The following is a 144,179-nucleotide window of genomic DNA, read 5'->3' on the forward strand; positions in this document are numbered from 1 at the left end:
TATGCAAAGTGTCATCTCTGACCATAATGGATTGAAGCTAGCAATCAATAACAGACAGAGAACTGGAAAATCCACAAATATATAGAAGTTGAATAACACACTCTTAAAAAATCAGTAGTCAAAGAAGAAATTACAAGGGAAATCAATAAATATATTTGAATGAAAATTAGAAAACAATATATCAAAATTTATGGGATGCTGATAAGGCAATGCCCTAAATATATACATTAAAAAAGAAGAAAGAGCTAAAATCAAAGACTAAACTGCACATCTGGAAGAACTGGAAAAAGGAGGGCAACATAATCCCAAAGCAAGCAGATGGAAAGAATTAACACAGATTAGAGCAAAAATAAATGAAATTGAGAATAAAAAAATGATAGGGTGCATTGACAAAACCAGAAGTTGGTTCTTTACAAAGATTGATAAAATTAACAAACCCATATAGCTAGATGGACAAAGAAAAAAAGAACTAAGATGCAAATAAATAAAATCAGAAATGAGAGTGGGGACTTTATTACTGACTGCACAGAAATAAAAAAGATAATAAGAGGATACTATGATCAACTGTATGCCAACAAATTAGAAAACATAGATGAAATGGATAAGTTCCTAAAAACACATGAAATAGAAGATCTCAACAGACCAGTTATAAGTAAAGAGATTGAAACAGTCATCCAAAACCTCCCAACAAAGAAAAGCCCAGGACCAGATGGCTTCACAGGTGAATTCTAGCAATCATTCCAAGAAGAATAAATATGCATCCTGCTCACACTCTTCCTAAAAAAGAAGGGAACACTACCCAACTCATGGTATGAGGCCATCACCCTAAAACCAAAGCCATATAGAGATACTGTAAGAAAAGAAATTTACAAACCAATTTCTCTAATGAATACAGATACAAAAACCCTCAACAAAATATTTTTGCAAATTGAATCCAACAGCATATTAAAAGAATTATATACCATGATTAAGGGGATTTTATCCCAAGTATGCAAGGGTTGTTCAACATAGGAATAACCTTCCAGCACCTGGATTTCAAACTTCTGGCTTCCAGAAATGTGTGACAATAAATGCATGTTGTTTTAAGCCACCAACTTTATGCTGAATTGTTACAGCAATCCTAGGAGACTAAGATAATCAATAGTATATTTGAGGATTACATTTCCTATCTGGCAATTTTGGTATGTGAAAAAACTATTGCGTTAATATACAGGGTCAAATTTTATTGATCAACTCTAATAGTTCTAACATAATTCTTTTAAACTAGCTGGGACAATAATGATCATCTGTAGATCATAACTGTGCCTCAGTTCTTATGGATATACCTTTTATATCTATTTCACATTCTATTGCATTGTTCTAAATCCTAGGCTGGTAATAAATAATAATTTTGAAACAACATATGTTTATTCCTGGTAATTAATAGAATGTCTCCATTATTTCAGTTAGTTTTTTAAAATATCAGGTTAACAAAGTATCATTTTATTCTTAACAGCAATGAAGTTTTTCATCAATATGTTTCAAACTTCATTAAATTCTGTTGGCAGCTATTGAGATATCTGTGGGGTTTTATCCTTTGATTTATTGATGTCATACCAAATTTTCTTCCTTCTTGAGAAAAGTTTAGTTTTATAAATGAAACTTTATTTTTTCTTTTTTAAATTTGGTTTGTTAGTGGGGAAGTTTAGGTAATCAAGGTTTTTAAAAATTCAAGGGCACATAAGGTTTATACAATTTTGTCCTATGTTTTCTTGATAGTTTCTCATCAGTACTGCTATTGCCTCTTCAGAGTAGTTTTTATTGATTTCTTCTAACCTCTGATTGTTTTATGAATTAAATACAGCTTATAATTCTAAATTTGATTTTTATTTCATTTATATGTATGTGTGTACATATACAAATGATTATTAAACTATAAACCAAAAAAATGGCCTAATGGCTTCTGTTCTGTTACACAACAAATCATTTAGGTCTTTCCTCTCTCAATTCCCCAAATTCCCTAAATTTAATATTTTATTAACAAAGATTTTAGATCTCTCTCTCTCTCTCTTTCATTCTTTTTTCTATCTCTCATTCTAAAGATGCCCTTTACAGGCTTCATTTTCACTTTAGCATAAAATTGTTTCTGCACAGTTAAAATTGTATACTAATATCTCTTCCAAGTATTTTCAAAGAATCATTTTTTAAAAAAAAATCCCTGTAATTTCCAGAATAGAAGATAAATCAAAAATAAATGTCTCAAATCCAATTTAGCAAAACTACTTACACAATACATGAGTCATTACCGTGGTGAGATGGGCTCCTGCCGCGCTCACCACTAGGGGGCAGCATTATAGCACAATTTTGGGGGGAAATGCTGTTTAAAAGCTGGGGACTAAAGTTAGAGACGTGAAAACCAATAAGGGGTTCTTTGGTCAAATCATCTGGAACAGCTAATGCAGCAGCAAAGTTAAACAGGATGCATTATTCCAGAACTGCTTAAATCCTTTGTATAATAAGGTGACTCTCCAAGAGGGAACGAGATAAGTAGTACTTCCTAAATCTATTTAGAGACGCTCTTTCTTCCCAGAGTACCTCTTAGGACTGATGTTCTGTAGAATACATTTAAAGCAACAGCAAATAACATAGATAATATTTATTGATGTTTTTAGCTATTTTCCTTATTGACTATTAGTAGGTTTAACAAGCATTTCCTTTTTATTTTTATTTTCATTTTTTTGCTTTTTAATTGGAATTGTTTTCAATTTTTTGAAAGATTTTAAATTTTTACATAGTTACATTTGTAAATGATGTTTATCAGGTCTGCATCTATGATAATGCCTTTTTATTATGACCATCCTGACACTAAGTCTGGAAGTAATTCACTTTTCCTCTCTAATATCCCACCCCCTCATAGCCTCCATGTTCTGGTTATTTGATGATTTATTTCTTCCTGTTAGTCATGTTCACAATCACCAATAAATACATAAAATGTAAACATTCCACAGTAAGAACCAATACAGAACTAATTGCTTAACTGCTTAACTAAACATTTGACTTTGGTAAAATTGTCCCCTCAGATTGATTTTTCTGGTGGATATTTGATGCCCATGCACAGAAGGCATTTGCTGTAGCTCATTACTGACAGGTGTCCTGCACACTGCCAGGTTCTTTGACATGAAGAAGTTGGTTTGTGTCCTGGAAAATCTGTGCAGTTGGTTGCTGCCACCTCCCCACCTCTCACCCCCCAAGTTATGGTGCTTGAACATTTCTGCCTTGGTATGTCCCAATCTCAAAGGTGCAGAGTTCCTAATTCTTCCATCCCTGCTAGGTAGGCAGAATTCTAAGATTCCCCCATGATACCTGCTGCCTGATGTCAACACCCTGCTAATTTACTCCTCTTGAGTTTAAGTGGGGCTTGGGAATATTATGGGGTATCCATCCCATGGCTAGGTTACATTATTTAGCAGAAGCAATTTGTAGGTATAATTAAGTCCCCTTATTAGTTGAATTTGAGTGACTCTACCTGAATATTATCCTGGGTGGGCATGGCCTGATCAGGTGATTCTCCAAAGAGGCTGGAGTGATTCCAAGTGACAGAGATCCTCCTGCTTGCCTACAGGAAGCACATTGCCATGTTGAGAGGAGAGGCTCACGTGCCAACCACCTTCAGGCTGGCCTCTAGGAGCCCAGCCAAGTCTTTGTACAGCACTGGCATGAAAATGAGGGTCTCACGGAGATGGTGGCTGGAAAATGAATTCTATCCGTGACCAGTGAGCTTGCAAGAAGACTCAAGACGCAAATGAGACTGAAGCCCCAGGAAACAACTCAGGGCCTCAGCCATGAGTCCCTGATAGCTGCCCAGCTAATCAGTGTCAGGACCTCTAGCCACGTAAACACTGACATGGTGCCTTTGTGTTGTTTTAAGCCACTAGGATTGTTACATAGCAAGAGAAAAATCAGTACAGTTTGCCTCTAACATTTTAGCTTGGTCCCTCACTATGGTCTTCTATACTGAACCCTGGAATCTGTGCTGTTAGAATGGAACGAGAATAAAGGGGATGACGGGAAGTAGAGTGCCTCACAGATAATCACCATGCTAGCTGCCAAAGTTTGGGTTGTTAAAGATTTTGAGTCCCTAACTAGTGACACTGATGAGTCCAGGCCTTGTCTTTTCCAGTTGTATTTCACAACACTTTCTTTATCCTTAAGATGGTGGTCATCTCATTAATTGCTACCAATTCTTTTCCTTTACGTGTGTCCCTCAGGCAATAAAGTTAGTAAAAATCTCCCAGTATTGTGATAGACACTCAACCTGTGTTCCTGTTCTCAACACTGGTACATGTGTGTGCACATGTGTGTAATTTAGCCATGTGTGCATTTTAAACATATTTTATGGACTGTCTAATGTAAAATGTGTTTTCTTATTTTTGTCTTTTGATTTTTTTTCTTTGAAGTAAATACAGAGGTATAAACATCCAGGAGAAATGTCTGCATTCCAAATTGAAAGGAAAGAGCCTGCATAATCCTAGATCTGAAGTATAATAATTACAAGAGATGTAAGTCTGTGTTGCATTGGTTATCTAGGTTGCACCCAGTTTTTCCAACAGCAATGATTTGTACAGACTTCAATAGCTTCTTTTCATCCTAATATCATCCCCCACCTTTATCGATTTAGTTTCTACTGACAGAACCAGCTTCTCCCCGGGAATTTGGACTCAACATCAGCATTACCTTTATCAGAGTTTCCACTTTGCAGCGTGCTCTGCCGAGCTCAAATTTTCTACTCTCCGTAGTTACATGAGTCATAATAAATCTCTCTCTCTCTCTCTCTCTCTCTATATATATATATATATATATGTAACTTTCTGTTCCATTCCATTTTGTTCTGTTATATATAATAGGTTTTGTTTCTTTGTAGAATCCTGACTAATGGCGATCTTACAAGATACCCACAAATATGCTGTATTTTCCTACTTTTTACAAACTACCACCACACCCAACCCTGTCTTGTTTTATTTGTGCCTATTATTGACTATAAGATACCCTCAGTACTAGTGATAGAGAGTAATTAAGGAAGGGGGAACAATAATCCAATAAGAACAGATAAGCTATCGTGGGTAAATTTAATGTTCTGGGAATGCCCAGGAATGACTATGGTCTGTTAATTTCTGAATGGTATAATAGGAACAAGTTCACAGAAATGTTGCTATATTACGTTACTTTCTTGGGGTAGAGTAGGAATATGTTGAAAGTAAAGTAGTTAGCTTAGGTTAGTTGTCTTTTTCTTACTCCCTTGTTATGGTCTCTTTGAAATGTCCTTTTATTGTATGTTTTTTTAATTTTTTTAAATTTTTTTCATTTTTCATACAGTTGATTAAAAATAAATACATACACACAGAGTAAAAAAAAAGATACCCTCAGTGATACAATCTGCAATTGGCAGTGACATCATCTTTCAAAAGTACAGGTGATCACTAAAGTGCAACATATAAGTCACAGCTTTGTTCATGTTTGTGTTTATATCTTAAGAAACTTATTTTTTAGGTGGAAGAATATTACTGAAATGTGATATTTATTACATTATGAGTGAAAGTTAGAAAAGATTAAAATGCCCCATTCTTTATTATGTCATGGAATTTTCTGTACAGTGTATATAATATGTATAGATAAATACATGCATATAAATACAAAAATATCTTTTGCAGATGCATATGCAAATAGGCAATGGATACTCCATTTGAAGTTTATGTTCTTTGATTTTTGTCTGATATCATTTGGTCATTCAAAAGGTACCATTTCAAAAAATCAGGGGGAAACTATTTAACCAATTTTTATAAAGAATAGTGGAAGCATGTAGATGCAAACAAGCATGCATAGGAAAGAGAATCACAGATGGCTTTGATGCTTAAGTACAGGAAACAGGGCTGTTTAAATTATGCACCAAGAAAACAGAACAAGAAGACATAGGCTTACTGACTGAGAAGGTTGGGTTACTCTTTTTTATTGTTTTGTAGCCTCACTCTTACAATAAGAAAATAACTGGAGTAACTGCAAATGTAAGGCCTACTGGAAGTCTGAGGTCGCAGGGCAAATAAACAACCTATAATCTGGATATTTGGTGGCAACGCTACTGAAGGCCAAAAAGCTGTAAAAAGATTGGGCTAGATTTTTTAAAATAAATTGCTAAAGTCTGAGTACAGGCTAAAGTAAGAGTATTAAACCCCCAGGGTCTGCACACATTCATGGATTGCACCTTCTTGCAGGCTTCTTCTCCAAGAACCCCGGGAGATTCTCCCTGGGAAATCAGGCAGAATCCTGAGAAGCCTTCATCCATGGTGCTGGTTGGGAAGGGAAAAAGCAGGTACTGCTAAGACTCCACCAGATGCAACTCACCATTCCTCAAAACAGCTGAATCTGCAGAGGTGCAGACAACAAACTCTGCAGCCTGAAGAGCCCTGGTGAAAACCTACTGCTACCGAGGAAGGGGGGCAGATCAGGGACAGCTGCTGGGTGCAGCATTACGTCTGGAGGCAGGGATATCTCTGAGGGCCATAACCCCCAAACCCAGATTCACAGTGTCTGCTGCAACAGAGGCTGAATCAGAATATCAGAAAACACTCATTCTCCACTTCCCATCCCTATAGTAAGAAGCATCATGTGTGCCAGTAGAATGCAGCTGAGAGAGCTGCAGACAGATTCTTTCTGGGAGGAGTACAGTAGGAAGGCCCAAGTCCAAGCAGAGAAGCTGGAAACAGACACTTTAGTAAAATGCTCCAGCAAATTAGCCCAGCCAGTAAACCTAAGACATCAATAGAGCCATTTGAAGGTTCTGGTGTAGTGAGGGAAATCATAGCAATAAAGCACTCAAACTCCAGTCATCTACTGGCTAGATTATCACAAACCTCCCCACTAAAGTCCTAGCAGAAGGTAAGGTATGCTTATCTTCAAGCATGAAGAAAACATACATGACAGTAGCTACCATCCTATATCTCACATCTGGCTTTCAACAAAAAATTATGAGGCAAACCAAAGAGCAAGAAAAAATACACTCTGCAGTGACAGCATCTTTAGGAGTCACAATCAGATAACACACAGATTAAATATCAGAAAAGGAATTTAAAATAACTATGATTACTATGTCAAGTCTCTGATGGAAAAAAGTACACAGCATGCAAGATCAAATAGGTAATTTCAACAGAGAGATAGAAATTATAAGAATGATTCAAATGGAAATGGTAGAAATGAAAAGCACAGAAACAAAACTTAAAAATGTCTTGTTAAGCTTAGCAGTAGATTCTACACAGTTGAGGAAATAATCAGTGAACGTGAAGACATGACAATAGAAATACAAACAAAGATGCAAAGAGAAAATAGAATGGGGGAAAAAAAAGAGAATCCAAAAGCTGTGGGACAATACCAGGAATTTAACAAATGCCTAACTGGAATCCCAGCTGGAGAAGAGGAGGAGACCTGAGAATAAGAAATAGTTGAAGAAAACAATGGCTGAGAATTTTGCACAATAAGGGGAAGAAACCAAACCACAGAGGCCAGGAAACACTAAGCAGGTTAAATGCAAAACAAAGAAACAAATAACCTTCACCAGGTACATTGTTTTCAAATGTTGCAAATCAAAGTCCAGGAGAAGATCTTGAATGGGGTGGGGAGTAGGTACAACCTCTGTACTCAGCACCCACAGAGGAAGAAAGAAAAGAATGACTGGAGTCATCTCCAGAAAACCAGGTGAGGGAGAAGTACAGCAGTAACTTCTGACAGACAAACTCTTCAAAAATAGCTAAATCAAGTTCTTTGTGCAGAAGAATTATGTTAGAGAGATAGAAACAGAGAAGTGGTTGCCAGGAAAGGAAGGAGAGAGTGTGAGAGTGCTTGTCAACAAAGGGAACCACTGGGGACTTTTTGGGTGATGGAATTGGAGAGTACCAAGGTGGATAGATTGATCTTAATTTGGCAACACATGCAAATATACATCAAAGAGAATGTTACTGTATGCAAAGTTTTAAAAGATCAACCAGAATGTTGAAGGATGCTAGGATGGAATGCAGATTGTGACAAGTGATTCCAATCCTATTATAAATATGTGACATAACCTCACCAAAAGAGATGTGAAAAGAAAAGAACCAACTTAAAGGATCTCGAATAAACAATACTTTAACTCTGTATGTAAGATGACAAACAAAAAAGAATAACTACATAAATACTGCATTGTACGTGATATATTCTGACACTGTTTCACATATGTATTAGTGTTTAATAAATAAGTAAATAAATTATAGAGACTGGGACCCCAGTTTCTCACTGGGAAAGAAAGAAATTCCAAATAAGCAACATAGAGGGGAGATGATAATGAGCTCAGCAGAAGTGGATTGGAGTCTGATATATCACTATGAGGTCACATTTGTCTTTTAATATTTAAAAAGACAGAAACATACAGAAATACTATAAACATGTAGGTCAGGATAAGTGCCTATATTTCCTGCTTCAACACTGACAGGACTTTGTAGCAGTGACACCCCATGAGAACACCCAACACCCAGATCTTGATTTCTAACACCATTCTCCAGTGAAAGATCATTGGAGAAATGACTGATTTAAAGCTGGGGTGGGGAAAATGCACGAGGTCCCTGGAGCGTCGTGTAGTGTAAGAAAATAAGGACGTGCTAAATAATAATAATGATGATGATGATGATGGCAGGTGATGGACCCATATCAGAATGACACAGGAGCCAGCCTGAAAGACTCCTCAATGACCAAAGCTGGTAGAATTTGAGCAACATGCTAAATAATAGAGTTAGATTATAGCCCAAGGAATAAAATAAATGTCGAGTCCATTCTGAAATAAATAATTGAATAAACAAATGGGGAAAAGGGACAAATTACCCCACAGAAGAATTTCAAATAATAAATTTACAAGGAATGAGAGAAATAAAAAGCACTATTAGAACACCAGAGTAGCAACACCTGCAGGTAAGATCCACTGATGTTAAAATTAGTGAGAAAAACTTTAGGGGTAAATAAGATAGTTGCTTAGCCTCAAAGTCACTCCCTGAAAATAAGTATTGCAGACTATAGTGGTTTTTTTTTCTTCTTTTTTTTTTTTTTTTTTTAATTCAGTTTTATTGAAATATATTCACAAACCATACAGTCATCCATGGTATACAATCAACTGTTCACAGTATGATCATATAGTTATGCGTTCATCACCACAATCTATTTCTGAACATTTTCCTTACATCAGAAAGAATCAGAATAAGAATAAAAAATAAAAGTGAAAAGAGAATACCCAAACCATCCCCCATCCCACCCTATTTGTCATTTAGTTTTTACTCCCATTTTTCTACTGATTTTTTTTCAATTTTTTAACTTTGTTTATCAAAAAATTAAAAACAAACAGGCAAACAACAACCAAAAAAACCCCCACAACATTTCAAACAAAGCAATGGATTAAGGAAAACAAATAACCTAAAATAACTACTTTGCTTCCAATATGTTCCTACCATACCCAAAGAAAATTAATAAACCATGTCCAAACAGAGGAGTAAGAAAAACAAATAATCTAAAATAACTACATTGCTTCCAACATGTTCCTACCATACCCCAAGAAAATTAACAACCCCTAAGAAAACAAAGGAATAAGAGAAAAAAAAACCTAAAATAACTCTATTGCTTCCAACATGATCTTACTATATCCAAGAAAGTTTACAAACCATAATCATTCCTGAGCATTCCCATAACATTGAGATTACCTTCCATAGTTTATCTGTTCTTATTAGATTATCATTCCCCCTCCACTAATTGGTATCTCTAGGTCCCCTACATTCTACAGTATAAAACACTGTACATTTTTCACAGAATTCACATTAGTGGTAACATACAATATCTCTCTTTTTGTGCCTGGCTTATTTTGCTCAGCATTATGTCTTTTTTTTTTTTTTTTAATCTTCATTTTATTGAGATATATTCATATACCACGCAGTCATACAAAACAAATCGTACTTTCGATCAGTACCATTACATAGTTGTACATTCATCACCCAAATCAATCCCTGACACCTTCATTAGCACACACACAAGAATAACAAGAATAATAATTAGAGTGAAAAAGAGCAATTGAAGTAAAAAAGAACACTGGGTACCTTTGTCTGTTTGTTTCCTTCCCCTATTTTTCCACTCATCCATCCATAAACTAGACAAAGTGGAGTATGGTCCTTATGGCTTTCCCAATCTCCTTGTCACCCCTCATAAGCTACATTTTTATACAACTGTCTTCGAGATTCATGGGTTCTGGGTTGTAGTTTGATAGTTTCAGGTATCCACCACCAGCTACCCCAATTCTTTAGAACCTAAAAAGGGTTGTCTAAAGTGTGCATAAGAGTGCCCACCAGAGTGACCTCTCGGCTCCTTTTGGATTCTCTCTGCCACTGAAGCTTATTTCATTTCCTTTCACATCCCCCTTTTGGTCAAGAAGATGTTCTCCGTCCCATGTTGCCAGGTCTACATTCCTCCCCGGGAGTCATATTCTACGTTGCCAGGGAGATTCACTCCCCTGGGTGTCTGATCCCACGTAGTGGGGAGGGCGGTGATTTCACCTTTCAAGTTGGCTTAGCTAGAGAGACAGGGCCACATCTGAGCAACAAAGAGGCATTCGGGAGGAGGCTCTTAGGCACAACCATAGGGAGGCCTAGCCTCTCCTTTGCAGCAACCGTCTTCCCAAGGGTAAAACCTGTGGTAGAGGGCTCAACTCATCAAACCAACTATGGTGGTTTTAAATAGGGCCTCACAGTCTTTTAGACTCCTTTCTCTGGAGTCTTAATTCACCGGCCTTGAGTGGAGACTAGACTTAGTACCTCACTTCTAAGACATAGTGTCTGCAAAGAGAGAAAACAGTAACTTTACCATGAAGAAACCTGGAACACACCACATTAACCAAGGGATAAAGTTTAACATCACTAATAATATCATGCTAATATCATGTACTCCAAAAAGGATATGATAAGGCACTTATCCTTTCTGGTATTCTTCCCCCAAAACTCATAACTCTGTCAGACAACCCCCAATTGAGGGTGTTCTGCATATCACTAGACAAATACTCTTCAAAAGTATCTTTATGTGAAACATAAAATATTTTTAAAAGAAACAGTGCAATGCAGATGGATGAAAAATCACTTTTACATTCACTTAAGCAACCACTCAATCAATTTTACAAATATTCATTGAGCAACCAGCACAGTCAGGCACCCTGCTAAACAATTAGTAAAAGAATTAGATTAAAACTTCTGCCAATGGGGAGCTTAAACTGTAGAGAAGGAGAGAGGCAATAAACCACACATATTATAAGTAAAGTATTTAATATGTTAGTAGTGAAGTGTGGTTAACCGAGGCTACAAAAACATCATTACATACTGCCAACAGGCAGGACGATCAGATAAAAAGTTCCACATTATTGTTCTCTTGAGAGAAAGAGGCGAGGATCCACCCAGCTGAAACAGACCACAGGGAGCACAATACAAGTTGAACACTGCTTGGATTATCAAAGTCTGAGTGTGTGAAAATAGGGGTAGGGAGTGAAACACTTTTTTAAAATAAAAAATTAAAGTATAAGAATAAACTTTCCATTCAGCCCCTACATATTTAATTTATAATTTTAGTTAATAGGATAGAAAAGACTTAGTATTAATTTTCTTTAGATCATAGCATCATTCTCTATATTCAGATTAATGCTATGGGGATTGATACATAAGTAATAAAATTGAACTTGAGGGAGTAATTTCAAACTGCAAGTTTGAAATGAGTTTAAGAAATTACTCCTATAGTTATGAAACTTCCAAAAAATGGAATAAAATCATTAATGCATGAACCAGTAATTCTCGTTACAATATATTCCTATAATATTAAGTCTGCTATTGCTGTGTCTATAAGAATTTTTTGGGTGCCTAAAGACATTTTTATGAAATAAATATTGTACAGAATCATGGTATTTGTAAGAGTAATTTTACAACCCAATTGAAATACTTGTATGAGCAATCATCATCAAAAATTAAAATTAGTAGAACACATTAGAAAAATTAATCAGTTTTAAAATAATAGTGCTAATGAAAACATTCAAATTAACAACTAATTAAATACATTGCTTCTCAATACTAATCAAGAAATTATCTTTCTGTAAAGATAGAGTATAAATATTTTCTCTATTTCTCCTACTAAGTACATTAAACCCTGGGTATTATATATAGGATATAGTAAGACTCTTACAGTCAGAGAAAATAAGAGACTTGAGCAATGACATGGCTGTATGTTCCTTGGGTTTTGGGTGTGACTTTTTTTGCCTCATATTTCCCAGATTGGGTACAGGAGAAGCCAGCAACATGGAAACACCCTGGACACAAAAAGGCTCAAGGAAATTCTGCCACCCCTGGCCAAAGGACCAAGGAAGTGGCAATCTAGCAAGACAGGAAAATTTAGATAATGCCTGATCCACTCTAATCAAATATCACAGAAAATACAGGCAACTCACCTCACCCCACACCAGCCAAAGCTGAGTGGAGAGCCTAGATTCCCACTCTTGTCCAGAGGTATTAGTGTGTCCCAAATCCCTGCTGGAGTGATGTCACAGAAGGCTATGTGAGGAGCAGGGACTTGCATCCCTGCCAAGTGGGAACAAAGCCCCCCCCACCCACAGTGTCAGTGGAAATCATTGGGGGTACCTGTACTTCCTCACTGACCCATTGATTGTTAAGGAGGCACTTCTCCATCTTTTTGCTGAGGTGGTGTCAGAAAACCTAATGGGAACCTGAATCACCAAATCTACCTTGCAGAAAGATTTCCTTACTCCCTACCTCCAACCCAGGTATCAACAAAGGTCTGGACTTCCACATGCACCTAGAAGTAAAGAAGTGGCACTCCCACCCTTATCTTCTGGAGTCATGTCAGAGAAAGCTTGTCAAAACAAAGATTTAAGAAATATTCAGCATCTTGTGACATTATACACAAAATACTCGTGTCAACTTAAATCATATTAAAGCTCTAAAATAAATCATATTTAAACTATCAAAAATTGAGGAAAAAATCAACAGATGCCAACACCAACATGATAAGAATATTAGCACTATCTAACAAGGATTTTAAGGCAGCTGTGCCAGTTTGAATACATTATGTCCCCCAAATTGCCATTATTTTTCATGTAATCTTGTGTGGGCAAATGTATCAGTGTTGATTAGATTGTAATTCTTTGAGTGTTTCCATGGAGATGTGCCCCAGCCAACTATGGGTGATGACACTGATTGGATAGTTTCTGTGGATTAGTCTACTAGAGCACTATATAAGCTGAGATAGAAGGAGTGAGCTTGCTACAGCCAAAAGGGACACCCTGAAGAACGCACAGGAGCTGAGAGAGGAGCTGCAGATGAGAAACAGTTTGAAGACGGCTGTTGAAAGCAGACTCTTGCTCTGGAGCAGCTAAAAGAGGACAAACATCCCAAGAGCAACTAAGAGTGGCATTTTTGAGGAACTGCAGCCTAGAAGGGAATGTCCTGGGAGAAAGCCATTTCGAAACCAGAACTTTGGAGCAGATGCCAGCCATGTGCCTTCCCAGCTAACAGAGGTTTTCTCAACACTATTGGCCATCCTCCAGTGAAGGTACCTGATTGTTGATGACTTACCTTGGACACTTTACGGCCTTAAGACTGTAATGGTGTAACCAAATAAATCCCCTTTTGTAAAAGCCAAGCCATTTCTGGTATTTTGCATTCTGGCAGCATTAGCAAACTGGAACAGCAGCCATCATAAAACTGTTTCAACAAGAAATTACAAACATGCTTGAAACAAAAGAAAAACTAGATGATCTCAGCAAAGAACTAGAAATTCTTACCCAAGAAACAGAAGATATAAAAATAAACCAAAGGGAAATTATAGACCAAAATATCATACAACAGGAATAAAAAAAATATAAAAATGGATGGGCTCAACAATAGAATGAAGAGGACAGAGAACAGAATCAGTGAACCTGAAAATTCAACAATATTAACAGAATATAGACCAAAAAAAAAAAAAAAAAAAAAAAGAACAGAGCCTAAGAGAACTGTTGGGCTAAAACAAAGCAAAAGACAGAATATTTGTGTCATCAAAATCCCAGAAGGATAAGAGAAAGAGCATAGGGCTGAAAAAATATTTGAAGAAAAATAAATGACTGAAAATTTTCCATATTTAGCATAAAGCATGAATCTACATGTCCAAGAAGCTTATAAAACAGGATGAACCCCTCAAAATTCATGACAAGATTCACCAAACTTCTGAAAACTAAATACAAAGAAAAAAATCAAGTATGCAACCAGAGAAAAATGACACTTTACCTAAATATGGAAAAGAACAATGGTTATCTCATCTGAAATGATGAAGGCCAGAAGAAAATGATATCAATGTTTTCAACAGGTGAAAGAAAAGGACTGCAAAACCAGAATTCCTAAATAAATGAAGGGGAAGACAAGACAGTCTCAGATAAAGGTAAACAAGAATATTTGTCACCAAAAGAGCTACCTTAAAAAATACAGCTTAAGTTTAGGAAAATGCAAATCAAAACCATAAAGAGATGCCATTTCACAAACATCAGAATTGTTACTATTTTTAAAATGGAAAATAGAAAATTGGGAAAAGGTTAAGTAGATAGTAACATTGTTGGTGGGAGTATAAAATTGTGCAGATGCTGTGGAAGACAGTGGTGAATGCTCAGAAATTTAAGTATAGAATTACTATGTAACCCTGCAATCCCAATTCTAGGTATATACCCAAAAGAATTGGAAACCAGGGACTCAAACAGATAATTGCACTCCAGTGTTCCCAGTGGAACATTCACAATTGCTGAAAGATGGAAGAAATCCAAGTGTCCATCGACAGAAGAAGATGGTATGTACAAAAAATGACATATTATAGAGCCATAAAAGGAAATGAAGTCTGACACATGTGACAACATTGGAAGTTCTGATACATGTGACAACATTGAAGACACCATGTTGAGCAAAATAAGCCAGACATACAGTGAAATGTTGTATGAGCTCACCAATGCAAAATAATTAGAATAAGAAAATTTATAGCATTAGAAACAAGAATATTGGATATTAGGGGATTGTGTGGGAAAAGGGATTAAAGAATTAATGCTTAACTGGTATAGAATTATTATGAGGGATGATGGAAAAGTTTTGGTAATGGATGGTAGTGATGGTAGCACAACATGGTGAATGCAATTAAAACCACCAAATTGTATATTTGAATGCAGTTAAAAGGGGGAAATTTAGGTTGTATAATTGTTATACTAGAATAAAAATTAAAAAGAAAACCATATGACTGTACAACATAATGAACCCTAATATAAACAATGAACTATACTTAATAGAACAGTTATAATAATATTCTTTCATCAGTTGTAACAAAAATACTGCACTAATGTAAAGTGTTAACAAGGACTGTGTGTTGGAGGAGGGGTATATGGGAATTCTGTATTTACTGCATGATTTTGCAATAAGACCAGAAGTTGATTTTTTGGAAAGACCATTAAAAATAACAAACCTTTAGCTAAACTGACAAAGAAAAAAATGAAAGAAAATACAATAATGAAGATAAGAAATGAAAAGGGAGAGATTACTGTGGACCCCACTGAAATATAAAATACTATAAGAGAATACTATTAACAACTGCATGACAATAAATTAGATAACCTAGATGAAATAGACAAATTCTTAGAAACAGAAAAACTGTGTATAGTGATGCAAGAAATAGAAGATCTCAAGAAACAAATTACTAGTAAAGAGATTGAATCAGTAAACAAAACCCTCCCAACAAAGCCCAGTACCAGATGGCATAATGGGGGAGGAATTCTACCAAATATTACAAGAAGGTTTAACATCAATTCTGCTCAAACACTTCCAAAAAACTGAACAGGAGGGAACATTCCCTAATTCATTTTGAGGACAACATCACCATCAAACCAAAGTCAGATAAAGATACCACAAAAAAAGAAAACCACGGCCCAATATATCTTATGAACACAGATGAAAAAATCTGCAACAAAATACTAGCAAAACAAATCCAACAGGACATTAGAAGAATTATACATTGCAATTAAGTTGGATTTATCCCTGATGTTCAAAGGTGATTCAGCATAAGGAAATCAATTAATGTAATACACAACATTAACAAAATGAAGGAAATAAAACACATGATCATATCAACTGATGCAGAAAAAGCATTTGACAAAATCCATCATTCCTTCTTGGTAAAAATACTTAGAACATGAGGAATAAAAAGAAAGTTCCTCAACATGATAAAGAACATAAATGAAAAGCCCACAGCTAACATTCTACATTCTACTTAGTGGTAAAAGACTGAAAGCTTTCACTCTAAGATCAGGAAAAAGGCAAGGATGTCCACTGTCACCACTGTAAGTCAGCATTGTACTGGAAGTTCTTGACAGAGCAATTAGGTTAAAAAAAAAATCCAAATTGGAAAGAAAGAAGTTAAATATTCCAATTTCCATATTTGCAGATGACATAATTCTCTATACAGAAAACCCTGAAAGATGCACAAGAAAGCTCCTAGAGTTAATAAATGAATTCAACAAAGTAGTGGGGTACAAAATCAATGCATAAAAAAAATTATCAGTGTTTTTTCCCATAAGCAATGAACAATTGGAAGTGAAACTTGCACAAATAGTGCCATCTTAAAAATTGTACTGCCTACCTAGGAAAAGAACCAGATGATGAAGAGCTGAAAAAGATCAGATCAGTTAAACACAGGCAATTCTAAAAGTCTAGAGTAAGTTGAACCAAGTGTCAAGTGTCAGAGAGAAATTTTAAGATGAAAGACAATCAACAATAAAACCCTAATTCAAGAGAGAGAAGTTGACCTTCAGAGTAAATCCATCAAGAAAATCAGATGCCTAGAAATCAGCCAAAAATTTACAAAAATTTAGAACAACTAATCAAAGATGTTCAGACAAATCTCCTAAATCAATTCAAGGAGATGACAAAAAATATGGCTAAAGAGGTAAAGGATATCAAGAAGACACTGGGGAGCATAAAGAATTATTTGGAAGTATGGAAAAAACATAATAGAACTTAAGGGAATGAAAGGCACAATAAAAGAGATTAAAAATGCAATAGTGCATACAACAGCATATTTGAACAAGCGGAAGAATCAGTGAACTAGAAGACATGACCATAGAAATCTCACATTCTGAAGAACACAGAGAATAGAATGGAAAAAAAAATTGGGGAGGGTCTCAGGGAATTGAATGAAAGCATGAAGAATACAAGCATTCATATCATGGGTGTCTTAGAAAGAGAATAGACAGGAGAAGGTGCAGAAAGAATATTTGAGGAAATACTGACTGAAAACTTCCCAACTCAATGAAAGACAACTATAAAAGTCCAAGAAGCACACTGACCCCAAACAGAATAAATCCTAATAGACTTACTCCAAGACACATACTGATCAGAATGTCAAATGCCAAAAATAAAGAGAGAATCCTGAAAGCAGCAAGAGAAAAGCAATTTGCTACATACAAGGGAACTGCAATAAGATTAATTGCCAATTTCTCATCAGAAAACATGGGAGGTGAAAAGACATTGGAATGACATATTTAAGATAATGATATAGAAAAAATTGAAGCCAATATTCCATTATCTGTAAAAAAATCCCCTTCAAAAATAAAGGGGAGTTTAAAATATACACATATAAACAGAAACTAAGAGAGTTCATCAACAAGAGACCTGCCCTATGAGTAATACTAAAGAAAGTTCTGCAGTCTGAAAGTGGAAACAAAAGTGAGAGACTTGGAGTAAATTCTAGAAATGAAGATTATCAGTAAGGGTAAAAGACAAAAATAAAATATGACTTATAAAAACCATATGGTAAAATGGTTGAAGTATGTATGGCCTTCACAGTAGTAACACTGAATGTAAATTGATTAAATTCCCTGATCAAAAAACACAAATTGGCTGAGTGGATAAAAATATATGGTCCAACTATATGCTGTCTACAAAAGATTCACCTTAGAGCCAAAGACAAAAATAGGTTGAAAATTAAAAGTTGGAGAAAGATACGCCACATAAATAGTAAATAAAAAAGAGCTGAGGTAGCTATACTAATATCGGACAAAATAGACTTTAAATAAAAATGTTATGAGACAAATAAGGACACTATATATTAATAAAAGGGGCAATCCACCAAAAAGATATGACAATCATTAATATGTATGCACCAACTATGGTGCCCTAAAATACATGAGGCATACACTGGCAAAACTGAAAGAGAAAAAGACACCTCTACAATAATACTTGGAGACTTCAATAAAACACTTGCATCCATAGATGGAACATCTAGACAAAGGGCCAAAAAGGAAAAAGGGAACTTGAATAATAGGATAAATGAACTAGACTTAACAGACACATGCAGAATATTGCAACCCAAAACAGCAAGATACACATTCTTCCTAGATACTCATGGATCATTCTCCAGGATAGACCACAGGTTGGGTCACAAAACAAAGTCTCAATACATTTAAAAATATTAAAATTATACAAACACTTTCTCAGACCATAATAGGATGAAGCTGGAAATCAGTAACAGACAGAAAATTGGAAAAAGTAAAGCAACACACAATCAATCAGTGGGTCAAAGAAGTATTTGCAAGATTAATCAGTAAATATCTTGATTCAAATGAAAATGAGAACAAAATATATCAAAATTTATGTAATGTAGAGAAGGCAGTGATGAGAGGAAAATTTATAGCCCTGAATGCCTACATTAAAAAAGAAGAGCTAAAATCAAAGACCTAACTGCACACCAGGAAGAACAAGACAAAGAACAGCAAACTACTACCAGGAAGAAAATAACAAAGATTAGTGTAGAAATAAATGAAATTCAGAATAAAAAATAGAATTTAGAAAAACAAAAGTTGGCTCATCATGAGATCAATAAAATTGACAAACCCTTACCTAGACTGACAGAGAAAAAAGGGAGAATATGCAAAAAAAAAAAAAAAAAAAAAAAAAAAATCAGAAATGAGAGAGGGGACATTACTACTGACCCCACAGCAATAAAAAGGATCATAAAAGTATAGTATGAATGACTGCATGACAACAAATTAGACAAACTAGATGAAAAAGACATAGTCTAGAAACACATGAACAACCTACACTGACTCTAGAAAAATAGATAATATCATCAGACCAATTATATGTAAAGAGATTGAATCAGTCATCAAAAACCAACTAAAAAAGAAAAGCCCAGGACCAGATGGCTTCAAAGGTGAATTCTAACAGTCATTCCTAGAAGAAATAATACCAATTCTGCTCAAAGTCTTCCAAAAAATTAAGGAAGAAGAAACTAATTCTATGAAGCCAACATCACCCTAATAAAGATATTAAAAACCTGATAAAGATATTACAATAAAAGAAAATCACAGACTAATTTCTTTAATGAATACAGATCCAAAATTCCTCAAAAAATACTAGAAATAAAATCCAACAGTGTATTAAAAAATTATATACCATGATCAATTGTGTTTTATCCTAGATATGCAAGGGTAGTTCAACAGAAGAAAATCACTGGAAGAAAATCAATTGATGTAATACATCACATTAACAAATTGAAAGGGGAAAACCTCATGCTCATCCTGATTAACATAGAAAAGTCTTTTGACAAAATTCAGCATCTTTTCTTGATAAAAACACTTCAAAGGAGAGAAATAAAAGGAAACTTCCTCAACATAATAAATGGCATATATGAAAAATTCTCAGCTAATATCATTCTCAAAGATGAAACACTGAAAGCTTTCCCTCTAGTATCTGGAACAAGAGAAGAATGTCCATTAACATCACTGATAGTCAACATTGGGCTAGAATTTCCAGCTAGGGCAATTAGGCAAAAAAAAAAAAAAAAAAAAAAAAAAAAAAGAAATAAAATACATCCAAATTAGAGAGGAAGAAGTAAAACTTTCCCTATTTGCAGATGATATAATCCTATATATATAGAAAGCCCTGACAGACCTACCACAAAACTACTAGAGATAATATATGTGTTCAGCAAAGTGACAGGATACAAGATCAACATGCAAAAGTCAGCAGTGTTTCTGTAAAGCCATAAGGACCAATCTGAGAAGGAAATAAAGAAAAAGAAATCTATTTATAATAGCAACTAAAAAAGTCAAATATCTAGGAAAAAATTTAACCTAGGATGAAAAGGACTTGTACACAAAAAACTAAAAAAAAATTTGCTAAAAGAAATCAAAGAAGACCTAAATAAATGGAAGGACATTCTATGTTCATTGTTTGGAAGGCTAAATATATTTAAGTTGTCAATTCTACCCAAATTGGTTTACAGATTCATGCAACCCCAATCCAAATTCCAACAGTTTACTTTGCAGAAATGGGAAAGCCAATTATCAAATATTTATTTGGAAGGGTATGGATTGCCAATAGACAAAAACATCTTGAAAAAGAAGAACAGAATTGGAGGACTCACATTTTGTGATTTTCACGCATATTACAAAACTACAGTGGTCAAAACAGCTTGTTATTGGCTTAAAGAGAGACACATCAATCAATGGAATCAAACTGAGAGCTTAGAAACAGAGCCACACATCTATGGCCAATTGATAGCTGACAAGACTTCCAAGTCCACTTAATTGGGAAAGAATAGTCTCTTCAACAAACGGTTCTTGGAGAACTGGGTATCCATATGCAAATGAAAGATACAGGACCCCTATCTCACACCTTTACAAAAATTAATTCAAAATAGATCAAAGACCTAAAAATAAGCATAAGGATAATAAAACTCCTAGGAGAAAATATATGGAAGCATTTTCAATATCTTGTGTTAGGTAATGGTTTCTTAGACTATACACCCAAAGGACAAGCAATGTAATAAAAATAGATAAATGGAACCTCCTTAAAATTAAAAACTCAGGAGCTTCACAGGACTTTGTCAAGAAAGTGAAAAGGCAACCTACTCAATGGGAGAAAATATTTGGAAACCACATAACTAATAAGGATTTAATATCCAGCATACCTAAAGAAATACTACAACTCAACAATAAATATCTTTCCAAATAGGAAGTACAAATGGCCAGAAAGCAGATGATAAGATAATCACTAGTTATTAGGGAAATATGAATCAAAACCACAAGATATCATTTTGCAAATACTAGAATGACCACTATAAAAACAAAACCAAACCAAAACAAACAAACAAACAAAAAAAAACAAAAAAAAAAAACAAAGAAACAAGCAAACAAAAACCAAAAAAAACCCAAAAAACTACAGTTGTTGGAGAGGATGTGGTACTATAGGAACACCCATGCATTGCTGGTGGGAATGTAAAACAGTGCAGCCGCCATGGGAGACAGTTCCTCTGGAAGGTAAGTATACAATTGTCATATGATCTGACAATCCAACTACTAGGAATATACCCAGACGATGTGAAAGCAAGAACATGAACAGACATTTGAACACCAATTAGTAGCGGCATTATTCACAATTTCCAAAAGATGGAAGCAACCTAAGTGTCCCTCAGCCAATGAATGGATGAATAAAATACAGTATATACATATGATTGACTATTATTCAGCTGTAAGAAGGAAGCCCAGACGCATGCAACTACACAGATGAATCCTGAGGACATTATGTTGAGTGAAATAAGCCAAATACAAAAGGACAAACATTGTATGATCTCACTGTTATGAACCAATTATAATAAGCATCTCAAAGAATGAAAATCTGGAATATGAGTTACCAGGACATAGACTGGTGTTAGGAATGGGGCATTGATGCTGCCTAACTTATACAGAATTTCTATTTAGACTGATGGTAAAAGTTTGGAAATGGATAGTGGTTGTGGTAGCACATATGCTGAGTGTAATCAACAGCACTGAACTATATAGGTGAATACACTGAAAGAGGAAACATAGGATGTATATATTACCAGAATAAAAATTAATAGATAAAACTATAGGACTGTACAGCACAGTGAACTCGATTGTAGATGATGGACTATAGATCACAACAAGAATAAGAAAGTTCTTTCATGGGTTATAACAAATGTATAGTATTAATACAAGGTGGTAATAGAGTCATATATGGAAATATACACCTAATGTAAACAATGGATGATGGAACTATTTTAATGATCTTTCATCAATCGTATAAAAGGTAACTACTGTTAAAAAAAAGTACAATTGTTTAAAAAGGATTCTCATTAGTAGTAACAAATGCTCCACATCAATGCAAGTTGTTGGGATTGTATATGAGAATCAAGTGTTTTATGCATTATTGTTTTGTAAACTCACAACTTCTATAACAAAAACAACAAAAAATAGTATGTCTTTGATAAAATCCATGTCTATATTAATTATGGCTCCTTTATTGTAATGAACTGAGAACCTGAATAAATTATCTTTGATTTAAAAAATAATAATCAGGAGTGGCTGTAAAATTACATGATAAAGTGGGCTTCAGAGCAAAGAGGAATATTCTATGATGATAAGACGATAATCTACAAGGATAACATAACGATCCTAATAATTTATGCCCCAAACAATAGTCTCAGAATTCATGAAGCAAAAACTAACAGTTTAAAGGAACAAATCTGACTTTCAAAACCCAGCAGATGAAGCCACAGTTAGAATTGGAGACTGCTACACCTATTACTTAATAATTGATAGAAAAACTGGGAATAAAATTAGCAAGGATATAGATTTGTTTAATAGCACTATGAATCAATAGGATCTAATTGACATTTATAGAACATTCTAAGAATAGCAAAATACATATGCTTTTAAAATACCCACATAAAAATAATCAAGATAAACCATATCCACAAATATAAAAGAATTGACATCATAGAGTACACAATGTGTTCTCCACCTTAATATAATCAACGTAGAAATCAACAATAGATGATAAATGTAAAATGTACAAACATTTGGAGACTAATGTCCTATAACTCTTAAAATGATGGAATTTGTGATTTTCTTTTGAAAAAGAGATCCTTAGGCCAAGATAGTTTCATTGGAGATATGTAACAAACATTTAAAGAAGAATTAATACTAATTCTTCACAACCATAAAGTATAGAAGCAGAAGGAACCCTCGCCCAATTCAATTTTTGAAGCCAGTATTACCTTGTTACCAAAACCAAAGACTACAAAAACAAACAAATCTACAGACCAAAGTTCCTCCGGAATATATTTGCAAAAATTCTTGACAAAATATTAACAACTGGTGTTCAGCAATATGTAAAAATAATTACACATCATAATTAAGTTGGATTTATTTCAATCATGCAAGGATGATTCATTATTCAAAAATAAATCAATGTAATTCATCATATTAAAAGGCTAAAGGAGAAAAATCACGTGATCATATCAACTGATGTATTTGTCAAAAACTGACACCCATTCATGATAAAAACTCTCAGGAACTAGGAATGAAAAGGAATTTCCTCGACTTGATAAAGAAGAGCTATAAGAAAAAAAAAAAAAAAGAAAAAAAAAAAACAACAAAAAAAATCCCTACAGCTAAGATTATACTTACAGCCAACATCAAACTTAATGGTGAAAGACTGAATGTTTCCTCCTAAGATGGAGAACAAGCAAGGATGTCTGCTCTTACCTCTGGCATGTAGAACAGCACTAGATGTTCTAAACAGTGCAATAAAGAAAAAAATCTGTCCATATTTGCAGATGAAATGACTGCCTCTATAAAATATCCCAAAGAATCTACAGGAAGAATCAGGAACTACTAAGTGAATTCAGTGTGTTCACAGGAGACAAGGTTGACAGAAAAAAAAAATCAAGAATAGATCTATATTCTATCAATGAACATGAGAGAACTGACAATAAAAATGCAATATCATTTACAATTAAAAAAACAAAATTCTTACATGTAAATGTAATGAAACATGCACAGAATTTGTGTGCTTATAACTACAAAATGCTGATGAAAGTACTCAGAATAAGATCTACATGAATGGAGACACATACCCTGTTAATGGATTGGGATGATCAACCTAGTAAAGACATCAATTACTTCCAAACTGATGTACAGATTAAAGGTAATTCCTATCAAAACACATGAAAACATTGTTTATTCATGGATAAGAGTATTCTAAAATTTATATGCAAAGGAAAGGAGCTGGAATAGCTAAAACAAAAAAGAAGAAGATGGGAGGAATCAATCTACCCCAATTCAAGATTTATTATATAGCTACTGTAATAACATTTGTGTTGTATTGGTGGAGGGGCACACACATCAATCAACAATAAAGCAATGGAACAGAGTAAAGAGTCCAGAAACATCCCCATACAAGTACAGTAAAAATTTTTTTTAAGATGAAAAGCAATTCAAATGGAGGAAAGATAATTTTCTCAACAATGATACTGGAACAATTGGATATCTATAGGAAAAAAAAAAAAAAAAAACCTTGACTGAACCTCACATCTTACAGTACAAAAAAATTAAGTCAACATATATTACAGATTTATGTGTATAATGTACCCAAAACAACATAGGAGCACATCTGTGTGCTTGGTGAAAGACCTTAGACATGACAACAAAACATGATAAATTAAAGAAAAAACTGATAAATTGGAATTGACCAAAATTTAAAACTTTTAATCTTTGTAATACCCTATTAAAAGCATGAAAAAAGACTGGGAGAAAATATTTTCAAATCGCACATATGACAAAGGACTAGTAATTAGATTATATATATATATATATATATATATATATATAATTAACTCCCAGACTTAATAATAAACAAAAGAGAAGAAAAAGAATCCAATTTGAAAATGGACAAAAGACATAGTCATTTTATCAAAGAGAATGGCAAATAAGTACATGAAAATATGGTCAAATCATTAGCCATTAAGAAAATGCAAATTAAGGCCATGATGAACTATCACTTTGTGACTGTTGGAATAGCTGAAATAAATAAAAAAAAAAAAAAGTAATATCAATGCCAGCATCAAAGAATGTGGAGAAACTGGGTCTCGCATACATTGCTGCTGGGAATGTAACATGGTACGGCCACCCTAGCAAATGGTTTGGGTTTTCTCAAAAAACTAAACATCCACTTACCATACGACCCAGCAATTGTACTCCAGGTCATTCGTGTCCACACAAAGACAAGTACGTGATTGCTATTAGTATCTTTATCAGAGATAGCTAAAGTATTATTCTCAAAATGGCAAAGGTTTAGAGATTGAAAACTGGTGGGGGAGAAAGGGGAACTCTGACTATAAAGGGAGCACCAGGGACATTTTTGAGATGCTAGAATATCTCCGAGCCTTGAATGCCCAAATCTACATGTGTTAAAACTACACAGAAATAAATACACATTGTATGAAGGTCAATTCCCTTTTTGATATGATACTATAACTGTGTTAAGAGACAGCCATTGGGAAAAGATGTGTGAGGGGTAAACAGAACCTCTCTGTATGTCTTTGCAATTTCCTGTGAATCTGTAATTATTTCAAAACAAAATGTTAAAAAAATAAGCTAATCCACAAGTTGCAAAACTTTTTAATCACAGATGATAACTTTTGCATACCTTATATAGAAAATTTAAAGCATTTTATCATCTTCTGGTATCTCTATACGGTTGTTATCTATAATCATATTTCTTCTCCATTTTAATTCTTTCATTCCACAAATAAATGAAATGTTCAAAGCCTAACATCTGAAATGGTCATGGGTTAAATATATTGAAATACTAAAAACCCTGTCAAGTAATTATTTAGAGCAATACCAATCAACAGATAAGTAATATACACCACAAATGAGAACTACATGTGCAATTTTGGTTTCCTAGGAATGATATTTTTAAGTAAAAAATTAACTTTAGAGTATATTTTATTCACTGCATTGTATAAAAAATATTTCCACTTCAACATGTTGTCAATATAAAACTTTTGAGATTTTTTTCTTTTTTTTTAACATTCCAAGTCTTTGACCTTCCATATATATCTTACCCTTGCAGCACACTGCAGAAAAGATTGATCACATTTCAAATGTTCTGTAGGGGTAGCTTAGTAGCTACCCCACCGGACAGTGCAGATTTAGATACCCTTGAATTGGGTCAATATCCCTTGGCAAACATTTCAAATATAATTAAAAAGAGCTATATTTCTTCAGGAAGAGTGATCTGTACTTAGTTTCTATAACACATCCGTTAGCCCCAGGCCAGCACTAATAACTCCCAGCCCTCTGTTGCCGTGCCAAGATGTGATCTTAGACTTTTCTCCTGATTGCTCCCAGCGACCACCTACCACCACTCGGCACCATTATACAGAGGAGTCATTGCTGGGCAGCTAACGAGGAGGAAGCTGCAGAGCCTCTCTCTTGCACGGCCCCTTCCAAGACCCTACGAGAGTCCTTGCAGTATGGCACACAACCACACCTTTTAACATTTTGGAGAAGTAAGATATTTTAACCGCGATTGTCTCTGATGACTATCTGTTTCCATTCTCTTTTCTCCTCTCACACGCCCTTTGATGTGTGTTGTGATGTTGAGGAAGTCATAGTTCTTTTGGGAATCTGGGGAAGTAGAATTGGGTTGAATGGGATGTATTTTGTGATTCATAGTCACTTCTGTTTAAACCCAAGTATTGTCAGCTTTAGAAGAGAAACAGCCTACAGAGGACTCCACAAATGCATATGGAGCGTGTGAAGATCCATGCTTTGTGCACCATGACTACAAAGAATAAAAAAAGAAATTGCAACCTACCAAACTGGAGGAAAACTTAGTTATCTCCCTATTCTCTCTCTCTATATATATAAAATGATATTGCAAAGTCATTGCCATATGAAAACATTGAAAGTGAGTGCAGCCAAAATTGTACGAAGTTATGTGGTAGATATACCAGGCTGTTAATGAAATAAGTGTGGTCTTTCTCCAGACTTTGTGAAGTTCATATTTGCTGGCTTTTTCAGTTGTATTTTTTTATGGTTTCTTTTTTCATCCTAAGTAAAAATTCATTTTTGAACTTAGTTTTGTAATCATACTTTTATTTTCCTTTTCTTAGAGAAGTTCCTCCAAATTACACAACCTTGAGGTGCCACAAAACCTAGATCTTTCCCACTGGGCAAACAATGGATTCATTTTGCAAATTCTGTTATATTATGTATTTGTCCAAAACTTCAGTATGGAAAAAAACATAATACGAAGGAAATCTTGCTGTTACAATCTAATTGCAATTTGGTCCCATTTCTTCCTCATTAAAATTGTCTTCACAGCAAATAGCAAATGTTCAATAATAATTAAAGAAGAAACAAAATAAAAGCTACTGCTGCATATAACTCTATTTTATTGTAATCATTTGAATGACTTATCAATGTATGTTGCGGCAACTGAATAATTCAGATAGTGGAGAGCGTGTCTCCAATTAAAAAGCCTTGATGTGTAATATTTGCAGATTTCCATTGTAAAAATACTCCCACTATGACTCATGTCAAGTTGCCAAATATTTAATAATCAGCTTACAAAATTCCAGAATATTTAACAGTGGGCTCTTTGGAACCTGCACAGCAATGCATTCGGGCATATTGAATGAGACTTCAGTGAAACTGTTATTTTTTGTTGAAGAAGGCAACTGAATGATTAAACTCACCAATGGCTTTGCCCCTATAATGGTACATACTTTTGTGAGGCCCACTCAGCTTTCTGACTCGATTTATGTCTGTATTGTTTGCAAAACTTAGAAAGCTCACAAATACTAAATTACTTTTACCAGTTGAATTGGAAAAAGAGTCCAAAGTCCTTTTTAAACTTGGAATATCCACATTACAGCACACATAATTACAAGTGGGCATTACATGAAGGTAAGAGGCCCCTGACTCAAGAGTACAGTATCAAGATAAGGCACCACTTTCAACGCCTTTAGAGCTGAAGCCACCCTAGTCAAGACTGCTGTAATTTTCAGGGGACCAAAAATTCAATTAAATTTTTGAACAGAATACAGAAGTCAATGATTCTGAATAATGCCACTCTTTAAATAAACTTGACACCAGAGTTGGTTCATATTTAAGTAGATAATTGTAACCATCAAGGTCACCTACAAGGATTGTTTATATTTTGCATGGTTCATTTTATGATCAACAGAAATAGTTCCTTCTCTCCACCTCTCCCTCACCACCCTACAGTTTGGTATATCACAAAAAACATCATGAAATTAGCCTCTCACTCCTGCTTACTTCACCTTCCACACCTCCACAGAAGGGAGGTAAGAAAATTTAAGTCATCACCTCACCTAAAATTCTTAAGGATTTTATTGCCTACAATGTAAAGACCATACAATGTACTATTGCAGAAAAGGTCTTAACAAACTGGCTGTAAATTTCCTTTTCAGTTTTCATATGTGCTCTCAACCATACAGCTCTAGGCATACAGAATTTCCACTCACTTTTCTGAAAAAATCTGTCACTGATGTCAAAGTGCTTTTATCTGAAGTACCTGTATTCCCCTTAACCGTACCAGTCTTGTAAAATTCTTGTTCTTCTCTGCACAAGCATCATTCTTAGCACAGCTTATCTGGGAGAAAGTGGTTAAAATTCTTCGTTAAGTTTACACTGGAGTAAAGAGGCAGCTCCTCCTGTGTGCTTCTCAATCCTTTACAGTAAACATGGAGAAGCATTTATTCTTAGTATAGTGAGAATTAGAAAATCGCTAGCTAAACAGCCTTAAAGGTTAGCCGTGGCCATTTAGTTTTCATTCCCATCACCCAGATACACTGTTGAATACACATTCACTAAATGAGTGAAGGAATGTTGTGTATGCCTAGCTATTGATATGACAAAAATTTTGCTCTAAAACATTTTGCGCTAAGATTTATGTCTTTGCTTCTTTTTATCTTGCAATTCATTTATGGATTATATGATCTGTAATTCTTGTTAGTTCTCTAAGTTCTCTAAGTTTCATATAATTTATGAGATCATGGTCCCCAATATTAAATATTTTTTATATTATTCCTAATGGAACCAGCATTTAAACTGCCTCTTAACAGCACTTAACTTTGAAAGGGAACATATATCCTGTGTTATTAGAAGAACATTATTAGAAATATAGTAGCTATAATCAGTCTCAGATCTTATATGAATAAAAATCAATCCCTTCCCACAAAATTCTTATGATCTAACCATTGTTTAACTTTGAAATTTTAAACCTGATGAGTAAAACACAAAAATATTTTGTATAATGCTAACTTAGGTTCACTTCTTGTACTTACTTAAAAATAGTTATATTATGTCAAAACATAGATTGTATTTTGTCTCCAGGGTAACTGTGATTATAATTCTTCCATTTTAAGAGCAGAAAGAAGTTTTGGGATGGATAGCTAGTGTTGGTATCTGATTATCAAGGAATGAGAGCTGTACAGTGGGGTCAGAGTTGAGGAGAGAAAGTCCAGTGTTACTCAGAGATTTCAGGAATAAGTACTGAAACCTAAAATTACAAGATTGCAGAGAGTTAAGGTGACAGAATAAAGTACATTAGTTGAAGATACAAATCTGCAAAATAATTCAGTGGATATCAGGTGCTTCAAGAGAAATCACAATGTGAGAAGAAGGCCTTTTTGTGAAGGAGTTGTTATTATTTTCCTAGATTGCTTTATTTGCTATGAGATGTGCTTCAAGAGGTCATTTAGAATATATTAATGGTTTCTGACAAATATTTTAGAGGCATGCTCTGCTTCAAATGGACTTAAGTGGTCACAGTGAGGTCGCTTTTTACCATCTCACTGGTATGACTTCCTGTCCTTCATTGAAAGTCTCTTGCACTCTTCGGTTTGGGATGCATTGCTTTCTCTGTGCCAGGCAGGGTGCTGCTCCATGGTTTCCACTTCCCAACGGTCTGTTCATGTCTCTTTTACAGCACTTACCACATTTTAGGGCAATTCATCTGTTTATATTTCCCTCCTCACTACCATAATATGATCTCTTCAAGTGTAGGGCTTGAATTTCAATCTAAAAATAACAAATAAATAAATAAGCCCAAATCTGAGCACCGAATTTGATATATTGCTGGTACTTGGCAATCAGTAACTATGTGATAAATGAATCATTTATGAAACACTTTGTATCTCTTATTTGGAGCAAAGATCTGACTGCAACACCGCAAAGCCCATGGTTTTAACAAACTCTCAGCTTCCTATTGGAAGTGAAGGTGGCAATAATTAGCAATGAGAAAGTTCATGAATATAAAGTTCCAGACACAAGGTGGATATTAGGTCCATGTTTATACCCAAGTGGCCAAGGTCTCCTTCTTCTAGTTTATGTTATGCTGCATGGGGCAGAAAAGCATGGAGCTGGAAATGGTCCAAATACTGGAAAACCTGCTAGAGAAATAAATGATTATGATGAAAGATCAGCAAAATAGGTTCCCTTGGCATTATTGCAAGGAGGGAACATAAAAAAGCTGAATGACTAACAAATTGCTTCTAAGACCTAAATTGTCAGTGCTTGAGCTTGATAGCTCTGCACATATCTGACAGTTTCTTGATTTAAGAAAAGTTTTAAATAAATAGTCCCTGCTTTGTTCTTTAAAATGGAAATTAATAACTTTGAAATTAAATATAAGAACATACTGGCTGAAACATAGCTGTATTTTTTGGAGAACTTTATCAATGTATTGTAAAATGATATTATTAGAAATATGAGACTAAGGTAACAAAATTCAAAAGAATACAAAAATTCAAAGAGATGTTTAAGAGTACTATGCAGACATTTCAAGGTAGCTGGGCAGGAAGTACCATTCCAAGCACTCTAAACCCCAAAATGAAAATATAAAAAGGTAGAGAGTAAAAGTTGCTAGCCACTGCATGTGTGCCCCTGTAGCTTGGGGATACAGTGGGTAATGTCTGAACTGCATGAAAAATCACAAATCTAAGATGATGATTTTCTCTAACATCAGAAAGTGAGAGAGATGTGGTTTAACTAGTGTCTTCTTGCATCCCAAAGTCCATGGTTAAGCCCTTCTGGAACATGTGTGGTATGTATGACAGAGCTTATTGGCAACCGTTTTAAATTTGGTACAATCCACAAAACATATATGTTAGAAATAAGAAGCAATTTCCTGCAAGTTTGTGGTATACAAGGTCATTATATAACAATTAATCATATTTCCATATGAATGATCCAAAAATGAATTTTTAAAACATACATCCAAAATAACATCAAAAACAATAAAATACTTAGGAATATTTTACAGGAAATATGACATTTGTTCACTGAAAATTACAAAACATTGTGGAAAAATAAAGAAGAGAAATAACTGGAAAGTCTGTTTCATGTTCATGGGTTGGAGGAAATAGCATTGTTAAGATTGCAACACTCCCCAAAGTGGTCTAAGAATTCAACACCATCTCTATCAAAATCCCAGCTGCCTTTACTTGCAGAAATTAACCATTTGATCTTAAATCTCATAAAGAAATGTAAGAGACCCAGAATGGACACACGAATCTTGAAAAAAAGGAACAAAGTTGGAGTACACACAATTCCTGATATCAAAACTTACTAAAAAGCTACAGGAATCCAACAGTGTGGTGCTGGCAAAACAAAATACATATAGATCTGTGGAATCGAATTGAGATCACAGAAATAAGCCATTATTCTTCTGCCATTTGGTTTTCAAGAAGGGGGTCAAGATAATTTCATCAGGAAAGAATAGTCTTGTCAACATATGATACTGAGATAAATGGATATCCTCATTCATAAAAGTGAAGGTGAATCTCTACCACCCACACATACAAAACTTAACCCAAAATGGATCAAAGACCATAATATAAGAACTAAAGCTATAAAACAATAATAATGACATTTGATTAGGTAATGTTTTCTTAGCTAGGACTCCAAAAGCACAAGCAACAACAGAAAAAGTAGACAAATTGGACTTAATCAAAATTAAAAACTCTTATGCTTTAAAGGATACAATCAAATAGGTGAAAAGAAAGCTCATAGAATGGAAAACAATATTTTCAAATCACATATATGAAAAGAACTCTCACAACTCAACAATGTAAAGATAAATAGCCTAATGGAAAAATGGACAAAGGATTTGACTGTACATTCCTCTAAAAAGGATAAAAAATGCCAATAATCTTGTGAAAACATGCTCATCATTATCCACTAAGAAAATGCAAATCAAACCAGAATGAAATATCAGTTTACATGCTTTAGGATGACTATGATCAAAAATTCAACAACAAATGTTGGTGAGATGTGGAGAAATTGGAACCTTCATACATTGTGGTGGGAATGAAAAATGATGCAGTCAATTGGAAAAACAGTTTTGCAACTTCTCCAAAAGTTAAACATAGAAGTACAATGTGACCCCGAAATTCCACTACTAACTACACACCCAAGAGTAATGAAAACAGGTCCATGAAAAGACAGGTACGGAAATGTTCATAGCACCACCATTACTCACAATAGCCAAAAGTTGGAAAATTCCAAATGTCCTTCAACTGATTAATAGGTAAACAAAATGTTGTATGTACACACACTGGGATATTATTCAACCATAAAGAGGAATGAAGTTCTGATACATGTGACAACATGAATGAATTTGAAAACACCATGCTAACTGAAAGAGGTAGTTACAAATGACCAAATTTTTTATTCCATTTTAGGAAATATCCATAATAAGCAAATCTATAGACCCAGAAAGTAGATTAATGAGGGGGTAGGAGAGGAAAGACAGTGACTGCTAACGGGCCTGGGGCTTCTTTAAGGGATAACGTGAATGTTCTGGAATTTGATAGTGATGATAGTCATGGTCACAGAACTTTGTGAATATGCTAAAAACCATTGAAATTTACACATTTAAAGGATTAATTTTATGGCATTGGAATTATATCTCAATTTAAAAAAACAAATGCACAATATAGAGGATTTAGAAGAGCAAAATTTGATTCTTTAAAATAAGTAATTTGTAGGTAGCCCTCTATGAAGGCAGCACAAAAAATGAGAGATGGCATGGGAGGTCAAAATTGAACCTAGGATTTATCCTTCCTCAAGCATCATTTAATTTTAAGGACTTTTTAGCCACTGGGGAAATCAGAGAATGGAAAAGTTTGTTTGTTTGTTTCCCCAACCAAGTAACGTCTGTCGTCTCTAAATCAGTGTGCAAATTGGCCAGCTATTCCTTCCCCTCATCTATCTTTCAATATATTAGTACACACAACCAGAGACCACTAGTTGACATGTCATTAATCTAACAAGAAATAATATTGCTAGAATCTAAATGGCCATTATATGCATTTTCAATCCACCAAGTTGATGCCTAAAAACATTTGGATTTTCAGTGAACAACTGAATAATTTGTTACTACATAATTTTCCTGTGCTTCACTTGAGACAAACTTATACTAAAAAATTATTTGTTGTTTATCTGAAATTTAACTAGGTGTCCTTTATTTTATCTGACAAGTCCCAGCATACCTCATATTTCCGATTTGTTACATCACAAGTTATCTTTGCCACAATAACTCTGCAAAATAAAACACTGCAAAACCCTAAAGCATACATAAACATTTATTGTGCTCTTGAATGAAACGGGTTGACTGGGAGCCTTCGAATCAGGCCAAGCTCAGCGGACGTCGTCTGGGCTCAGTCGTGCATCTGAGGTCAGCCTGCATGTAGGCGATGTGGTGACTGGTCTCAGGACTCCTGCGTTCAAAGGATTTGGCTCTGGTCTAGGGGACTTTCCTCCTCCAGTAAGACATCTTGGCAATGACATAGGCTCAAAAGGGAGAGAACAACCAATAAAAGCCCCTTGAGGCCTCCTCTTAGAATGGGAAATCTAACTGTCACCATTTTCCATCAGAAAAACACAAGAAGCAGCGGCAACCCAGATAGGAAGGGTGGAAAGTAGACTTCACTCCTTGATGGTAAGAACAGCAATCACATGACAAAGGATGTGGAGACGGAATCTTGTGGACTGAAGCCTTTTTTCAAATAATTTCCTTTTAAAAATGTAAAATTTCTAAACAAATATTAGAAAAACAGATGCATCTGTATACTAAAAATAAAGGTAATGCATCAAGACCATGCTTTGTTTATCCTAGGGATGAAAGTTTGTTTTTCTATTAGGAAGTACATAAATAGAATAAATGACAGTAAGTGTTTAGAGGAGAAAAACACTGTGATCATCTTGATAAATGCAAAAAAAAAAAAGATTTGATAAAATTAAACACCAATTTATTATAATTTTCTTGTCCTATTAGTGAACAATCTTATTTTGGTAATGATATTGATTCTTTCCATATCTTTGTACCAATTAAGTGAAAGGCTTATTATATAACGAATATAATGGATATGTGGAAAAACTGATATGAGGAGGTTTGGTTAAAGACAGAGATTTAGATCACTAATAATAAACAGCAACTGACTTTTCATTGGAGAAATCACTTTATACAATTTCTAGACATGCTGTAGTTTTAAGCTACAGTATTTAAAACTGTAGTTCTGGTGATGGGATAGACACATATGGATAGAACAAAATGAAAACACAGAAATAGCCTGCAAAGATACAGCCAAATTATTTTTGACAAAGGTGCCTTACCTATTCAATGGAAGGAGGAGAGTTATTTCAATAGATGGTGCTGGAGTATTGGATAACCATCAGCAACAAAATTAACCTCAAATGAAACCACATATTTCATACAAAAATTAACTCAAAATAGATAATAGCTTCAAATCTATAATGTCAAATCATAAACTTTCAGAACAAAACAGCGTAGAAAAATATTGGGGACCTAGGACTTTGTGAAGTTTGTAAAAAGAAATTTAAAAATTCAATAAATTGGACTTCCTCAAAATTAAGAACTTTTGGCTGTGAAAGACCCTGCTAAGAAAATGAAAAGACAAGATACAAACTGGAAGAAAGTATTTGAAAACCACATCTCTGACAAAGGACTTGTATCTAGTATATATAAAGAACTCTTAACAGTCAACATTTTAAAAATCAAGCAAATAATCCAACAAGAAAATGGACAAATGACATGAACAGACATCTTAACAAAGAGGTTATATTGGTGACAAATAATCACTGGAAAAATGGTCAATATTATTAACCATTATGGAAATGTAAATTAAGATCATGTAGAGGTATCGCTATACACCTATTACAAAAACTAAAATAAAAGGAAAAATCATTGATGACAATATCAAATGCTGCATGGTTTTAGAGAAACTGGAACTCTCAAACATGGCTGGGTGGGAATGTAAAGAGTGCACTCACTTTAGAAAATAACTTAGAAGTTTTTTTCTAAAAATTAAATACACACTTCACATTTGACCCAGCAATTATATTCCTGGGCCTTTATCCCAAGAACCTAAAGATTTGTGCCCACATGAATACCTTTAGATTACTGTTTATGATAGCTTTATTTTTAGCAGCCCCGAACCCAAATAAGCCTAAATTTTCCTCAGTACATGGATGTTAAATAAACTGTGTCATATCCATGCCATGGAATACTACTCATCAACAAAAAGGGGCAAACTATGAATACCTGCAACAACTGGGGTGAATCTCAAAGGCATTAGGTTGTGTGAAACATGTAATCTTAAAATATAACATACGTAATGATTCCATTCTTATGATCACATTCTTGAAATGACAAACTTTTAGAGATGGAAATTAGATAAGGGGTTTCCAGAGTTAGAAGGGATGGGTGTAGGGAGTGATTGTAAAGTTGGGTGTGACTTTAAAGGTGATAGTTCTGTACCTTGCTTGTAGTGATGGTTAAACAAATCCACCCATGTGACAAAATGACTGAACTATACACAGATGTACCAATGTCAATTTCCTGGTTTTGATATTTTACTATAATTATATAGTAGGCAACCACTTGGGGAAACTGGGTGAAAGGTCCCACTAATCTCTCTATACTATCTTTGTAACTTGCTGTGAGTCATTAATTTTTTCAAAATAAATTTAAAAAGTAAAAAATTAACTTTTCAATAAATGTCTCTGGAAAAATTAGTTATACATAAATTCAAATAAAGGGACATTGGATCCCTCATACACATGCTATGCAAAAATCTGTGTCATGTGGATGAAAATACTGAAAATGAAAGGCACAATTATAAGGATTTATGATGAAATTTAGTGTGTTCATGGTAGGATAGAAATTTCCAATTGTCCAAGAAATTTATTTAATGAACATGAAAAATTTCCCAATATCAATCCTAAGAAGACACACAACCAAAGGGAAAAAATGGTCAAAGAACTTGAACAGGCATCAAAGGAGGAAATCAAATGTGACAATGAACATATAATCAGTAATTTGAAAAATATCATGTACAATCACAAGTTTTGTATGTACAAGAGATTGGTATGATTGGTATGAATTCAGCATTAAAGTTTTCAAGAGTGAAGAATACTGGTGGCAGCATCAATTACAACAACCTTTAGGGAAGTAGATCGGCAGTGCCTATTAAATTTGAATCCTGTGATCCAATAATTGCACTCTTAAGTATGTTGCACATATCAAGTTTGTCCCCAAGAACCCCACACAAGCATAGTCACTGAAATATGCTTTTTAATGGCAGAAAACTCGGTGTGGGGGTGGGAGGGGATTCCATAAATAGTGAGTTGGGTTAATACCTGTGGACTACTCATGCAATGGAATACTGTATATCAGGAAAATGTTATAACTAAGTGCATCAGCACTGATGGATCTTACAAACATAATGTTGAGGAAAAGAACACATCAGAATGGATATGTAGAGTAATATGCTATTTTTATTAAGTATAAAACATGCAAAACCAATTAATACTTTGCATACATATGTATATCAGTAGGGTCATGTCCTGGCCAGGGGAGAGAGTCTTCTATGGGGCTGACACTATTCTATTTCAGCCTGATGGTGGGTTCCTGGGTGCTCATTTCAAAATTCTTCTTTTAACTTTCCTGTGAATATGATATATTTCACAATAAAATGTTAGAGAAAAAATTTTCTGTATACTATGTTGCCAGTAATATATAATGAGTAGCAGCAGCAGGAAATTGGACCCATTATACCTAGACAAAAATTAACGTACAAAAAATCTCATTATCAGAACATTGGAGAACTGTATAAACAATGAGGATGAGATGATCTAAACTTCCATAGTGAAGTACATAGGAAACAAAATCCTTGTAAAGAAAGAGCGCTACATCAAACATGTGGTCAGCGTCACCCTTAAGATAATTGTCATATTGTAAAGTTGTGTCTTATAGAGTTTAAAGTGAATCATAAAATGATTTAGATACTGAGGAGAAAGAACCTTGTCAGACTAATAACCAAAAACTTGGGGCAGTCATTTCTACAGAACAAGAGCAAACTAGAGGTGAACTGAGGCTAGCTAAAGTTTCCACGCATATATGACCCAGGAAATCAGTGTATGATTGGGTAATGATGCTCAGCATCTTTCCTATCTGCCTAACAAAGAATAGGGTGAATTCTGACTGAAAAAAAATTATTATCTTCAGTCTCTACAACCCTTCTGTATACACAAATTTCAGCATACAAACAAAAATTATAAGACATGCAAAGAAGCATGTCTGGAAAAGGGAAAAAAATAACAAGAGAAAGAGATCCACATTTGAATCACATGTTGCAATTAGAGGGTAAGTTCTTGTTTTAAAGAACATACAGAAAATTGTGAGCAAGCAGATAGAAGGAAGGAGAATTGCAACAGAGAGCTGGAATCTATATGAAAATAATTAAAAGCATTCTAGAATTGTGAAGTAAAATATCTGAAATGGCACACTAATGGGATTTTTATCAGCAGATGGGACAGACAGACATAGTATTACCAATTATGAACAACAGCAATAGATATAGAGAAAAAAAATAAATGTTGAAGAACATAATACAGCATAAGAAATATGTCAAATAGAGTAAAATGGTCCAACACTTGGTCCAGGAAATGAGGAAAGAGAATAGGGTCAGAACAATATAGCAAACATTATGGCTAAGAGTTTTCAAAAATTTATGAAAGAAAACAAACTATAGATTCAAAAGACCAACAAATGCAAGCAGAATAAATATAAAGAGAATTGTACTGAAGCACATTATGGTAAAATAGCTGAAAGACCTGTACTACAAAAAATACTAAAGAAAATGTTCCCAGTAAAGAAAAAGGAACATGGATGTAAAAACACAAAAGCAGGAAAAGAAGAAAACAAGAAAGGGTAAATACATGGACAAAAATAAAAGAATATTGATTGTTTAAAGCAATTTCCTTAAAAAGAGATGTGCAAGATTATTCACAACAGCTTTCCATAATAACCCAAACAAAGACACAACCAAAAAGTTCATTAATTTAGAGTAGATTAATACTTATATATTTGTTTTATCAAATATTAAACAACTATGCAAAAGAACATACTACTGGGTACAGGTGACATGGTTTAATCTCACAAATATTATGTGGAACAAAACAAGTTAGGCAGAAAAAATATATACTGTATGATTCCATTCATTAAAAAAGTCAACAATGTGTACAAGTATATGATAGTCATATAATAGTGATTAATTCATGGAGTAGAGACACTCTTTGACCATAAATGAGCATTAGGAAAACTTCTGGGATAATGGAGTATTTTCTATGTGAGAATGCTACATTGTGTAACCTGGTAATTACCCAAGTATATCTCTATATAAAAAACTCCTCAAGAAGTACCCTTAGTGTACTTTAATATATGTTATGATACAGTAAATATTTTTAAAAAACAGTAGAAAGATGATACATGCTTAATTTTCATGTGGAAAAACAATGAACACAGGTTACTTACCTTACGTGATGCATAAAATAAAGTCCCAGTGGATTATATTTTAAAATGTAAAGCTTCTTTATGACCTCAGAGAAAGGAAAAAACTTCTTTAAAATGCACAAAAGCAATACACCATAAAAACAGTAAGAATAAAATTACACTGATATTAAGAATTTCTGTCCAAAAGTCACCACAAAGCAGAGAAAAGATATGCTACAGAAGGGGAGAAGTTTTCTGTACTACACCTCATAATTAATGAATATACCAAATATACAAATGTTCCTAAAAATATAAAAAAAAGAAAAATAATCCCTAGAATAAAAAAGAAGAAAATACTTGAAGCCTGAAGTTTATCAGCTAAGAAACAGTTTTGTCATATAAACATGAAAGCACTGTTCAAATGCAATTGAACTCAGAGAAGTGAAATTATAAACAGAGTGAAATGTCTCATTTTATGTCCAATAGATTAGTAAAAATTAAGAAGATAAAAACATAAAATAATTTAGAAAGCAATTTGGTCCAGTTTTTAAAATTGAATATTAACTCCTTTAAGACCCGGCAACTCAACTCTAATATTTATAGTGAAGCAAAATGCTTGCATTTGTGTATCTGAAAACGTGTATAAGAAGTCCTTAGCAGCACCATTTATAAGTAAAAAATTAGGGAACAACTCCAATGTCTATTACAGCTCAACATGTGTGTGTGTGTGTGTGTGTGTGTGTGTATAACAATATATTTATAAAATGGAGTGGACAGCATTTTAGTTTCCTAGGCTGCTACAGCAAATACCATGAAACCGGTTGGCTTAAACCATGGGAATTTATTTGCTCATGGATTTGAGGCTGGGAAAATGTCCAAATCAAGGCATCATCAAGTGATGCTTTCTTCCTGAAGACCGGCTGCCAGCGATCCTTGTTTCCTCCGCCACATGGCAAGGCACACAGTGGCGTCTCCTGGCCTCTCCCTCGTCTTCTGGGTTCTGTTTCAGCTGCTTGCTTCCTGTGCTTTCTCTCTCTGTCTGAATTTCACTCCGCTTATGAAGGACTCCAGGAATAGGATTTAAGCCCATCCTGATTGGGTTGGGCCACACCTTTAGCAAAGTAACCTCATCAAAAGGTCCTACTTACAATGATTCACACCCATAAGAATGGATGAGAGTTAAGAACGTAGTTTTCTGGGGTACATCCAGCTTCAAATCTCCTTACACAGAGAAGTAAACTTACAGAAAAGTGAAAGTGGAAGAAGTACACTATTTTTATAATGCTCAAACACAGTAAAACAGAATAGGATGTTTAAGAAAACATACATATGTGACTGGAATTTTCTAACAAGGCAAGGGAATAAAAAACACAAAATCAAGACAGAGATACATATGAAGCTGAAGTAGGGAAGGAGCAGGTAGATGATAATGTCCCAGTTCTTAAATTGGTGTTGAGTCAAGACAAGCCCATTTCATGACATATGTGTGTGTGTGTGTGTGTGTGTGTGTGTGTGTTTCATAGATTGAGTTACATCCCCTCAAAGATATGTTAAAGTGCTAAGCCCCAGCCCTCTGGATGTGGCCCCATGCTGAAGGTGTTATCAGTTTGATATGACTAATCTTGTTCAAGGTGTGTCCTAATCCACTGTGAATTCTGCTACATGGAGAGAAAATGTATACCTAGTTGGAAGAGACAGGACAGCCTTGGGACTGAGGCAGACATGGAGCCATGGAGAGCCAGCCCCAGAGCCCCACAGACTGCAGGAGAAAGGAGGCTACAGACATCCTGCCTCACCCTTCTCTCCTCCAAAACTGTTGTTTTAAGCCACCCATTTTGTAGTACACAACACACATGCTCACACGCACATAATACATACTGTGCGTGTCTGTGTGTATTATGAAGGGAAATAACATGTATGAATGAATTTCATTTATCAAGGGTTATATACTAAAATGATTTTACAGCAAAGAATTGTTTTAAGAATCAGATTGCATCTTTTAAGCAAAGAAGAGTGGAGACTCCTGAAGTACTGTAAAAACAGCAGGTAGCTAGAGCATTGAACTAAACCATTACTCCTTTGGGAAAAAGAAGCCTTTTGTTAGGATCGATCAGGTTTATCTTATGTAGTTGGTCTTCATTTCCTTTTCGTTTAAGGTCTGAGAGGAGATATAACCAGAACTTGGCAGTTGTGCAGCCTCCTATGGGTGAGTTTTTCCCATTGTAAGTCCTGCCTGAAGGGGCCCCAGAAGGCAGCATTATTGCAGATGTATGGAAAATGGTTCTTAGTGGGAAAAGGTTTGTGCAGAGATGAAAGCTCCGAGACAGCAACAGTCCCAAACCTTGCAGAAAACAATTGGCTGGTTGCCATCTGTTGTCAGAGTGGTTCCTGCAGCAGATGGTTAAAGAAGAAAGAGCAGGCCAGAGTGTCATGATTCTTGGGGAAGGAGAACATGGTAAAATGTAACCAGGTTGTAACCCTTAATTGGTGTACAGTTTCTGTTTGGGGTGATGGAAAAGTTTTGGTAATGGATGCTGGTAATGGTAGCTCAACATTGTGGATGTGATCAACCTCACCAAATTGTATACTCAAAAGTGGTTAAAATGGAGCCACATGTACACTGCTGGTTTAATTTAAAATGGAATGGATATATTAAATGTGCCAATTTTGATGTCCTTTTATTACTTTGGTTTTCTTCCTCTAAATATTTCCTATAAAATATTTAGAAAAATTTGAATTATATAAATTTGTTATGAAAAAAAAGTCAGACTCTCAAGCTCATTAAAGTTTGACTATATATTCTGCAAGTGGTATAGATTTTCCAATTCACTGGTATTAATGGAATGATTTGTACACTATGCAAAAGAATGTCATTTCCCAGCAGGAATCATAAACTGCATCCTTCTAAATCCTCAGATTCTGAAAGGTAGCCTGAGATGATTATCTTATTTTAAGCACATGTGACCATTCCAGACTTACCACTTTTCACCTCATTTTGATCAACTGCTTTATGAGTCATGGAGTTATTGGAAGGATACTATAGGAGACCAATCTAATGGAAACTTTCCTGAAAAGGTGTCATTTTTCAGTCACTTAAAAGCAGCTTTATGGAAACAACTGTATAATTAATATTAAATACTGTAAATAAGACTCAAATACTCAGCAAGAATTTAGAGACAACTGTAATTTAATCTCTCTTCATTATGGTGTAGTTGCAGTAGAAATGCAGCTGCAGTAAATTAATGGCATACACTTAGTGACACTTTATCTGGTTAAAGAAAAATTCTGTATACTGACAGTGATCTCTTCATGGCTGCATGCTGTGAAACTGGAGGTAGCTAGGAAATCTGACAGCTTATTCTAAGCAGCCAGAACAGAATAGACTAATGTGGCCTTGAAACTGGTAAGAGCACATCTGTGTTATGAAGGAACATTAGTCCATTCATCTTCTGCATGCTATGAGCTGTATATATTTCAATTTTTCAAGTTGTATGCATTTCAAGGTTTTACAATGATCAAATTCAATGGGAAATTGTTGCTGGCAATGATTGTAAACTCTCTTCCCTTGCTAATACTTCATGATTTGTTAGAACCATGTTTAAATGTTTATTTCCAGTATTTCTGAATAGTGAGAATATATGCTGTGCTGGTTTGAATGTATTATGTTCCCCAGAAAAAGCCATATTCTTTGATGCAATCTTGTGGGGCAGATATAATAGTGGGGATTAAGTTGGAACATTTGGATTAGGTTGTTTGCATGGAGATGCGCCCCACCCAGCTGTAGATGATAACTGATGGGATATTTCCATGGAGGCGTGGCCCCACCCATTCAGAGTGGGCCTTGATCAGTGGAGGCATATAAATGAGCTGACTCAAAGAGAAGGAACTCAGTGCAGCTGTGAGTGATGTTTTGAAGAGGAGTAAGCTTGCTAGAGAGGAATGTCCTGGGAAAAAGCCATTTTTGAAACCAAAACTTTGGAGCAGATGCCAGACATGTGTCTTCCCAGCTAACAGAGGTTTTCCAGACGCCATTGGCCATCCTCCAGCGAAGGTACCCGATTACTGATGTGTTACCTTGGACGCTTTATGGCCTTAAGACTGTAACTGTATAGCCAAATAAACCTCCTTTTTATAAAAGCCAATCCATCTCTGGTGTTTTGCATTCTGCAGCATTAGCAAACTGGAACAGATTTTGGTACCAGGAGTGGGGTGCTTTTGCTGCTGAGTCTGCAAATACCAAACATGTTGGAACGGCTTTTCAAATGGATAAGGGGAAGATTCTGGAAGAATTGTGAGGAGCTTGATAGAAAAGGCCAAAACTGCTTTAAAGAGACTGTTTATGGAAATATGGACTCTAAAGATACTTCTGATGTGGACTTGAGCAGAAATGATGAATGTGTTGATGCAAACTGGAAGAAAGACGATCCTTGTTTTAAAGTGGCAGAGAGTTTGGCAAAATTGAGTCCTGGTGTCAGATGGAAGGAAGAATTTGAAAGTGATAACCTGGAATACTTAGCTGAGGAGATCTCCAGACTACATGTGGAGGATGTACCCTGGCTTCTTCTTGCAGCTTATAGTAAAATGCGAGTGGAGAGAGATAAACTTAGAACTGAACTCTTGGGTTCAAAGAAACCAGAAGCTGATGGCTTGGAAAATTACGAGCTTCCAGGGAGTGGAATCCCAGAAGCTACAGCCCAACTTGAGGATGTAACCAAACATGGAACGCAGCTGCCATTTCAGTACAAGCCAAGATTGGAGATGGAATTATCCAGAAAGGATTTGTGGAAAGTTCTACTGTCTGATGGCTTTGACCCCTGTGTGCTTCATGCAAAGCCAACAGAATTTTTGCAAGATCTGTATAGACAGAGCCGCTGCCAGTCTGAACTGGAAGAGACAGACAAGGAACAAATTGCAGAAAAAATTTCTTCAAAGACAGAGCCATGGAGGTTGAGGTCTGGAGTCAAGAGGCCTTGGGCTCGGAGAGTGGATCAGCCCACATGCATGGAAAGGGTGAGTTTGTCCCGGAGGTCGAGGGTGGGCATTCCACCTCGATGCTCTGTAAGAGTTTTGCCACCCGAGATCCCAAAGAGGGTGGAACACATTCCCAGGGAATTGGGGAGAGCCTGGCTGCCACCACACTGTTCTGAAGGGGTTGAGCGTGTGCCTCAGAGATGGAAGGGAATCCGGGAGCTGCCCCGATGTTTGAGGAGGGTGGGGCTGAGAAGGTGGTCTCCCCAATGTGTGGATATGTTGGAGCACTCACCTAAGCGTTTGGAGAGGAAAGGGCTGCCAAAAAGGCCCTTAGGAATGGTTAGGCTCCTGCTCTCTCAAGCCCCAAGGATGCAACGTTGTTCTGTAAACGACTCTCAGACTTTGAAATCTAATGGAATTTGTCCTGTGGGTTTTAGGAACTGTTTTGATCCTGTTAACCCTGTTTTCCTTACTCTTTCTCCTTATAGTAATGGGAATGTTTATCCTATGAATGTCCCTCCTTTGTATATTGGAAGCATATAACTTGTTCTAAGTCCACAGATCCAAAGCTAATGAAAAAGTATGCCTTAGGACTGACCATGCCTATATTTGATTTTGATGGGATCTTGTACTTAACTATTGTTGGTGAAATGATCTAAGTTTCTGTGGTATTGTGAGATGAATGTATTTTGTATTTGGAAAGAATATGTTTTTCTGGGGTCCAGGGGGTGGAATGTGCCAGTTTGAATATATTATGTCCCCCAGGAAAAGCCATATTCTTTGATGCAATTTTGTGGGGCAGACATAATAGTGGGGATTAAGTTGGAACATTTGGATTAGGTTGTTTGCATGGAGATGCACCCCACCCAACTGTAGATGATAACTGATAGGATATTTCCATGGAAGTGTGGCCCCACCCATTCAGGGTGGGCCTTGATCAGTGGAGCCATATAAGTGAGTTGACTCAAAGAGAAGGAACTCAGTGCAGCTGTGAGTGACATTTTGAAGAGAAGCAAGCTTGCTAGAGAGGAATGTCCTGGGAAAAAGCCATTTTTGAAACCAAAACTTTGGAGCAGACACCAGCCACGTGCCTTCCCAGCCAACAGAGGTTTTCCGGACGCCATTGGCCATCCTCCAGTGAAGGTACCCGATTACTGATGTGTTACCTTGGACGCTTTATGGCCTTAAGACTGTAACTGTGTAGCCAAATAAACCCCCTTTTTATAAAAGCCAATCCATCTCTGTTGTTTTCATTCTGCAGCATTAGCAAACTAGAACATATGCTATAAACAATCAGTTAAATTTGGATAAGCCTATAGTGTAACAGTTTTAATGACCCTCTATGTCAGTGAGAGCAAACATTTAATGTGATCGGATCCAGGAGAATTACCATTTGGCAAGTGTGCAGTGGAAATATAGACAAATAACCCAGCCAAGAGAGTAGACAGAATGCACAGTCCTAGCTGTCCTAGCTTACAGAATTCCAGGCAGCTGGTGACTTTGGGTTCTGAAAGATGAATGGCAGAATGGGTCTACAACTAGGAAAACTTCACTCTGCATAGATTTACCAAAACAAAGAGGAGAAAAAGAAAAGAATGATCTATCTCCAATAATGTCCGAAAAATGCTATAGAAAAAGATATGGCATATTAGAAAATCAAGTGACACACTGAAAAACTTCCTAAGTAGTAAGCTATACATGAGTTGAAGAGTAGAGCAAAGCTTTTGAGTGCATAGTTTAGGCCCCAGCTCTTAGGATATAACCCACCAATGCCTTCAGGCCACTTTGAAGGATCTAATCCTCCTTGTCCTCAGCTTGAATTTGCATTAAAATGTCACGTTTTTCATTGATGAATGGTTTCCTTGCGTAAGTTTGGGTCCTCCAAGAAAGAAGGACCAGGAAGAGATTCCATGTGCAAGAAATTTATGGAGAATTCCTGGGTGAGATATTGTGGAAGGGAGAAGGTGTAGGCAGGGGAGGCTTCAGAACATCATGCAGGTCTAACAGCTGCAAAAAGAGAAGGAAGGAAGACTGAGTAGGAAAATTTCTGCTTCAGGGCAGTTCTGAGAAAGTCTCTGCAGGCCAACGGGAATTCCCAAGTAAAGGCGGTCTGTCCTTGCTGGGTGCAATGGACAGTCTCTGCTCTCGTGCTTGCCCAGTGCTAAGCTACTGTCTGGGATGTGTGGGGTCGAGGGTGAAAAAGTCTTCTTGGTCTGAGCGTCAGAGGGACCCAAAAGTGCAGCAGTGGGAAGCTGGGAGCTGAGTGGTACCCCCACGCAGGTCCTCCTGGGGTGTATCCCATGTTTACCACACTCCACATGGGATATGCTCAGATATCCTGGTGTTCATAAGGACATGGTACTAACTAGCAGCTCAAACACTGAAAATAAGATCTTTACGGAAATAGAAAATGGATGGAGCCTTAGCTGCCAGGGCAGCAGTAATGAAGTGCCACAAACAGCAGAAATGTATTCTCTCACAGCTCTGGAGGTCAGATTTCCAAAATCAAGGTGTAGCAGGGTTATCACATCCAGGAATGACAGGCCACGCTTCCCCCAAAGTCTGTAGGGTTGTGCTGGTGGCTTGCAGGCAGTCCGTGACTCAATCTCTGCCCCTGACATGTGGCAACCTTCTCTCTCTGCTGCCTATCTGGACCCAAATTTCCTCTCCTTATAAGGACACTAGTCATGTACTGGAACCTTCCTTAACCCAGACTGACCTTACCTCAGCCAATATCTCCAAAGATCCTATTTCTAACTAGGATCATATTCATGAGACTGGGGATGAAGACTTGAGTATATCTTTCTGGGAGACACAATTCAATCCAGAATGGCAAATTTTCTTTGGAAATGATATGGAAAGTGAAAGGCCCACAACTTGACATATTGTTGCTGAGGTTACAAAAATCCAGTGCAAAAGGTTTAAGCAAAAATGAGACCACGTGGGCTCACATGTGGTGTAGTGGGGGTGGAGCCACATCAGGATCCAGATGTGTTTCTCCAGGTTGGCTCCTTTTCCAGGTAGGCTCTTTCCACCTGCCCTGTGCCAGTCAGGGTTCTCCAGGAATATATATGAGGTTTATATTTATATGAATTTATTATAGGACTTGGGTAATGTGACCACAGGGATTGGCAAATCTGAATTCAAAGGGCAGGCTGTAAGAAGTTTGGAGCTCCGATGAAGGTTTTGATGAATTCCCCAGGAGAAGCTGGCTGGCTGAAGTAGAGAGGGAAATTCTTCTTTCTCTTTGCAATCCTGTGACTTCCAGCTTCTAGCTGCTTCCCAGGGATTTTCTCTCTCTTTCTATCTGACTTTCACTCTGCTTATACAGGACTCCAATAATCTGGATTAAAACCCATTCTGATTCAGTTGAGCCACACCTTAACCAAAGTAACATTTTGAAGAGATATTGTTTACCATGGGCGCAAACCCACCAGAATGTGGACAAAGGCCGAGGGCATGTTCAAACTGGAGCCCACAGTTCAATTCACCACATGATTCTCACTCCAAGATCCCAAAAGCTCAGGGAACAGCCCTGGTAAAGATCGCAAGGAACTCACTGAGTTGCAGCTCCTTCCTGAACAAGGCACTGTGCATGCTGGGAGTGGTCGGATTGTCCTAACTTAAATCATGGGCCTCTTCCCAGGAAAGGGAAAGTATGCAATCTCCACCAAATTCTGCGGAAGGGAATGATTACCATAGGGTGGGGGCAGAGAGGAAGCCTGAAAGGGAGGGTTTCAAGACTGGAAAAAAAGGAGTATTAACTATGGCAGGCAGAATGGTAGAGTAAGCATAGTGCAAGACTTAGGGTTACATTTTGCCATGTGAAGGCACTGCTGGTGTCAAAATATTTCACCTGGAGAGAGTAGATAGGCATCAGGGCAACTGGATCTGCCTCGGACAGAAATAAAGTTGGGGTGTTGTCTCACTCACTCCTGCTGTAACAGGGTCTAGAAGAGCCTTGGCATACAGGACACTCTTGTTAAATAGTTAATTTCAGTGACTAAATGAGAGTAAACCTCACCATAAATAGCTGCAATTCAAACCAATAATCTGCACACATGAGCTTACCATGCAGGAGCACACTCAGAAGAAAGAATGCCATCAGATCCCCCCACCCCAACAACTTAAATAGGAAAAATAGCACTCAAAAATGATTGTATATATAAGTTAATGGGGTGGAAGAGATGAATTTTCTGTGCAGAATAATTCCAAACAATCTTATGTAGATACTCTGCCCTGGAAATGCCAGAGCAAAGCGCATAGTGACTTCCCTCAAAGAGAGCAGCGTGGAAAGTGAAGATAAAGTGTAATGCCAAGGGGGAGAAGCCTGACCACCACGATCTCAGCCAGGTGGCCAAGGTCAATGTCCACAGCGACACGCCATGTGGAGAGTGTGTGGCCTTGACACAATGCAGTGAAAATAGCTCGTCACCTCATGGGGTTCCTCTAAAAACCCATAACCCCAGTCTCATCATGAGAAAATCACCAAACACAAATTCAAGAATGTTCTGTAAAATACCTAACCAGTAATCCTCAAAACTGTCAAGGTCGTCAAAGACAGGGAAAGCCAGAGAAACTGTCACAATAAAAAAAAGCCAGAAGACATGATGATCAAATGTAACATGGCAACCTGGATGAGAGCCTGGGCCAGAGAGTGGACATCTGGTAAAGACATGAGGACTCCCAAACAAAGTAGGAACTTTAATTAGTAATATTGTGTCAATACAATGTCACTAGTTCTGACAAGTGTACCATATTAACATAAGATAACAGGAGGAACTGGCCATGGGGCATATGGGAACCCTCTCTACTACCTTAACAACCTTTTTTGTAAATCTAAAGCTTCTAAAATAAAAATATATTGAAGTAGTTTTGGAAAGGATTGATATATTTTAACAGCAAACAATTTTTAATGGACACAAAAGGAAAATTAACATATATTTTCTTTATAAAATTACTATACAGGCAAAAAAAATGCTGCATGACAAAGGAAAAAAAAAACACTTATAATTCTCCTGCCATAACAAATATTACCTGTTTCATGTCCCCATGCTCTTTTACTAACTAAGTCCACATGGGTGCAGAACTTTCAGAGTTGGGCTTTTACTCTGCTTGTTCTCCTACTACTTTCCTTGTGGCTTATTTTTAAAAACATAGTTCTAAAATGTAACAATGGCATTATGTTCCACGGAGTAATTATTTTCTATTTTACAGAACACCACTGAGAACATCTTTGTGAGTGTAATTTTTCTCTTCTATTGAATTACTTCTTTAAAATACCTCAAAATTCATATTTTGGGTCAAGTGGTATGGATCCTTTCATGCTTCTTGAAGTTTCTGAATAAGTTTAGAAATAAGAAATGACTTCAACACAAAGGGAAATTAAAAATCAAAAAGGAATTGCATAAATCTGCCTGGCTCAGCCAGGCAAACAGTCCCCTCTTGGCTGGAGCTGGTGATTGTCTTGTTGGACAAGAGGCTTGAAAATCAAGACTCATCCAAGTCTTTGCCTGTCCAGACACTTGGAGCATATGATTAGGCTGTGAAAGCCGGGCATAATTTGAAATGTCTTGTAATGCATTTCAAACATACAAAGATAATATAATAAGCATGCATGTAAAAGCCATTCAAATCTATTAATTATTATGTTGTACCATTTTCCAGAGCATATTTTTAAAGTGACTACTACATTAAAGTTAAGTTGAATGCTAAAAAAAAAAAAAAAATACTCAAAACCAAATCCAAATAAATGACAAAATTGTCAAATAGAACTAGTAAATCTAAATCTAAACAGGAGACAGCAGTAATGTATAGTTCTGTATTCTTTGATAATATGACACTCACTGAAAAAGAACTAAGAATTGATTTTTACTTCAGCATTTTTATGCACTATTGACATTATGTCAAGATTGTAGCTTCATACCTATGGAGAAAGTGGTGTCTAAATTTAGGGACAAAATAAAATAGCTTCTCATATATGGAAAGTACAAAAATTAGAATTGTCTAACTTAATTTTAAGTATGGAAATTTTGCTCTTGACTTAATAGAAATTTTAATGTATAAAAATTAATTATTTTTAGACTTATTTTTCTCCAACTTTCCAAAGAATAAAACTATAAAACAACAATGGGAAGGGAAGTATTTCAGCTTTATATCTCTGAGTTGCTATATTTGTCAGAAGAGACCAGGCTATGCTGCAGCAGTAAACAAAACTCAAAATCTCAGTGGCTTAATGTAACAAAAGTTTATTTCCCATTTGAATCACAATCCAATGTACATCAGGCCCAGCTGTGTTCCAATGGTGACCCCAGAAACTAAGCTTCCTCTACCAGTCATTTCTTAGTATTCCAGTTCTGCTATGCAGATATAAGACAAAGCACATGTTCTAGTTTACTAATGCTGCGGAATGCAAAACACCAGAGATGGACTGGCTTTCATAAAAAGGGGGTTTATTTGGTTACACAGTTACAGTCTTAAGGCCATAAAGTGTCCAAGGTAACAACATCAGTAATCGGATACCTTCACTGGAGGATGGCCAGTGGTGTCGGGGAAACCTCTGTTAGCTGGGAAGGCATGTGGCTGGTGTCTACGCCAAAGTTCTGGTTTCAAAATGGCTTTCTCCCAGGACGTTCCTCTTTAGCAAGCTTGCTCCTCTTCAAAACATCACTCACAGCTGCACTGAGTTCCTTCTCTTTGAGTCAGCTCATTTATATGGCTCCACCAATCAAGTGCCACCTGGAATGGGTGGGGCCATGCCTCCATGGGAATATCTCTTCAGAGTCATCACCCACAGCTGGGTGGGGCGCATTCCAAGCAAATCTAATCAGCACCAAAACATTTGCCCCACAAGACTACATCAAAGATAATGGTGTTTGGGGGACACAATACATTCAAACTGGCACAGCACATATGCATATATGCATAAAATACATACACATGCAAGGAGCATTTTCCCTGTGGAGGAAGCAACTCCAGAAAGGCTTGTGCTTGGTTTCTCCATTTGACTGAATATACAGTTAGCAATAGCATATTTTAATGACATAATTATTTATTGTTCTGGTGTTTTTTTTCCTGAGAATGGCTTTTTCTATTTTTGTTAAATTGTTGACAAGATAGTATTTGAAATAGTAACCTATTTTTGAGTCAAATGTGTATGTGTATTTCACACAGGCATATCTCAGAGATACTGTGGGTTTGGTGCCAGACCACTATAATAAAGCAAATATTGCAATAAAGTGAGTCATGCAAATTTTTTGTTTCCCAGTGCATATAAAAATTATGTTTATACTATACAGTAGTCTCTTAAATGTGACATGAAATTATGTCTTTAAAAATAGCAATATGTACATACCTTAGTTTAAAAATAACTTATTGCAAAAAAATACTAACCACCAGCTGTGACTTCAGTGAATTGGAGTTGTAATCATTTTGCTGGTGGAAGGTCTTTCCACAACAGTGATAGCTGCCAACTGATCAAGGTAGTGGTTGCTGAGTTTGGAGTGGCTGTGGAAATTTCATTAAATAAAATAATAAAGAAGTTTGCCACATCAATTGACTCTTCATTTCATGAAAGATATCTCAGTACCATGCAATGCTGTTTGATAGCATTTTACTCACAGAACTTCTTTCAAAATTGGAGTCAATCCTCACAAATGCTGCCACTGCTTTATCAACTAGGTTTATGGGATATTCTGAATCACTTGTCACTTCAACAGTGTTCACAGAATCTTCACCAGGAGTGTATTCTATCTCAAGAAACTGCTTTCTTTGCTCATCCATAAGAAGCAACTCCTCATCTGTTCAAGGTTTATCATGCAATTGCAACAATTCAGTCACATCTTCAGGCTCCACTTCTAATTCTAATTCTCTTGCTGTTTCCACCACATCTGCAGTTACTTCCTCCAATGAGGTCTTGAACCCCTCACAGTCACCCATGAGGGCTGGGATCCACTTCATCCAAACATCTGTTAACCTTGATATTTTAATCTCCTCACATGAATCATGAATGTTCTTAATGGCATTTAATAGTGAAACCTTTACAGAAATTTTTCAACTTACTTTGCCCAGATCCATCAGAGGAATCATTATCTATGGCGGCTATAGCCTTACAATATGTATTTCTTATATAATAAGACTTGAAAGGTCAAAATGATTTCTTGATCAATGGAGCATAGAATGGATGGTGTGTTAGCAGGTGTGCCGGTTTGAATGCATTATGCTCCCCCAAATGCCATTATCTTTGATGTAATCTTGTGTGGGCAGCTGTATCAATGTTGATTAGATTGCAATTCTTTGAGTGTTTCCATGGAGAAGTGCCCCACCCAACTGTGGGTGATGACTCTGATTGGATAATTTCCATGGATGTGTTACCCTACCCATTCAGGGTGGGTCTAAATTAAATCATTGGAGCCATATAAATGAGCTGACAAACAGAAGGTACTCAGTGTAGCTGAGAATGACATTTTCAGGAGGAGCTACAGCCAAGAGGGACACTTTGAAGACTGCACAGAAGCTGAAAGAGTAGCTGCAATTGAGAGACAGTTTGTAGACAGATGTTGAAAGAAGACTCTTGCTCCAGAGAAGCTAAGAGAGGACAAACACCCCAAGAGCAACTGAGAGTGACATTTTTGAGGAACTGCAGCCTAGAGAGGAACATCCTGGGAGAATGGCATTTTGAACCCAGAACTTTGGAGCAGACGCCAGCCATGTGCCTTCCCAGCTAACAGAGGTTTTCCGGATGCCATTGGCCATCCTCCAGTGAAGGTACCCAATTGTTGATGACTTACCTTGGACAATTTATGGTCTTAAAACTGTAACTTTGTAATCAGATAAACCCCTTTTATAAAAGCCAATCTGTTTCTGGTGTTTTGCATCCTGGCAGCATTAGCAAACTAGAACAGCAGGCATGAAAACAACATTAATCTCATTGTACATCTTTGTCACAGCTCTTGGGTCACCAGATGTATTGTCAATGAGCAGTGATATTTTGAAAGGGATCTTTTTTTCTGATAAGTAGGTCTCAGTAATGTGTTTTAAATACTAAATAAACCATGTTGTAAACATATGTGCTGTCCTCCTAGCTTTATTGCTTCATTTATAGGGCACAGATAGAGTAAATTTAGGATAATTCTTTAGGACCCTAGGATTCTTGGAATGATAAATGATCACTGGCTTCAACTTAATGTCACCAGCTGCATTAGCCCCAAACAAGAGAGTCAGCCTATCCTATGAAGATTTACAGCCAGGCATTGACTTCTCCTTCCCACTATGGCAGCCCTAGAAGTCATCTCCTTCCAACAGGACTGTTGTTTGGGGTAGCCGCCTTCACCAATTATCTTAGCTAGATCTGGATAAGTTGCTGCAGCATCTAAATCAGCACTTGCTGCTTCACCTTGCTCTTTTATATTCTGGAGACAGCTTCTTTCTGTAAACCTCAGGAACCAACCTCTGCTAGCTTCAAAGTTTCCTTCTGCAGCTTCCTCATATCTCTCAGCTTCCATAGAATCAAACAGTTGGGGTCTTGCTCTGGATTAGGTTTGGCTTAATGGAATATTAATTAATTATTACACAATTTTCCCCTACCAAATGTAAAAGTGTTTTTTGGCCTGACTTCTTTTTTCCATCTCTCATTTTCAGAATATTTAAATTCATAAATCTCTATTAAGTATTCCCAATGAGATTTTTTTTTTTGCCTGTTGTAAAACAAATATGTGTTGCTTTTCTTGATAATAAATTTCTTCATGTCCCAGAATGTGGGAAAAACTGCAATACTCATTTGGTATCCTTCAGTGTTAATTTTTTCCACCTGTGCTTACCAATTGTGGGCATGAACAGGCAGCAGGTGGCATATCTGGCAATGTCAGAACCTACTTCTAGGTTCTGCTGGTGTACAGATAATTACAAAGTTGCAAGAGAACACATACTAATTTATACTGATCCTGGGCACATCTTTTCATGTTAATAACATGAGTGCCTTCTTCTGTTACATAGAAGAGAGAAACTATCCTGTTCATCTATTTGAATGTGCCTCTTCTTTACCCATCAGGGATACTTTCAAGCTGAACTCTGTAAACAATTTCAAAGGCAGGAGGGACCTGCTGATACTTTAAATTGTCAACAGTGTTGGGGTAGTCTGCCTTCCCTGGCAAGATTCATGTTTGCAACATCTGACTTCTATCGAGCATCTTATATTAGAATAAATTGTGCCAAACACCTGGACATTTGGAACACCAAGGGAACATAAATCTTCTAACAATGCCAAGAAAGAAAAGAGAGTACAAGAAAGAAAAACAGGGGGAATGGCATAAAAATAATTCTGAGAAAGAGAGAGAGGTAGTGAGAAAGGGCAGTAGTGTGGGGTGAGAGAATGCCTTGGAGAATTATAGAGCTTTCTCTTTCTCTGCCTGTCATTTTATATTCTGGGATTCCTCTGAGGCAGTGGTTCTCAAACTTTGCTGTGCATCAGAATTCCCTGAAGGACTGATAAGAACACAGAGACTCAAGCTTGTGGGAGTAAAATGCAGCCTGGGCATCTGTATTTTACAAGCTCCTCAGGTGAGTCTGAAACACAGCACAGTTTGAGAGCTGCCTGGTTTACATAACCCTTGAGGTGGAGAAAAACAGTGCCCATGGACCTATAAAGGTATCATCCAGGGAAGTGATAGGGATATGGAGAATGGTTACAGGAATCACACCTAAGTAAAAACTGTATGCATTTTGTTTATTTTAATCCACTTATTAATCAACATGGAAACTCCATATTTATTTGCTTTGTTCCACTTTTATTTGATCCTCATGTACCTAAATTCTAGTATAAGAATAGTTGGCTTGAAGCCAACTGTCTCTCCTTCTATTTAACTTATTATAGCATTCATTCTGCATATGAATTAGATGGTATAGTTTGGAATCCTTTATGTCAAAGAATTACAACCTTTTATTTACTCCCATACATGATATTTATTTGATTCTATTTGACCGTCTATTTTCAATTATTTTTAATTCATAGAAATGTCAATTTTAACTCTAAACTCTTTGCTCATTTGACTATTGAGTGGAAACAATCATGACACAACTCTGAGTCAACTGACCTATTACAGATAACTGTATTTATACAGATTATACATTATGTAATACACAATTAATGTGTTCTTTAATTATCAATAACTTCATTTTTTAATTATACAGCAAATTTGTTTCTTCTTTGTGGTTGATAGGAAGTTGGTATTTTACAGCTTGACTACATCACAATAAGAGATTATGGCCATCAATATCAGAATAACATTAATATACATGTAACCAGCTTTTTGCCTGTTAGACATATAGCTTAGGTGAATGGTAGGAGGTGCAGCCTGGTTTCTCCATGCAGCTTATAGGAAAATGTGGGAGGAAAGGGATAACCTGAGAATTAAACTCTTAAACACAAGGAAGTAAGAAATTAATAAATTTGAGAATTCTGAGCCTATTCAGGTTTTGTGCTCCGAGACTAAAGCCAAAGTGGCTCTATCAAGACTTATCTGAGCTACTGAGAGTTGAGTCTCCAGACAACAAGCCTCCATGTGATGGTTTAACTGAACAGCTCTTTGCTAATGAGGGTGGAAATCAGAACTGGAAACACAGTTATCCAGAAAGGATCTGTGGAAAGTTCTATTGCCTAATGGTTTGGAGCCACTTGAATTACACAAGAATTCAAGAAGAATTTCTCAAAATTGGCATGATTAGAACCACTTATCTTCATCCTGGACCAAAACAGAGGAGGGATGAATTGAAGGAAAAATGACCTCTTCCAATTCAAGGAACTGAAGGATGGAACCATGGAAGCTGAGGCCTGGACCCAAACTATCTCCTCAGACCAACAGAGTGGAACCACCTGGTGTGTAGAAAGGGAATATCCAGCCCTGCACTTGGAAGGGGAAGGCTATCTGCCCTAGTGCTTGCTGGGGGTGGGCCATGCACCCAATTATTCATGGACAGTGCTACCTCCCTAAAGCTTGGATATGGTGGGATCCATGCCCACCCAACATTCACAGAGATCCTAGCTGCCATCCCAATTCTCAGACAGGATGGGGCCTTCACCCCAGTGTTTGCAGAGAGCATGCCTGCTGCTTAAGGTTTATCAGGGGTGAGACTGTTGCTCCATAAGGCCCAGAGGACAAAGCATCAATCCGTAGATGACCTCAGGCCTTGAAATCTAATGGAGTTTGTCCTACAGTGATTACTGTTTATCTCCAAATTTCTACCTTCTAGAATTGGAAAATTTATCCTATGCATGCATCTCCATTGTATATTGGAAGCCTATAGCTTATCTTCAAAGTTTCACAGGTCCATCAGACAGAAGAATTTTGCCCCAGAACAGACAACACCATCCTGATCTTGATGAGACCAAGTACTAGGCATTGTTCTAAGATGGCTTAAGGTTTTGGGATGTTGTGATGGAAGGAATACAATTTGCATATGGGAAGGACATATCTTTTTGGGATCCAGAGAGTGGACTATGGTGTCTTGGACTTATGTATCCCAGAAAAAAACAAACAAACAAACAAACAACAACAAAAAAAAAACATGCTCTATACCTTACCGATTCCTGTGGATATGAACCAATTATAAATAGGACTTTTTGATGACGCTCCTTAGTCAAGGTGTGGCCCAACTGAATCAGGATGGGTCTCAATCCTATTACTGGAGGCCTTATAGAGAAGGCCACAGAGAGAGAAGACATGGGGAGCAGAGCGAATGGAAAACACAGGATGCTACCATGTGCATTGCCATGAGTTTCAGTTTGCTAAAGCTGCCAGAATACAATATATCAGACATGGGCTGGCTTTTACAGTGGTGTTTATTAACTCATAAATTTAAAGTTCTAAGTGCATGAAAATGTCCCAAATTAATGCATCAGCAAGATGACACCTCTGAAGAAGGTCCACTGGCATCTAGGACACCTCTGTCACCTGGAAAGGCATGGCAATCATCTGCTGGTGCTTCTCCTCTGGGTTTCATTGCTTTCAGCTTCTGGCTTGAGTGGCTTCCTCTCTCCATTCCTTGGTGGCGGGGGGGGGGGGCTTTTACTCTAAGCCCTCTGGGCTTTTTCTGCCTTTTATCTTCTCATCAATTATTTCAGTAAAGGATTAAGGCCCACCTTGAAGGGGGTGGATCACATCTCAATTTAAATAACCTAACCAAAAGGTCCCACCCACAATAGGTATGCACCCACATGAGTGGATTAAAAGAACTTGGCACTCAGCAGGTGAACTCACTGCTTTCCCCACTAGGTGGGACCTGACTCCCAGGGGTGTAAATCTCCCTGGCAATGCAGGATATGACTCCCGGAGATGAATCTGGACCCAGCATCATGGGATTGAGAAAATCTTAAAATGAAACAAAATAAAGTTTCAGTGGCTGAGAGATTTCAAATGGAATCAAGAGGTCACTCTGGTGGGCATTCTTAAGCACTACATAGATATTCCTTTTTAGGTTTTGATGTATTGGAATAGCTAGAAGGAAATACCTGAAATGATCAAGCTGCACCCCAGTAGCCTTGAATCTTAAAGAAGATTGTATAACTATGTAGCTTACAAAGGGTGAGAGTGTATTTGTGAAAACACTGTGGATCACACTCCCTTTATCCTGTGTATGGGTAGATGAGTAGAAAAATGGGGACAAAAACTGAATGAAAAACAGGGTGGGATGGGGGGGATGATTTGGGTGCTCTTTTTACTTTTATTTTTTATTCTTATTTTTATTCCTTCTGGTGTAAGGAAAATATTCAAAAATAGATTGAGGTGATGAATGCACAACTATATGATGGTACTGTGAACAGTTGATTATACACCATAGATGATTGTATGGTATGTGACTATATCACAATAAAACTGAATTTAAAAAAAAAAAAAAAAAAAAAAAACTTGGCCTTTTCTGGGGATAGATAAGAACTTCCAAACCACCACAACATCTGATGGAAAAGCCAAGGAACCCCAAAGATTGCCAGCCAGTCAGAGAGATCCTGGGAGGAAGCAAGACTGTAGCCTCTGAAACCATGAACCAATGAATTCCTGTTTTGAATCCAACCCATTGAATGCCATTTGTTTTAACAGTTGGGAAACTAATGTACCTGAGGAAATGGGATTTAATATGGGACCTGATAGAAAATCAAGATTATTCCATTAAAGGGGAGGAGGTGGAGAAGGAGAGTGTTAACTGGATAACACAATCATGAAAGAAAATTTCCAAAATTAAGAAATTGAGGAAAGCACTTGTGGTTAGATTATTTAAAGAAAAAGTGTGGGTGAATAGTGGGAGGGAGAATTTGTCAAAATGAAGCCAAGGCATAGCAGGAAAAGCACTTTTAACCACATTAAGAAATCTGGAGATTATACCAGGAGGGCAATGGGGAGCAATCAGATGATGTATAAGCAGAGGACTGATAGGCTTTAACTTGCAGTTTAGACTGGTCATTCTAAGCACTGGGTAAATGCCTTTGAAGAGGTAAAAAAAAAATGATAGGAAACCAGGTAGGAGGTTATTGGAGGATACTGAGTTATTGAGATGGTGGGAAGTGATCAGATTTGAAAGACGTTGAATTACAGGGCTCCGCAATTGGATAATTGGTTACTGAAATTAATGTAGAAATTATCCTCATTGTGAATGCTGCCACCATTGCCACTAAGTATAATGAAAGAAAATTAAGTCTGGAAAGGACCATGAATTCTGTCTTGAAAACATGACTTAGGGCCCTTAAAATAAGAAAAAATGCAGGAAAGGGAAAGAAATCAAGAGGAGAGATCTGGAAAGGGTTAATGTCCAAGTTGTAGTCACCAGCATATGTGTAGAAAGTGAAACTAAAGCTCTGCATGAGGTTACTATATACAATTGGGGGAGGGGGGCAGGGGTTACAGAAGGATTGACCTTTTCAACAGAAATTATAAATATGGAGAAATGACCACATAATGTTTTTGCCTCATATTATAGAACTAACTACTCCATTTTTCATCCTCTCTTTAGTAGATCATAGGCATGAGGTCTAGACTCAGCTAATCTCATGCATTTAAGATGAGAACTCAGAAGTGAGAATCTGGATGCAACTGGAGTTTTCCAGTGAATGCATCAGCCACATGGACAGCCACACCAGGTGTCCTGATTCACATGTGCTTGCAATCACAGGTCTGATTGTGAAGTGGCATTGATGCTGGTGGCAGCAAGAATAGTGGTTACAGTGAATGTCTGGACTTTCATGTTGAATAGAATGGTGGTCATTTTTTTTTTTTTTTCATCAAATCCATTCCATAGCAAAATGATGAGCATCTTTCTTGGAAGCTTAGCCTTGAGTATGTTCTTTCAGGATCCCAATGTATCTGAGTGCAATAAGTGGCCTTGAGTAAATACATTTTTTTTTTATACAATAGCCAGATTGGAATGTATTGCTTGCAAATAAGAATCCTTACTAATAAAAGAGTTTATGCCTCAAAGAAGAATACTGCAAATACTGAAGCTAAAGTCAAAACTGACTGAGGTTAACAGCTGCCAAAAACTTCTCCCCAGGTATTCAACAAGAAAAGGGAGATAGATAGCCTTGACTTGTTTGGAACTCTGGAGGAAGGTATGGATGGGAAAAGGACCCTACAGATGCTGAAGTGAAGAAGAAGGGAGATATCAGGTAGGAGAACTCCATTCCAGGCCAGTGGGTCCTCTCCCCACCCCCTCACTCAGTCTTGCACAGCATGGAAGGAACACAGATCCAGCAGTTAGAATTCTTCTCACCTCCCACCAGAGACACAGACTAAAAAATTTCTTACAGAAATGAGACACATCCCCATCATTTGGAGATCAGGGGCATGGAAGAGGACATTTCAAGGCCCAGATCAGTGCAAGATTGAGTCTGAGAAAATGTGGGCAGAAGTCATTTCTAGCCCTTTGTCTGAAGTCCTCCCGCCATCCTTGAGGAGCATACCAGCTGGTGGCCTGATAACTTAGTTGCCTGTGATATGGCTGAAGACTGTGGCAGCTGGAGGAGCCCTCTGCCATAGAGGGAGTGGGGTACACAGCCCCACACTGAGTCAGACTTTTCCCAGCAAAGTGAGGGTTCAGGAAACCTGCAGCTTCAGCTGTGCCCAGTCAGACAGGGTCATGGAAGGTAATTCAGCACCACCCAACCAGACTCAGCCAGGTTCAAGAGGTAATTCAGCCCAACCTTGCCAGACTCAGTTGGGCTCTAAGAAGTAATTTAGCACCAACAAGCCAGATTCACCTGGGCTCTAGGGGGTAATTCAGCCCCACCCAGCCAGATGCAGCTGAGCTCCAAGAGGAAATTCAGCCTCACCCTGTTGGACACAGCCTCAGATCCAGAAGGCAAACACCTTCTGATGGCTATCAAGTCACTGATCAGTGCCATCTGCTGGGCAGACAAAAAAGTTCAAGGGAATTTTAGGACTTCTCAGAAACTCTGTAGACCTGATCCTAGGACCAGTGGAACTGGTCTACAACCCCTGCCCAGGAAACCAGCTCAGTTTAAGATGAGAAATACAGATGACCCAAAAATTAAACAGCACTCTAAAACAAACAGGGCTTGCTGACTGGTGAAAAAGAGAACACCACTGGGAGCCAGCATATAGAGAACTTGCTGTGATGCCCAGTGCCTATCCCCCAGAGACAGCCTTCTGTGTGTGTCTGGTTATAGAGAGATACTGGTCAGCAGATCTAATCTGAAAACTGGCCAGTGAGACACACAGATAGGCAGAGCAAGAACAAGAACAACAAGAGGTTAAAAATTCCAATCAGTTAAACAGGAGCTATGTTAGAGGTCTAGAAGAAGTTTGTCTGAATGCCAAAAAAGCAAATAGAGAACTAAGCCAACCAACAGGAAAACCCAAAGTAAAAAAATAACAACTTCTAGAATAAACTAATGAAGGAAACCACTGCCTAGACACCAACAAAAAATTATAAGAAACACTAGGAAAAATGAAGATATGGCCCAGTCAAAGGAACAAACTAACATTTCAAATGAGATACAAGAGTTGAAACAATTAATTAAGGATGTTCAAACAAACACGCTAAATCAATTCAAAAATCAAATCAATTAGCTGAGGGAAGATATGGAAAAAAGATGAAGGATATTGGATTAGTTAGGGGTCTCTAGGGAAACAGAATCAACAAGAGATATCTATAAACATAAGATTTATAAAAGTGTCTCACACAACTGTGAGTATGCATGAGTCCAGATTCTGTAGGACAGGCAGCAGACTGGCAACTCCAATGAAGATGTTTGATGAACTCAAGCAGCAAACTGGCAACTTCAATGAACTCCTCAGGAAATGCTTCACTGATCAGCTGAAGAAGTGAAGATCCTCTATCTGTCTCACTTAAAAGTCTTCAGCTGATTGGATTAAATCCAGCTGATTGCATTCCTCCATTGTGGAAGACACCCTTTGTTGAATATAATCAGTCACAGCTGCAACAAATTGACTGATGATTTAAGAAACCAGCCTTCTGGTGTATGAAACAGCTACAAATGTCCTTGCAGTAATGGTTAGGCCAGTGCATCTTGACCAGGCACTTGGGCACCATCACATGGTCAAGTTGACACATGAACCTAACCATCACAGTTATAAAGAAGATACCAGGCAAAAGTAAGGAAGAATTTGAAAGTTTCAAAAAAAAAAAAAAAAAAAAAAAAAGCGAAACTTATGGGAATGAAAGGCACAGTAGAAGAGATGAAAAACACAATGGAGACTTACAACACCAGATGTAAAGAGGCAGAAGAAAGAATTAGTGAAGAGGACACTATATCTGAAATCCTACACACAAAGGAACAGATAGGGAGAAGAATGGAAAATTATAAGCAAAGGCTCAGGGAATTGAATGACAACATGAAGCACACAAATATATAAGTATGTGTGTCTGAGGAGGAGAAAAGAAGGGAAAAGGGGTAGAAGAATGGTAGAGAAAGAATAATGGAGGGAAACAATCATTGAAAATTTCCTATCTCTTATGAAAGACATAAAAGTACAGATCCAAGAAGCACAGCATATCCATACCAAACAGAATAGATATGAAAAGACCTACTCCAAGAAACTTACTAATCAAATTGTCAAATATCAAAGATAAAGAGACAATTCTGAAAGCAGCAAGAGAAAAGCAATCCATCACATACAAGAGAAGCTTGATAAGACTATGTGGGGATTTCTCAGCAGAAACCATGGAGGGGAGAAGGCAATGGTATGATATACTTAAGATACTGAAAGAGAAAAACTGCCAACCAAGAATTCTATATCCAGCAAAACTGTCCTTCAAAAATGATGGAGAATTTAAAACATTTTCAGACAAACAGACACTGAGAGAGTTTGTGAACAAAAGAATTCCCTTTACAAGAAACACCTAGAGGGAGGGCTACAGGCTGATAGGAAAAGAGAAGAGAGAGAGATATGAAGAAGACTGCAGGAAATCAATACTAACAAGCAGGGTAAAAGGAATGAGAGAGGAAAAATAAAATGACATATAAAATCCAAAAGACAAAGTCGTAGGAGAAAGTACTGCCTTTACACTAATAACATTGAATATTAATGGATTAAACTCCCCAATAAAAAGACATAGACTGGCAGAATGTATTTAAAAAAAAAAAAATGGGACCCAACTACATGATGTCTATAAGAGATCATCTTAGACACAAGGAAAAAAATTGGTTGAAAGTGAAAGGTTGGAAATAGATATTTCATGCAAACAAAAACTAGAAAAGAGCAGGGGTAGCTATACTCATATCAGACAAATTAGACTTCAAATGTCAATAATTAAAAGAGACAAGGAAGGGCACTATATATTAATAAAGGGAACAATTCATCATGAAGGCATAACAATCATAAATATTTATGCACCAAGCCAGAGCACCCCAAAATACATGAGGTACACAATGACAACACTGAAAGGAGAAGTAGACACCTCTACAATAACAGCTGGAGACTTCAATACACTGCTCTTATCAATGGATACAACATCCAGAGTATCAATAAGGAAACAGAGATGTTGAATAGTATGATAAATGAACTAGACCTAACAGACATTTACGAATATACACCTCAACAACAGTGTGCACATTTTTCTCAAGTGCATATGGAACATTCTCCAGGATAGACCACATGTTGGGTCAAAAAGCAAGTCTTGAGAAATTTAAAAATATTGATATTATACAAAATACTTTCTCAGATCATAATGGAATGAAGCTGGAAATAAATAACAGGCAGAAGGCCAAAAAATTCACAAATATATGGAGGCTGAACAACACACTCTTAAACAACCAATGGGACAAGGAAGAAACTTCAAGACAAATTAGCAAAAATCTCAAGGCAAATGACAATGAAAACACAACATATCAAGACTGATGGGATGTAGCAAAGGTGGTGCTGAGAGGGAAATTTATTGCCCTAAATGTCTATCTTAAAAAAGAAGAAAGAGCAAATATCAAGGAATTAACTGCTCACCTGGAAGGGAAAGAAGAGAAAGAACAGAAAACTAATTCCAAGCAAACAGAAGAAAGAATTAACAATGATTAGAGCAGAAAAAAACAAACTTGAGAACATGAAAACAAGAAAGAGAATCAACAAAACCAGAAGCTGGTTCTTTGATAAAATCAATAAAATCCATGGACCCTTAGCTAAGATAACAAATAAAGAGAGGAAGAATGCAAATAATACCAGGATTGGGAAAGGGGACATAACCACTGGCCCCACAGAAATTAAGAAGATAATGAGAGGATACTATGAATAACTATATGCTAACAAACTAGACAACTTAGACAAAATTGCCAACTTCCTAAAAAAGCACGAACAACCAACATTGACCTGAGAATAAACAGATGACCTCAAAAAACCACTCAAATGTAAAGAGATTGAATCAGTCATCAAAAGGCTCCTCAAAAAGAAAAACCTAGGACCAGATGGCTTCACATGTGAATTATACCAAGCATTCAAGAAAGAATTAATACCAATCTTTCTTAAATGCTTCAAAAATTTGAAGAGAAGGGAGAGGCCCCTAACTCTTTCTATGAAGCCAACATCACCCTATTACCAAAGCAAGACAAAGATACTACAAAAAAATAAAAATTGTAGACCAATCTCTTTAATGAATATAGATGCAAAAACGCTCAAGAAAATCCTCACAAATCTAATCCACCAGCACATTAAAAGAATTGTACACCATGACCAAGTGGGATTTATTCCAGGTATGCAAGGTTCATTCAACACAGGAAAATCAATTAATGTAATACACCATATCAATAAATAAAAGCAGAAAAAACAGGTGATCATCTCATTAGATGCAGAAAAGGCATTTGACAAATTCAGCATCCTTCTGGATTAATATGCTCAAAAAGATAGGAATAGAAGGTACCTTTCTCAATATGATAAAGGCAATATATGAAAAACGCACAACTGATGTCATACTCAATGGCAAAAGACTGAAATCTTTCCTTCTAAGATCAGAAACAAGACAAGGATGCCTACTGTCACCACTGTTATTCAACATTGTGCTGGAAGTATTAGGTAGAGCAATTAGGCAAGTAAAAGAAATATAAGGCAACCAGATTGGAGAAGAAGAAGTAAAACTTTCAGTTTGCAGGTGACATGATCCTATATTTAGAAAAGCCTGAAAAATGTACAGCCAAACTATTAGAGCTAATAAATGAATATAAAAGATCAATATACAAAAATTAGTAGTGTTTCTATGCACCAGTAATGATCAACATGAAGAGGAAAGCAAGAAAAAAATATTCCATTTACAATAACAACCAAAAGAATCGCGTAATTAGGAACAAACTTAACCAAGGCTACAAAAGACTGATACACAGAAAACTACAAGAAATTGCTAAAAGAAATCAAACAGGACCTAAAAAAATGGAAGATCATACCATGTTTGTGGATTGGAAGACTAAATTTGGTTAAGATGTCAATTCTACCTAAGTTATTTATACATTCAATGCAATGCAAATTAAAATACCATCAACTTCTTTGCAGAAATCGAAAAACCAAAACCAAATCTATCTGGAAGGGCAAGGTGACCCAAATAGACAAAAATATCTTTGGAAAGATGAATGAAGTGGTAGGGTCTCACACTATCTGACTTTGAATCATATTTCAAAGCTACTGTGGTCAAAACAGCATGGTACTGGCATAAGGATAGATATACTGACAAATGGAATTGAATTGAGTATTCAGAAATATATCATTTCATCTATGGACAATTGCTCTTTCATAAGGTGGTCAAGTCATTGCAACTGGTACAGAGCAGCCTCTTCAGTAAATGATGTTTGAAGAACTGGATATCCATCTCCAACAGAATGAGACAGGACTCCTATCTCACACCTTATACAAAAATTAACTTGAAATGAATCAAAGCCTAAACATTAGAACTAACCATAAAACTTTTAGAAGACAATGTAGGGAAATATTTTAAAGATCTTGCGATAGGAGGTGGGTTTCTAGACCTTACACCCAAAGCACAAGCAATGAAAGAAGAAATAGATAAATGGGATTTCCTCAAAATTAAATGCTTTTGTACATCAAAGAACTTTGTCAGAAAAGCAAAAAGGCAGCCTCTGCAATGCGAGACAATATTTGAAAACCACATATCAGATAAGAATTTAGTATCCATTATAAAGATATCCTTCAACTCAACAATAAAAAGACAACCCAATTTTAAAAATGGGCAAAAGGCATGGACAGACACTTTTCTGAAGAGGAAATATAAATGGCTCAAAAACTTAATGAAAAGTTTCTCAACTTCACTGACTATAAGGGAAATGCAAATCAAAGCCACACTGACAAATCATCTTACACCTACTTGAATGGTCATGATAAAAAAAATTACAAATACTGGAGAAGATGGAAGAAAGAAGCAGACTTATTCAATGTTGCTTGGGATGTGGAATGGTGCAGCCACTCTGGAAGACAGTGTGACAGTTCCTCAGGAAACTAAGTTTAAAATTGCTGTGTGATCCAGGAATTCCTTTACTAGGTATATACTCAGAGCAACTGTAGGCTAAGACACAAAGAGACATTTGTAAACCATTTTTTATAGTGGCACTATTCTTTATTTCCAAGAGAGGAAACAGCTCAATGAGAGAACACAGTTTATCAGGAGATAGAACAAGGGTAGAGATTAGGCTTTTGATGCTGAAGGAGTATAGGATGTTCAATAAGATTGATTGTACAGATTGAAAAATGGGTAGCACAATACTGTGTGATGGTAGAACAATATTGTAAGTACATTGAACAAGGATGACTGTCAGTAAAGTTAAAAGAGGAAGGCTAGGGACATGTATGACACCAGAAAGACAGACAGAAGACTGGGACTGTGTAATTTAGTAAAATCTAGAGTGGTCAATGATGGTGATTAAATGTACATACATAAAAATATTTTTACATGTGGGAGAACAAACGAATATCAACTTTGAAAATGTTGAGAATGGGATGGTATTGGGGGAAAATATAATTAAGGAAAACTAGGGTATATAGTTAACAGTATTATTGTAATATGATTCCATTAATTGTAATAAAGGCAATATACCAAAGATAAATGTCTTTAAGAGGGGGATATGAAGGAGGGGTATGGATTCTTGGTGGTGGTGGTGGTGTCTGACCTTTTTATGGTGTTTTATTTTATTTTTATTTTTTTCTTTTATCTTTTTATATTCTTATTTTAATATTTTTTGGATTAATAAATGTGTTCAAGGGCTGAGTGGGGTGATAAATTCACAACTATATGATCATACTCTGAACAACTGATTTTACACCATGGATGATTGTATGGTATATAAATATATCTCCATAAAATTGCAGAGAAAAATAAACAGAAGGATACAAGTGCTGGAGGAAAAGTGGAGAGAGGGAAGTACTTATTCACTGTTGCTGGTGGAAAATGTGGAAATATTAAACTTCCCCAGCTGAGGAAATACTGATATTCTCAGAAACATTGGGGACTACCAATTCAGAAGCCTAAGTCCTCGATCTTGGGGCTTGCCTTACGAAGCTTGTTACTGCAAAGGAGAGGCTAAGCCTACTCATAATTATGCCTAAGAGTCACCCCCAGAGAAACTCTTGTTGTTTAGATGCGGCCTGTCTCTCATCCACTTAGCAGGTAAATTCACTGCCCTCCCCTCTGCATGGGACATGACTCCCAGGAGCATAATTCTCCCTGGAAACATGGGAAATGGCTTCCAGGGATGAACCTAGATCCAGCATCGTGGGACTGAAAAAGACTTCTCAGCTAAAAAGGGGAAGAGAAATGAGACAAAATAGAGTTTCAGAGGCTGAGAGATTTCAAATAGAGTCAAGAGGGCATTCTGGAAGTTATTCTTATGCATTATATAGACACCCCTTTTAGTTTTTAGTGTATTGGAATAGCTAGAAAGAAGTACCTGAAGCTGTTGAACTGCAACCCAGAAGCCTTGATTTTTGAAGATGATTGTATAACTATGTATCTTCCATGGTGTGACTGTGCAATTGTGAAAACTTGTGGTTTGTATTCCCTTTATCCAGTCTATGGAAAGATAAGTAGAAAAATGGGGGTAAAAAAGTAAATGAATAATAGCAGGGGTGGGATGTTTTGATATTATTCTTTACTCGTATTTTTATTGTTTTATTTTTTTTATTTTTTGAGTAGAGAAAACGTTCAAAAATTGATTTTGGTGATGAATGCACAACTATATGATGATATTATGAACAATTGATCACAACTGTCTGTACAATGTGGATGATTATAGGATATATGAATATATCTCAGTAAAACTGAATAAAAAAAATGAGATAAGGAAATGAGGATATTAACAATAACCACTCAAATATTCCAGCTGGAAAACTTGTGACTTATTCAGTGGCAAAATATTCAATTAATTTTTGGCTAATGTATCTTTTTCTGTGTGCCAACCAAAGTGTTAGTGGTAGAAAATCGGTAGACAAAATTCAGAATATTGATGCATACCAGCAAGTTTTACCAGGGATGACTTAACTCAAACTAAAACCATCCAATTTGTAAACATTGATTGTAGGAAATACTCTTTACTAAGACTGATTCTTTCTCTGCCCTGCAATACAGAATGACTGAGGGTACCACAAAAAATCTCAAACATTTTGTAACTAAAACATAGGGTATTACTAGGCTGAACAATGTGAAATTTCCAATACTCAAACATTTTTTTACTTGAAATATTTTAATTTCATAATTTCAGTTTAATATAAGCATTGTCTGTGAATGAGCAGCTTTAATTGGAAGTAAGATTATAATCCCTTCAAGTTGTCAAATTCTCCTATTCATAGTTCTTTTCCAAGCAATAGGAATGAGTCCAGTAGCCAAATATAATTGGAAACAGTTGCCTTCACAGTTGCATTCTTTACTTAGTTGTCTTAAAGCAAAAGTCATTAAGCTTAGGTTGTAGGCATTGAGCAAGAACATGAAAACCTTCAGGGAAATTTTTAGAATTTTCCAATTTAAAGAGTATGTCTCTGGAGTAACTCTGGCTTCAGTTGCTTGCCCAGTATAATTGCAAAACTGACATGAAACAGACTAAGTGCTTACTAATATTTATTTATTTATGTTTGTTTATTGTTATTGCTTTTCATGTTTTTGAGTATGTATCCTGCCAAAGAATCCTTGAGTGCTAAAGGCCCCAAAGTAGTGTTCAACTTGCCATTACTCTTATAAGATACACCAGTGAAAGAAACAAACATGAGGTCTCCCAGAGAATGGGATCAAGTTACTTGACTGGCTGACTGAGAAATTATCTCAGCGTTAAATCAGAGATTCTAGAGTAATCTACACTGCAGGATTTGAAATTTACTGGAGGCCAATGCTTCTCCTTTGCCCCCCTTCCCTTTTCTTTATGCCCTATGTTTGTGGTTGTTTTCTTTAAAAAAATAAATAAAAAAGGAATGGACTCTGGTAGGCATTGCCCCTGGGATATTCAATATCTGCCTTTTCCTTCTTCCTTAGCTTCAAAACCACAAATGTTTTCCAAGATATCTTGGTACCCAATCACTTCTCCAGCCAAGGTAAGACATGGAACTGAATCTATTAGTGGAACTTCTGAAGACAGCATATTTTAATTTTAATAAGTTGTGCTGGTTTGAATCTATTATGTGCCCCAGAAAAGACTATGTTCTTTAAACCCAATCTTATGGGGGCAGACCTGTTGTGAGTGGGACCTTTTGATTGTGTTGTTTCCTTGGAAATGTGACCCCACCCATTCAAGGTGGGTCTTAGTCCCCTTGTGGAGTCCTTTATGAGATGATAAAAGGCAGAGACATTTTGGAGAGAGCTCAGAGAAGCTAAGATATGTAATCCAGAGTTTGCCCCTGGGAGAAACTAAGAGGTAAGCTAAGACAGAAACTGAGAGACATACGGGAGGAAGCCATGGAAACCAGAAGCTAAACCCAGGAGATGACAAGCAGACTCTGGCCATGTGATTTCCCATGTGTCAAAGGAACTGCAGATGCCATTGGCCTTTCTTCAGAGAAGGTATCATCCTACTGATGCCTTAATTGGGACATTTTCATGACCTTAGAACTGTAAATCTGTGAACCAAAGAAGCCCCACTTGTAAAAGCCAATCCATTTCTGGTATATTTAATTCCAGTAACTCTAGCAGACCAGAACATAAGTAGACAGAGCTCACATGCATGCTTTCTTCTTCTTCCCTTTTCCTGGTAGGAATGCAGAGGTGAGGCCAGGAGTAGAGCAGCCATCTTGTGAGCAGAAGACTGATAGACACATAGCAAGGAAAGCAAGCAGAAAGCTAGAAGTGCTTGGGTCCTTGATGAGTTCCTTGAGCAGTGGAATAGACTGCATGGGTCTAGATTTCTTCACTTGTGGGAAAAAGTTAAATCACTAAAGTTGGGTTTCTCTTACTTTTACTTAAACAATCTTAAAGTGGTTTTTAAAAAAAGATGAAAAATGGCCTGGGTTTTGTGTTTTGTGCATTTGTCCTGTTAAAAGTTTTTAAACTTGCGGGATCTGTGAGTTGCTGAATCAAATTAGAAAATTCTTCTATCAGTCTTGCTTCAAATATTGATTTTTCCCCATTCTCTCCCATCCCTCCTGGGAGTCCCATTAGCCCAATGTTTGTCTGCTTGATACTGTCTCATAGGTCACTGAGGCTCTATTTAATTTATCTTTACTATCTTTCTTTTTTCCTCCATTATTCAGTTTACATAATTTCTATGAATCTGCTTCAAGTTCACTGATCTGTTCTTCTTTTGAGTTCAATCTTCTATTATTCCCATTAGAGAATTTTGAATTTTAGTTACATTTCTTAGTTTCAAGATTTGTTTCTCAGAGTTTCTAGATTGCTCCTGAAAATCCTTTTTGCTTTACCCATTATATCCATCTATTCCTGTAGATGTTTTAAGTATATTAAAAGTTATTTAAAACTCCCTAAGAGTTGATTTCGGCCTCTGGGTCATATGTGGGTCTGTTTAATTGACTGACTTTTCTCTTGACTACTTCACCTGCCTCATTCTTTTTGATTATATGACATATATTGCATACAAAAGAAAAATAGGGCTGAAATATATATTTTCTCTCATGGGGAATGCCCATCCCTCTGTTATACAGCTAGTGTAAAGAGCTGATCAATTTGATTCCATCATGTCTGTGGTATATTGAGTTACACACCCTGGGAAAATTAGTTTGCTTTTAACCTTAATCCCATTCCTGTGGGACATACCCATTGTAAATAGAATCCTTTGATGTTGTTATTTTTAGTTAAAGTGTGCCCAACCAAATTAGGATGGGTCTTAATCCCATTTCTGGATGCCTTATAGAAAAGAAACCATGGGGAGAAACAAGAAGCCAGAAGTCAGTGGAAACCCTGAGGAGAAAGGAGAGGACTTCCTCATGGGATGGAAAAACAAGAAACCCAATAATTTCCAGCCTGTCTAAATGCTACTGACCCTAGGAGAAAGAGAGCCTTCTAGCCTCTGAAACTGTGGACCAATAAATTCCTGTTTTTAAGCCAACCCATTGTGTGGTTTTGTTATAGCAGGATGTTATACTAAGTATGCAACTAGGTTTTGAGCTGTTTTGGGTTAGTTCTTTTACTTCAATCCCTCTAGCAGGACCTTGAATTCAAGTCTTAAGAAAATGTCTTTCTCCTTCTTGGCCTACATCACAGCATTTTTTGCTCTTGTAGGTTGATAGCTTTACAATTAACAAAAGTTAAATTATGTAGGATTTGGCTGAAACTTCTGTTGGAGCCTGATAGAGGTTCACGTCTAATATCCAATGTTTTAAAGGTGAGTCAGGCAGCTCCCTCCAAGAGAGCTCTGAAAGCAAACACCATGACACTGGTAGATCCTGAGATTGCTGCACCTCAACACTGCAAGTCTTTGCATGTTTGCAAGACTGCATGAATATAAGTTTATAAACCAAGAGACCACAGTGATATGACACTAAAGATTTCTGATGTCCGAGACTTGGAAACTGTATGATGTCAATACCATATGATCTTCTAAATCCTAAGACTTCTTTTAACTACACAAACCTTTACCCCGCCCATGTTCTGTCTCTTGCTCACTTAGAAAGCACTTATCTTTCTATAGTTTAGTTCTTTTAAATTCTTTGTAATAAGAGTTCTTTAATAGCTTTAAGAAAGATTATGATTTATTTTTAGTTGTATGGTTATTTCTTTCTGTTTGGTGGAAGAAAAGGTGTCTCCCACACTTATACATACTAACCTGAAATGGAACTCCTAGGAAGACAGTCTCATTTCATTAAGTATTTACAATACTAAAATAGTTCTGGTGTGAGTTTACAGGAGCCTGTGTCAATGTAATGGCAATAAATTTGGAAGGATAAAATTAACACAAGAAATATAAAAATTGGTAATTCCAGGCCTTTGTGATTTATGACAATCAGGTTGTAAAGTTATTCCCATGGCATAGTCCCCAGTTAATCAATTTCATTCATTATTTCACTTAATCTTTATGACACCCCTATGAGTTTGTTTATACTTTGCCTGCATTAAAGTTTGGGGAACAACATCTCAAAACAACAAAAGCAAATTAACTAATGAGGTGTCCATTGAAATGTGCCACTTACATCTCCTGCTCTCAGGAGCATAGTCAAATGTTGGCCCAGCCACCATCCCTCTGGATCTAAGTCTTTGTTGAGTCCACACTTCCCCAAGGCTGTTTCTACTCAATGTCTGAGCATAACAGGTGGTACCAGGGCAAGTTCATCCCTACAGAGTGGTTTTAAGGGGAAGCTTGACACAAGTACTTCCCATCAGCCTGGCTGAAACTTTCCTAGCACTAAGTTATAGACTGACTCTTCTTACCTAATGCTCCTTCCTTCCCCTTCTCCTTTCTCAGGCATCACACTTGGATCATGGTCTGAAGACTCTCCCTGCCTCCTCCTGCTTCCCCTCCTTTATCCTTTCAAGAACTCCCTCCAGTAAATCTCTTGGGTTTCAAGCCTCATGCTGGTATCTGCTTCTTAGTTTACATGACATGACACTATGGACGGCCCACAGATTTAACAAGAACATGATCTCAGTCAGAAATGGGCCCCCCCATCCCAACGTGAGATGTTTATCTTATACCTGTATGTAATTTTCTTGGCTTAGAATCACAGTGTACCTAAAGTAGGCATTTTTTTCTTCCTCACTTCAGTGAAATGGGTCTAGTTCTATAATTTTCAGTCACTTTGATTTAAAAATCAGTCTCTACAGTAAATATTCTGTCAAATTCATTGATTGTCATTATCTCATTTTTGTATACAACTTAAAGTGCTCTTTTCTCTCTCTCTCTTTTTCTCTCTCTCTCTGTTTTACTCCCTTTCTTACCTCTGTTTTTTAGGCTTTCAAAGGATTTCATGGTTCTGGGAAAGATGTTGCATATACTTGTATAAAAAAATAATGCTACCATGGGAAGGAGGAGACATGGCCCTTGGCCCTCCCACTCATGTTTCCTGGGCCCATCATGTCATACTGCCAACTCGTCGTATGACACATCTAATTCAGAACCTCTAGCCAACCTGTTCAAAATGAGGAGTGTGTGAAAGCTTAACTGTCTTCCCAAAGGGCAGACTCCTGAGAATGAAAAATGTATGCCTTCCAACCCCAAGAGTCTACTCTCTGTGCTCATTTAGGGACAAAATCGGTCATTCATAATGTTGTTCTTCACCTACCTACTTCCTGTCACCCTTCTCCCAAGTTCCTCTAGCATTAGACTCACCTCAGCTGTCTTCCACCCTACCCAGCCCCCAGGAACTTCCGTATAAGAAACAGAACTTCAGCTCCTGTGTTCAGAAACGCCCCCAAACTTCAAAGGAGACAATTTCTTGACAATGTTTGGGGGGACAAATTCCCTGTTTCCCAAGAAATTTAAAAACGGCCAAGAGATGAAGGGCTTACCTCCAATGTTGTACGAACTTTCCTCTCCACTGAATGAGCATTCTCCTTCAAGTTTGCCTCTCTAGGGGTCTCTGATGTAGCCTAGACAAAGGCTGTCTTCAGGTTTGCTCAAGCATTTTTATCACTTCACCAAGGTTTCCATTGCACAATTTGGTATCTTTATTCTCACAGATTCTGGTGGATTATAGTTGTTATAAAAGGAAAAGAAAAATTATTTTGATAGTTCAAATAGTTCTATAACTTTTTAACATTTTGAAAAAGTGAAGCCAGGATTTGAAACATGGTTTGCAGACTTCAAAGATCATGAATCTACCTGCAGTGCTGTGTGGATTTAGTCAGAAATAACTCTTGTATTTCAAGCCCAGGAACTTGGTGTTATTCTGAACAGAATTAGGGAAGTCAGGAGGAGAAAAATTTGGTGTGAAAAAGGATTATTGGAGAAAATGAAGTTCAAAAAATTGCTACATGGTAAAAATATATGTATGAATTTTTAATGGCTCCATTTGTAGGTATCTCTGTGGCTACTGAGTGTATATTTGATTATATAATCAACTACATGGTGTATCTATGTGGCTATGCTAGTATATGTTTGATTGTATAATAAGCCTGAATAAAAGGAGATGGCTTTATCCATTTTCACTGCAAGGCAATACTTCATCCACTTTTGTAAATAGCATAAAATATAAAAGATATACTTGGAATAACAAAGTTTTTACTTTTCCTGTAGAGACAGTGGCCAAATAATGCTTTACAAACAAGAGTTATTCTCTCTCTGCATATAGCTTAAAAAGATCTATTGTTAATCATGCCACTTTAATAATGTAGGCTGTATAAATTTAACTTAATTATTCTGACCTTGAGTTTTTATATTAGCAAAACTCCATGTTTTATATTGATTTCATTGGATTTTATCTAATATCCTTTACTTCTTCCAGGAACCCGAGGCCATCACCTGATATTTAGTTACCATGTCTCCTTATAAGTCTCCTAAAGACTATGAGTTTCTCATATTTTCCTTGTTTTTCATGATCTTGAAGTTTTAAGGACTAATTGTCAAATATTTTGTAGAATGACTGTCAATTCAGGTTTGAATAGTGTTTTTCTAATTGCTAGATAAAGTATACAGTTTTCTGGGAGGAAGTTTACAGAATTAAAGTACCATTATTATCAAATCACATCACAGGTACATCCTATAATATGATTTCATTATCATTGACCTTGATCATCTGGCTGAGGCTGTGTGAATCAGGATTCTCCTCCATAAGGTTATTTACCCTCTTTCCATACTGTATTCTTTTGAAGCAGGTTATTAAGTATACTTCATACTCATTGGGAAGAGGAGATCATCTATATAATTATTCAGAATTTTCTGTACAGATGATTTGTCTCTTCTCTCCCATCTATGAATTCAGTTATATATTTATACCAGCAATTATGGATATCCATTTTACACCTTGGTTTGTAGTCCAATACCACATTACACTCAATCCTTATTATTCACAGATTCTGTGCTTACAAATTTATTTAATTGCTAAAATTTATTTGAAACCCCAAAATCAGTAGTCACAGCATTATGCAGTCATTAGTGGACGTGTGTAAAGTGGCAAAAAAATGAGTCACTCACACACGTTTCCAGCCGGGGTTGAGCAAAGTGATGCTCTGCCTTCTTGCTTCTGCTCTCATCCTGTACGCAAGTGTCCTTTTCCTGGTATATTTGTGTCACATTTTCACAGTTTAGTGCTTTGTGTTGGTGAGTTTGCTGTTTAAAATATGGCCCCCAGGTGTAGTGCAGAAGTGCCGTCTAGTGTTCCTAAGTGCAAGAAGGCTGTGGTGTGCCTTACAGAGAAAATATGTTAGATAAGCTTTGCTAAGGCATGAGTTATAGTGCTGCTAGCCTTGAATTCAATGTAACTGAATCAACAGTATACATTAAATAAGGCATCTTTAAACAGAAACACACATAAAATAAGGTTCTGCATTGATCAGGTGGTGAAGATGTTGTGTCCAGAAGTTCACAGGGACTTGAACCTGTATCTTTCCCAGGAGCAGTGTTTCAGTATTCAGTGGGTGAATTTACAGAGCATAACTACTGAAACCACTCTATTTCTTCTTTTGCTCAAATTGTTCTAACTTTGGACACTGGCAGTTCTTTCAGAAGGGTCCTGTGTCTTTTTTGACATACCTAATCATCTTGTTTTTGAGTATTTTCTCACTTTATGGAACTACAAGATGATTCAGGCTCTTCTTGTGTATTTCCTGCTCCAGCATTAGCATTAGTCATTTCTCTAAGGAACTCTAGTTCCTTATATTGGAGAATGGTATTAGAAACCACAGTGTGAGCATTGGCTGTGCTCATTGCTACTGGGGTTTCATTGCTTCTAGACTCTCAGTGCACAGAGCTAGGGAATGTATGTATGTAAATTAACCCATGTATACACACATATGCTTATTTCTATATCTATCCATCACTATGTATATTAAGCCAAACAAAAGTTCATATTGATGTTCAAGACTCTGATCCCCAATAACATGGGTCATTCTAGACTTCCACCTTCCCCTTCCTCCACCTTGCTTCTCTGTAACATCCCACTTCAACAGTCAGGAGCCCACTTCCCACCATCCATACTACACTTGCTTACAGAGCTAGCCCAGTATACAGGCACAACCATTTCAGAATTGACATCACCCATGTGAAATTACTTTACCAACTAGAGCACAGGGCTCATACACAGATCATTTTGGCACTTCCAGTTACCTCAGCCAGTGCCACTATTTTTCACACTCTCTTCAGTAAGTGTCGTACATTTGTAACACAGATTCTCTCATGACCATCTGCATTCCATCCTGGGATCCCCTGCATGAGTAGTTGATTTTTTTTAAATTTGCATACATTAAGGGTCACTCATGGCATTGTAAATTTCTTTGGGTCTTGAAAAATTCATAGTGTCATTTATCATCAATTCCACTGCATTTCACCCATTCAACCTTTCCATCTTTCCAAATCTCTGGCAACCATTGATCCATTTTCCATCTCTGTAGTTTTTCTTTTTCTAGAATGTCATCCAAATGAAATCATAGCATATGTAGTCTTCTAAGACTGGCCTCTTTCACTTAGCAATATGCATATCAGATTCACCATGTTGTTGCATGGAATAATAGCTCATATCTTTTGATCATTGACTAATACCCCATAGTATGAATATACTGCAGTTTGTTTATAGATTCCCCTTTTGAAGATCATCATTATTGCTTCTGGTTTGGGGCCATTATGAATAAAGATGCTATAGACATTCACATGCAGGTTTTTATGTGGACAGAAGTTTTCAAATCTGTTTCTCTTTTCAGTTCTATCAATTATTGCCTTGATTATTTTGACATTTTTGTTAGGTACATACATGTAGAAGACTGTTATTCTTAGATAATTATTAAATTTTCCACTTTATACCTGATAATTATCTTTGTTTTAAAGTCTGCTATTTCTGAAATTAACATAGCTACTCCAGCTGTCATTTGATTAGTGTTAACATAATGTCGTTCTCCATCCCTTTAATTTTAACCTGAGTCGTTATATTTGAAGATATATAAAGATATATGTCTTTATATTTATCTTTGAGATATATATTCAAAGTGTATGTATTTGAGATATATATTCAAAGATACATTCAAATATATTCAAAGATATATTCTTGGAGATAGCATATTATTGGGTCTTTTTTTAAGAAAACCAAACTGACATTCTCTGTATTTTAACTAATGCATCCAGATCATACAAATGTAAAGTGATTATTGATGTATTTGGATTAAAATCTGCCATCTCTTTAACTGTTTTCTATCTGTTAATTGTTGACCTTGTTTCTTTTCTATCCCTCTTTTTCTGCATTGCCTATTTTTAATTAAGCATTTTTGTATGATTACATTTTATCTCTTCTCTTGTTTTATTTTTTAATTACAGAAACTGTAGGATTACAGAAATATGCATAAAATATAGAGCTTTCACATATCACTCCATTATCACCATGCATTAGTGTCATACATTTGTTACAATTGATAAAAGAACACTTTTATAATTGTACTATTAACTATAGTCTGTGATTTACATTAGGGTTCACTATTTCTTTTGTACACTCCTATGTAACTTTATTAAAATTTTCATTCTAGTAACATATATATAACCTAAAATTTCTCCTTTTAACCAAATTCAAATACATAATTCGGTGCTGTTAGTTACGCTCACAATGTTTTGCTACCATCACCACCATCCATTGCCAAAACATTTCCATCACTCCAAACAGAAACTCTGTAAAACTTAAGAATTAACTCCCCATTCCCTACCCCTACCTTGGCCCTTGATAAACTATAATCTAGTTTTTGACCCTATGAATTTGCTTATTTTAATGAATGTATCAGTGAGTTCATTCAAAATTTGTCCTTTTGTGTCTGGCTTATTTCACTCAAAATGATGTCTTCAGGGCTCACCCATTTTGTCCCATGTATCAACATCATTCTTCTGATTGCTGAATAATATTACACTATGTATATTCCACATTTTATTTCTCCATTCATCAGTTGATAGACACTTGAGTTGATTACATATTTTGGCAATTGTGAATAATGCTTCTATGAATATAAGTATAAAAATATGTTTGCATCTCTGCTTTCAATTCTTTTGGCGATTGATGAATAAGTCAGTGTTCTCTAGGGAAACAGAACTGACATGAAGTATCTGTAAATATTATGTGATTTTTATAATAATTGTTTCACATTACTGAGGGGTTACACAAGCCCAAATTCCATAGTAATCTGTAATCTGGGGACACTGATGAAGATTTTTGATGAATTCTCCAAGAGAAGCTGGCTGGCTGAAATAGAAATGGAAATTCTCTCTTTTAACTGCTGAAATCATCACTTATCCTTTTCAAGTCTTCAACTAATTGGACAAGACTTTTTAAATTGTTAAGACCACAGATGCTATCAATTTACTGATGATTTAAATTCCCACAATGTCTTCACAGTGACAATATGACCAGTGTTTGCTTGACCAAAATGGACAGCAAAACCTGGCCAAGTTGACACATAAACCTAAGCATCATTGTGCCTGCCCCCCACCTTGTCAACTTAGAAGCCATATACATCTCCTTAAATCAAACTTAATCTCTAAATAAAGACAATAGTCATATTTTCACCTGATAATACTCAACTGTATTGCATACAACTGGAAGCAAACTCTCCCCAGAATAGGGTGCAAGTCCTTGAGTAGCATTGATTCTTAAACTTGATATCCTATAACTTAAATACTATGACATAAAGCGAATACAACTGACGGCATATGATGAGGGGATAATATAGGGAAGAAAACAAAGATATTTTCATTATTTGCATATGCAAACAAATAGCAGAAGGAAGAAATATTCATTACTGTTACAGTCCTCATTTCTGTAACTGGCCATGTGTTCATTACTTATACTTATAACTACCTTCTTCCATGTTCCCTTTACCCTCAGCAAGCACCTCAACTCACCGTTGTTCTTTGCCTGGTGGGATGACCTTAACCTTCATTCTTGAAAATTCTGGGCCCTGGGTGGTCCTGTATGGATTGATTTGTTGCAGTTTTCAATTGACTTTAATCACAGGGCATGGTAGTACTAAGAGACACCCTAGGGGATCACCTGTATTCCAGGAAAACTCTTCTTTACTTCCATCATTTAATAGCAGCCCTATTTCCCCTTGATAATCAGGATCAGTAACCCCAGCCAGTACAGTAATTCCCTTCTTTGCCTGTTGATTCAGAGGCATGAGGAGCCCAAAGTGGCCAGGTGGCAGTCTTAACTTCCAGTTCAGTGTAATCATTGCTGTGTCTCCTGTGGACTCCTCCTCCTTCTGGAACTAAGACTTGTAGAACAGCAGAGCTTAAGGTTGCAACGACAGGAAGCAAACCTTTTAGTGAATCACTAGGGGTGTTAGTGATGGGTGCCACTCTCATTTCTACCCCTTGATTCCTGGATCCATGAATCTTGACTATGGGAGAAAGAGCATCATAGAGTGGACACTGGTTCAGAGCAAATAGAGCTACCTTGTTGACACTGCAATTGAGTCTTAAAAGACCATTCCACTGTTCTGTTAATCCAGCTGCTTCAGGATGATGCAGGACATGGTAAGAACAGTGAATTCCATGAGCATGTGCCCATTCCTCACTTCATTTGCATTGAAGTGAGTTCCTTGATCAGATGTAATGCTGTGTGGAATACCATGATGGTGGATACGGCATTCTGTGAGTCCACAGATGGTTGTTTTGGCAGAATAACTGCATGTAAGGATGGAAAATCCATATATGGAGTATGTGTCTATTCCAGTTAGAACAACACACTGTCACTTCCATGATGGAAACAGTTCAAAGTAATGAACCTGCCACAAGTAGTAGGCTGATCACCTCAGGGAATGGTGCCATATCACAGACTGAGAGTGGGTCTCTGCCGCTGGCAGATTGGGCACTCAGCAGTGGCTGTACCCAGGTTGGATTTGGTGAATTGAAGTTCATTTTGGTGAGCCCATGCAAAACTTCCATCCCTAACTCCATGGCCACTTTGTTCATGAAACCATTGGGCAATGATAGAAGTGGCTGAGGAAAGAGGGCAACTGGCATTTACAGAATGGCTCATCTTATCCCCTGATTGTTAAAATCTTCCTCTGCTGACATCACACTCTGGTGTGCATTCATGCAGGACATAAATATCTTCATGTATTTTTGCCCACTCAGAAAGATCTATCTACATATCTCTTCTCCAGATCTCTTTGTCACCAGTTTTCCAATCATGCTCCTTCCAAGTCCCTGACTGTCCAGCCAGACCATTAGCAACAGCCCATGAATCAGTATGCAAATGTACCTCTGGCCATTTTGCCTTCCAAGCAAAATGAACAACCACATAAACCTCTTGAAGTTCCATCCTCTGGAAGGATTTTCCTTCACCACTGTTCTTCATAGATGTTTCAGAAAGGTGCTGTATTGCTATAGATTTCCTCTTTTGCTGGTACCTGTATATGGTGCATAACCATCTATAAACCAGGCCCGAGTTTTCTATGCATCAGTCAACAGATAATAAGTTATTCCCCACGAAGCCATAGATGTGTGCTGAGAAAGAGACAGCAATTTAGCAGGAGTGGGGGCCATGGGCATTTGGTCCACCTCCTCATGCACCTTACTTGTGCCTTCAGAACTTTCTTAAGTCCTATCTCATGTATAACACTTTTATTTTATTATGGAATACTGGTGCATATGCTCAAATTTATAGCTTTGTAGGTAAAAAAAACACCCAGTTCATGATGGGTGACTCAGTTCTCATGGTAACTTGGTGGCCCATGTTTAAGTGTCCTTTCTCTACCAAAGACCAGTAGCAGGCCAAAAGCTGTTTCTCAAAAGGAGAGTAGTTATCTGCACAGGATGGCAAGGCTTTCCTCCAAAATTCCAAGGACTTGCAATGTGATTCGCTATAGGGACCTGCCAGAGACTCCAGACAGCATCTCTTTTCACCACTGACACTTCCAGCACCATTGGATCTACTGGATAAAATGACCAAAGTGGCAGAGCAGTTTTCACAGCAGTCTGGACCTGTCACAGAGCATCCTCTTGTTCTGGTTCCCACTCAAAACTAGAAGATGTTCTGGTGACTCATTAAACGGGCCAGAGTAGCACACCCAAATGAGGAATGTGTTTTCCCCAAAATCCAAAAGAGGCCGACTAGGCATTGTGTCTCTTTAGTTGTAGGAGGAGCCAGATGCAAAATTTTATCCTTCACCTTAGAAAGGATATCTCAACATACCACACACCACTGGGCATCTAGAAACTTCACTGAGGTGGAAGGTCTCTGTATTTTTGTTGGATATATCTCCCATCTCTGACATGCAATGTGCTACCAATAAGTCTAGAGCAGTTTCTTCTTTTTGTTCACTAGGTCCTTGATCAACATTATATCACCAGTATAATAGAACAGTGGGATGTCTTGTGGGAGAGAGAGATGATCAAGGTCCCTGCAGACTAGATTATGACACAGGACTGGAGAGTTAATATGTCCCTGAGGTAGGACAGTGAAGGTGGAGTGATAACCTTGCCAGCTGAAGAAAAACTGCTTCTATTGTCTTTAATAGCATCAATCAAGAACAAAGCAGCTGCCTGATCAAGACTTGAATACCAGGTACCAGGGGCTATGTTGATTTGCTCAAGCAGTGATACCATCTCTGGAACAGCAGCTGCAATTTGAGCCATCACCTGGTTAAGTTTATGATAATCTACCTTCATCTTCCAGTATCCATTTCCTTTCTGCACAGACCAAATAGGAGAGTTGAATGGGGATGTGGTGGGAATCACCACCTGTTCTGGTTTGCTAAAGCTGCCAAAATGCAATATACCAGAAATGGATTGGCTTTTACAAAGTGGATTTATTAGCTTGCAAATTTACAGTTCTTAGATCACAAAAGTGTCCAAATTAAGGCATCAACAAGAGGTTATCTTCACTGAAGAAAGGCTGATGGTGTCCAGAACACCTCTGTCAGCTGGGAAGGCACATGGTAGGCCTCTGCTGGTCCTTTGCTCCTTGGTTGTGTTGCCTCAGCTCCTGATTCCAGTGGCTTTCTTAAAAATATCTCTGGGCTTCTGTCTCAGCTCCTGTGGGTCCTTGCTTGCTTCTTCCAGGGGCAAATTCTGGATTGCACATCTTAGCTTCTCTATGAAATGTCTCTCAGCTTCTCTCCTAGCTTCTGTGCTTCTTTCTCCCAGGTCATTTCTGTCCAAGTGTCTCTGGGTCTGTGTCAGCTCTCTCTCTCTCTCTCTCTCTCTCCTCTCTCTCTCTCTCTCTCTCTCTCTCTCTCTCTCTCTCTCTCTCTCTCTCTCTCTCTCTCTCTCTCTCTCCACTCTTAAGGGATCCAGTAAACTAATTAAGAACCACCTTGAATGGGTGGGGTCACATCTCCATGGAAATAATCTAATCAAAAGGTCCCACCCACAGTTGCATGGTCTACATCTCCATGGAAAGAAGCTAATCAAAACGTCCCACCCACAATAGGTCTGCCCACACAGGAGTTGATCAAAAGTACATAGTCTTTTATGAGTTATATAAAAGATTCAAACCAGCACACAAACATTGCATCCTTCAAGTCCTTGATGGTGGCACAAATCTCTGAAATCCCTCCAGCAGTCTGCTATTGCTTTTGATTCATTGTTTTGTAGGAAAGGGCAGTTCTAGTGGCTTCTACTTGGCTTTTATTACCATAATAGTCCTGGGTCCAGAAGTAAGGGAAGCAATGTGGGGATTATGCCAGTTGCTAAGTATGTCTAGTCCAATTATGCATTCCAGAGCTTGGGAAAAACCACAGAATGGTTCTAGGGACCCACTGTGAAATGTACTTGGACCAAAACTCCATCAAAAATCTGACCTGTATAAGCCCCTACCTTGACTGGTGGACCAAAGGGAGATTTTGCATCTTCTGAAATTAATGACATTTTTGAGCCAGTGTCTAATAGTCCCCAAAATGTCTGATCAATTCCTTTTTTCCAATGCACAGTTACCTTGGTAAAAGTCTGTATGTGTCAAAAGGAAAAGTGAAGTGAAGCAAAAATAAAATTTCAGTGGCTGAGAGATTTCAGAGTTGAGAAGTCACTCTGGAGGACATTCTTATGTGCTATATAGATATCCCTTCTTAGTTTTTAGTGTATTGGAAGAGCTAGAAGGAAATACCTGAAGCTGTGAAATCACAACCCACTGGCCTTGATTCTTGAAAATAATTGCATAATTAGTTGGCTTACATGGTGTGACTATGTGATTGTGAGGACCCTGTGGCTCACACTCCCTTTATCTGGTGAATGGACATGCCCCACATTCAGAGTGGGCAGCAACAACTACACACACAAACTTCATGCACCAATTGGACCCCCACAAGATTGAGACCCCTACTCACCAAAAACACAAAGTTGGGGAAAACTGGCTTGAGGGGAATATGTGGCTCATGGATGCCACCTGCTGGTTAGTTACAGTAAGTGCATGCCACCAAGATGCAGATCTGACAAAGTAGAGATAAGTGTTTGAATAAGTCTACATATCCTAAAAGAACCCTATGAAGTTAAGCAAATGCCAAGGGGCCAAAAACAACAGAAAATTTTAAGCCTATGAAGAAACCAGATGCTTTGGATAACCCAAACCCAAATACCCAAATCAAAAGATCAGAGGAGACACAGTACTTGGAGCAATTAATCAGAGAACTAAAGATAAACAATGAGAGCATGGCACAGATATAAAGGACATGAAGAAGGCCCTAGAAGAGCATAAAGAAGAAATTGCAAGAGTAAATTAAAAAATGGATGACCTTACAAAAATAAAAGAAACTGTTGACCAAATTAAAAAGATTCTGGATACCCACAGTACTACACTAGAGGAAGCTGAAGAGTGAATCAGTGACCTAGAAGAGGACAGAATGGAGAGTGAAAGAACAAAAGAAAGAATGGGGAAAAATGGAAAAAATTGAAATGGACCTCAGGGCTATGACAGATAATATAAAGTGTCTAAATATAAGAATCATTAATGTTCCAGAAGGGGAAGAAAAGGGTAAAGGTGTAGGAAGAGTATTCAAAGAAATTCTTGGGGAAAACTTCCCAAACCTTCTAAACAACATAAATACACAAATCATAAATGCCCAGCAAATTCCAAATAGAATAAATCCAAATAAACATACCCCAAGACATATTCTGATCAGACTGTCAAATACCGAAGAGAGGGGCAAGTTCTGAAAGCAGCAAGAGAAAAGCAATTCACCACTTGCAAAGGAACAGTGTAAGACTAAGTAGTGACTACTCAGTGGCCACCATGGAGGTGAGAAGGCAGTGGCATTACATGTTTAAAATTCTAAGAGAAAAATTGCCAACCAAGAATACTTTATCCAGCAAAGCTCTCCTTCAAATTTGATGTAGAGCTTAAATGTTTCACAAACAAACAAATGCTGAGAGAATTTCCTAAGACATCTGCCCTAATTGAGGTACTAAAGGGAGCCATACCAACAGAGAAACAAAGGAAAGAGAGAGAGATGGAGAAAGGTTCAGTACTAAAGAGATTCAATATGAGTACATTAAAGGACATTAAGAGAGAAAGGGAGAAAATATAGCCAACAAACATAAATCAAAGGATAATATGGCTGATTCAAGAAATGCCTTCACAGTAATAATGTTGAATGTAAATGGAGTAAACTCCCCAATTAAAAAATATAGATTGGCAGAATGGATCAAAAAAATATGAGCCATTGTGCTGGATTGGATATATTATGTCCCACAAAATGCCATTATCTTTGATGTAATCTTGTGGAGTCAGACATATTAGTGGGGATTACATTGGAATGTTTGGATTAGGTTGTTTCCATGGAAATGAACCCCACCCAACTGTGGGTGATAACTCTGCTTGGATAATTTCCATGGAGGTGTGGCCCTGCCATACACCATAGGCTTTCATTAGTTACTGGAGCACTATGTAAGCTCAGACAGAAGGAGCAAGCTTGCTACAGCCAAGAGGGACACTTTGAAGAATGCACAGAAGCTGAAAGAGTAGCTGAAGATGAGAGACAGTTTGAAGATGGCTCTTAAGAGCAGACTCTTGCTCCAGAGAAGCTAAGAGAGGACAAACACCCCAAGAGCAACTAAGAGTGACATTTTTGAGGAACTGAAGCCTAGAGAGGATCATCCTGGGAGAAAGCCATTTTGAAACCAGAACATGGAGCAGATGCCAGCCACATGCCTTCCCAGCTAACAGAGGTTTTCCGGATGCCATTGGCCATCCTCCAGTGAAGGTACCTGATTGTTGATGTCTTACCTTGGACACTTATGACCTTAAGACTGTAACTGTGTAACCAAATAAACCCCCTTTATAAAAGCCAGTCCATTTCTGGTGTATTGTATTCTGGCAGCATTAGCAAACTAGAACAACCATCAATATGTTGCATACTAGTGATTCATCTTAGACACAGGGACACAAAGAAATTGAAAGTGAAAGGATGGAAAAAATATTTCATGCAAGCTACAGCCAAAAGAAAGCAGGAGTAGTAATATTAATCTCTGATAAAATAGACTTTAAATGCAAGGATGTTATGAGAGACAAAGAAGACCACTACATACTAATAAAAGGGGCAATTCCACAAGAAGAAATAACAATCATAAGTGTTTATGCACCCAGTCAAGGTGCCACAAAACACATGAGACAAACATTGGCAAAACTAAAGGAAGAAATTGATGTTTCCAAAATAATTGTGGGAACATCAACACATCACTCTCTCCCATAGATAGATCAACTAGACGGAAGACCAAAAAGGAAATTGAAAACCTAAACAGTCCTATAAATGAATTTGATTTAACAGACATATATAGAACATTACATTGCAAATCTCCAGGATACACATACTTCTCTAGTGCTCACAGAATTTTCTCCAGAATATATCATATGTTGGAACATAAAACAAGTCTCAATAAATTTTAAAAAACTGAAATTATTCAAAGCTCATTCTCTGACCACAGTGGAATACAATTAGAAATCAATAACCAACAGAGACTTAGAAAACACACAAATACCTGGATATTAAACAAAAGACTTCTAGGCAATCAGTGGGTTAAGGAATAAACAGCAAGAGAAATTGCTAAATATATAGAGATGAATAACAATGAGAAAACAGCATATCAAATCCTATGGGATGCAGCAAAAGTGGTACTGATGGGGAAATTTATAGCACTAAATGCTTACATCAAAAAGGAGGAAAGAGCTAAAATCAAAGAACTAATGAAGCAACTGAAAAAGCTAGAAAATGAACAGCAAACTAATCCTAAACCAAGTAAAAGAAAGGAAATCATATGGATTAAAGGTGAAATAAATGACACAGAGAACAAAAAAAATAGAATTAATAACACCAAAAGTTGGTTCTTTGAGAAGATAAAGATTGACAAGCCTCTAGCTAGACTGACAAAATCAGAAAGAGAGAAGACCCAAATAAACAAAATAATGAATGAGAAATGTGACATTACTGCAGATCCCCAAAAATTAAAAAAATATATAAGAGGATACTATGAACAGCTGTGTGACAACAAACTGGATAATGTAGAGAAATGGACAATTTCTTGGAAACATATGAACAACCTAGACTGACCAGAGAAGAAATAGAAGACCTCAACCAACCAATCACAATCAAAGAGATCCAATCATCCATCAAAAAACTTCCCACAAATAAATGCCCATGGCCACATGGCTTCACAGGGAATTCTACCAAACTTTCCAAAAAGAACTGGCACAAATCTTACTTCAACTCTTTCAAAACATTGAAGAAAATGGAATACTACCTAACACATTCTATGAAGCTGACATAAATCTAATACCAAAATGAGGCAAAGATGCCACAAAAGAGGAAAACTATAGGCCAATCTCCCTAAAGAGTATAGATGCAAAAATTCTCAACAAAATACCTGCAAATCGAATCCAAAGACACATTAAAAGAAAATCACACACCATGACCAAGTGGGGTTCATTTCAGGCATGCAAGGATGTTTCAACATAAGAAAATCAATCAATGTATTACAACAAATTAACAAATCAGAAAAGAAAAATCAAATGATCATCTCAATAGATGCTGAAAAAGCATTCGACAAAATCCAACATCCCCTTTTTGATAAAAACACTTCAAAAGGTAGGAATTGAAGGAAACATCCTCAATTTGATAAAGAGCATATATGAAAAAAACACAGCCAGTATAGTGCTCAATGGCAAGAGACTGAAAGCCTTCCCTCTAAGATCAAGAATAAGACAAAGATGCCTGCTGTCACCACTGTTATTCAACATTGTGCTAGAAATGCTAGCCAGGGCAATCAGGCAAGTTAAAAAAAAAATAAAAGGCACCCAAATTGGAAAGGAAGAAGTAAAACTGTCATTATTTGCAGATGATATGATCTTATATCTGGAAAACCCTGAGAAATCGACAATACAGCTACTAGAGCTAATAAACAAATTTAGCAAAGTAGCAGGACACAAGATTAATGCACATAAGTCAGCATTGTTTCTATACACTAGAGATGAATGAAGTGAAGAGACACTCAAGAAAAAAATACCATTTTCAATAGCAACTAAAAAAATCAAGTAGCTAGGAATAAACTTAACCCAAGATGTAAAAGACCTATACAAAGAAAACTACTTAACTCTACTAAAAGAAATAGAAGGGGACCTTAAAAGACGGAAAAATAGTCCATATTCCTGGATAGGAAGGCTAAATGTCATTAAGATGTCAATTCTACCTGAACTAATCTACAGATTCATTGCAATCCCAAGAAAAATTCCAACAACAAATTGCAGACTTGGAAAAGCTAGTTATCAAATTCATTTGGAAAGGGAAGATGCTTTAATTGCTAAAATCACTCTAAAAAAGAAAAACAAAGTGGGAGAACTTACACTCCCTGACTTTGAAGCTTATTATAAAGCCACAGTAGTGAAAACAGCATGGTACTGGCCCAAATGGACATATTGATCAATGGAATTGAATTGAGAATTCAGAAATAGAACCCCAGATCTATGGCCAACTGATCTTTGATAAGGCCCCCAAAGCCACTGAACTGAGACATAACAGTCTTTTCAACAAATGGGGCTGGGAGAGTTGGATATCCATATCCAAAAGAATGAAAGAGGGCCCCTACCTCACACCCTACACAAAAGTTAACTCCAAGTGAATCAAAGACCTCAATATAAAAGACAGTACTGTAAAACTCTTAAAGATAATGTAGGGAAAAATCTTCAAGACCTTGTATTAGGTTGTCACTACCTAGACCTTACACCCAAAGCACCAGCAACAAAAGAAAAATTAGATAAATGGGTTCTTCTCAAACTTGGAAGTTTCTGTACCTCAAAGGAATTTGTCAAAAAGGTGAAGAGGCAGCCAATTCAATGGGAAAAAAATTTTTTTTTGGAAACCATGTATCTGACAAAAGACTGATATTTTGCATATATAAAGAAATCCTGACAATAGTACAGACAGCCCAAGTATAAAATGGGCAAAATATTTGAAAAGGCAGTTCTCTGAAGAGGAAATACAAATGGCCAAAAACCACATGAAAAAATGTTCAGCTTCACTAGCTATTAGAAAGATGCATATTAAGACCACAACGAGATACCCTCTCACACCAATTAGAATGGCTGCCATTAAACAAACAGAAAACTACAATGCTGTAGAGGATGTGGAGAAATTGGAACTCTTATTTATTATTGTTGAGACTATATAGTGGTTCAGCCACTCAGGAAGACAGTCCGATGGTTCCTTAGAAAATTAGATATAGAATTTCCGTTCAATCCAGCAATTGCACTTCTTGGTATTTACCCATGTTCCTGTTTGCTAATGCTGTCAGAATACAAAATACCAGAAATGGAATGGTTTTTATAAAGGGGGGTTATGTGTGTTCATACAGTTACAGTCTTCAGGCCATAAGTGTTCAAGGTAACACATCAGCAATCAGGTACCTTCACTGGAGGATGGCCAATGGTGTCCAGAAAACCTCTGTTAGCTGGGAAGGCACATGGCTGGCGTCTGCTCCAAGTTCTGGTTTCAAAATGGCTTTCTCCCCAGATGTTCCTTTCTAGGCTGCAGCTCCTCAAAAATGTCACTCTTAGTTGCTGTTGGGGCATTTGTCCTCTTTAGCTTCTCCAGAGCAAGAGTCTGCTTTCAACAGCCATTTTCAAAATGTCTCTCATCTGCAGCTCCTCAGCTCCTGTGCATTCTTCAAAGTGTCCCTGTTGGCTGTAGCAAGCTTGCTCCTTCTGTCTGAGCTTATATAGTGCTCCAGTAAACTAATGAAGGCTGATGCTGAATGGGCGGAGCCACACTTCCATGGAAATCATCCAATCAGAGTTATCACCTGCAGTTTGGTGGGGCACATCTCCATGGAAACACCCTAATCCAAACATTCCAACTTAATCAACACTAATATGTCTGCCCTTACAAGACTGCATCAAAGAACATGGATTTTTCTTGGAAACAAAATATACAAAGCAGTACATTCTACCCCCTGGACCCCCAAAAAACATGATCTTTCCATATACAAAATACATTCATCCCATCACAATATCACAGAAACTTAAATCATTTCAGTAACAATAGTTAAGTATAAGATTCGATCAAAATCAATCACAGGTGTGGTCAGTCTTTAGGCATACTTCTCCTTTAGCTGTGAGTCTATGAAACTTGGAAAAAGTTATGAGCTTCCAATATACAAAGGTGGGGCAGTCATAGGATAAACATTCCCATTGCCATAAGGAGAAAATGAAAGGAAAACAGAGTTAACAGGGCCAAAACAGTTCCTAAAACCCACAGGGCAAATTCCATTAGATTTCAAAGTCAGAGTCATTTATAGAATGAGCTGCATCCTTCGGGCTTGAGAGAGCAGGAGTCTAACCCTTCCTAAGGGCCTTTGCCACAGACCTTTCCTCTCCAAAGGCTGGGGTGAGTGCTCCAATGTATCCACATACTGGGGAGACCACCTTCTTGGCCCCACCCTCTGCAAACATTGGGGCAGCACCCAGATTCTCATCCATTTCTGGGGCACATGCTCAACCCCTTCAGATCAGTGGTGTGGCAGCCAGGGTCTCCCCAATTCCCTGGGAATGTGCTCCACCTTCTTTGAGGCTTGGAGTGGCAAAACTATTCCTAAGTATCAAGGTGGAAGGCCCACCCTCAACCACTCTGCTCTCCCAGCACAAGACCTCTTGACTTCAGACCTCAAACTCCATGGCTCTGTCTTTGAAGAAATTTTCCTTCAATTTGTTCCTTTTCTCCTCCAGTCCAGAGTGGCAGTAGCTCTGTCTATAAAGATCTTGCAAAAATTTTGTTGGGTTTGCATGAAGAACACAGGGGTCAAATCCATCAGACAATAGGACTTTCCACAAATCCATTCTGGATAACTCCACCTCCAATCTTGGCTTGTACTGAAACGGTGGTTGGGTTCCATTTTTGATTAAATCCTCACATGGGACTGTAACTTCTGGGTTTCTACCCCTTGGAATCCCAGAATTTTCCAAACCATCAGTTTCTGGTTGCTTTGAACCCAAGAGTTCAGTTCTAATTTTATCTCTTTCTGCTCACATTTACTGTAAGATGCAGGGAGAGTCATGCTATATCTACAACTTCCAGTTTTGAAATCTCATCAGCCAAGTATCCAAGCTTGTCACTTTCAAATTCTGTCTTCCATCTGAAACCAGGATTCAATTTTGCCAAATTCTCTGCCACTTTAAAACAAGGATCACCTTTCTTCCAGTTCACAATGACACATTCATCATTTCTGCTCAAGGCCTCATCAGAAGTATCTTTAGAGTCCATATTTCCACAGTCTCTTCAAAGCAGTTAGGCCTTTTCTATCAAGCTCCTCACAATTCTTCCAGAATCTTCCCCTTATTCACTTAAAAAGCTGTTCCAACATATTTGGTGTTTGCAAATGTAGCAGCACCCCACTCCTCTTGATATCAAAATCTGTTCCCATTTGGTAATGCTGCTGGAATGCAAAACACCAGAAATGGACTGGCTTTTATAAAGGGGGGTTAATTGATTACACAGTTACGGTCTTAAGGCCATAAAGTGTCCAAGGTTAACACATCAACAATCAGGTACCTTCTCTGGAGGATGGCCAATGACATCCAGAAAACCTCTGTTAGCTGAGAAGGCACGTTGCTGGCATCAGCTCCAAGTTCTGGTTTCAAAATGACTTTCTCCCAGGATTTTCCTCTCCTGGCTTCAGCTCCTCAAAAGTGTCACTCTTAGTTGCTCTTGGGGCGTTTGTCCTCTTTAGCTTCTCTGGAGCTAGAGTATGCTTTCAACAGCCATTTTCAAACTGTCTCTCATCTGCAACTCCTCTCTCAGCTCCTGTGCATTCTTCAAAGTGTCCCTCTTGGCTGTAGCAAGCTTGCTCCTTCTGTCTGAGCTTATATAGCGCTCCAGTAAACTAATCAAGGCCCATGCTGAATGGGTGGGGCCACACCTCCACAGAAATCATCCAGAGTTATCACCTGCAGTTTGGTGGGGCACATCTCCACGGAAACACCCTAATCCAAATGTTCCAACTTAATCAACACTAATATGTCTGTCCCCACAAGACTGCATCAAAGAGCATGGCTTTTTTGGGGGGACATAATATATATAATCCAGTACAACCTGGAAGGTCTGAAAGCAGTGAGATTAACAGATATCTAAATGCCAATGTTCATAGCAGCATTGTTCACAATTTCCAAGAGATGGAAACAACCAAAATGTCCTTCAACAGAGGAGTGGATAAATAAAATGTGGCATATACACACAATGGAATACTACACAGCAGTAAGAAGGAACAATGTCATGAAACATGTGATAACATGGATGTACCTTGAAGACATAATGCTGAGCGAAATAAGCCAGGCACAAAGAGAAATATAGGCTACCACTAATGTGAACATCAAAAAATGTAAAATAAATGGTTTATAATATAGAATGTAGGGGACCTGCTGATAGAGAGCAATTAGTGGATGGGGAATGTTAACCTAATGGGAAGAGATAAGTTATCATGGGTGAATTTAATGTTCTGGGATTGCCCAGGAATGGCTATGGTTTGTTAATTTCTGTTGGGGATGGTGGGAAAAAGTTCACAGAAATGTTGCTATCTTAGGTTATCTGTTTCTCATATCCCTTTGCTGGGTTGTAGTCTGTATATTTTCTTGGGGTTGAGCAGGAACATGTTGGAAGTAAAGTAGTTATTAAAAAAAAAAAAAAAAGTGGCTAAAATGAGAAAAAAAAAGGATTGTTTTATCCATAAAGGAAAACTTGCAACTCTTACCATTGACAATCATTTTGTAGTCCTCATCTTACCAATTTATCAGCAGCAATTGATGTAATCTGTGGCTCCCTATTTCTTGAAGCACTTTCCCTTGAGTCTTTAGGAAACTGCTTTCACAGTTCTTTTCTAACCTTACCAGTCTCTTAAACACTTTTCTTTAGTCACTTTTCCTGGAAAGAAGAATCTCATCTTTTGATCATTAAAAGTTCAAGAGCTACACAGCTTGATTTTGACCCTGTTCTTTTCCCTATATTTATTCATTTCTCAGGTAATCAATTATAGTTTTTAGCTTTAATGTCACCTATGTCCTAAAGAGTCTAAAATTTGTAATTTAACTCTTCTTTCTCATTGTACATCCAACTGCCCACTCAACATTTTCATTTGTGTTTGTAAGGATCACCTTAAACTTGATATTTACAAAACTAAAGTCCAAATTTCTGCTTCCCAACTTCTTCAGTTTTTTTTTCATCATATTTAAATGGAAACTCCATGATCAAGCCAAACCTTTGTAGTGCCCTAGGGTAGCTATTTTTTTCATCACACATATTTCTAGTTCACCAAAAATTCCTGTCAGCTATAACCTCAATATCTCAGACAGACAGAAAGCCACAGATGGATCAGGTAGAAGCTGAAGTTCAATGGAACCTAGAAGAGAAAGAGAGGCTAGGAGAGGCTACCAGGTGCATTGCCATCTGATAGAGGAGCAGGTATTGTGAGCAGCCAACCCCAGAATGCCAGTCTTTGGAAAGAAAGTACCATCTTGATGACACCTTGATTTGAACTTCCCCTAGCCTCAGAACCATGAGTTAATACATTCTCACTGTTTAAGCTGACCCATTATACGATATTTGTTTGAACGGCCAAGGAAACTAAAACACACCCTATGACATCTATCATCAGCAGCAATCAAAACCACTATCAGCTTAACCTTGGGTTCTATAGATGGCCTACTCACTCATCATCCTGTACTTCAATACATAGGCCATTGTGATCTAGATTCCATATATCAGTGAGTGATTTTTCTGATATGAAAGTCAAATCTTGTCACTCCTGCATTCAAATATATCAATTTCTTCCCATAGTAATAAAAATAAAGCCAAAACCTTATATCTATCAGGTCTTTCATCACTTGGCCCTTAACTATTTTTCAGACTTTACATTCTACCACTGCCTCCACTTGCTTATTCATCTCCAGTAACATAAGATTCTTGCAAGATGATGGCAAGAAGCTGTCATGATGGCAGCCTGGCTGAGAAGATACTTATGCCACCCGGAAATGATACAGAGTCACAGGAAAAATTAAAATTAAGATCCACAAATCACATTTCCAGCAAAATTCTGTGTCATGTGAAATTGATACCAAAAACAACTGATACCTGCGGAATTATACAGAATTCTAAGCAGAAAACTTCAGCATTAACATTTTAAAAATGTTCCATGGGACAATAATATCCAGATAATAAAAGTCAGAATTCCATATATATATATACACATACATATATATATATATATAGTGAGTTAGATTGTATAATGTATGTGCTTATTTGTCGCTAATATTGTAAAACAGAGAGAATTGTCCTTAACCTTTCTCATAATAACTGTGTGGATGTATGTTAAGTTTCACATGGTTGAGCATAACTTTTTGGATTATTCTGGAAATGCTTTTTTTTTAAATTGCAAAGGCTATCACCACCATTTACGCTATCACTTATTCATTCTTTGTTTTGCTGGGGCTCTCATTCAATTAGAGTAGAGCTTCAAATAATTATTTTTGAGGAATAAATTAAGAGATATATTATCTTTGTATATCTGACTATATTTAAGCTACTTTTGAATATTAATACTGTTACAGTTTGCTAATACTGCCATTTTGCAAAACACCAGAAATGGATTGGCTTTTATAAAGGGGGTTTATTTGGTTACAAAGTTACAGTCTGAAGTCCATGAAAATGTCCAAATGAAGGCATTGCTGCAAGTACACCTTCACCAAAGGAAGGCCAATGGCATCTGGAAAACCTCTGTTAGCTGGGAATGCACGTGGCTGTCATCTGCTGATCTCAGGTTGTGATCCAGCTCCACTCCCAGCTCCTGTGTGTTCTTCCAGGTGTCTCTCTTGGCTGCAGCAGCAAGATCCTTCTGTCTGAGCTCTCATATAGTGCTCTAGTAAACTAATCAAGGCCCACATTGAAAGGGCAGGGCCACACCTCCATAGAAGTTATCTCATCAGAGTTATTACCTACAGTGGGTGGGTTACATCTCCACGGAAGCAACCTAATCCAAAGGTACCAACCAAATCAACACTAACAGGGCTGCCACACAAGATTGCATCAAAGATAATGGCATTTTGGGTGACATAATACAGCCAAACTGGCACAAATACCATCATAATTCTGTATTAAATTTCTGACTTTATAACATTCCCTCCACCCCAAGTCAATAGCTATAGGTCTGATATCATCTTTTTTTTCTTTTTTAATCATTTTTAATTGCAACAACTAGCATGCAAGAGAAATGAGCATAAAACAAAATTCAGAACTTAATGAATTATCATGAAGTGAAAACCCAGCTGCCACCACATTGAAACAATAGATCATTGCTAGTTTCTTTTGTGTTTTTTACTCTGTAGACAATCATATCATGTTAATGTTATTCATATATTTTCATCCTTATGTAACTTTATTCTTCTTACCCTACTCCTGTATCTTGTAAAATAGAAGAGGAAATGGTGAGGATACTTGTTTAACTCTTGAATTCAAATAGAAAGTTCAATACTTCACCAATAAACAAAATATTTGTTATATGCTATTTGGAAAACTCTTTATCATAATAATGAAATTTCCATGCATTCACAGTGTGTAGTCATTTTTTAAATTAGTGGATGTTGAATTTTAAGTAATTTTCTTCATTTATGGAGGTAATAATAGAGATTTAGAGGTTTTCTCTTATTTTGTGCAATATAAACATTTATGTTATTGACTTTCTAATATTAAATCAATTTTGCTTTCTGAAATAAACCAATTGGTCAAGCATCACCTGGTTAGTGCTCAAATGATCTCAAGGAGAATTGCTCATCAATCTTAAAGAATCCTTTTAATGTCTTCATGTGCTTGTTTGCTAATAGATTGTGAAAGATTTACTGAGATTGACTTCCAAATTTTTTCCTCTAAAACCCTTGTCAGATTTTAGTATTAAAGTCATATTTGTCCCATTTAATGAGGTTGGAAATGTAACTTTCTCTATTCTCCAGAGAAATTTGTGATACATTGATATATCTTCCTAAATTGTGGGGAGAAGTTGCCAGTGAACTGGGAATTCTGCTTTCTTTTACACAGAAATGTCTTAATTCAATTTCTTTGAGAGTTATATGACTATTCATAGGCTCTGTTTGTGTGCAAGCATTGAGAATTTATTCATTTCATTGAAATATGGCAAAAAATTATTACTTCTCTTAAAATCTATACCTTAAATTTTGCATTCCTAATATTGATTATGCTTGCTTTGTCTTTTATTCATATCATTCTCACTAATAGTTTATTAATTTCATTAGTATTTTCAAAGAACTCTTTTGACTTTGTTGACATTTTATAGTATTCATTATTTACTAATTCATTAGCAAACTTTTTTTTTTTAACTTCATATTTGTTTCTTTTTTCTTTTTACTTTCTTTGGGTTTATTTTGTGTTCTTTACTTTCTTCCCAGTGGATTAATATATTTATTTCAGGTGCTTTATTTCTTTTTTAATATATGAATTTAAGGCTTATAAGTTTCTATAAATTTCTAAGCGGTTCTGAAATACTTTCCACTAGGTTTGATATGTAGTATTCTTGCTATTATTAAACTAAAGGTAATTTTTATTCACCCTTGGTATTTTGTTTGACCCCTGCATTACTTAAAAATGTCTTTCTTATTTGCCAACATAAAGATTTCTTTAATTGATAATTTTTAGCTAATAATGACTATCTTTGGTGAGAAAACATATTCAGTAGGATTTCAATCTTTTCAAATTTGCTGACATTTGTTTCATAGGCCAGTATGTAGTTAGTTTTGCTAAATATTCTCTGAGTACTTTAAAACAATGCGTATTTTCGTACAATATTGTATACACCTGTCAATTTTGTTAATCATGATTTTCAAGTCTATAATATTATTGATACAGACCTTTTTACTCAATTATACTGGAAGAGCTATGTCAATATTGCCCACTATAGTTTTAGATTTTCTTCTTTTTCCGTCATTGTTTGTTGTTTCTGTTTTAAGTATTTTTGATGCTTTGTTAGCTGATGCATACAAATTTAGATTTGTTTTCGATGTCCTATTGAATTACAACTTCAGTTATTAAGAAGCCTTCCTGATCTCGGGCCTTGCTCCGGGCTGGCGTAAGCGCGTCCCCGCAGGGTGGCGGCGGCCGGGGCGGGCGGTCTCAGGCAGGCGGCGGCGGCCTTGCTGTTGCGGAGCCATATACAGCCCCCGCGCGACTCTATCCCAAGAAGGTTGTTGATCATTATGAAAATCCTAGAAATGGAGGGGGTCCCTTGACAAGACATCTAAAAATGTTGGAACTGGATTAGTGGGGGCTACAGCTTGTGGTGCTGTAATGAAATTACAGATTCAAGTGGATGAAAAGGGGAAGGTTGTGGATTCCAGGTTCAGAACATTGGGCTGTGGTTCTGCGACTCCCTCCAGCTCGTTAGCCACTGAATGAGTGAAAGGGAAAACGGCTGAAGAAGGCTCGGCCGTCAAAAACACAGATACCGCCAAGGAGCTCTGCCTTCCTCCTGCGAAACTGCACCGCTCCCTGCTGGCTGAAGATGGGATCAAGGCCACCCTGGCTGATAAAAACAAACAGGAACCCAAGAAAAGAGAGACAGAAAAGCAGTGAGCCCTGGCGACGCCTCCAGCAGGTCGCATCAGCTGTTTCCTCACCCGCTGTGCAGTCACCTTAGATGTGCAGACGCACCTCGCACCACAATAAAAGAGCTGTGAGATAACGCACAGTGTTTGCTATTGACGTTATGGCTCTAGTGCAAGTGAAATACACAATTTAATTGTTCTGAACGCTGTGGTTTCTTTCAGTCCACTTTTATTGCCTCAACCCAGTTAATGTATATTTTGAATTGTGTGTATGGCCTCAAAACTGAAATCAATAACAAAGTCTCAAGTGCTTCGTAGCCTCTGATGTGAAGTGCACAGATAACTAATTTTACCTAAATCTGTTAGGGGGTAGTTTAGCAATAGAATGCCTTGGTATGATTATTTGATAGAGCCCGATTATTGTACATAGAGTGGATCTGCATATATATACTATAATGAATAAAATAATGTAAGACAAAAATTTTTCCAATTTATCACAAAAATTTTTACATTAAATATTTTTCTGCTATTATTATAGCTACATTTGCTTTCATTTTTGTTACTGTCTGCACATAAGATAATTCAATACATATTTATTTTAATTTTTAATGTTTTAGACATGTCTTTTGTTAACACTTGGTTAATGTGCTTTATTTTTATTTGATCTAACAATCTTTGACTTCACATTGGAGTATTTTGCTTATATAATTTAAATGAAATAACTGATACATTTGGGTTTAAATCTATCATCCTATATATGCTTTCTATTGGTTTCTCTTGTTTTATGTTCCATTTATTTCTTTTGCTTTCTTTTGTTTGGATGAACATTAAAAAATGTTTTTCTCTTACTCCCACCTCCTCTGTTTGCATAAATTTGGACATTTTACTCTCACATCCTTTTACTAACAATTTTAAATAAGAGCAGGTGAGGAATAATAAAACTATTTAACCAAAGACCCCTGAATAAAAGGGCATTTAAAACACAACCATTTATTGTTTATGAAAGACACTTTTAAAGAAAGACATATCATACATAAATGGAAATTTGAAAGAAAATGATGTAAAAATTTCCATTCAAATCTTAACAAAATAAGGTGATTCTTAATTTTTATATTTTTCAATTTTAGGATTTCTATTTATATTATTATAAAATGTGTTATGTCTTTTAAAATACAGAGTTTCAAATGATTATGACTACTGACTCATCATATAGACATTTCTGTTTAGTATCTGTGCTATTAGAACAGCTAGAAGGAAATACTGGAAAGTGTTGAGCTGTAATCCAGTAGTCCTGATCTTTAATAATGATTGTATAGCTATATCGTATGCAAAAAATATTGTTTCAATTTTATCTCTTAGAACAAAGCATATTTTTGACACAAGTCTGAATATTCCAGTAATTTCCTCTCTATTTCTTTTATCTGTGATTATGGTTGTTTCTCATTCATGCTATTTTGTGTCTTCATATGCCTGATTTTCTTTGAGCATGTACCATATATTGATCTGAAGTATATTTGTAGATATAATTTTAGGTTTGAAAAGATGTTTTCTTGCTTTACTGTGGACTTTCACTGATTTCTGCCAGGCCTCTTGAGTCACTAGAAATCTAGATTCACTATCATCAAGTTTCAGGAATTGAGTTCTCTGGACCATTGAGATGACTCACAGATTGACTGCAGTCCATAAGACATCCACTGTACTTTTAGTTTACCCTTACTCCTCAGGTGAATTTCATAAAGTCTCCAACCCCTACAACTGTGAGTTACAATCTTATTTTTTCTCCCTCTGGGTCTGAGAGATCATCAACAGATCCTGCTAACTGTCTCAACCACTAATATCAGTTTTATGAAATAAATACCAATTTTATGAAATAATCCAGAGGAAAATAAGTTCCGAAACCAGGCTCATTGCTATCCTTTTCTGCTATCACCAAGCTCTTGGCTAGTAATTCTTCACTGTCTTGTTAGTACTCTGATAACCTCAAGAATTATTTTAAAATCCTATATAGTTTTCTAGTATTGTTGACAGGAGGTTAGGTCCTGATTGTCCAGTTTACTATTACAGGAAGGAAAAGGTATTTCCACTGTCCTCTATCACTTTAAGAGAGAATTCAGAGACCAATATGTTTTGTAATGTGTTGTTTCTTTTGTGATGTGTTTCTTTTCATTCCTATAGTTTATAACTGCAACTAATCATTCCTTTCCATGCATTTCTGAATCCAAGGCTCAAGTCTCAGTTTTTATTGTATTCATGCTATCAGCAATTTTGACCCAGTAGCATACTTGAAATATATATACATATATATATATATATATATATATATATATATATATATATATATATATATATATATATTTTTTTTTTTTTTTTTCTCATGGATTCCTGGCAACCAGATTCTGGTTCTTCTCCCACCTAGCTAGCTGATCCATTTCATTCATTTCTGCTGGATTTCTGTATCTCCATTTAAATGCTAGCGTTATTGAAGGCTTAGTATTTAATCCTTTATCCAAGCTACAATTGTTACATAGGTTGTCTTTGAGTATTTATACATTGCACTGTAATATCAGATATAACAACTCTGATATCTCTCCTGCACAGCCAGTTCAATCCGAATACTCAACAGCTTACTCAATTCTTAACTTGGTTGCCTAAGACATCTCAAAGTTAACATATTAAAAACCAATTAGTTTATCCCCCCACTTCCGAGCCTGCCTCATGTATCAGTAGTTACTACCTCCAATCTTCTAGTTGCTTACTAAAATAAAAATAAAAAATAACATGAACTAAAATAAAAATAACAAAAACTTGTGATCATCCTTTAGTGATCTCTTTTTTTGCATGCCCCATTGCCATCTTCTCAGCAAATTTTGTTGTCTCAGTATTCAAAATATATCCAGAATCCACTATGTATACCACCTGAACAATTAGTTCACTACTCCAGACCACTATCATCTTTCTTCCAGAAAATTGCATCCATCGGCAAAATCATCCTTGATAATGTACCATAAGTAAACTAATGATCTATCATATGATTCTTCATTTCAAACTCTCCAAGATCTTCCCAAAATTACTCATAAAAATGCAAAATTTTTACCTACTGTGGTTTAATAACTTTCATGATTTGACTTCATGCTTACTGTGAATATTTCTGACCAAGAAATAACAAACTGAGTTGCAAGGCAACAAAAGCCTTTATTTGGGACCTTAGGATTGCAATTCTGGGACCACCAATTCAGTAGCAATCCAAATTTTGTCCTGTCTTGAGGCCTCCAAGCAATGATTTTTTAAGAAAAAAAGAATGCATAAATTGCTTGTAAAGAATTGATTGGTGGATATGCAGGGTTTTCCAAATGTCCTTTAAGCTTGACAATTTACTGATTTCTTTTTCTTGTGGTTGGTACATGGCATCCACGTGTCCTCCAAAACCTTATTGCTTTTGGTTTCCTATACCTTGTCAGTTTGGTAACTCCATTTTGTTTCATCTCTTATCTTTTTTCTCAGTATATTATGTCCCTTTCTCATTCTACTTCAGTCATACTTCCTTTTCTGCTCTTTCACAAACACATAAGCACCACCTTATCTCTAAGCACAATATTTACTATTTCCTTTGTATTAAACAATTGTCCCATTTATCTACCTGGTTTATTTTCTAATTTTACTCAGGTATCAACTCAGATGTCACCTTTGTATTAAACATTTGTCCCATTTATCTACCTGGTTTACTTTCACATTTTACTCAGGTATCAACTCAGATGTCAATGTAAAATTTATCTCTGATTTTCCTTTAAAACACATTCAAAACCACTTGATACCTTATATAGTCAAAATTCTATGATCCACATTTCATTGTTAAAAATGGTTCATGGAGGTGTGGAATTTAGTTACTCCTCTTAGCAGCTGGTAAATAGCCAGGAACCGTATGAAACAGCCTTTTAAGTATCTTCTGTGACCAGTCATGCATCATCAACTAGTCTGGAATGGATAAAACAGCTGGGATTTTAGAGAAGAACTATAAGTTTCCCTGGCCAGGGGGCTGGTACTCCTCCCCTCCATGCATTGCAGACTGTCTTGGAGCTGGTTTCCTGAGGGAAAAAGAAACAATTAGTGCTGGGAGCCAGGAGGGGAAGCTGAACATGGCCCCAGTTGCTGAATTAATTAACAAACATGGATGGCTGAATGAAAGTACCAAGCAAAGATAAACTGAGAGCAGGCACCAAAGAAACCAGGAGCAATCAGTCCAGCAGAGAAGAAGCAGGGCTAACAACAACAGAAAAAAATAAAACAAAAAGAGGCTTTTGGAGTTGGAAGCATTCAGGGTACTGGAAAAGGGCTGGACGCCAAGAAAAAATGGGTACCAACTCCCATCCACAAACCCAGGGAGCTGGAGTCTGGGTCTTGAAAAGGTTTCCTCTCCCCTTCTCCTCCTCCTCCTCCTCCTCCTTCTCTTCTTCTTCTCCTTCTTCTTCTTCTGTTCTTTTACTGCTCCCTGATTCTTTATCTTTTTGCTTTTCAATAGCCCATCAGAACTCCTGATTTGGCACTGCTCCTAGCAAGAGAAGAATTAAAGTTCTCTCAGAGTAACTATGCAGTGGAAAGAGATAATAGTCTAAATGGTGTATCTTCAAATAGTCTACATTGGGTCTGACAAAAATTGTGGACTAGGGATAGACCTTGAAAAGGGATTTATTTATTTTCTTTTTCTTTTTTCTTTCTTTCTTTCTTTATTTATTTCTTTCTTTCTTTCTTTCTTTCTTTTTTTTTTTTTTTTTTTTTTTTTGAAATAACCATTCTAAGTAGCTCATCAGAGAAAGGGTTAGATATTTGCAACTAGACCTAGGCAAGTATGGAGCTAAGATAGATCTGAGAGACAGAGCAATGAATCTATTGGAGGAGACAATTCCCTAAAGGCCATAACCTCCCCAAGAAAAGGGAAGTATGGTCCAGCCAAATTGCAGCTCTCCTTCAAAGAACTCAGACCCCAGAGGCTGGAAAACAGAAACCAGCTTGAGTCAGCCCTGTCCCTGGCAGGAAGAGGGTCTGTGGAGAATTAAAGACACCTGTGGCACCATTTAGACTGGTGGGGAGCTGTGAGCTGGCAAGCACCACCTGTTGGACAGGATATGAAAAGCACAGAGTCTACAGTATTCACAGTAGGGTCTGACAACATTCAGGGTCTCATTCTCAGGAAAATTTCATGCCATTCCTCCTGGGAATTGGCCCTGTCTGAACTTGAAAAATCTGACTGGAGTCAAACATATCTGGGGAGACCCTCTCAATAAAGGTTACATAGAGGCAGAGTAAGAACCAGAAAAACAAGAAATGAAAAATTCTGTTCAACTTAACAAAAGCTATGTTAGAGATTTCCAATAAGTTGAACTGAATGCCAAAGAACAGATAGATAACAAAGCCCAACCAACAAGAACACCCTAAGTCAAAGAGTTAAAATGAGCTTCAGAATAAATTAGTCAAGAAAATCAGATGCTTAGACTGCTAAAAATAATGAGCCATAATAGGAAACATGAAAATATAGACCAGCCACAGGAAATAAAATAACAGTTCAATTGAGATACAGGAATTGAAACAACTAAAGGTATTCAAACAAATTAAACCAAATCAACAAGCTGGAGGAAAATGGGGTAAAAGAGATGAAGGATATAAAGAAGACACTGGATGACCATAAAGAAGAATTTGTAAGCTTGAAAAAACAAATTGCAGAACTTATAGGAATGAAGGGCTTAATGGAGGAGATGAAAAACACAATGAAGACATACAACAGTAGATTTGAAGAGGCAAAAGAAAAGATCAGTGAACGGGAAGACAGGGCATTTGAAATCATACACACAAAAGAACAGATAGGGAAAAGAATGAAAAAATATCAGCAGAGTCATAGGAAGTGCATGAATATATGTGTTTTGGGTGTCCCAGAAGGAGAAGAAAAGGGAAAGGGGGCAGAAAGAATAATAGAAGAAATAGTAACTGAAAATTTCCCAACTCTTATGAAAGACAAAAAATTACAGATTCAAGAATTACAGCATACCCCAAACAGAATAGATCCCAATAGACCTACTCCAAGACACATACTAATCAGATTGCCCAATATCAAAGACAGAAAGGGAATTCTGAAAGCAGCAAGAGAAAAGTGATCCATCACATAAAAGGGAAGCTATAAGACTATGTACAGATTTCTTTGCAGAAACCACGGAGATGAGAAGGCAGTGGTATGATATAATTAAGATACTGAAAGAGAAAAACTGCCAACCAAGAATCCTATATCTGGCAAAACTGTCCTTCAAAAATGAGAGAGAGAAACAGACACTGAGAGTTTGGGAATAAGAAACGAGTGCTACAAGAAATACTAAAAGGAGTGCTACAGGCTGATAGGAAAAGACAGGAAAGAGAGGTTTGGAGAAGAGTATAGAAATGAAAACTATCAGGAAGGGTAAAAGGAAAGAAAGAAAACAATAAGGCACAACATATAAAACCCAAAAGACAAAACGGTAAAAGAAAGTACTGCCCTTACAGTAATAACACTAAGTGTTAATGGAATAAACTCCCCGATAAAAAGACACAGACAGGCAGAATGGGTTATAAAACAGGACCCACCTATATGCTGTCTACCAGAAACTCACTTTAGACAGAAAGACAAAAATAGACTGAAAGTGAAATGTTGGAAAAAAGATATTTCATGCAAACAACCAGACAAAAGCAGAAGTAGCTATACTAATATCAGACAAATTAGACTTCAAAAGTCAAACAGAAGAGACAAAGAAGGACTCTATATATTAATAAAAGGGTCAATTCATCAAGAAAATGTAACAATCATAAATATTTATACACCAAGCCAGAGTGTCCCAAAATACATGAGGCAACCTCTAGCATAATACTTGGAGACTTTAATGCACTGCTCTCATCAATGGGCAGACTATCTAGATAGAGGATCAATAAGGAAACAGGGATGTTGAATTGTATGATAAATGAACTAGACTTGACAGACATTTATAGAACAACACACCCCAAAACAGCAATTTGCTTATTTTTTCAAATTCTCAAGGAACCATTCTTAAGAATAGACCACATGTCATCTCACAAAGGAAGCCTCAACAAATTTTAAAATATTGATATTAAACAAAACGCTTTCTTAGATCATAATGGAATGAAGTTGGAAATCAATAACAGGCAGAAAGTCATAAAATTCACAAATATATGGAGGCAAAACAACACACTCTCAGACAACCAGTGAGTAAAGAAGAAATTACAAGAGAAATTAGTAAATACCTTGAGGCAAATTACAACAAAAACACAACATATCCAAACTTATGGGATGCAGCAAAGGCAGTGCTCAGGGGGAAATTCATTGCCCTAAATGCCTATATGAATAGAGAAGAGAGAGCAAAAAATCAAGGAATTAACTGTTCACCTGGAGGAACTAGAGAAAGAACAGCAAACTAACCCCAAAGAAAACAGAAGGAAAAAATAACAAAGATTAGAGCAGAAATAAGTGAAATTGAGAACAGGAAAACAATAGAAAGAATCAACAAAACCAGAAGCTGATTATTTGAGAAAGTCAATAAAATTGATGGACCCTTAGCTAGGCTATCAAAAAGAAAAGCAGTTGTAAATAAATACAATCAGAAATGGGAAAGGGGGCATGACTATTGACCCCACAGAAATACAGGAGATAATGAGAAGATACTATAAGCAACTATATGCTAATAAACTGGAAAACTTAGATGAAATGGACAACTTCTTAGAAAAGCAGGAACAGTCAACATTGACTCAAGAAGAAATAAAGTATCTCAACAAACCAATCACAAGAAAAGAGATTGAGTCCATCATCAAAAAGCTCCCAAAAGACAAAAGGCCAGAACCAGATGGCTTCATATGTGAATTCTACTGAGCATTCAAGAAAGAATTACTAGCAATCCTGCTCAAACTCTTCATACAAATTGAAGGGGAGGGAAAGCTACCTACATCATTCTATAAAGCCAACATCATCCTGATGGAGTCAAAGATGAAAGAAAAGAAAAGAGAGAGAGAGAGAGAAAGAGAGAGAGAGAGAGAGAGAGAAGAGAAGAGAAGAGAAGAGAAGAGAAGAGAAGAGAAGAGAAGAAAAGAAAAAGAAAACTACAGACCAATCTCTTTAATGAATATAGATGCAAAACTCCTCAACAAAATACTCATAAATGGAATCCAGCAGCACATTAAAAGAATTATACACCAGGAGCAGGTGGAATTTATACCAGTTATGCCAGGCTGGTTCAACAGAAGAAAATCAATAAATCTAATACACAACATCAATAAATCAAAGCAGAAAAACCACATGATCATCTCAGTTGATGCATAAAATGCATTTGACAAAATTCAATATCCTTTCTTGATGAAAACACTTCAAGGGATAAGAATAAAAGGGAACTTTCTCAATATGATAAAGGCAACATGAAAAACCCACAGATAACATCATACTCAATGAGGAAAGACTGAAAGCTTTTCCTCAAAGATCAGAAACAAGACAAAGATGCTCACTGTCACCATTGTTATTCAACATTGCGCTGGAAGTTCTAACTAGAGCAATTAGACAAGAAAAAGAAATAAAAGGCATCCAAATTGAAGAGGAAGAAGTAAAACTTTCACTGTTTGCAGATGACATGGTCCTATATGTAGAAAATCCAGGAAAGCTACTAGAGCTAATCAATGAATAGAGCAAAGTGTTAGGCTACAAGATCAACATGCAAAAATCAGTTAGTAGTGTTCCTATACACAAGAAATTAGCCACAGGATGAGGAAATCTGAAAAAAAAAATTCCATTTACAATAACAACCAAAAGAAGAAAGTATTTAGGAATAAACTTAACCAAGGCTGCAAACGACCTATACACAGAAAACTCCAAGAAACTGCTAAAAGAAATCAACAGAACCTAAAAATATGAACATCATACCATGGTAATGAATTGGAAGAGTAAATATAGTGAGGATATCAATTCTACCTAAATTGATTTATAGATTCAATGCAATACCAATTAAAATCCCAAGAACTTACTTTGCAGAAATAGAAAAACCAATAACCAAATTTATTTGGAGTGGCAAGGTGGCTCAAAGACTCATAAGTATCTTGAGAAAGAGGAACAAAGTAGAGGTCTCACACTACCTGACTTTGAAATATATTACAAAGCTACAGTGGTCTAAACATCATGGTATTGGCATAAGGATAGATATATTGACCAATGGAATCTAATTGAGTGTTTGGAAATAGACCCTCACATCTACAGACAATTGATCCTTCATAAGGCAGTCAAGCCAAAGCAACCTGGACAGAGCAGCCTCTTCAATAAAGGGTGTTTGGAGAACTGGATATCTATATCCAGAAGAAAGAAAGCAGACTCCTACCTCATACCTTACACAAAAATTAACTCAAAATGGATCAAAGACCTAAACATTAGTGCTAAGACCATAACACTAAGAAGAAAATGTAGGAAATAGCTTAAAGATCTCATGATAGAAGGTGGTTTTGTAGACCTTACACCCAAAGCATGAGCTACCAAAGAAGAAATAGATAAATGGTATCTCCTCAAAATTAAACACTTTGGTACGTTAAAGGACTTTGTCAGAAAAGTAAAAAATCAGTCTATGCACTGGGAGGCAATATTTGAAAACCACATAACAGATAAGGTTTTAATATCCAGAATATTTAAATAGATTTTATAACTCAAGAATGAAAAGACAAACAAATTAAAAATTGTGCAAAAGACATGGACAGACACTTTTCTGAAGAGGAAATACAAATGATTCAAAAACATATGAAAAGATGCAAAACTTCACTGGCTTTTAGTGAAATGCAAACCAATACCACAATGAGATATCATCTCACTTATCAGAATGGCCATTATCCAAAAAATAGAAAATTACAAGTGCTGGAGAGGATGTGGAGAAAGAGGCACACTTATTCACTGTTGGTGGGAATGTAGAATGGTGCAGCCACTCTGGAAGACAGAGTGGTGGTTCCTTAGGAAGCTAAGTATAGATTTTCCATATTAACCAGCTATTCTGTTACTAAGTATATACTCAGAAGAACTGAAAGCTAAGACACAAGTGGACATTTGTAAACTGATGTTTATAGTGGCAGTATTCATGATTGCCAAGAGATTTGCCAAGAGATGGAAACAGCCCCAAATGTCTATCATGGATGAGTGGGTAAATAAACTGTGGTATATACACATGATGGAATATTATGCAGCTGTAAGACAGAATAAAGTCATGGAATATATAATAACGTGAATGAACTTTGAGGATGTTATGTTGAGAAAAGTTAGCCAGAAACAAAAGGATAAATACTGCATGGTCTCACTAATATGAACTAACATCAATGAGCAAACTTTGAGAGTTAAGAGCTGGAAACACATGTTTTCAGGAGATAGAAGGAGGATAGATATCTGGCATTTGATGCTGAAGGAGTATAGAATGGTCAACATGATGGGTTGTATAGATCCAGAAATGGATATCATAATACTGTTTGATGGTAGCACAATATTGTAAATACACTGAACAAAGATGCCCATGAGTAAGCTGAAAGAGGTCTAGGGGTATGTATGACACCAGAAGGAAAGATAGTTGATAAAGACTGGGACTGTATAATTTGCTGAGACCTAGAACGGTCAATGATTGTGACTATATGTACAAATACAAAAATGTTTTTACATGTGAGAGAGCAAATGAATGTCAACTTTGCAAGGTGTTTAAAAGGGAATGGTATTGGGGAAAAATATAATCAAAGCACACTGGAGTCTACACCAACAGTAACATTGTAATATGCTTCTATTGAATATAATGAAGGCAACATACCAAAACTAAATGTCTGTGAGGGAGGGGTATGGGATTCTTGGTAGTGGTGGTGTTGTCTGACATTATTATATTGTTGTATGGTATTTTTTTGTCTTTTTTATTATTATTAAATTTTTTTTCATAGTAATGAATATGTTCGAGTGCTGATTGTGGTGATGAATGCACAACTATATGATGATACTGTGAACAATTGATTGTAAACTGTGTATGATTGTATGGTGTGTGAATATATCACTATTAAATTGCAGGGAAAAATATAAACAGTGTTAAAAGTGCTGGAGAAAACATGGAAAGAGGGATGTACCTATTTATTGTTGGTGGGGAAGTCAAATGGTGTAGCCTATCTGGAGGACAGTGTGGTTTTTCCACAAGAAGCTAAGTATGTGGGTGCCAGGATGTCATGCAACCTCATGATAGGGTATATACTTGGAAGATATGAGATCAGGGACAGGTGTGGATGTTTGCACACTGGTGTTTATGGAGGCAGTATTCACAATTTGAAGTGGATAGAGGTGGCCTAAGGGTTCTTTGACTGATGAACAGAATGGTGAACTGTGGTGCATGCATAGAATGGAATACTGAGCAACTATAATGAGTGAAGCTGTGAGACATGCAATGAGGTGAATGGCTCTTGTACACTGCATTTTGAGTGAAGTACACCAGAAATGAAAAGAAAAACGTTATGATGCTTCACCAATATAGACTAACTACAATATGTAAACTCTGAGAATTGAATCTTAGAGCACAACTTATCAGGGGAATGCTCAGTGTAATGGTCCATAGACTGTAAGGTCTTACAGCAGTCACATCTATTCCTGAGTTTTAATGGCTATCTCCAAATTCTGAGATGCTGAGCTCCTTGCATATAACTTGGTTGGTCACTGGAACTTTGGGTATCTGCAGACACCTGAAACTCAGAGCTAGAGCTCAGCAGCTGCAAATGTCAGTATTACCATATACAGCAACTGTTTAAAAAGCTGAAAAAGTGCCCGGACTTCAACTAGAGATATGCATGAAGCAGATCTGGTAAGGATCTTTTTCCCAAATCATGCAAAAGGGTAAAGGATGATACTGATAGTGTTTCAAAATTTCAACTTCTGTGTGAAACAAAGAGAAGAGATGCTTATTTGGTGCAGGATATATATTTTCTGTAGCACAATAAATAATTTAACTTGTATGGTCAGTTTATTCATACACCACAATTACATGGAACTTTGAATAGGAAGTGTGATATGGTAGGTTTGTACTGGTTATTGTGATATACTGATACATCCAAAGTAATTTGGACAGAGAATAAAAATATGTTTTCAAGGGACTCCTGAGGAACTGGGGGAAAATGTGGAAAATTTGGATGTCCCCACCTGGGTTATCACTGATATTCTCACAAACATTGAGGACTAACAATTTAGTAGGCTGAGCCCTCCATCTTGGGGTTTGCCCTTATGAAGCTTATTACTGCAAAGGAGAGGCTAAGCCTATTTATAATTGTGCCTAAGAGCGTCTCCCAGAGAACCTCCTTGTTGCTCAGATGCAGCCCCTCTCTCTCTCTAAGCCCATTCAGCAGGTGAACTCACTGACTTCCCCACTATGTGGGACATGACTCCCAGGGGTATAAGTCTCTCTGGCAATGCAGACATTACTCCTGGGGATGAGCCTGGACCTGGGACTGTGGGATTGAGAAAATCTTCTTGACCAAAAGGAAGAAGTGAAATGAAACAAAATAAAGTAAATAAAGTTTCAGTGGCTGAGAGATGTCAAATGGAGTCGAGAAGTAACTCTGGAGGGCATTCTTATGTGCTATATAGATATCCCTTTTTAGATTTTGATATATTGGAAAAGCTAGTAGGAAATACCTGAAACTGTCAAACTGCAACCCAGTAGCCTTGATTCTTAAAGATGATTGTATAACTATGTAGCTTACATGGTGTGATGGTGTGATTGTGAAAACCTTGTGGCTCACACTCCCTTTATCCAGGGTATGGATGGATAAGTAGAAAAATGGGGACAAAAACTAAATGAAAAATATGGTGGAATGGGGGATTGAATTATTTGGTTTTCTTTACTTTTATTTTTTATTCTTATTTTCATTCTTTTTTGGAGTAATGAAAGTGTTCAAAAATTGCTTACAGTGGTGAATGCACAACTATATGATGGAACTGTGAACAGTTGACTGTATACCATGGATGATTGTATGATATGTGAATATATCTCAATAAAACTAATTTTTAAAAAATTCTATGATCCATTTTGTATTGATTTTGTATATGATGTGGAGTTTAGGTTGAAGTTATATTTTTGTCTTTGGAAATCCAGTTGGTATAGCACCATTCACTGAAAAGACTGTCCTTCATCCATTGCATTATTTTTATTCTTTTGTTCAGAAATCAGTTGGCCTTGCTTGTTGTGTGGGACTATTTCCGTGTCCTATATCCTTTCCTTTGCTCTATGCATGTATTCCTATACCATTACCACACTGTCTTTCTTCCCATTATAATCTTCATTGTAAATATTATCTCAGTTATTCTAGAGCCTGTGACTCTCCATATGAATTTAAGAATAAACTTGTCTATGTCTATAAAATCCTTGCTGAAATTGTTATATTGATCTACTTGTAGATAACATTGCATAGAATTGACTTCTTTACTACACTGAGTCTTTCAATCCATGACCACAATACATATCTCCATTTATGTAGATCTTCTCTGAATTCTTTACTAGCATTTTGTTATTTGCAGTATACAGATATTGCACATGTTTTTTGTTTTTATTAAGTTTACACCTAAACATTTCATTTTCTTTAGAGCAATTGTAAATGGTATTGTGATTTAATTTTTTTCCCCATGGACATTGTTGATATGTACAAATATGTTTGATTTTGTATGTTGATATTATAGCCTTCAAATTTGCTGAAATTCTAGCAGGTTTTGTTCTTTGTGATTTTTATGTGGAAAATTGTGCCATTTGCAAATAGAGACCCCTTCTTCCCCTTTCCAATCTGTATGCCTTTTATTTCTTAATTTTTATTTATTTTAACTTATGGAAGTGGGTAGAATTTCCAGTATTATGCTGGGAATCAGTGGAGAGTGTGAAAATCCTTGCCTGACCCCTTTCCTCAGGGAAAGCATTCCATATTTTACAATTAAATGCAATGTTAACTGTGGATGTCTTGTAGATGCTCTTTAACAAGTTGAGCAATTGATATAACATTTTTTTTCTTTAGCTTGTTGATGTGAGAGATTACATTAATTGATTTAAGAATGTTGAACCAGACTTGCATATCCAGAACGGATCTCACTTGGCCATGGTGAATACTTCTTTTTATACATGGTTGGATATCTGGTTTGCTAATATTTTGTTGAGTATTTTTGCAACAATGATCATGAGATATATTGAGCTGTAAACTATTTTCTTGTGATATTTTTGTTAGGTTTTGGTATCAGCATAACACTGGCCTCATAAAATGAAGTGAAATGTGTTTTCTCCACTTTTTCTCAAAAAAGCTGTGTTAAATTGGTGGTAATTCTCCCATCTGTTTCATAGATCTCTTCCATGAAATCATCTGGCCTGAAGATTTCTATTTTTGTGATCTTTTTAAATGATGAATTCAATAATTTACTGGTAACAGGACTATTCAAGTTATCTATTTCATCTAAGGTGAGTTTTTTGGTATTTTGTCTTTTTTGTGGAATTGGTTCCTTTCTTCTAAATTGTTGGATTTATAATATAATGTTGTTCATAATATGCTCTAATTATCTTTTAATGGCTGAAGAATATGTTGTGATTTGCTCTGTTTCATTACTCATATCAGTGACTTGTGTCTTCTTGCTTTATTTTTTTTTTTTAATTTTTTCTTGCTTTATTTTAGTCAGTCTTGATTGAGATGTATCAATTTTATTGATTTTTTCAAAGAACAGATTTTTCCATTTATTTTCTTTGCTGTTTTCTTGTTTAAAACTTCATTAATTTCTTTTATTTTTGTTACTTCTTTCCTTCCCATGCTTTGTGCTGATTGTGTTCTTTGTCTAATTTCTAGCAGTAGGAACTTGAACTATTGATTTAAGTAATTTTCTCTTTACTAAGATAAGCATTTAGTGGTATAAATTTCCTTCCAGCACTGATTTATTGCATCCTAATTATGTAGATACGCATAACATGTTGTATTTTCATTTTCCTTCAGTTCTATGTATTTTTTAATTTACTTTGAGACTTCCTCTTTGACACATAGATTATATTAACACATTTAATGTAATTTTCATGTGTTTACAGATATTCCTGGAATCTTTCTAAAATTGATTTCTACTTTGATTTCACTATGGTCACATTCTATATGATTTCAATTCTATTAAATTTATTGATGTTTTACGGGTTCTCAAAAAAATGCGTATTCTGCAAGCCTTTGTTTGTAGTGCTATACATGTATACTAGTTCCAGTTGATTAATTACATGGCTCAGATCTTCTAGAACTTTGCTGATTTTATATCAATTTTTGTTTCTGGTATTTTGAGGCTCTGTTGTTTGGTGCATTGTAGATTGTTGTGTCTTCCTGGTTGATTGATCCTGTTATCATTATGTAAAGTCCCTCTTTGCCTCTAGTAATTTTCTTTACACAGAGATCTAGTTTATCTAATATTAATGCAACCATCCCTGGTGGTTTTTTAATTAATATATGCATGGTATATTTTTTAAATGCTTTTACTTTCATTCATATATATATGTATATATATATATGTGTGTGTGTGTGTGTATATATATATATATATATATATATATATATATATGATTGAATTTGAAATGAGTACAATATAGACATCCTTTTGTTAGGTCCTTTTTCCCACTCTGCTTATCTCTATCTTTAGATTGGTGTATTTAACCTTGTTATACTTAAGGTATTATTAACATATTAGGGCTTAAACTTACTGCTCTATTTTGTTGCTGTTGTTTTCTGCTTCTTTCATTTTTCATTCTTCATAGTTCTTGTCTTAACTTCCTGTGGGTTATTAGTCCCTTTACATTCCTCCCTTTTAAATACTGTTTTGAGTATCATGTGGTGTTATAATTTCTGTTTCATAATTAAATATAATTTATAGAACTCATGAGGAAAAGAATAGTCTATTGCATGTACTACTCACATTTCTGCTCTGTCTTCTTTTCCTTCTTCCTCTCTAATACACATAATTTTCCTTTTATCTTTTCCTTTGTGTTTGAAGTTCTTGGTTTAGCCAATCTGTAACAGAAGATTTCCTAACAACAAATTCCTTTTTCTTCTTTTATTTTTCCCTTATTCCTGAAACATAGTTTCACAAGATATGTAGTTCACACCTAACAGTCCCTTTCTTTTAGCACTTTAAAAATAGTGTGCCACTACTATCTGGCCTCCATGATTCAAATTGGTGATCCTATAAAGGTAATGTGTCACTTATCTTTGTCTATTTCCAAGATTTTTTTAGTTTTATTTTTCAGAGGTTTAATAAGATGTATCTTTTCCTGGATTTCTTTGAAAACATTCTGTTTGAGTTTCACTCAGCTTCTGGAATCTATAAGTTTGCATCTTTCACCTCATTGAGATTTTTTCCACCATTATTTCTTTGAATACATTTTCAGCCCTGTCTCTTTCTCCTTTAATTCTGAGACGCCAATGATATGAGTGCTGGATCTTTTATTAAAGTCCCACATGTTCCTGAGACTGTGTTCATTTTATTTTATCTGTTGTTCAGACTGGGTAAATTCTAATGATTTGCTCTCTGAATTTATTCTGTCTTTTGTCTTCTTCACTCAAATATTGATCCTGTCTAGCAAGCTTTTAATTTTTATTGCATTTTTCCAACTTATAATTTCCATTTGTTTTCCTTTCATCATTTTTATATTTGTTGAGATTTTTTATTTTTTTACTCTTAAGAGAATTTGTAATGTATTGTTGCAGCACTTTTATGAAAGCAGCTTTAAAATCCTTGTCAGATGCTTCTAACATCTGATTGATTTTACTCTTAGGTATCAGTTGATTGCCTTTTTAAAAATTAATTCTGATTTTCTTGGTTCCTCATATGGCAGCCTTTTTTTTTTTTTTTTTTTTTTTTTTTTACTGTATTCCTAACATTTTGTCTATTGTGGTAGGAGACTCCGGGTCCTATTTATATCTTCTGTTTTTGCAGGCAGTCACCCTGTAGAGGTTTCCCTAGTCAGGCCACTGGTTTTGGCAAGGTGTCTCTTGTTGGTGCCTCATGGCTGTTGTATCTCCTGGTCTGGGAGAGGAGTCTCATGCCCTTGGGGACAGAGAGGGTCCCCAGGACAGGCTTTCTGTTGTGGCAGGGTTCCTCTTGCCAGTGCCACACAGCCACACCAGTATCTCCCGGTTGAGGGCAGGAAATCTCAGGATGGTGTAACAAGAGAGCCCTGCCTCTTGCCACTAAGCGTTAGTGGTGGACCTGACTGGTCCCCCTTGCTGGAGATCTTGGACCCTTCTGGTGTTGTTAGTGGAATGCCTATATTCCATGTAGGGGAAGAATGAGCCCACCCAGGCTGCCTTCTTTTGCCAGATTGGGTGTCAGGAAATACCTTGTCTGGGTTGACTTCTTCTGTTGTGTGTGGGTATGAAAGACACCTGGTGTTTTACAGTTCCTCTGCTGGCATACCAAACCAGCTCATCTTTCTACATTAGCTTTAGAGGTCTTCCTTGGTTGAATCCTGCACTATTTCCAGGATTTATAGCTTTATTTTATCAGGAAGAGTAAGGAGAAATGGATCTATACCATCATGTCTGGAGAAGTCTTCAATATGGATTTTAATTATCCACTCTGTTCTTAATTTCCTTGCAATCCTTTCTTAAGTATATCCTCTTAAATCCTAGTGTCTTTTAGCTGCAGATTGAGCCTGCTTAACATGGCCCTTTTTTTCTTGTAACTCTCTTTTCTATTTCTGAGTTTTTATTTCTTCCATCTCCTTATAAGTGACTGAGTAAATTTCCGTTTGTGATGCTCTCTGTCCAAAAGCAAGCTTGTTGTTTCTTTTCCCAAATGTTGAGAACACAGTGAGGTGTGATGCTTTCAGTTAGGTTCTGGTGTGTTTCTCTTGGTGAGATTCAGGAACTCTACAATTCTGTCTTCTCCTTTGATTATTTCCTCTATCTTCAATTCTTACCTGGTATAGTCCATTCCAGACACCCATTGACCAGAAGCCTTCTGTGCCAGTTTGAATGTATTGTGTTCCCCAAATGCCATTATCTTTGTGGTCTTGTGTGGGGCAGACCCTTGGGTGCTGGTTGGATTTGCTTGGAGTGTGCCCCACCCAGCTGTCGGTGATAATTTTGATGAGATGTTCCCATGGAGGTGTGGCCCCACCCATTCGGGGTGGGCCTTGATTGGTGGAGCTATATAAATGAGCTGACTCAAAGAGGAAAGAGAGTGCAGCTGGGAGTGATGTTTTGAAGAGAAGCAAGCTTGCTAGAAAGGAACGTCCTGGGAGAAAGCCGTTTTGAGGCCGGAGCTTTGGAGCAGATGCCAGCTGTCTTCCTAGCTAACAGAGGTTTTCCGGAGGCCATTGGCCATCCTCCGGTGAGGGTACCCGATTGCTGATGTGTTACCTTGGATGCTTTGTGGCCTTAAGACTGTAGTGAAATAAACCCCCGTTTTATAAAAGCCTATCCATCTCTGGTGTTTTGCATTCTGCAGCATTAGCAAACTAGGACACCTTCCTTGCACACCCTAATAATTGCATTTTAGTACTAATATTATCTGTTATTACTTACTTCCTCTACATCCCTTTCATTATTTTTTTTTTGGGGGGGGTGGCAATATTATCTTGCTTTCATGAAGATGAAAGCAGTAGGTAAATGTGGCAAATAATTATACTGTGCTTCACTGAGTAACTCTTTAGAAGAGGCCTCTGTCCTATTTTTAATTGTATTAAAATCTTCGGTCTTTATGAAACAAGGTTTAACTCTTTGTACATTTTCTTGGGCAACACTGTGTCATGAATTGAAGACAGGGTTTCCCATGAGTGGGAGCCTGGACTATTTTATTGCAGAAAGTTCCAACATCTTATAATTAATACCACTCCTTCTCAGCTACTGCCATGCATTTAATTCTCATAATTTTCAAGGTCAGTAAAGCAGTAAAGACTCCTGTTTCCAGTACTGAAAGTACTGGGAAGTAAAAGGAAGTGAAAGTAAAATTCAAAAGAGTCAATTGAGTTGCTGAGGTCAGAGGCTCCTCTAAATGCTTCTTGTGTCTCCAAATGACCCTTTGTATTTCTTTAATGACTGTGAAGACCAAGTGACAAATCACAGGCCTTTTCAACATAAGGAGTCAATGGGAGACTCCAAAAGAAAAAGCGAAAAAAAAAAGAAGTCAGACTCCCTGTGAAAGCAAAAAAATCAAAACAGTCTTAAAAAATGGGTAAAGAATAAGAACAGACATTCTTAGAAGAGGAAATCAATTAGCCAACATATAAAGGAAAAGATTCTTGAACTCTTTAATATTCATATAAATACAAATAATAACCACAAGAAATATTATTTTCTCTAATCAATTATATTTAGTAAAAGTTATATTTAGTAAAAACATGTTGATGTTTTTGGAAAAACATTTGGCAATATTTAGTAAGTTTTAGAGACCCATATTCTGCTACTCACTAATTCAGCTCCCAGGAATATAAGCTTGAAGATTCTCGCACTTCATTTTGTGATAGCAATAATATTTTGTGAGGTATTTAATCTATTTTAGTAAATTCACTTATTTCAGAAACCAGTCAAATTTGATTATGTTGTTTGCAATTAAAAATGATATTTATTAATAATGATACTCTAATATAATATAATATTTGCATGTTCCAGCTGCTTTTCTAAGCACTTTATTTACATGATCATAACCAATTTAAATCTCATAATATGCCAATGAGATGGGGAAGTGGATACCTTCATCATCCCTATTTCACAGGTGAGGAAACCAAGGGAAAAAGAGCAGAAATAAACGGACTACAATTACACTCAGTAAATGCACTGCCAAGGACTTAAAGCCAGAAGTGTCCATTCTCTTAACCATAAAACATACTGACTTACATCAGAATGCATGTGAGAAGCAGCAGCTACTTATTTTCCTCCCCTTCATCTTATTTAATTTTACTTCCAAATTTTCTTTCTTTTACAATTTAAAAAAAATGGGGGAGATATTCCACTGACCTAAACAGAAACATAATGTTACTGAATTGTGTTGATTTAGAAGGTCTAGTCTGTACGTAAGAGTCCTCATAAGCCTTTACTTATTAAGGTAGATCATGGTCAAGTTTCTAAGATGACCCCAAAAAAGGATTTTGGCATTCTTTGTCTTTACTGTCACTGAAGACATTTGAAATTTAAATTTAAGTTACAATGACTTTTTTTCCTCTATCATGTCTATTCTTCTTTCTGGTGTCACTACTTACATAATTTTCCTTAAAATAAGTATATCTTTAACTACTCTCATGTGGTCATCATGATCCAAAATGCTTCTATGGAAAGTAAATAACAAGAAAAAAAATCCTGTTCTTGAAGAAACTTACTATTTATATAGACAAAGCTAATATTCAAGAACAAAGTAAATATATATATATATATATATATATATATATATATATGTATGTATGTATATATACACACACATATATAGCAAGCTAAGGAAAAGGTAAATTTGAGGGATCAGAAAAATCATTTAGAGTAAGCTGTAGATCCTAGAAGAATTAATTGATAGAATTTAATGTATAAATTAATTCCACAAAAGTTATTTAAGCACAAAATACTGAACTATTTAACAGAGTCTATTTGGTAAAGACTGGATGTACAATGGAGAAAAATATATTAAGGTCACAGCTTCATGATGAAAACAATCTTTTCAAAAAAAAATTGACTGTGCTCAGTGCTATTTGGCTGGGATTACAAACTGAGATTGATAGGTTGAATATGGACTTAAGACATGCATCATTGGCTTGCAGAGTTTTATGATGTAAGATGAATTAAGCTTTGCCCAGTCAAACTACCTAGTACCTAGAACTACTATAGAAATGATCTTTGTATGTTCTGTTAAAGTAACAAAGATGGATATAACATATTGCTTCAAGAGGTAAAGCCAATCTTCACATTTGGATCAAGATGTTGCACATATGGAGATGCGCTGCCCAGACTCCCTTCAGGAAAAACCTGTTTTCATAGATGCTGGAGGTGCTGGCAGTAGACAGTCTTCACTGTCAACCTTTTCAAGATAATCTGAGATGCTGAAGGCAGCTTTGCCCAAGGTTCCCCTTCCTATGGGAGCCAGTCCCAATATCAATAAGGCCGGGCCATTTTGGCTAATGGTTGGTAGTCAACCCTAACTCCAGAGCATCCTATGAGGTTGTCCAAGACTAGCTTTGGACTCTGCTCAATCTTGCTTCCTTCCCTCCCTTTCACAGGTTCTAATCCCAAAGATGAGCCTAAGTAAATGTCTTGCCTTTCTGGTGAAGGCCCATGATACAGGGAAAAGGTAAAAGTTATATTTTAGGAAAGAACATGAAACTATGACATGAAGAAATACGGTGTATCACAAAGACAACAAGAAATTAGGAGATGATGTATTTTGGGCATTAATGATAAATAAATATGAAGCCTGGAAGCCTATATTATAATGAATCTTGGAGCTAGGAAGAAGACAGTGGTTTAGAGTCAAAAGGAGACCATAAAACTTTTTCACATACCATAAAGGTGGTAATTTTTAGGAAAATTCAATTGGTATCCATGTGAAAGATGAATTGAGTCAGTGAGATATAGATTTGGGAAGATCTGACAAAAACAATTCAAATTATGGTAACATGACATGATGAAAATCTAGCAGAGCCATAGCAAGGGTAATCAAGAAAGGGGTAAGTGTCTGTTTGAATTTATTATGTCCTCCACAAAAGCCATAATCTTTAATGCAATCTTACGGGGGCAGACTGATTAGTCTGTTGATTTGGGTGGAACTTGTGGTTAAATTATTTCCATGGAGGTGTGGCCCTGCCCATTCAGGATCTTGATTAGTGCACTGGAGTATTTAAGAGAGAAGCTAAGAGCCAACACAGACCTGGATGCTTAAAGATGCTGGGAGATGCAGACAGAAGGATGTTTGGAAATGCTAAGCTAAGAGATGAAGCCCAGAGTTGGCCCTGGAGAAAGCCATTTTGAAACACAACCTGGAGCAAAGGACCAGCAGATGCCAGCCATGTGCCTTCCAAGCTGATAGAAGTGTTCCAGATGCCATCAGCCATTCAGTGAAGATGTCCTCTTGTTGATGTCTTAGTTTGGACACTTAGAACTGTAAACTTATAATATAATAAATACCTTTCATAAAAGCCAATCCATTTCTGGTATTTTGCATAGTGACAGCATTAGCAAATCAGAACAGGGTATAAAGGAAGAAATGAATAGATTCTATTTTAAATAAAGGAAGAGGAAGATTACTTAAAAAATAAAAATAAAAAACTACTCCCATTCAAAATTCTCTCCTGAAAGAAAAAAAAATTTCCTCTAAAATTTCTTGCTGAGAAAAAAACAGAACTATTTTTTCTCTGACAGAAAAAATAACAACAGGAGTGAATATTTTGTGGTTAAGATAATAATTTAAACAAATATATTTCTTTGAGGTGCATGCTCAAAAATATTTTACTTTAGAACATAAAATCAAAGACTTTGGAGATAGCTTGTTTAAAGAAATATAAATATCCCAAAGATTAGTGTTTCTCAATGACATCGGAATCACCCAAATTGCTTTAAAAAAAATGTTGGCTTCTGGTTCCTGCCATGGAATCTACTCTTTTTAAGTAAGTTATTCTAGGATCTTATATAAAACAAAGTATGAAAATCAGTGCTGAAGGTAATAGAAAACACATGTTGTACTTGTCCTTGAAATTTTTAGTAACAATGTACTATATTCTTCATAACTTATAAGAAATAAATTTGAAGGTAAGAAAATTATTTTTAAATAGGCTTTTCATAAAACCATTAACTGGGAAATCAAAGAGAACCTTAGAGTATGTAATGAGACCATAAGAATAAATTGGCCGCCTATGAAGTTGTTGGGGGGGAGAAAGAGGGGAGGGAAATTTCTTAAAAATCAGTTATTGAGGAAACTTCCTTAAGTCTAGACTACAGAAATTGGATGATTATTTTGTTATGGGAAATATATACACTGTAAATCAAGACATTATTTCATCTTTTTAAGAGTCTAATTTGAAAATGGCCTCATTTCTGTAAATTTTAGAAAAGTTCTATAATATTGTTTTAGTTTAAAATAGCAAAAAGAAATACTGACTTTATTGCTATCAGATATAGTGTGAGCAAAGCCAAGAAAGTAAAAAATGAAACAAAAATGAATTGCATTCTCTTGGTTAATAATGTCAAATGCTGGCTCCCCTAAATATCACCAAAATAAAAAAGGACAGTGCTAAATCTATGCTTAGTGAGATGTAGAACAACATATGCTTAGCATACTGACAGAGTGTAACAAAGTAAAGGGATATCAGCAACTCCATACAGCAAATAGAAGAGAGAGAAACAAAATGGTATAATATAAATTAAGAAAGGAAAAACAAAAGAGAGAGAAGCAAAGAATAAAGAGGAAATTAAAATAAAATGAAGTGTGCATTCTAGGAAAGTATAGGATGTTACTAACATCATCTTAAGTGCTGATTAGAATTGCAGGTTTCTATTCATTATAAATAGGTTTATGAACTCTTATTAGGTTCAGAAATACCCCTCACACAGATTCATGAAAATGTCATGAGCCCTACAATTGAATAAAGATCTTCCCTGATATTTTTACATTGAATTATTCGGCATTACATAGATAAATATTGCAAAACAAAACAAAACCTCGCCTCCTTCAGATACCAGTTATTCTTCATAAGCTGGAAGTCTATCTACAAAAGAAGAAAATACTGTAGTGTTGGACTTCCTCACCTGGATTATTGCTGATGTTCTCACAAACACTGAGGACTGGCAGTTTGATGGGCCGAGCCCTCTGTCATGGGACTTGCCCTTATGAAGCTCGTTACTGCAAAGGAGAGGCAAAACCTGCTATAGTCGGGCCTAAGAGTCTCCCCTGAGTGCCTCTTTGTTGCTCAGATGTGGCCCTCTCTCTCTAGCTAAGCCAACTCAGAGGGTGAACTCACTGTCCTCCCCCTTACATGGGACCTGACTCCCAGGGATGTAAATCTCCCTGGCAATGCAGGATATGACTCCCAGGGATGAATCTGGACCTCGCATTGTGGGATTGAGAGCATCTTCTTGACCAAAAGGAGGATGCAAAATGAAACAAAATAAAGTTTAACTGGCTGAGAGATTTCAAATGGAGTCAAGAGGTCACTCTGGTGGACAGTCTTATGTACTATATAGATAATGCTTTTTAGGATTTGATGTATTGGAATAGCTAGAAGTAAATACCTGAAACTACCAAACTCCAACCCAGTAGCCTTGACTCTTGAAGAGGATTGTATAACAACGTAACTTTCAATGGGTGACAGTGTGTTTGTGAAAACCTTGTGGATCATACTCCCTTTGTCCAGTGTATGGATGGATGAGTAGAAAAATGGGGACAAGAACTGAATGAAAGATAGGGTGTGATGGCGGAGATGACTTGGGTGTTCTTTTTTTAACTTTTAGTTTTTATTCTTTTTCTTATTCTTTCTGGTTTAAGGAAAATGTTCAAAAATAGATTGGGGTGATAAATGCATAACAGGTACTATGAACAGTTGATTGTACACCATGGATGACTGTATGGTATATGGGTATATCTCAATAAAACTGAATTTAATTAAAAAAAAAAAAAAGAAGAAGCACCAAAGAACTCTGTAATTGTCTTTACCAAAACAGGAATAGATATGAGATTTCTGCAGCAAAAGTAAAAGAAAATTTTAATAAGAAATGTAAGGAATTATCTAAAATAGTTTTCTTTGAGAATTGATTATCTCCTTGCTGAGCAGGTTGGTTTCAGCAGTGGAAATAAACAAACACCAGCCAAATAAGAATGAACAAGTGCTGTTTATTCAGAGCTAGTTTTATGAGGGAGTTGACCATTAGCCCTTACAATTAGCAGGGCTCCAAGGCAGTCAGGGGCCTGGGAAACCTTTAGACTGAAAAAAGAAAAGGCTTCAGGTGTATTCTGATAGGATGGAGGCTGTTGGCAGGGGTAGCAGGAGTTGAGCTAACTAGAAGTGGGGCTTCTAGCAATTGGTTGGGAGAGCACATTCAGCTTTCTCTGGTTGTTTCTGAGTTGAATGCAGGAGTGGAAAAAAAAATAGGGAAGCTGGCAGCCATTGACCAAGTCCTGACCTACTGGGCCAACTGATGTAGGGGTTGGGGTTCAGCAACTCAGAATGGTGCTGCAGAGTTTGTGGGTGGTCACAGTTCCATTTTCATCTATGGTCTGGCCATTATCTGTGGTTCTGTTCGGTATCTCAATACATTAGAGGGGAAAACAATTAAATTTCTTATTAGAAATCTCATTTTAAGTTTAATTTGCTGCCTGGGTATTCTTGTAAAAATCACTTAACATTTAATATGCAAGAATCACTTCTCCATGGTAGACATAGAAGCAGCCTTTTTGCCATGCTTGATATGTTCAGCACTTGAATGATTATTTTATATTTATCTTTTTATAATCAAACCTAACCTCAGGCTCACCTGCACATGCAACCAAGCATAATGCTTTTTTAAAATAATCATTTTATGAAATTATTTTTTTAATTTAAAAAGTAATATGTGAATATGCTCTGTATTTGGAGGTCATGTTACTCGTTGCTGCATTCCATTGTGTGAATACACGTCAACTCTATTTCTCTCCTTTGTGGGAGAATTCTTTGAAATGCTTTATCAATATTAGCCTACATAATCCACATAGCAGCCTTATGAGGGAGGTGCTATTACTATACCCCTTTCACAAGTAAGGTAAACAAAGCACAGAGAGGTTTAATTTAGCTCACCAAGTTCAGAGCTAGGAAGCAGCAGAGCCAGGATCAAAATTCAGGGAGAAAAACACTTTAGACATGTTTCCTTCTAATCACCATCCACCTACTCCCACAAAGGGTAACTACTCTCCTACTTTCTAACAGCATAGATTCATTTGCCTGTTTTTTTTATTTTTGCTTTTTTTTTAATACTCCAATAGCAAGAATTTGTTTTGCCTGTCACATTTTGCTCCTTGCTATGTTTTGAAATCCATTCACATTTTTTGCTGTATTTGTAGGTCACGATACTCATTGCTGCCTTCCATTGAGTGAATATACCTCAACTCTATTTCCCCATTAAACTTTGATGCACATTTGGATACTTAACAGTTTACAGCAATTACGAATAGTCCTACTATGATCCTTCTCACACATGCTTTTGGTGAACATACGTATAGGTCTCTATTGAAAATTTGCCCAGGGTTGGAATTTCTGGGCTAGATCGAAGAGTACATATGTATTCAGCTGTAGTAGACATTATCAAATAGTTTTCTAAAATTGCCTTACAATTTACAGTCTCACCAGTGGTATGTAAGAGTTAATTTAAAAAACAGATTGGATTGGTTTGTGAGGGTCTATCATATCTAGACTTAACAGAATGAAATGGGACACTTCCTAGAGATTTTTACTTCCTTGTTCCATGGATTGGTTGAACACGACATTTTTGTTAATTTCCAAGAGAGAAAAGTGTTTTGGGGGACTTTTTCTAAACTACCCCATGCACATATTTCCATATGTTTTACATAAGCTAGTTCTCTCTAAAATATCCCTTGCATTTAAAAAATGAGTTTGCATTTGTTGTTTTACACTTTCAAAAACACCTTGAAATTCATCAAAACAAAGTTTGGATATGTCAAGTTGCATAAGGGATCATAGTACAACATCAAAACCCAGGAACATGTTCAGACACATTCCCACAACAATCCCTTAATATTCCATGGAGAGCACTGACTTCTTTTTTTAAAAAAAAATTCATTTTTATTGAGATATATTCACATATCTTACAGTCATCCACCATGTACAATCAACTGTTCACAGTACCATCATATAGTTGTGCATTCATCACCCCAATCAACTTTTGAACATTTTCTTTGCTCCAAAAAGAATAAAAATAAGAATAAAAATAAAAGTAAAAAAGAACATGCAAAATATTCCATCCCCCCATCCCACCCTATTTTTCATTTAGTTTTTGTCCCCATTCTTGTACTCATCCATCCACACACTGGATAAAGGGAGTGTGAGCCACAAGGTTTTCACAATCACACAGTCACACCCTATAAGCAACATAGTTATGAAACTGTCTTCAATAATCAAGGCTACTGGGTTACAGTTCAACAGTTTCAGGTATTTCCTTCTAGCTATTCCAATACATTAAAAACTAAGAAGGGATATCCATATAGTGCATAAGAATGTGCTCCCGAATGACCTCTTGACTCCATTTGAAATCCCTCAGTCACTGAAACTTTATTTTGTTCTATTTCATTTCCCCCTTTTGGTTAAGAAGATTTTTTCAATCCCATGATGCTGAGTCCAAGTTTATCCCTGAGAATCATGTCTCCCATTGCCAGGGAGATTTACACCCCGGGGATTCATGCCCCATTTAGGTGGGGGGCAGTGAGTTCACATATCGAGTGGGCTTACAGAGAGAGGGCCACATATGAGCAACAATGAGGTTCTCTAGGAGAGATTCTTAGGCACGGTTGTAAGTAGGCTTAGCCTTTCCTTTTATTAGCAAAATCTCTCAGCATTTGTTTGTCTGTGAAAAATTTAAGCTCTCTCTCAAATTTGAAGGAGAGTTTTGCTGGATAAAGTATTCTTGGTTGGAAATTTTCCTCTCTCAGAATTTTAAATATGTCATGCCACTGCCTTCTCGCCTCCATGGTGGCTGCTGAGTAGTCATTACTTAGTCTTATGTTGTTTCCTTTGTATGTGGTAAATTGCTTTTCTCTTGCTGCTTTCAGAACTTGCTCCTTCTCCTCAGTATTTGACAGTCTGATCAGAATATGTCTTGGAGTGGGTTTGTTTGAATTTATTCTATTTGGAGTTCGCTGGGCATTTATGCTTTGTGTATTTATATTGTGTATAAGGTTGGGGAAGTTTTCCCCAACAATTACTTTGAATACTCTTTCTAGACCTTTACCCTTCTCTTCCCCTTCTGGGACACCAAGGAGTCTTAAATTTGGATGTTTTATTTTATCTATCATATCCCTGAGATCCATTTTGATTTGTTCAATTTTTTTCCCCATTCTTTCTTTTGTACTTTCATTTTCTGTTCTGTGCTCCTTGAGGAGGCTGAGTTGTTGTTCAACTTCCTCTAATCTTGTATTATGAGTATCCAGAGTCTTTTTAATTTGGCCTACAGTTTCTTTTATTTCCATAAGATATTCTATTTTTTTATTTACTCTTGCAATTTCTTCTTTATGTTTTTCTAGGGTCTTCTTTATGTCCCTTATATCCTGCTCCATGGTCTTCTTCATGTCTTTTATATCCTGTGCCATGTTTTTGTTCCTCAATTGTGATTGTTTGATTAATTGTGCCAAGTACTGTGTCTCTTCTGATATTTTGATTTGGGTGTTTGGGATCGGGTTCTCCATATCGTCTGGTTTTATCAAATGCATTAAGATTTTCTGTTGTTTTTGGCCTCTTGGCATTTGCTTTGCTTGATAGGGTTCTTTCAAGTTGTAAAAAAAAATAAAATAAAATACCAATCTGATTTTTCAGAAATACAAGTTGGTGACATACACTTTCTTCAACTAACCAGCAGATGGCATCTGCGAGTTACCTATACCCCTCAAGTCAATTCTCCCCAACTCTGTCTCTGTGGTGTGTGGGGAAATGATTTTTGTGGGGTTCAGTTGGTGAACTCAGTTTGGGTTTGTTGTTGGAGCCGTCCGCCCCAAACATGGTATGTGTGTCTGGGTGGTCAGGGAGGCAGGGCCGCTTTAATATTCAGACCTCCCAGGTGTTCCTCGAGATTCAAGGCTGTGGCAAGAGTCTAAGCCTTCATTTCAGTTTTGCCCCAGCTTTTCTCTGTCACTGACCCACAAACCACCGGCATTGACGTAGTGTCCCTGGGTTTTCCGAGAGGGCCCCAGCCTTTCCTTTTAAGTAACAAGCTTCATAAAGGCAAGGCCCAAGATCAAGGGCTCAGCCTACTAAATTGTTAGTCATCAGTATTTGTGAGAATATCAGTAATAACCTGGGAGGGGAAGTCCAACATTTCCAATATTTTCCCCAGTACCTCAGGGGGGAGGGGGGCTGCAAATAAATTTTTATTCTCTGCCCAAATTACGTTGGGATGTATTGGGATTTCACACTAACCTCTACAAAACTACCAGATCTCACTTCCTATTCAATGTTCCATGTAATTATGGTGTTTAAATAAACTGACCTTAGAAGTTAAATTATTTAGTGTACTGCAGAAAATACAGATCCTACACCAAATAAACATTTCTTCCCTTGGACTCACATAGAAGTTGAAGTTTTAAAACACATTCAGTATCATCCTTTACCCTTTGGCCTGATTTACCTTAGTCCTAACCAGATCCATTTCATTCATATTTCGAATTGAAGTCTGAATTCCTTTTAAGCTTTTTTAACAGTTGCTGTATAAGGTAATACTGACATTCATAGCTGCTGAGCTCTAGTTCTGAGTTTCAGGTGTCACACAGGTTCCCAGATTTCCAGAGACCAACCAGGTTATACATAAGGAGTTCAGCATTTCAGAATTTTGCTCTCTCTTCTCTTTTAATATAGGCATTTAGGTCAATAAATTTCCCCCTCAACACTGCCTTTGCTGCATCCCATCTGCTGAGTTTTCATTGTCATTTGCCTCATGGTGTTTACTAATTTCTCTTGTAATTTCTTCCTTTATCAACTAGTTGTTCAGCCTCCACATATTTTTGAATTTTCAGACATTCTGCCTGTTATTAATTTCCAACTATATTCCATTATGATCTGAGAGAGTGTTTTGTACATCAATATTTTTAAATTTGATGAGACTTGCTTTGTGACCCAACATGTGGTCTATCCTTGAGAATGATCTATAAGCACTTGAGCAATTGTGTATCCTGCTGCTGTGGGGTGTAATGTTCTATAAATATTTGTCAAGTCTAGTTCATTTATACTACAATTCAATATCTCTGTTTCCTTATTGATCCTCTGTCTAGGTGTTCTATACATTGATGAGAGCTATGTTTTGAAGTTTCCAAGTACTATTGTAGAGGTATCTAATTTTTTTTTCAGTGTTCTCAGTGTTTGCCTCATGTATTTTGGGGCACTCTGGCTTGGTATGTACATATTTATGACTGTTATGTTTTCTTGATATATTGACACTTTTATTAATATATAGTGTCTTTCTTTGTCTCTTTTAATTATTTTACATTTGAAGTCTAATTTGTCTGATATAATATAGCTACTCCCACTTTTTTCTGGTTGTTGTTTGTGTGAAATATCTTTTTCCAACCTTTCAATTCCAGCCTATTTTTGTCCTTATATCTAATGTGAGTTTTTTGTAGACAGCATAAAGGTGGGTCCTGTTTTATAATACATTCTGCAAGTCTATGTCTTTTTATTGGGGAGTTTATTCCATTAACATTTAGTGTTATTACTGTAAGGGTAGTACTTTCTTCTACCATTCTGTATTTTGGATTTTATATGTTGTGTCTTATTTTTTTCTCTTTCCTTTTGCCCTTCTTGATAGTCTTCATTTCTACACTCTTCTCCAAACCTCTCTCTCCTGTTTTTTCCTATCAGCCTGTAGTACTCCCTTTAATACTTCTTGTAGCACTAGTCTCCTATTCACAAACTCTCTCAGTGTCTGTTTCTCTCCCTAATTTTTGAAGGACAGTTTTGCCAGATATAGAATTCTTGGTTGGCAGTTTTTCTCTTTCAGTGTCTTAAATATATCATACCACTGACTTCTTCCCTTCATGGTTTCTGCAGAGAAATTTGTACATGGTCTTATTGAGCTTCCCTTGTATGTGATGTGTTGGTTTTCTCTTCCTGCTTCAAACTCTGCCTGTCTTTGACATTGAACAATATGATCAGTAAGTGTCTTGGAGTAGGTCTATTGGGATCTATTCTGTTTGGGTATGCTGTACTTCTTGTACCTGTAATTTTATGTCTTACATAAAAGTTGAGAAATTTTCAGTGATTATTTCTTCTGTCATTATTTCTGCCCCTTTTTCCTCCTCTTCTCCCTCTGGGATACCCATAACACGTATATTCTTATGTTTCATGTTGTCATTCAGCTCCCTAAAACCTTGCTCATACTTTAGAATTCTTTTCCTTATCTGTTCTTTTGTGCATATATCAAATGTCCTGTCTTCCAGTTCACTGATCCTTTCTTCTGCCTCTTCAAATCTACTGTTGCATGTCTTCATTGTATTTTTCATCTCTTCTATTTTGCCTTTTATTCCCATAAGTTCTGCCATTTGTTTTATCAAACTTATGAATTTCCTTTACGGCCATCCAGTGTCTTCTTTATTTATAACCTTCATCTCTTTTGCCACATTATCCCTCACCTCATTGATTTGATTTAGGATATTTGTTCAAATAGCTTTAATTAGTTATTTCAATTCCTGTATCTCATTGAAGTGTTATTTTGTTCCTTTGGCTGATCCATATTTTCATGTTTCCTAGCATGGTTTATTATTTTTAGCTGCCTAGGCATCAGATTTTCTTGATTAGTTTATTCTAGAACTCATTTTTACTCTTATACCTAGGGTGTTTTTATTGGTTGACTTTGTTTTCTATCTGTTCTTTGGCATTCAGTTCAACTTACTCTAGACCTCTGAGATAGCTTCTGTTTAGTTTATCAGAATTTTTCACCTCCTGTTTTTCTGGTTCTTGCCCTGTCTGTACATATCCTTTTTGGAGAGGGTCATCCCAGATATGATTGACCCCAATCAGATTTTCCCAGTCCAGACAGGCCCAGGTCTCAGGAGGACGGTATGGATTTTCCCTAAGAATGAGACCCCACAGGTTGTCAGACCCTCCTTTGAAATCTCTAGTCTCTGTGCTTTTCCTATCCTGTCCAGCAGATGGCACTGTTCATCCCACATCTCTCCACCAATGTAAAGAGCTGCCACAGGTGCCCTTAATTTTCCACAATTCCTGTCCCTCCCAGGGGAATGGCTGACTCAAGTTGTTTCTGTTTTCCAGTCCTTGGGTTATGAGTTCTCTGGAGGAAGGCGACCACTTGGTCTGGGCCACACACATCCCTTTTCTTGGGGAAATTATGCCATTTAGGGAATTGTCTCCCCCAATAAATTCATTGCTTTGTCTCTCAGACCTCTCTTAGCTCAGCCCTTGCCTGGGTCCAGTGACCAATTGCAAATATCAAAGGCTTTCTGTAAAGAGCTACTTTAGAACAGTTATTTCAAAAAAAAAAAAAAAGAAAGAAAGAAAGAAAGAAAAAACCCTTTTCAAAGTCTTTCCCTAGCCTACCAATTTTGTCCATCCCTGTATAGACTATTTAAAGAAATGCCCTTTAGACTATCTCTTTCACCTGAATGGTTACTCTCAGACAGCTTTAATTCCTCCCTTGCCCAGGGAGGTGCTGAAGCAAGAGCTCTGATGGGCTATCGAAGAGTAAAAAGATAAAGAGTTGGAGAGCAAGAAAAGAAGTAGAAGAAGAAGGAGAAGGAGAAGGAGAAAAGGGGGAAGAGGAGGGGGAGGAGGAGGGGGAGGAGGAGGGGGAGGAGGAGAAGAAGGAGAAGAAGAAGAAGAAGAAGAAAAAGAAGAAAACTTTTCAAAGTTGTACCCCAGGTTTGCAAATGAGGGCCCAAGTTGGTACACATTTCTATGTGCCCCTTTTTCTTGGATCCCAGGCCTTTACCAGTATTCTGAACAACTCCAACTCCAAAGTCTCTGCATTTTTTTTCTTTTGCTGTTTTTGTTAGCCCCACTTCCTCTTTGCCAGACAGTATCCTCCAGGTTGTTTTCATGCTTGCTCTTGATTTATCTGTGCTTGGAACTTTTATTCAATGGCCTGAATTTGTTAATTCTTCAGTTGAGGCTGGGTTGAGCTCAACTCCTTGCTCCCAGCACAGATTGCTTCCTTTTCCCTCAGGGAACAAGCTCCAAGACAGTCTGCTGTGCCTGGGGAGGAGGGGCATCAGCTCCCTGCCTGGGGAAACTTACAGGTCTTTGCTGAAATCTCAGCCATTCCAGCCATTCCAGACTGGAGTATGATGCATGACCTGTCACAGAATACCCTGAAACAGCTGTTTCATACATTTCTTGGCTATTTACCAGCTGCCCTAGAGGAGAAACTAAATTCCATACCTCGCCACTTGGGCATCTTACCCTGCCTTGTGCATAAACTTCTTGCAATATTTTAAGAGGATAATGAATTCCAAGGATGAGTTTGAAGGTAATGCATATAAGTAAGTCAATGGCTATAAAGATAAGCAAGTAATATTATGACAAAATAATGGTAAGTATTGATGTAGATTTTCCTGGCCTTTTAACATTGTACATATTTTTTAACAATAAATAATATTTTTGAGGAATCTATTTAAATTTCTGTAAAAAACCTTTATTTATTTGGCAGAAAAATAATACTTAAAGCTACTACTATGAAGGCTTTTGTAAAGTAAGATTGATTTACTTCTTTCTATTTAAAGCCTAAAATAGTCCTATCGGAAACTGAGTCATTTAAACAAGAAATAACTACAATCCCAAACCAACAGAGTATATGTACACAATTGAGAACTGTTTCTTAAAGACTGAATTACTTTAGATCTAGATATCTCTTTGCTCATCGTTTATCTTAAAAAAAAATTTATTTCTTTTTTTATTTTCCTTGAGGAACCATCAACAACTATCTCTGTGTGTGTGAAGTCTCATATCAAAACCAAAATATTGTCTGAAGAATGCTGTCTGAAATTCTTTGGTGATTTGATATTTTAATATTGAGGGTCTGAAGTGTCACATTCTAAAATTAATTTAAAACTTTTAAGCACCAAATAGTGTATAATATTTTTAGAAGTCATAAAAGTGACTTTACAATTCATAATGAAGCACAGTAGAGAGATTTTAGTGTAGCATTTTTTTTTAAGCATTTACTGATAAAGAAGCTAAGTGAAATGCATTGTGTTCATGTGTACATGGACTTAGCATCCGCCCTGAAGGCCAGGAGTTCTGCCTGCACAGGGGTGTCCACGGGCCAGATGGCTCTGAGGAGTCTTCGTTGCAGGAGGTTTTGAGCTCTTCTGGTCAGAGCAGGCTGGACCCACGTCCAGGCCATGCTGAGAGTCATGAATAACTTCAGGGGTCTGTATGGAGAACCCAAGATACTGAATAATGCTGGAAATGGATCAGCAGCAGCAATGCCGGTGCAGAGTACTACAATCTCCCGGATCTTGAAGCCCCAGATCTCCCCCAGATCCTTCTCATGCTGTTAGACTTGTGAGATGATTTCTAAGGCAATTGATGTCACAGGGTTCAATGTGCCATATGTAGAAACAGCCTTAAATTGATGTTTAGTTAGATAGAATAAGGATATCAGGTTAATAAACTTACAAACTCTCATGAAAACCCACGTAGAAGACTATTAAGAAAACTGACGCAGGGAAGTGCACACACCCACATTCTGGTTAATATTCTGAAGCAGGCAGGGGTCACTTCTTCAGAATCCTCTTTCTTTGCACTTGTTTCTTCACTTTAAGAAAGGGAATATAGTCCCTTTATACTCACTTGTCTATATGAATTTTAAACAAATCTGCTATTACGTGAGACCAATGGCCATGCTATAGCATGCTGGGGGATAATGATTATCTTCCCTCCATAATTGGGAAATAGACCCATAAGCCTGGGATTCAATGAAACCAGAGGTAGTGGGGCAGCATTTCTAACAGGTAGCTGTGAAAGCCACTAGACTCCTGAGAATTCAGGACTTCAGACTTCTAGCTTTAGTATTAGCAGATTCTTTTATAAAGCTTTAAACCTTTAGATCTGACAATTACCTCCATGATTATATAGTTTTGCTTCTTTGAATTTTGGAAGAAACCACTCTGCTATTAATAATGATAATGAGTGTTGATTGCAGGCTGGGTTCTGTTTTCAGTGCTCAAATTACTATCTTGTCTATTACATTATTATCCTTATTATCCTACACCCACTATATGTACAACTACTTTTACCCCCATTTTACAGATAGAAAGCTGTGGGGCAAAGGCATTAAACCATTTTCCAGGGATTATACAGCTACTAAGAGAAACAACTGAGTACTGAAACAGCACAGTAAGACTCCAGTGTCATGTTTTAATCCACTCTACTCTATATTACCAATAGTTAATGATTTTACCTGTTAAAAATAAATAGAACATTCACACGGTACAGAATGGAAAAGACCATGTAAGATTAAAGAAACATCCTTGCTGTTTTCTATATTCTGGAGCAGTCTAGTCCTCAGAGCCTCATCTTCATTTGGTCACTTCTGCAAAGACTCTATTTCCAAGTAAGGTCACTTTTGCAGGTACCAGGAATTAGGACTTCAACACATCTTTGTTGGTAGACCCAACTCCACTGACATCTCTAAAAATTCCAACTATGAGAGGGAATTAGACATTTCTCAATGTCCTCATGAATAAAAGTTCTATTGGTTAGCATCATTTAATCCTTTAAAATATTGTTACCCTATAATGATGAAAATGTTACATATGTCAACAAGGATTTTGACAAATAATCTCGAGGTGTCACCATGGCCTAGCTTGCTTTCCTGCCTGTCATAGATTTTATCAGTTTAGTAAATCCAGATGAAAATCATCAAAGCCATCAACAAGGACTTATAATTCTAATAGGTAAAATTCTCATCTCTAAAATCCCTACTAAACTTCAGTTTGATTCTCCATCAACACCTCACTGGAAAGTCTTTAGAGTGCAGCTTATTCTAGTCATTCTGAATTTGCAGTTTTGGTTATAAAAGTCTTAATATTTTGGAAAGCTTGTAATATTTTGTTAACTGCCTCATATAAGACAAAGGAAGAATGAGTTTTTATCCTGAAATTCAGAAACATGTTTCCATACATTTTAAAGATACAAACGTCCCAGGTACATTTGATAGCCATTGTCCAGCAAAGACTGTGCTTGCTTGATCTTGATTTTCCTCCATGCATCTAGCAAAAGAAAATGCACTTTGGGGGGCAGGTGTGGAGAAATCCCAACTACTGCCTTTCTTTCCATAATCCCCTCAAATCTCAATTACAGGCAACTGCGGAAGGAGGGCTCCATTAACATGCTTCTGCGAGCTCCTGTGCATGAATACTGCTGCATGCAGTCCCCAGTTTCCCAACCAGCTTCTGCAGCTGTGCACGCTCAGTGTACGTAGTAAAACCACAGCAGCAGCAGCTCAGCCCTGAGCACTGTTTTCACAGGAGACACTGTGGTGTTGAGATTCGTCTCTTGGTCCACCCACTCAAGGACTTAAAATCCTAATTGGTAAAATTCCCAATTCTAAAATCCCTGCTAAATTTCAGTTTCATTCTCCATCTGCTGGAAAACCCTATTGCAGCATCCACAGAGACCCACCTACAAATTCTGTTAGCAATGACAATATATTCCATCTTCATTTTCTAACATATTTTGTTCTCGTTTTAAAATTCTTACCTGAATTTATTGAGTGACCTTTTGCAATTTCAAAGGTCTTATTTGAGACAGTCACTGTACAACATATTCTTTTCTTGAAATAAAGGAAACCGCTTCCTAGTTTTGCTTCTTAAGTACTTTATAGCTCACTCAATGCACGGCATGGCCCTAGGAAATAACCTATATTTATTGCAAATGTTAGTCTTTGGTGAGGAGAAAACTCTAGAGGTTTATATTGTATATTTAGACTTGTAGTTCAAGATGCTACAGTTTACTACCTTTCAAACTAAGGAAAATATTCCTCTCGGTTGCTCCCTCTCTTTCCTTCTCTCTCTCATACAGACAGATACTCTCACACACTGTCACAAAGAAACATACAAACATATATATACAAGCGTTTGTGAACGAATGAAAAAAAAATAGATGAATAAAACAAAATAGAGACCAAGAAACAGAACCACGTAAATATCTTCAATTGGTTACCAGAGATTTAGAGAAATAAGAAGGTTGAAGCACAGGGATTTAGGGCATTAAAACTATTGCTATGGCCCTGAAATGGTGTATACATATCACTGAATTTTTCAAAACTAGAGGAGTTTAAAGTACAAAGAGTGAAACTTCATGTATGCAAATTTTTGAAAATAAACTAAGAGTATAGGAGACCTCAGGATGGGATGTAGACTGACAAGAGGATACAACTGTATTACAAATGCATGATGTAACTTCACTGAAGGAGTCGGGGAAAACAGAGGTGGTGAATCAAGCAACTTGGAAATGGCTGAAATGACATTAGGTCTCTGCATAAGCACAATTCTCTAGTTGGTAAAGTTGTTTCTTGTGGAACTAACATGTCAGAAACTGCTGTACAGGTATACTGGGATAGGGCCATAAGTAAATGTAGGATGGATAGTGGGAGTGGGATGTTACAGGTAAGCAAGGCATTTGTGTGTGGAGGAGGGGTGGAAAGCAAGAATGACCCATGTGATATTGGATCAGAGTTACAGATACCAATAAAATTTTTTATTTTGCTTAGTATAGTAGTAATGGAGTGTTTTAGTTTGCTAAAGCTGATGAAATGCAATATACCACATATGGGTTGGCCTTTACAATAGGGATTTATGAACTTACAATTTACAGTTCTGAGGCTGTGAAAAATGACCAAATCAAGGTAGCAACAGGATGACACTTTCTTCTCGAGGAAAGGTTGCTGGCATCTGGGACTGCCCCATCACACGTGGAGGCACATGGCGGTGTCTGCTGGCCTTTTCCTCCTGGGCTCACGGCTTTCAGCTTCTGGCTGCTCCATCTTTGGCTTTCTTTCTGAGCTTCTGGGTGAGTCCTTCTTTTCTGCGTCTTCTTTCTGTCTTCTATCCTCTTATAAAGGACTCCAGTAAGAGGATTAAGACTCACCTGGTGCATGCATCAACTGAAACAGCCTAATCAAAAGGTCCCACCCACAATAGGTCTACACCTGCAAGAATGGTTTAGTCAATCTTTCCTGAACATGATCTTAACTGGTGTATAAACATCTTCAAACCATCACAGATGGATACAGAAATAATTAGTGAGCTATATGGATAGATGGCTTAGTACCAGTATATGTATATAATTTCCCAGCATATATAAAATTTGCAGGTTTTGTCCAATGAAAAGGCCTAAAAGCAATGATGCACAGTAGCATTGAGCACATCTGGCACCAATATATTCATTTCTAATCCATTCTTCAAAAAGAACCAGAGCTAATTAGAGAAATGGCTGGTTCTATGTGTTGCAAATATATGAGATGAGCCTGAAGTGTACTGTGCAGGGCCAAAAAAATAAGGAATGCTATAGCACACACACACACACACACACACACACACACACAATGGGGAATATGTCAGGGAGTTACAGGAGCCAACTGAAACAGGATGCAATGACCAAAGTTGGAACAATTCCATCAACAAAATAAATGACATGATATTGGACAATAACCCTAATTATAAAATAAATATCCCTGGGTCTATACTGTTCCAATTAAAGGACTGAACAAATCAATAAATGGGGGAGAAGGAACAAATCCCCTATGCAAGAAAACTCCAAATAGTTACTAATGGATTAATTAGTTAAAAATTAATTAATTATTGTGGATACACTCCACTCAGGGGGTGGAACATAACTTCTCACCCCTTAATTGTGAGTTTCACGGCGTCTTTCTTCCAAAGAGCACAGATTGCAAAGGAGGGAGAAAAGATAAACTGTACAGTAGAGACACCTGACAACTGCTACCTCAACCAGATGATAAGTTAACCAGGTTAAAGTCAACAGTGATAAGTCATGTCGATAGTAGGCATCCTTGATATGATGGCACGAGAATGATATTTTAGCTCTATCTTGCTCTGCTAATCCGTAACCCCAGTCTAATCATGAGGAAAACATCAGACAGATTTTAGTATGGGGCATCCTACAAAATTCCTGACCAACGGATACTGCTTCACTCCCACTAGGATGGCTGTTATTGAAAAAAAAAAAAAAATCAGAAAATAAGTTTTGGCAAGGGTGTGGGGAAATTGAAACCCCAGTGCATTGTTGGTGGGAATGTAAAATGGTGCAACCACTGTTGAAAACAGTTTGGTAGTCCATCAGAAAGTTAAACAAGGAATTATCATATGACCCAACAATCCCATTTCTAGGTCCATACCCAAAATAATTGAAAGCAGGGACTCAGACTGATGTTTGTACACAAATGTTCACGGCAATGTTGTGGTAATGGATAGTGGTGATGGTAGAACAGCATTGTAAATATAATTAATGCCCTTTCAGTAGCGACTTAAAATGGCCAAAATGGCAAATTTTATATTATATATGTTACCACAATTAGTTGTTGTTTTTTTTTTTTTTAAAGAGGAAATGTTGACCAAAAAAAAGCTGTTAAAATCATGAAAACCAAGGACACTGAGAAACTGTCACACTTTAGAAGATCCTCTCCTAAGTAGACATGACAAATAGATGTAATATGATATCTTGGAAGGGCTTCTGGAACAGAGAAAGATGTTACATAAAAGCTCAGAAAATCTGAATAAATTATGACCTTTAGTTAATGATAATTTTTCAGTGTTGGTCCATTAGTTGTGACAAATGCACAGTGATAATATAAGATGTTAAAAAAAAAGGAAGCTGGGTGCAGGTCATATGAGAACTCTTTAGATCAACCAAGTAACTTTTCTGGAAATGTAAAACTATTTTAAAATAAAAGAGACTATTTTTAAAAAAATGCATGCATTTCTCTTGCAGAAATTTTACCATTTAAAGGGAATTTGAAGGTTTGGAAAAGTAGGTGAGTGAATTTCCTGTGAAGACACTTCAAGAACTAATATGGTAATAATCAGTGTGTTCTCCTTGTGGTAATAGGAAGGCTGGGCACTTGTTAGCATGCTCAAGTCCTTCCCAAAAAGGATGAAATGGATTTGAGTGGAGAGCCCAAGTATACTTGAGGAACTCTATTGTTTGAATGATTGTCTAAATATGTGTCTCGACAAGAAAGCCAATTTCCCTTTTGTTCTCAAAGCTCAGAAATATTTATTTTTCTAAGGCAATATTTTAAAACAATTTTCCCATCCATGCACACTAAGCTCTCCTCCACCATTTTTCACATACTTTCTCCAATTAAAATCTTCTGGAAATTTTGAGTCACTGTCACCTTTATGTTTCATAGAAATTCAGATACTTTCTTGTAGTATGAGTTACCACTATCTCTTCTGGTTAGTAAGATCTGAAGTGACATTGCGAAGAATATTGCAGCTCCAAAGCTACAGATGATTAATCAGCAATGACAAAACATCTATCTAATCATTCTTTTAATTTGTATTTATTGAGCAAATCCAGAACCCAAAATGAAAACACAGAATAAGGATGCAAAAATAAACAATGCACAATTTCTCTGTTGAGGAAGGGCTACATATGGGCAAACATGATCATTTCTATAAATAGACTCATGGGAAGGGATAGAAATGTTTCCCTAAGGATGAATATTGCTTCAGGAGTAACTCTGAAAAAAAGTTGGCAATGACTAATCTGAATGGACAAGGATCAGAATGAATCCATATTTTGGAAGTGGAGGAATGAAAGAAGGAAAGAGAACATGATAAAGCAGGTAAATGTAACCGAGCAGTGGGGCTGAGAATGAAGCTCCTGATTGTGAGAGGGTCACAAAGCATGGGCAGAGTTTGGGGTTTAGCCTGGGAATACACAGGAAAACAGAGAAAGCACCATGAAATGATTTTTCAGTTCAGAATGTGTTGCTCCCAAGACATGGAAGAAATAAAGACCAGGAGCCCTAACAGGCTACTGTAATGATCTAGGAAAAATAGAAAGTAAAATAATAGAATAAAATAAAAACCAAGGGACAAAATAGCACAAGTAGAGATGATGTGAAATATACCTTAACAGTTGAATTATTGTGACTTTCTGTAATTCATTAGATGTTGAGTGGCATTAAATGTAGAGGTAAACATTACAAGAATCATTCAGGTTAATATATGCAAAAGATTAATGGGATCTTGGGAAGATGAGCAAATGCCTGAAGAAAATTATATTAAGGCACATAGAATATGAATTCATTAACATTGGCCTATGCACTTTTAGTTTCCAGTCTAGGTACAACTCTCAGATAGTAAATACTGTCAGTCACTTAAGAGATTTCCTTTGCATAGTCTCAAACCTAAACGAAGATAGGTCCTATATGACTTAACAGCTCTGATTTGGCTAGGAAGCTGAGTGCGATAATTTGCGTGACATCTTATGAATTTTCAGTTGAATAGAATTAAACACAACAGCTGCTCTATGATCATCTCAAAGATATTTTCTTATTGTTTCTTATGGAATCCCATGCCCCAGAGGAGTAGGAACTATTATCTAAATATGGTGCTATTTTTGTTTTTTCCACAACTACAGGGGATATTGTTTGCTCTAATTATTCATCACTGGATACATTTTCATGAGGGAAAAAACAGGATTACAGCCTTAGTGAAATTACTTTATGCTAAGCCTTTAGCATGGTGTAAAAGGATAGATTATACATCCCAAACTTAGACTAGAGTTGTATGTCAGTGTATGGAATTATGAATATTTAGTTCATGGTACAGTTCTTAGGTATTAGTTTTCCTCCTGAGAAAGTAGTTACTCTATTTCTGTTAATTATGCTAAAAGAGGAAACTGATTGCTTAGGAGTCCTCTCTTCTGAAATCCTGAACATAAAAATTAAAGCTTTCCTTGTGTTATGGTTGACATATTGATCAAATATTATGAAAATGTAGCTGCTCAGTCTTTTATAACTAACTGCAGCAGCAAAAACAAAACAAAATAAATAAGTTTTGATCTCCCTTCCCAAGAGATTATAAATGTAACATTCCAAGAGTCCAAAAGACAGTTTTTCTATGTATATTTGAATGTCATGCATTTAGGTGTGATGAATTTAATACAGTGTATGCTTGTGAATATTTGTGAAAATCCAGATCATCTTTAGAGGAGAGAGATAATTTTCACACATCTGTTTGGTGGCTGAGCATAAGACATAAAGCAAAATAATAAAAGAGTTAACAACAAATGGAACCATTAATAATATAACAACTTTCCACCAAACTGTTCCCTCCACAGAACACACAGGAAAACCTTAAAAAATAACTTTAAACTTGCTTTCTTCAAACAGTGAGTTTAATTCCAATAATGGGGCATTTGCTTTCCTTGCCAAAGGATCAATAATATAAACATTGTGTGCATGCCTGAAACACAAAGCTAGTTCTGCTTGCTGGCTCACACCCATTGTCAGGGGCAAAACTGAGTCCTGGGTTGCATTTTATTATTTAATGGTAAGAGCTACAGTAATTTAAAGGCACTGATATACCCAATGATAAAATCAGTAGAGGGAGAGAGAGAGTTGCAAGGGGAAGTCACTTTCATTTAAGTAAACTTGTGCCCCCACACCCCAAGCACACTCAAAGATCGCCTTCTCTGCGATCACCATGCTTTTCCCTTCAGCTTTCCAGAACTGTGAGGCTTACACATAGATGCAAGCACACACACTTTACATAATTTTAGAACCACCGTGATCCACTGCTTACCTGGGCCCAGGAGCAGCACCAGAGATGGATTGCAATGCTCTGCTGCTCGGGGTCTGGTCCCCAAGCTCAGCCCTTTTCCTGAGCTGCCTGAGTCAGGGGGCAACCATCCTGGCAGTTCCAGTCCAACATACCCCATTCTGATGGACCATGTTCACTCCTGACTGTCCTACCAGGATGGCCAAGGCTTGTCAGCTCTGGCCAGTTGTCCTGACTCTCATCTTTCTACATGCTCTGATACCTCATCACACCTTGCACCCTAAACTCTGCCTCACCAGCTGCTGTTGGAGAAACCAACCTCAGCACGAAAGGTCAAATAACCATAGAAATACTGAAAGACAAGCCATCATTTTTAAAACTAGAAATAATAATATTTTGAAGCCCTAATTGAACCAAGGGCAACAACTTGCAAAATAACCAAACAACACAGACCTCATTTACACAGAACATGATGTGTCGACAGGCTACGTATACATGAAGAACTTTTATTAAATAACTGTCAAGATAGACTCAAAATGTAAACTTTGTTAATATCTCAAATGCAAAATGTAGGGAAAAATTATAAAGCAGGAAATTTTGAGATGAATGTGAGCAAATATTGGTTTGTGTATAGGAGAAATTTGTGTGATGATCAGCAAGTTTTCACACTTAAATACATCATATTTTAGTTAGGCAATAGACTTAAATCCATGTGGGTGTATGTCCAAGTGAGCGTGTCTTCAGCAAGTGTATAATTTCCAGTAAAAAAAATTAGACAACTTACACTTTCTATTCAATAGTCTAAGTACAGTATGAAGCAGTAAATACAATAGTGAGGGAAGCCCAGCAATGTTCTGGCAAATGATTAACTATTAACAGAGCTCTAATTTGTAGTGCCCAGGGATTTTTACAGTGAAAATATTCCTTCATAGCAGATTTCAACTGCCAACAGGAAGTCCCTGCACATGGAGCTGGGAGGATGTGCACAGCAGCTGTTGCCACCCAGACCTTGAAAGAAAATTAAGGGGAGAGAGGATTTCTTTCTGAAACAACTTCATTATATCAATATATACTCAGTGTCCTGGTGGTATGGATATCTAGTTTTCAAATGATTTCAGAGATGGCTCTCATGCACCCTCGGATTAGTAAAGGCCATTCAATTTTCCACTTCTGACTAGGAGACAGCCTGGTCTGTTTTAAAAAAAAAAAAAAGAAAAAATTATGGGCAGCCTCTAAACCAGAAGAGTACAGGCTTTAATTCTTACTTCAGAATTTCACTCTGAGATTGTGGGCAAGTGACAACCCCTCTGAGAATGATGTTAATACCCACCTTGCAGGGTTAGAGCAGAAAAAAAAAAATATAGAAGATTCCAGCACAGGGCCTAGAACTGCTGATAGCATCTTTGTAAGAGATACTGCCATTAGAAGAGTCTCACTTTAAAGTTTGCCCAAGTTTGTTAAAAATAAAATAACTCTTCTTTAACTTGATGAAAGAGGCAAAGGAGACTAAGAAGCAAGTAGCTGTCAGACAGATGAAGCAGTGAGGTCAGGTAAAATGAGAACTGACATGTTGCCATTGGCTTTTGGCTTTAGAATATTCTTGATGATATTTGTGGGATAATTTCCCAGGGAGCAGTAAGTGCAGACTACTATGGTTTGAGTATGAACTGGGAGCAGAGAAAAATAGAGGCAGGTTATTCTAGACAGCACTTTTTGAACAATTGACCTTGAAGGAGAGAAAATATTATGAGCAAAATAAAAAGGCAATTTTAAATATGGGATAGACACAAACAAGTTGTTATACTGAAGACAAAGATTAGAAACAGAGGGAGAGATAAAAATTATATGTAGGAGATGTGGAGAAGGATAGTACCCACCAAAAACTGGTGGGAGGTAATTGTCTTGGGAATAATGATTAATATCTTTCACTAATTGCTTTAAACTTTTTGGGAAAAGAGGCCTTCTACCCATTTGGACAAGGGAGGTAAGGATGAATTTGAAAGCAACAGTTGAGAGGGATATTGACTAGATTTTGAGGGAATAGGTACTTTAATAGGAATAAAAGAGTGTGAGATCTGGAAATAATTATTTGTGGTTAGAGAGGAGGGTATTCAGGTTTGCAACTGTAGGAAACTGCATGGTCTTCCCTGTTGGTGTGTAAGGCTAGTGGGATCGTACTAAAGGGGGTAAGAGGCTGTGAGGTAGGGTTTATCCTCCTCCCAATAAATTAGATCACAAAGAAGGTCACCATCCATGCCCACACTGACCCTTAAGAGAAAACATGAGAAAAAATATAAATTATTGCAGGTCCCATTCATTCTTGGCACCCTACCTTGGGGGTAAATGGGGAATTCTCTGATCAGCTCAAAGGAGCTATATTGTAAATGTGACTATTTAAGTCTGTTCTAGCCACTGAGTACCATGGACATAGTGCCTAGGACCTAAGAGATATCAAAGGCCAATAAAATATTTATAATCTGAAAAAAATAAATTGGCCCCAATATTAAAATTAATACAAGTTTTATTTAAATTTCTACAAAATATGTCAGTAGGTCAACTAATTAACTGAAGCTAAATAAAGTTTTATATAATTACATTTAAATGATAGTCAAGTACATGCATAATCCACCATAGAGTGTTAATCATATAAAGATAGGTGATGCCCTGTAGAAAAAAAAATTCATGATAGAAGCAGTCACTTAAAATTGAAAGCAGCCTAGGTTAAAATCTTTGTAGACCTTAGCCTAGACTCTCACTTTTCAAGGACCCAACTTGATTTTATTATCCACACTAAAATGTACCTACATCTTATGTTGGACATCATTTCTATAAAATAATCATTTATATAAAATAATATATAGGTTTAGGAAAAAGAAAATGTGACCTTGGCATATCAGAGTTAAAATACCCAAAACATAAGTTACAGAAAAAATATTAAATCATCTGGTGGGGAATATAGGGTGGGATATGTTGGTTTCAAGGGGCCACAATAAGATCAGCAGTAAATTTTTCAACAAAAATAATGGGAATCAGAAGATACCTTAAAAGTTTTGAAGGTTAATAAATGCAAACTCATAATAAAATATCTTTCAAAAAAACATTGTTTACAGACAAACAAAAGCTGAGAGACTCTATCACTGACATACAAGCAGAAAGAAAGTATCCCTAATGGAAGCATGGAAATGCAAGAAGAAACACAGCAATAAAAATGATAAACAGGTTCACAGATATTAATATATGTGGAATATAAAAATAATACTGTTCCGTGGACTTTAAAATATATTTAAACTAACTGTAAAATATAAAATTAAATTTAAACCATTTCAAACTAAATTGTGAAATAATAATGCAAAAGCAAGAGATACGTAAGTGGAATCATCATGTACTAGCAATTTTGGAGAAGTGGCATAATTTTTATTAGACTTTAGTAAATCAGGGATGTACACTGCAATCTTGAGGGCAAACTGAAAGACTTGTAGTAAAGAATTGTATGACAAGCAAGCTAATATAAGTGGAAATGGAATAATACATAATATTTACTTATTCCAAATGAAGGCAAAAAAGAGAAGAAAAATTAAAACGAGGGAAAAAGAAAGCACAAAAAGCCAGATAATAGGTATAAACTCACATATTTCTAAATTATATAAAATTCCAATGGAATAAATACCCTTTTTAAAATTAAGTAAAAACTATATGCTCCCTACCAGAGAAACACCTTAAATATGACAGAAATATTGAGAGTAAAAGGATAAAGGAAGACAAAGCATAGAAACACAAGACAAAACACTATCAATATAGCCTGTAATACAAGACAAGGTAGACTTAGAGCAAAAACCATTAATGGAAATGAAGAGGAATTTCATAATGATTAAGAGATTAATCCACCAGGAAATTTTAACAACTCCATATATGAATGAACCCAATAGCCTAGCTTCAAACAATAAAAAAGTGAAAATTTGCAGAAATAAGGGGAAAATTACAGAAATCCACAATCATAATGGAAGACTTTAACACAACACTCTAAAAAAACATGAGAACCTACACACACACACACAATGTCACAAGTAAACAAATACCTAATTAATAAATATAGAACATTTCACCTAAAAATGGCATGATAAAATTTTTTCAAGTACAAAAATAATTACTGTCTATAATATAAATGTATGCTGCACCACAAAGCAAGTCTCAAAAAACTTTTAAAGGAATGAATTCATGCACATTACATTCTCTAATCACAGGGAAATTCAGTTCTAAACCCATGATAAGCATTTGGAAATTAAAAAATATATATTTCTAAATAATACATATCTCACAGAAGAAATGACAAATCTGAAATTATCATGAATTATATGAAAATGATATGATGTAACAAAGTTTGTGAGATGCAATTAATCTGTATTTAGAAGGAAACGTCTATCAACGTACAGTTGTATTATAGAAGAAAGTGTTAAATAAAACCAATTACCTTATTTCCATCTAAAATCAAATTTAGATTTTGACTGGAGACCTGAGTTACTCTGTTAGCACTCTCCCCAGTGAAACAACCATAATTGGTGAAAATCATTAATAACAAACAGACATTTAAATTCTCTGGAAATGACCTAACGGCATGAAGTGGACCTTCTCAAAGGTGAGTCCTCACCTAATATGCGCTGGGCCAAAAGAGACACCCAGACTTTGGGGGGGAAAGGAAGAGTTTTATTGCAAAGTAAGTCAGCATCGCTCAGGGGAATAGTCTGACATCTGCTTCCCGAACTAAAGAAATGTGGGGTTTTAATAAAATCAAACAAAGGGATACGGAGACAATTAATGCTTGGGAATATTGGTATATGGTGATTGGCTGGTAAGTATCTAAAT

The 144,179-nt window shown here is 36.6% G+C and overlaps 1 pseudogene; it reads left to right on the forward strand.

Annotated features, from left to right (window-relative positions):
• The first annotated feature begins 21,383 nt into the window (after window positions 1–21,383).
• LOC119509588 lies at window positions 21,384–96,863 on the forward strand (annotated as a pseudogene).
• The last annotated feature ends 47,316 nt before the right edge of the window (window positions 96,864–144,179 follow it).

The sequence above is a fragment of the Choloepus didactylus genome, chromosome 14, assembly GCF_015220235.1.
Source record: "Choloepus didactylus isolate mChoDid1 chromosome 14, mChoDid1.pri, whole genome shotgun sequence".
In the NCBI taxonomy this organism is placed as follows: domain Eukaryota; kingdom Metazoa; phylum Chordata; class Mammalia; order Pilosa; family Megalonychidae; genus Choloepus; species Choloepus didactylus.